This window comes from Vombatus ursinus, unplaced genomic scaffold (genome assembly GCF_900497805.2).
Source record: "Vombatus ursinus unplaced genomic scaffold, bare-nosed wombat genome assembly UNPS02014809.1, whole genome shotgun sequence".
Classification (NCBI taxonomy): domain Eukaryota; kingdom Metazoa; phylum Chordata; class Mammalia; order Diprotodontia; family Vombatidae; genus Vombatus; species Vombatus ursinus.
The window spans coordinates 3,489,846-3,634,024 of NW_020954587.1; the positions used below are offsets into that span (position 1 = coordinate 3,489,846).

General features: G+C 36.7%; 2 protein-coding genes across 5 annotated transcripts in view; one reads left to right on the plus strand and one right to left on the minus strand.

The window, feature by feature from the left end:
* Window positions 1-22,828: 22,828 nt before the first annotated feature.
* Window positions 22,829-117,311, minus strand: RPGR (retinitis pigmentosa GTPase regulator). Of its 4 annotated transcripts, none has more exons than XM_027875582.1 (18): window positions 117,207-117,311; window positions 108,870-108,995; window positions 108,325-108,417; window positions 106,129-106,191; window positions 98,274-98,432; window positions 96,955-97,104; window positions 93,796-93,954; window positions 90,394-90,549; window positions 77,652-77,776; window positions 76,046-76,228; window positions 74,307-74,481; window positions 62,697-62,800; window positions 55,739-55,804; window positions 51,912-52,973; window positions 38,925-39,113; window positions 36,586-36,643; window positions 32,553-32,641; window positions 22,829-25,866 (listed from the first exon to the last, which is right to left on the minus strand). In XM_027875582.1, the coding sequence occupies exons 1-18, from the start codon at window positions 117,232-117,234 to the stop codon at window positions 25,639-25,641; spliced, it is 3,213 nt and encodes a 1,070-aa protein (XP_027731383.1). In that variant the 5' UTR covers window positions 117,235-117,311; the 3' UTR covers window positions 22,829-25,638. The 4 variants fall into 4 exon arrangements, with proteins under 4 accessions (XP_027731383.1, XP_027731385.1, XP_027731384.1 ...); XM_027875584.1 differs by having other exon boundaries at window positions 51,912-52,475; window positions 93,796-93,951; window positions 117,207-117,289; XM_027875583.1 differs by having other exon boundaries at window positions 51,912-52,475; window positions 117,207-117,289.
* Window positions 117,312-142,515: 25,204 nt separating this feature from the next.
* The window catches only part of OTC (ornithine carbamoyltransferase), a 73,657-nt gene continuing 71,993 nt past the window's right edge, over window positions 142,516-144,179 (plus strand). Inside the window, exon 1 of the mRNA XM_027875589.1 lies at window positions 142,516-142,683. Coding sequence (XP_027731390.1) covers window positions 142,607-142,683 — 77 coding nt within the window. The 5' untranslated portion in view covers window positions 142,516-142,606. The remainder of the gene's footprint in view (window positions 142,684-144,179) is intronic.

Sequence of the window (144,179 nt, forward strand, 5' to 3'; positions counted from 1 at the left end):
TGACCTCTTCTCTATCCTTATCTTGAATTTTCTGCAACTTTTGACATTATTGAACACCTTTATCTCCTGGATACTATTTCTTTTCTGAGTTTTCGGAATACTGCTCCTTCCTGGTTTTCCTCCTACCTAGCAACTATCTTCTTGGTCTCCTCTGCTGATTCATTATCCATGTCAAACTCTGTAATTGTGAGTGTTCCCAGAAGCTCTGTCCTAGGCTTTCTCCTCTTTTATTTTCTTCTATATTCTCTCTTAGCAATTTTATGTACTCTCATGAATTCAATTATCATCTCTATGTAAATGACCCAGAGATTTACATATCTAGCCCTTGCCTCTCTAAAGCTACCTCTTGCATTGTCAACTGCTTATTAGAAGTTTCACAGTGGATGTTGCAAAGGTACCTAAACTCAACATGTCCACAAACCAAAACTTCACTATCTTTCCCTAAAAACCTACCAATCTTTCAAATTTTCCTATTATCATCAACTGCACCACTATTCTCCCAGTCACCCAGCTGGTAAGCTCAGGGTCATCCTTAACTCCTCACTACCACTCATCCTATCTGTCCAATCAGTTGCCAAATCTTGTTGTTTTTATCTCCACAACATCTTTCAAATATGTCCCATCTTATCCACTGATACAGCTAACAATCTAGTTCAATCCTACATTCTCTCTCTCACCTGGATGACTTCAATAACCTCCTCCTTTGTCTCCCTGACTCAAGCCTCCTTCTAATCCATTCATTAATGTTAAAAATGACAATTGTTTCCATTATCGTGGCCTAACTCTCATTTCCTTAGAAAAAAGTGCTTGGAATTGGAGTGTCTGGGGATTTGGGTTTGAATCATGGCTCTGTCATTTACTTCTTGTGTGGCTGAGCAAATTACTTAACATCTCTGGGTCTCAGTTCCCTTATCAGTAAAATATAGTGCTCCACTTAGATGGCTTCTGAGAATTATTACCTGGGTGGCCTTGGGAAAGTCCTCAAGTTTCCCTATATGTAAACTGATTAGAGGTCCTCTGAGGTCCTCTCTGGCTCTAACTCTCTTCCTCCAAGATAGAACTCAAGTTTTACTTTCTAAGTAAAGCTTTTCCCAATAGCCCCAACTACTAGTGCAATTCCTCTCAAATTATCTTGTATTTAACCATTTTAATTTATTTTCTTTATGTCCTGTATATACTTATAAATGTAGGCATTGCCTTCCTTGATAGAAAGTAAGTTCATTGAAAGGAGGAGCTTCATCCTTTATATTTGTATTGACAAGGCTTAGTACAATGACTGGCACCTTTTAATAAATGCTTGTGGATTCATTGATTGATAGTGGTAGTTTTGAATCCACTGTTTCTCAAGACCAAATTCAAACAGCCTCATCCGACCACTGAATGAATGTCTTTACTGAGCCATGTGGAGATCAGTTATTATAGTCAATCAAAAGGCTACTATGACACCCGTTGGTTCTTTCAAACATTGCACTTTTACTGACACCATTCATGTCCTGATTACGTAATGTGTTTATTTGGGTAATGGCAGCCAGTTGACTGAGTAAGCCCTGTTGAGTGGGTAAATAGATGTGTCATTTTCCCACAGAGATAAGGATGTGGGATTGAGGGGGAGGAAGTTAAATGGGCATTTGACTTGCTGTTTCCATTGCTGATCTGGATATGGGCACTGAGCTGTAACGAAGAGCAAATAAGCCAGTGCTGCTGAAACTCAGAGTATGTGGAGAGGAATAAAGTATGAGAAAAGTGGAAAGGTACAAAGGGGCATGGTACAAAGAGCTTTAAAGGACAAGCAGAGATGAAGCACGGAGGGAAAACACTCCAATCTTGGAGGATAACCAGTGAAAAGATACAGAGATAGAGTGTCCTATGTGAGGTCCAGCTTAATTCAATAAACATTTATTAAGTGTCTACCATGTGCCAGGCATGGTTTTAAGTGCTGGGGATACAAGTAAGAAAAATAAATAGTTTCCCTCAAGGAGCTTACAATCTAATATATGAAGATAACACATAGAAGGAAGCTGGGAAATATGGGAAACCAACAGGTACCCAGCTTGTGGGCATCCTGTTCCATGGAACTGAAACTAAGCAGAACTGCAGATGGCTAATGTGGGTGGATTGTATAGACTGGAAAGGCAGCTAGGGGCCAGAGTATAAAGGGTTTTTAAAACCAAACAAGACTTTATATTTATTTCTAAAGGTAATAGGGAGCTATTGGAGTGTAGTAAATAGGAAAATGACATGGTTAGACTTATGCTCCAAGGAAGATCACTTTGACAGTTGAATAGAGGATGGACTAGAATGGGGTCGAATTTGGGACAGAGGCTATTGCAATAGTCCACACATAAGGTATTGAGGTTCTGCACCAGAGTGGTGGCAGTGTCTATAGAAGAGAAGGAGGATATACTAGAGATATTGCAAAGGCATAAGCAATAGGACCTGGCAACATATTAGGTATCGAGGAGGTGAGACAATGAAGAGTAAAGAATGACATGATACCTTCATCAGTAATAGCAAAGTTAAGACGGAAGTGTTTTTGGGGAAAAATAATGAGTTCAGTTTTAGACATGGTTAGTTTAAGATGTCAGTGAGATGTCCAATTTGAGATGTCCAATAGGTAACTGGAGATGTAAGACCGGAGGTCAGGAGAGGGATTAGTGCTGGGCCAGTTGTGTGTGTTTGGGGCAGGAGTACGGCAGGGGAAAGAGAAGAGTTAACTGGAAACTACTGTGAGGTTGTAGAAGTCTGGAAAAGGTGCCTGGAAGACAATGGAATGGCTGCCTACGGAGTCTAGGAAGCGCCCCTTCTTTCTTGGGAAGGTATAGACAAGGACACAGTGGTGGAGTTGTAGGATCTTGGAGAAGGTGCTTGTAGCACGAATTCAAATTTTTATTTTATTTATTATTTATTTTTAATACTCTTCTCATTTAAAATTCTGAGTTCCAAATTCTTTTCCTCCCTCCAATCCCTTCCCATACCCACTGAGAAGCAAGCAATACTATGTCAATTATACATGTGAAACCATGTAGAACAAATTTCCATATTAGACATTAAAAAAGAAAGAAAGAAAATTATACTTCATTTTGCTCTCCAACTCCATCAGTTCTCTCTTTGGAGAGCATTTTTTTGGATACGGATAGCATTTTCTTTTCATCATGAGAACTTTGGAATTGTCTTGGATTATTGCATTGACAAGAGTAGCCAAGTCTTTCACTGTAGATCATCATGACAACATTGCTGTTACTGTGCACGATGATTTCCTGGTTCTTCTCACTTCACTTTGCATCAGTCCATAATTATTTTTCTGAAATCTCCCCTTGTCATTTCCCACAGAAAAATAGTTTACCATCACAATCATATGCCACAATTGTTCAGTCATTCTCCAATTGATGAGTATCCCCTAGATTTCCGACTCTTTGCCATCACAAAAAGAACTGCTATAAATATTTTTGTACATGTAGATCCTTTTCCCTTTTTTATGATCTCTTCATGATATAGACCTAGTACTGGTATTTCTGGGTCAGAGGGCATGCACAATCTATAGCCCTTTGAGCATCATTCCAAATTGTTCTCCAGAATGGTTGGCAAAGTTCACTACTCTACCAACAGTTCATTAGTATATCTATTTTTTCCTTTGTCTCCTCTAGTATTTTTCATTTCTGATAGACATGAAGTGGCACCTCAGAGTTGTTTTAATCTGAATTTTTCTAATCTATAGTAATTTAAAGCATTTTTCATATGACTATAGATAGTTTTGATTTCTTCTTCTGAAAATTGCTTGTTTATATGCTTTGATCATTAATCAATTGGGGAATGGCTCTTATTTTTATAAATTAAGCTCAATTCTATACTCAATATATATTTGAGAAATGCCTTTTTCTGAGAAACCTACTGTAAAAAATTTTGGTATTACTTCATTGTCTATAGTACCACTTAGAAAATGTAGTTTCCCTGATTATCTCTTTTAATTAGATCTATTTTTGCTTTTGGTTTGTCTGAGATCATGATTGCTACCGCTGAATCATTAGATTCTGCTTCAGCAATTTACTCTGTGTGTGTCTTTCTGTTTCAAGTGTGTCTCTTGTAAACAACACATTGTTGTATTCTGGTTTCTAATACATTCTGCTCTCTGCTCCTGTTTTATGCATGAGCTCATTCCATTCACATACACATAGTTATGATTACTGTATATTTCCCTCCATCCCATTATCTTTTGTTTCGTCCTCTCTCTTTTTATACTGTTCCTCTTCAAAAGTCTATTTTGCTTTCAACTACCGCCTCTCTTAATCTGCCCTCCCTTTTATCATCTTCCTCCTTTCTCTTATCCCCTTCCTCTCCTATTTCCCTATTGGGTAAGTTACAATTCAATGTGAATACTGTATTCTTCCCTCTTTGAACCAATTCCAAAAAGAGTGAGATTCAAGCATTGTCCCACACCTCATTTTCACCTCCACTGTAAAAACTCTTCCTTATGCACCTCTTTTTTTGTAAGAAAATTTTCCCCATTCTATCTGTCCCTTCCCCCTGTACATCCCTCTTTCTCATCCCTTCATTTATTTTTTGGAGATCATTCTAATATAATCAATTCATATCCATGCCCTCTGTCTGTGCAAACTCCTTTTAACTGCCCTAATAATGATAGAGTTCTTAAGAGTTACATGTATCATCTTCCCATATAGGAATTTAAACAGTTAAACTTTATTGAGTCCTTTGTGATTACTCTTTCATGTTTACCTTTTTATGCTTTTCTTGAGTCTTGTGTTTGAATGTCAGATTTTCTATTCAACTCTGTTCTTTTCATCAGGAATGCTTGGAAGTTCTCTGTTTCATTAAATATTCATTTTTCCCCCTCTGATGGATTATACTCAGTTTTGCTGAGTAAATGTTCTTGGTGGTAATCCTAGCTCCTTTGCCTTCTGGAATCTCATATTCCAAGCCTTCCATTCATTTAATGTGGATGCTGCTAAATCTTGTGTGATCCTGACTATGGTTCCATGATTTTTGAATTGTTTCTTTCTGGTTGCTTGCAATTTCTCCTTGACCTGGGAGTTCTAGAATTTGGCTATAATATTCCTGAGAGTTTTCATTTTGTGATCTCTTTCAGGAGGTGATCAGTGTATTCCTTCAATTTCTGTATTACCTTCTGGATCTAAGATACTGGAGTAGTTTTCCTTGATAATTTCTTGAAATATGATGTCTAAGGTCTTTCTTTGATCATTATTTTCAGGTAGTACAATAATTTTAAAATTATCTCTTCTTGATCTATTTTCTAAGGCAGTTATTTTTCCTATAGGATATTTCACATTTTATTCTATTTTTTCATTATTTTGTCTTTGCTTTATTGTTTCTTAATGTTACATGAAGTCATTAGATTCCATTTGCCCAATTCTATTTTTTAAGTAATGCTTTTCTTCAGTGAATTTTTGTACCTCCTTTTTCATTTGATCAGTTCTGATTTTAAGGAGTTCTCTTCAGTGAATTCTTGTGTTTCTTTTAACATTTGGCCAATTCTGTTTTTTAAGGTGTTATTTTCTTCCATGTTTTTTGGGTGTCTTTTACCAAGCTGTTAATTCTCTTTTTATAATTTTCTTACATCGCTCTCATTTCTTTTCCCAATTTTTCCTCTACCACTCTTACCTCTTTAACTCTCCTGAAAATTCTTGTTGGGTTTGGGTCCAATTAGCATTTTTCTTTGAGTTTTTTTTTTTCTTGGTAGCTGTTTTCACATTGTTATCTTCTTCTGAATTTATGTATTGGTCTTCTCTGCCATCATAGCAGCGTTTCATGGTCAAATTCTTTTTTTGTTGTTTACTCATTTTTCTGACCCATTTATTAAATTTGAACTTAATTTTAAAGTTGGTCTCTTCCTACCTGGGGGTGGAGAGGGACTGTCTTAAGCTTCAGGTTTTTTCATGCTGCTGTTTTCAGAGCTAGTTCTGGGGGTCTACAAGTTTTTGGTGCTTCTAAGGTGGTGTGATCCTGGGAGATGTGTGGTCTCTGCTCTCCTGGTCTGCACTCTGTTCTTTACTCACAAAGGGCCCCTGATCTCCTGCAGCTGTAAGCACTAGCACTCTTTTTTCATTTTAGAGCTGTGACAAGAGCTCCTGTTCCCTTGTGACCAACCACCAGTGTTCCTCTCTGCCCTGGAACTGTAACCCAGAACTAATCAGTGCCAGCTGTGCCCACTACCAAGAAAGGGTCCCCTATAATCTCTTTCTCACCAGCTGTCCAACCTCTTTACTGTCTTTGGGCTGAGAACTCCCAAAGCTACTGCTGCTGTTGCTATGGTCATTATTGCTACCAATATGTGTGTGTGTGCATGTGTGTGTGTGTGTGTGTACATGCTCTGGATAGGCCTCCAGTCCCATATGCCACAGACTTCTCCTGCTCACCTCCTAAGTTTTCTTAGGCCAGAAAAAAACATCTCACTCTGACTTTTTGTTGGCTCTGCCACTCCAAATTTTATTTGGGTCATTATTTTAAAATTGTTGGGAAAGTTCAGATGGGTGGCTGCTCCTAATCAGCCAACTTGGATCTACCCCTTGTACATTAACTTTAAAAAGACTGGCAGAAGAGTGTTTGCAACAGAAGAAGGTCTAGAGGCATCCCATAATTTAATTCAGCCTTCCTTCATGCCTGACTATAGAAAAGGCTATGGTGGGACCAAAATCACAGGGGGTTGGGTGGGTGGTAAGTAGGATGCTTTAAAATAATTTTGTTGGGAAAAAAAAACCTTATTGATCAAATAGAGAAGAGTCAGTAGTATTTAAGAAATGTATCAATGGGTTAAACATTCATTGCTTCATAATTATTATTTTTTTTTTATTTTTAGGCAGTTGGGGTTAAGTGACTTGCCCAGGGTCACACAGCTAGTAAGTGTCAAGTGTTTGGTCTGAGGCTGGATTTGAACTCAGGTCCTCCTGACTTCAGGGCCAGCACTCTATCCACTGCGCCACCTAGCTGCCCCAATTGCTTTGTAATTAAAAAAAAAAAACAACTAAATTGTTATAGTCTTTCCCATGCATTCCCACACTTGCTGAACTGATAATAACACATCGATAATAATTTAAGGCTTACAAAGCACTTTCCTCATAACAATTCTATGAGACACTTAGCATTAGCACTATTATGTCCATTTTAAAGTTAAGAAAACTGAATTTCAGTGAGGTTGTGATTTGCCCATGGTCACACAGTTGACAGATGTTCAAGCTGGCACTTGAACCCTATGTGCTCTTTCTCTGGTCACTCTTATGACAAGGAGTACCTGTTCCAAAGGAATTACAGGGTCAGGGTGGCAGCAGGCATATTCAGTTGTTACTTGAAGCCTAATGCTGAAATCATAATTTCTCACTGTTTCTTCTCCTTTGCTTTTGAGTCCATATCTGACCCCCTTTCATTAGTGTGCTGGAGTCAGCTGTAAGTGGCTCTGCAAAGGCAAATATTAAATTTTCAATGTGAGTTTTTGCACCTTGAAAAAACAAACATTATAAATCAGGGCTTGATTTATTGTTTTGTTGTCTAGACTTAAGAAAGTGATGAAGAAAATATTAATAATGCAGATTAAGCTTAAAAGTGTGTTGTATGTATATATGTAAATAAACATAGACAAATACATAAACACTACACACACACATATAAATATATAAATAAATACATAAATAAACACATCCCTACCTTTCCTTCACCTCTTGTTCGCCTTGCATGAGATCTCAAAATGTTTCTTCTTCCCGGGGCAACCCCTGAATTTTTCTTCTCATCTGCTCCTGGCTATACCTGAATCTCAGTTCTTCCCTCCTATGACTCACCCCTGGAATTCCCTAAAGCCCTTTTGGGAATCCATGAGGTCAAAACTATCTTTATAATAATACTAAAATATTTTCACTTCTAATGTGATAAATATCAATAGATAAAATCCACGTAAACAAAAACTCGCTGGGACCCTAATGATTTGAAATAATGGTTTGAAAAAGTGTGAAGGGGTCCTGAGACCAAAAAGTATGAGAATTCTTTGGTGATTTAAATGATGAGGTGTCAGAGAGCAGCGAATTTTCCAATAGCTCAAGTTTGACCCTCTTAGCATCAAAATCGTTTTCTAAATCATTCTGAAATGTATTGATTACTTTCTTTCTTCCTTAAAGAGTATCCTGAACATTTTTAATGTTTCTTGTTTAAGCAAGATTTTCATATTTTCAACAATGATTGGACGAGGCCACAATAAAATGACGTCTTCAGAGGCTTTTTGAAGTATACAGGCCTATCCGCATCTACTTTAAATTACCTGTAGGTTATTCTGCTGAGGTCTTGTATTGTTTCTTGCTTTCATCTTCTTCTCTGTCAGTTGTTACTTGGTGTATTATTATGTCTTTCTGTTGCATGCTCCTTCCTTCTTTCTCCCCTTAATTTGTTATTTTTAACCTGCTGTGGGCTAAAAATCCAGAACTTTAAACTGCTTAGAAAAGTAAAATAGGATCCAATAGGAATTAGGTGATAAATAAAGAAATGGGCTTTACTCTCTTGTGCTCAGAAGGTAATTTTTTTGCTTGCTTTTCAGGTAAATTCTTGATTTGCTAAGGTTTCCAGAAGTCTGACCTACAGATACCTGAGGTGTTATTTTAGGATGGTTTTTTTTTTCAAAATTTGTTATGAAATAGAAATAATAAAATTTCAGAGCTGGAAGGGATATTAGAAATAATTAAAGATAAATCCCTCATTTTATAGAAGAGACAACTACAAATTAGTGGTAAAGCCAAGACTAGAACATGTGGTATCCTGATTCCCAATTTTGTGCTATTTCCAATACAGCAGTGTTACTTTGAGAGCTCAAAAGTGAGGTCATAAATGATTTATTTAAAATTTAAATTTTATTTTTAAGAAAAGTAAAACTTCTGTATGATTTCCTTTTGTTCTGTATAGTATAATTTCCTTTAAAAAACAAATAATCTAATTTCAAATATTTAAAAGAAAACATATAATTTCTCACCCATTCTCTCAAAGTATATATTAAAACAAAACCCAAACCCAACATTGTCCAGCTATGTTTCACAGAAAGTACAATTCAATATTCATCACTAAGTAGGAAAAAAAAGAGTTCATTTGTTAGGTCAAAGTACAGCAACCTATGACATGTTTGTTCTTATTACATACAATAGCTGCATAGGAGGGAAAAAGTGTAGAAGAAAAATTATGAAACTTGAATGAGGAAATATAAGAGACAATATGGCATAAGCCTGATTTTTTTTTTTAATGTAGCTTCTTTCAGTCCAGGTGTGGCCCTATTAAAAACTTGAGCTCCATATGGGAAGTCCAATGTCCAGATCTAGAGCAACACAAGACAATCTGAAAGAATTATTTTAAGCAATATAGTACCCTGACCTTAGGACAGATTGATCAGTTTAAGAGGTCTTACAAGCAGAGTTTGGGCTAGAAAGTATGCCTCCTATAATAATTCTACAGTATGTTTTCTTCCTAATTTGTTTAGAATTATAATAACAATAATAACACACATAGTATACCACTTTAAAGTTTACTAAATATTTTCCTCACAATAACCTAGGAGTCACACAATGCAGAGAAAGGAAAAAAAAACATTTATACTCATTGCCTCCATTTCTTCTCCCCCCAATCACTTCTAGAAACCTTTGCAATCTGGATCCCATCCTCATGGCTTGTTCAGTTGTGTCTGACTCTTTGTAGCCATAGCACACCAATACTGGCCATGAGACTTTCTTGGCAAAGATACTGGAGTGGTTTGCCATTTCCCTCTCCAGTGGATTATGAGAAATGGAAGTTAAGTGACTTGTCCAAGGTCATGCAGTTAGTATGTTTCTTAGGCCATATTTGAACTTAGGTCTCCCTGACTCCAGGCCCAGCACTCTATCCACTAAGCTGCCTAGCTACCTCCCTTCACACTCATTACTCAATTGAAATTGCTATCTCCAGTGTTACCAGTGATCACTTAATGGCCAAATCTGATGACTTTGTCTTGATCACTCTTGACCTCTCTGAAGCATTTGGCCACTCTTTCCTCTCTGAGTACTCATGACACTGCTCTCTCTAAACCCTCTCTCTCTCTCTAAACCCTCTTTCTCAGTCTCCTTTGCTGGGTCTTCATCCACATCACCCCTAACTGTGGGCATCCAACAGGTTCTGTCCAGTGACCTCTTCTCTTCTCTCTCTACATCCTCTCACCTGGTGACCTCATTGCCTCATGGGTTGAATGATCATCACTATGAAGAACCCAGACATTTCAAACTGAGTGTTCCATTACACATTAAATGTTTAGTGCACACAATGGCCTCTCCAAAGTGGACTTCTCTTTGTCATTTTTTTTTGAGGCAATCAGGGTTAAGTGACTTGCCCAGGGTCATATAGCTAATAAGTCCCAGGTCCAATTCCACTCACTTCTAGTGCCTTCCCTATGTTACCTTCTAATATTATATATATACATATATATATACACACACATATTATATATTATATATTATACATATACACACATATATATGTATGTGTATATATGTAATGTATATATATATATGTGTATGTGTGTACAGCAATTTTTTTGCATGATATCTCCCCCATTAGAATGTGAGCTCATTGAGAAAAGGAATCATATTCCTGTGGGTGGCTACACTGTGGTTCGTAAGTCCATACCAGTGTTCTTCCATTTATCAATCAGCTGGTAGACTCCATTAGCTTTTCAGAAAAGTCATTTGCTCAAATGGCATAGCAAGAATAGTAGTTATAAAGCCCTTCCACCAAAACCTGGGGTGCACTCTCCCACAAACACATGGAATCTGTTAGGGAAAGAGTGAACATGAATTTAAAGTATAATAGTAGTGAGGCACAGGTGAAGGGAAGAGAACAAATTGCCAAGGTAACTCACAGCTTTGGAACTGAAAGCTTCCTACCCCCACCCCCATTGTCACTCCAGAAGTTTTCACAGTTTTCTGTGGTGTTGGATTCTGAGGATATTGGTGACGGATGATGAGTCCTGACTGGACGTAGTAGCTCCTGGGCTGGGCTGAGCAGATGACTCAGCTACTGGGTGAGCTCAGCTCTTCAGAGGGTGAGGCATCTTTGTTGGACGAGTCAAACTGTGGTCTCCATGAACCTATTATCTGATGGGCAACTGCAGTGTTCCCGCCCTTCATCCTCTGCCCTGTCTTGGTGTTACAGTAGGTCTTTTCAGCTGGAGTGCTATGGTGCTGTTTCAGCAAGGACAAGAACGCTTAGCCTAGAATTGGCAGAAGCCTCTTCTCCTTGTCCCCCATAGGACCTTGGCAAGGAGGTTTATTATTTTTCAGTAGGAGGTGGAAGCAGTTTAGATTATTTGATGATTCCTCCTGATTCAGAATAGGTTCCCTCAGTGAGGTACTCTACATTTACTTAGGATGATCAGGCAATTACATTTCCCAGATGACTGCTAGGGCCTCATTGAAAGGAGCTGCTAGGGACAAAGTTTTTGAAGCCTTCTGTCTGCTGGGTGGAGTGAACTCATTTTCCTGCTGACCTTTTAACATGTAATTGAGCTATTCAAGTCTCAGACCCCTTCCAAGATAGAGAATTCTTCCTTTTTCACCTTAAAAGGCTTCCCCTTTAATTTTCAACAATTCTGTTTTTTCTCCTTCCAAGGTTCAGTTTTGCCAACGTCTCAGTGCAACAAACTCTTCCATTTTCTTTTGTGGGTCTCTAAGAAACTACTTGGGTGTTTTGACTGCTAGAAAAAAACTAATGTAACCATTTTGTAAAACTGACAACTCTTAGTGACAGTATTTCAACTGAGATTTGATATAATAATGAAATTGAAATAATAACTACCAATAAAAGCTTTGGACCTAGCAATAGTGAATGATGTTAAAACTGAATGGATCAAAAGAAAAATAATAATCCAGAATCACAGAGTGTCAGAGCTGGAAGGGACCTTATACTTCAAAGCCTTCATTTTTATAGTTAAGGAAATTGAGGCCCATAGAGATAATGTAGCTTGTCCAAGGTCACACAACTAGTAAAAACCTAAACTGGGACTCAAACCCATGTCTTCTAATTCAGTTTCTAGTGTTCTTTCTTTCTAATCTTCCTCCTGTGTTCTAGAAATCTGCATATCCAGGTGGGCCAGCAGAAGTTCTGGGTTTTAGTTCTATGTCAAATACTAAATAATGCAATGACCTTGGTCAAATCTCTAGGTTTCAGTGTCTCTAAGGATCTATCTATAAATGATGTCCCCTTCTTTTAGAGGGCTAACATAAGTTAATTTCATAATTAAAAAATAAATGTAAGAAGAAATGAGACAGATATAAAAGTATTTCAAAATAAGACCTCAGTTTCCTCATTTGTAAAATGGGATAATAAGAGCATTTACAGGGTTGTTATGAGGATCAAATAAGTTGACTTTATAAAAGAGAGATAACAATAGTACTTACCCCCATAAGATTCTAGTAAGGATTCAATGAGATAACATTTGGAAAGCACTTAGCACAGTGCCTGGCATGTAGTAGGTGCTATATAATTGTTTATTCCTTTCCCTCCTTCAATGTCTAAAGTATAAGATACTTTGGAAACCTTCAAGTGCTATTTAATGCAAGTTATTGCACAAATCAAATAATTTATTATTTACAGGCTTGCAACTCTAGTCCTACCATCCCATAAATATACAAGGAATGGCAGCTCAGGCATACTGTGGATTGATTACCCCTGTTGGGAGCCTAGATTCCCCTGGGCCTCTGCCCTTACTTATATCTGATGGTTGTTGCTAGGCAGATCATAGGCACTGACTGAGAAGGTGGACTTAGGGGCAGTCAATCAGAGGGTAAATGGACATTGACCTGGTTCCCCATCTCCCTTTAAGACCCTGAGGGCATTGAGGTCAGGAAACTTTGCTAGCCTTGCTACATGTACTATAAGAAGTTGGATAAAGTGATAGTTTGCTAACATGCATTCCTAACTCTAAATGTAGCTGACCAAGCCAGTTATTGGGTACATAAGAACTTCCTGGCATATAGGCAAGTCATCAGTGGTCAAACATCATCAGCCAGGGCCAACAATATGCCAATGATAGGCCAATGCTCCCAGTCACACGAGTAGTAAACAATAGAGTTACCATGGGACCACAGGCAGACCCTCTGACACCAGAGCCATGCTCTTTCTACTGTACCAAGCTAGCTCCATCTCTAGGTTTTATGAATACATATCTTCATTCTGAATATAGCCAGAAAAGCAACATGTGGTTTTCTAAGATTCCCCAATTTAGATTATCCTGATCACAAGGAGTCAACTTAACTTATGAAGAATTGTAATGACAAAAGCAAAGAGTAAGACAGCAAGCAGTGAGAATGAACTTGGAGGGAGGGAAAGGGAATATGCATTTATAAAGCACCTACTACATGCCAGGGCACTGTACTAAGTGCTTTACAAATGCTATCTCATTGGATCCTCACTACAACCCTGTGAGGTAAGTACTATTGTTATCTCTGTTTTACAATGGAGGAAACTGAGGCAAACAGGTGCGGTGACTTGCCCAGGGTCACACAGCTAGTTAAATGTCTTAGGCTAGGATTTGAACTCAAGTTTTCCTTACTCCAGGCCCAGTGCTCTATCCACAGGGTCACCAGCTGCCTCTAACATTGAGAAGATTTGTGTTTTGAAGCCATTTTGTAGTTATAAATTGCTATCTCTCACAGCAACTTTAGAGAGTTTAATTCCATCAATAGAAAAACACAAAGATTATTTATACCAATCATGTATTGTCTTTTGTTTATAACTTGGATAAAGTATATGGTCTTAGGACATCCACATGATTACATGATGAAATAATCAGATCTTAATGGATAATAAACCATTACTAAGTAAATAAATCAGAAATAAAGTAAACATCTTAAATTAAAATAAATAAAAATAGAAAAAGAATAAATAACAAGTAAATAAAAATAAATGGCAGATAAATTGGGGAAAAATGTGATTCAAAAGATAAACCTTTCATCCTGTCTCAGGAACAATAATAACAGTATTTAGAATTTATATAGTAATCTAAGGTTTGCAAAGCATTTTTGCAAACCTTAAAATTTCTCATTTTTATCCTCACAACAACCTTCAAAAGTAAGAAAAATTGTAAAAAAAAAGTAAGAAATTTTAACAAAACAGAATCAAAATTAAGTACTATTATTATCCCCATTTTGAAGATGGGAAAAATAAACATTAAGTGGCTTGCTCAGAGTCTCACAACTAGTAGGTGTTTGAGCAGTAATATGCTGGTAAATGTTTAACAATGGGCTTTCTGGGGGGGAGATGGATACTGGACATACTTGCATTATTAACATTTTCTCTATCACTTTCTTAAGTCTAGACAATCAGCAAAGGAGATAGTAATCAATCAAGCCCTTATTTCCAGTGTTTGCTGATTGCCAAGGTGTAAATGCTTATTCTAAAAATTTCACAATCAGAAGATCAGCTCCAGCACACCCGTCTGTCAAAGGTACAATTTTAACTGAACCAGCACTCTAAACCCTGTACCACTAGCTGCCTAATAAAATGGTCCAAGGCAGGCCAAATAGAAGGTGGTAAGAGAAACCTGAACAATTGAAAGAGATGTAAAAATTGCCAATGACAAAACTGAGGGTTGAGAGTATTACACAGACTCTGGATAGAGAATGGCATGGCAGCTCACTGGCCAAAATGTAATGGCCCAAAGGCCCTGCCAAGTCTGTGTAAGAATCCCTGTGATTCCTGGAGCTCTTAGAAAAAATAAACTCAACTTGGCCAGTATAGCACTAGCTTGCCAACCTCTCCAACCCCCAATTTAGACATAATCCTCTCCCACCTCCAACATACACACTCATGACTTCTGGAAAAATCATTCTTAACATATTGATGTGAGGCTCAAACGAGATGGCAAATTTACTTTGTTCCACTTTCTCCCATTATTCACTCCCAATATAAGGAGCTTGGCTTTTACTAAGCTACGATGGAAATTTTAACAAAACAGAATTATTTCTGATTTTTTTTTTCCCCTACAGCTTAAAAACACACAGTCTAAATCTTCTGGCTAAAATGATTTTTGTTGTTGAGTCATTTTTGAGTCACATCCGACTCTTTGTGACCCCATTTAGAGTTTTTTTTTGGCAAAGATACTCAAGTGGTTTGCCATCTCCTTCTCCAGCTCATTTTACAGATGAGGAAACTGAGACAAACAAGGTTAAATGACTTGCCTAGGTCACACAGCTAGTAACCTTTTCCTTAACCTCACAGGTAAAAGATACTTAATATATCAAGAATGTTATGATCATTTGTTATGAAATAATTTTCTTAACTAATATCTTGCTCAAATAGCTCTGAGGCAGATCACAATCCTTCTACATGTGCCCATTTTGTGTGATTTGTCCATGTCCTCTCAAAAGCTCATCACAGGGGATGCACCCTAAGTTTCTTTTCTCTTGATATGATATGAGAGAAAGAGACAGAGAGACAGACACACACAGAGAAGGGCTAGACAGAGACAGAGAGATCATAATATTCTTATGGCACACCAATTCAGCATAATTCACCAGGTCAAGTGAGGATCTTTTAAGAATGGGTGAGACCTGATAATTTTGTTTGTTTGTTTGTGTTTGTTTTAGGCAACAGTAAATGGGCAAGCACATAGGATGAAACTGAAGATTAGAAAAGGAAGGGGAATGACGTGGGCAGGCAGAGAGAAGAGGCTGGTATCAAGGCTTCAAGCTGAGGGTCCAATCTATCACAGACTGGAGTAAAGGAGAGAATAAGGGGCGATCAAAAGGTGTCCTGAGGTGTAGAGAGGGGAAGAAGGAGTTCACAAGTTAACAAGTATTTATTAAGTGGCTGCCATGTGCCAGGCACTTACAAAGAAAGGCAAAAACACAAGTCCTTGCTTTTAAGAAGCTCAGCCCAAAATTTAATATAGCTCACAGAAAATGGTCTTTATTTTCTTCATAGAGTATGAGGCAAGATGGTCCACTAACGTGAGGAAGAAGAGGTGTGATGCAGGAACCTGGAGAGAGGAGAAATTTTAGAATATCCACTCTAGGGAGTGAAAGAGTGAATCAGAGAAAAATAAAAAGATTGCTTTCCTATGGTGAAAGCCCAGTTAGTTGTAGAGTTATATAGAAAACATGAAATTGTGGTGGACCCAGTCCATATAGTTGCATGACTTCTCCCAGCACAATTAAGCAGTATATGAATAATAGTGGAAGATGTCTTCACTCCAGCAGAAATTATGATAAGATATAGGGGAGTTGGAATTGTTTTATTCATTTTTTATTTTATTTTCAGCTCCTGTTTCTCTTCCTTCCACCTCTCCTTCCTCCCCTCACTGAGAAGGCAAGAAAAACAAAACCCATTACAAATACATATAGTCAAGAAGAACAAATTCCCTCAATAGCCAGGCCACCCCAAAAGAAAAGAAGACATGTTTCACTCAGTACTCTGAATCATCAGCTGTCTGTCTGGAGATGAGTAACATGTTTCATCATGAGTCCTTTGGAATTGTGGTTGGTCATTGTGTTGATCAGAATTCCTAAATCTTCCAAAATTATTGTTACAATATTGTTGTTATTATATACATTTTTCTCCTGGTTTTGTTCACCCACTTTGCATCAATTCATATAAGTCTTTCTAGGTTTTTCTGAAACTATTCCCTTTATAATTTCTTACAGCACAAAAGTATTCCTTCACATTCATATACCATAACTTGTTCAGTCATTCCCTAATTGATGGGCATCCCTTCAGTTCTTTGTCATCACAGAAAGAGCTGCTATCAATATTTTTGTACATGTGAGCCCTTTTCCACTTTCTCTGATTTCTTGGCAGGGGTGGAGGGTAGACCTAACATCAGTATGACTAGGTCAAAGGCTATTTGCAGTATAATAGTTTTGGGGGCCTAGGGCTGGACTAGTTCACAGCTCTATCAATAGTACCTATTTTGCTACAGTCACACCAACATCAGTCATATTAAATTTGGAATTCTTGATCATCAAAGTGGAATATTTCTGAGTAATGGTTTTAGAGTATAACAATTCTTGCCTGCAGCTATGTTAGAGTGGAGTAGGTCATAAAAGCTGAAGAAATTGGGATGTCAGGGAGTTTGAGGGAACAACAACATGTATGTTGAAGATACCTAGTATGTGACATGGGTTTGGGTGGACTATAAACAGGTACTGAATTACTCAAGAAAAAAAATTAAAATCACTCAGGGGCCAGTAGACCTGGATTGGGTGAGTGAACCTGAAAAGAGAAGAGTTTGCCAAGTTATGGTGACAGAAGGGAATTCTAGAAATGGCAAAGAGTATAACAACTCCTTTTGTAAAACAGACATGGGGTAGAGGTACACTTGAGAATGTGTGACCAATATTGGAGAGGCTAATCAGTTATATCATGTTTTCTGGGAAGAGGCAGGTCTATGTGAGTGTTGGAAGATGGAAAGGAACACATGAGGAGAGGTCTAAGAAGAAGTTTGTTAACATTAGAATGGCGATCCCAGAGAACATAATGGAAAGGGTAGCCAGAGCCAGATTAGGACATAGTATAAGCAAGGCTAAGTTGCTTGGAGATGATAGAACTAGAAGTTTGGGAAAGTTAAGCTTGCTTAATCAGCCTGTTCTGAATCATAGGAATTGGAAGAGTAAGAGGTAGGACTTTGTAAGCCATCAAGGACATATATCTTTTGCCTGCAGCTCCCACTCTCCATTCCTGCAAACTGCCAAGGATTCATCAATTCTATTATTTTTCAAGTGTTAAGGAGAAAAGATTTTGGGCTTGGTGTTACCAACTCTTTAGGTAATTGAGGTTTTGCTTGAAAAAGGTCTGATATCTGAATCTTTGTCCTAACCTAGATCCTTTAGGTGAAGACCAGTTGTTAGAGGGTCTAGTCCTGGAGGTAAGGTACCTGCTGCCTTGGCCTTAGAATGAGGGGTCAGGTTATCTGAAGAACGGGAGTACACTGGCTCCTAGAGGCAAGGACCTCATGTCTGCCGGAAGTTGACTTGAGTCAGATAGCTTAATCACCTCTAACTTATGTTGGTGGAGGAACGATGGGGAAAGGTAATGGAGGGAAGAAGTTCAGGCTACAGGGCCTCCTAATCTAGATAAAAGGTACTTGATCCATTTTTTTTTTTCTGTGTGCCTAGTAAGGCCAAATTTTGGAGTGATTATACGTCTAAATTAGTAGATTTCAAAGTTCTGGGACTTGACAAAAACTGCATCATCCTCATCAAGAGGATCTGGAGAAACTCATCACTTATAAGGAATGCCTTTTCAATTTGGACTCTGCACCGGAACTCCTCCAGGACAAGGGGAACACCTCTGGCAAATATCCATTTTCCCCTTTATGCTTTAGTTGATATCAATGATCAGAGGGTCATTGAGGTTATTTGTTACATACTTTGAGGAATCTAGTATAATTTTGATGATATATATGAGACACCTCGCCAAAGTAGCCTTTGAGGTGGTATTTCACTCTACCAAAATAAGTGTTATTTTATATTCAACAAGTGTTGCAAAATTGTATTTTGAATTCTGTACACCTTTCAGTTGATGGTGTGATGATAAAGATATTATAGGGTATCATTTATAAGAACCTCTGTTCCTTTTTAGTCGCCCCATCAAGGATTGCTTCAATGCACGTCCTAACTACTCTCATAATAATTTTTATGTAGTTGAGAAAGGAGGTGTATGAGTTCTTGGTTAATGATGTTCACTCAGTCACTATTTTTATGGCTGTAATGCCTTTTGCATGTTCTCCTTGCTTCAGGGACCTTCACGGAATCAATCAGTCAGCAACCTCAAAACTGTTTGACCTCCAGCACTGACATTCTCTGTATGTGCTTGGTCAAGTCCAAAATGCTCCCATTTTGAGTTTCTTCAGCACCATTTTCCATTTGCTCTACAAGGCTATCTAGGACCATTGCTGTCATGTGCACCATCATCCTCCCTGTCACCCAGGGTCACAGCCTCAATGTCCTCTACTCCTCACTGGTGCGTACTCCACATATCCAGTCTCTCGGGATGCCTTGTCATTTCCACCTTCACATCTCCAATAGGTCTCTTTCTCTTCACTCACAGTTGCTACCTGGTGCAGGCCCTCATGCCTGGACTATTGCAAAAACCTACTGGTTGGTCTCCCAGTCTTGCCTCTCTCCACTCCAGTCTATCTTCCACTCAGGTGCCAATGTGATCTTCCTGAAACCACAGGTCTAACCATGTCATTCCCCCTAGTCAATAAACTCCAGCATCTCTGTATTACCTCCACGATCAGGTGTAAAATCTTGTTTGGCTTTTAAAGCCCTTCACAACCTGGCCCATTCCAACTTTTCCATTCTTTTTACCTTTTACTTCTTTTCATATAATCTTTTCTTATTATAATAGATTTGCATCAGTTAAACTTCCATATAAAATTGCTAGAAAATAGGTCAATGTCCTTTCCTTTACCCATTTTCCATTTTTTAGTAGGAGAAACTTATTTTAGTTGTGCGTATCATTTTTTCTAATTTTTTATTCTTCTGGCTTTATGTTAATTTTAATCCAATAAATTTGTGGTATGACTATACACAGATAACTGATTCAACAAAAATTCTCACTTCAATGTCATTTACTGTTTTTAATCAAGTTCATTTTTTTTGTTGACATTACTTAAGGCTTATCACGTCAAGTACTATCCTATTTTTTTTCTCAAAGAAAATACTCATGATATATAGGTGTGAGGCTCTTGTATCTGTGTCATCTATTGAGTCTTTTAATTCTTACTAAAGAATGAACAAAAGCATATAAGCCAAGCTCTGCCTCAAAATTACTGATATGAAGAACCAGAAGGACATCTCTAACTAGGAACAGTTCTTAGGGACTTTCATGGTAGTTCTAGTTTCAGCTGACTGCTGCCAGCTCAACTCAAGATTAAAACACTCCTCAGTCATGTTTTCCAATATATTTTTCATTGTCATTGCAATATATGCAAGTTAAATAAGCATATTTAGTATGATACACAGTTGCTTCCCTGTAAGGTGAGGAAATATATATTGGAAAACATGGTTCAGGAGTAAGGCATGAGAGAGGCCAAAGGCTTATAGACTAGAAAACAGGGTAGCGCTGAGTCTCTGTGTACTTAGTTAGTAGACACAGTCTCTTATTAGGACCATATTCCAAGTTTTTCCAGTATGGTAAAATTTGACATACCTTATACTCTGCTGAAACAGACTTTGAAAACCTAAGAACTCAGGGTAACCATGTCATGATAATGCACTGAAGGAGGACTTTTGTGAAGGTTCATTGGCTTACCAGAAAACAAAGAAAAATCTCTGTGAGATATCTAGTTGTTTCTGTTCAGTCATTTCAGTCATGTCTGACTCTCTGTGACTGATCCCATTTGGGGTTTTCTTGGCAAAGATACTGGAGTGGTTTTGCCATTTCCTTCTCCAGCTCATCTGACAGAGGAGGAAACCAAGGCAAACAGGGGTTAAGTGACTTGCCTAAGGTCACACAGCTAAAGTGTCTGAGGCTACATTTGAACTCGGGAAGATGAGTCTTCCCAACTCCAGACCCAGTGCTCTATTCACTGTGCCATCTAGCTGCCCTGTAAGATATCTGACATTTCCAAAGTAAAAAAAAAAAATGGCTAAATCAGTTGGTTAGAGGGCTTATTAGAAATTCCAAATACATTTTGGGAGATGTAAACAGGTTTTTTTTTCCTCAACTGATACAAATATTAGGCAAGATGCTAAGCTTTTTTTTGTTGTTTAATTAAAAACTACTCCTAAATTATCATGCCTTACACAACTCTTACGCTCAATTATTTCATTTGCTCTTAATATTACTTAAAATACTAGAAATCCATAGTAATACAATCACATAAATTTCACACCAAAAAAGAAGTGAAGGCTATTCAGAAATAAAGGGCATCTAAAGTTTGAGAAAAGATTCCCTTAACTTTCTGTGCTAAAGTAAATTTTAATTTAGCTATCATAATTGTTAGAGTAACTTATATTAAAGTTCCTACTGGACTAGAAATGTGTTTTTCTCTTTATCCTTTGACATGAACCAGCTGTAACACATCCCTCAAAATTTTAAAGATTCTTTCAGAAAGATTGTGTTTATTTTCTCATATTGGTCTATTCTTCCCATTTTGATCTTTCAACTTCAGTATATAATTGTCTGTGACATTAAAACTCAAATGACATTAAGTAAAATTATCAATTCTCTGGAAAAGTTTTCAACTATTTAATCAGTTTAAATTTAAGATCAAATAAAGGCAGATTCTGCAATTGAGATAAGATGCAAGACCTTTTTATTTACCATAATCTCATCTAAAATTGCTTTGCCAGGTCAGTAATTTCTTGTTTAAAGTCTTATTAATAGTTCAAACATAATCTTTTATCAATTAGGATTTAGATTTCCTGAAATACAGACTTTGAATGTCTTGATAAGTCTTAACTTCCTTTTCATTCATCCATTCTCTAGACCTCAGAAAAAAGAAAGATATATCATTCTTCTTCTTTTTTCTGTGCTAAGTATCCAAGAATTTACATTAAACACCCTTATTACATATTGTTATATACACTTGTACAACTATTTTGAAGCTGTATGCCTGCACCTAAAGAAATTTGCAAGATTGAAAACTTTCAATTTTGGTAGCATCACCAACTCAAAATGGATAGGAAACTTTTAATTCTTACTGAAGAATGAACAAAGGTATATAAGCCAAGCTCTGCCTCAAAATAATTACAAAGACCCAGAAGGACATCTCTAACTAGGAACAGTTCTTAGGGACTTTCATGGTAGTTCTAGTTTCACCTGTCTGCTGCTAACCCTATTCAAGGTTAAATAAAACAAAACCCCCCAAAACCAGGCAGCTCAATTATCTCTCTTTCATAGAAGTTTCAGAAGCTTTAGGAAGCTCTTTAGAAGCTGGGAGGAGAAAAATGTGCATTCCTTCTCTAGTGAGGCAGATCAACTATATTCCACTTATGTATAGCTTAAACAGCCCAAACTCTGACCCATGGACAAGATAATTGGGCTGCTATTGATAGTATGAAAATACTCAATTCTGAATTTCATGTTTATAATAATTTGAAAGAAAAAAAAGCATCAAAATAATCTGTTCAAATAATAAACTCAAAATGAGAAGCAATTTCCACATTTAACATTTACTAAGTACCCATGGTTTCTGGGACACTTAAAAGAAGTTAAGGACAACAGTTCTATCAACATTCTTGCACTGCAGCAATGGGGTGAATGATGGAGTTTTTTGGTTTGTTTTAAGGCAAGTACCAGGAGTGCAATCTCAGCATTACAGGAACATTTATAAAATATCATTTAAGGATCCAAGACTCAATGAGAATCTCTTCAGAATACTGTAATGTTTTAGTTAGTCCAAGAGGACTAACATTGCAAACTACTATAATTACTTTGCTGATGAATCTACACCTTTAAGATTGAAGTATTCTTTCACGAGCGCACATTTCCTTCCCTCATATGTTAAAGCCTCTAGTGCTAACTAGTTCTTTTTTCCCTTTGTTGTTTTCATCAAATACTTTTATGTGGACATAAGATTGCTTAGAAAACTTGCAAAACATCCCATGCAAAAATATCCTAAATGAAATATATAAACAAATAATAAATATATTTAAATATGTATTATATTTAAATTAATTAATACAATACATTAACTATATATTTTATATATTTACATATAAATATATATTTAAATTATTTAAATTCTATATCTACATTTTAAATATATAGATATAAAAATAATATAAATACATAAAATATATCTAAAATATAAATAATATAAATACATAAATAAAATATATCTAAAATGTGATCCATGATAACATTAATGCTTTTAATGACCTTTAAAAAGAGAAGTAGCAGATCTCTTTTTCAGTGATCTACTACAGGATGACATGAATAAGAGAAACACAGGATGTGTATGCTATACAACTTCATGGAGTATCTGCACCAATGAGGTCACATACTAACAAAATATTGAATGATGGAAAGTTTAGAGTAATGTTACTAGAGGAGAAAGACCAATCAGAGGATAAGCTGTAAAGATCAGGAATTTTAGGCATAAAATGAGTCTTTAAACTTTGAAAGAATTAATAAATGCAAGCCCTTTTATTATTGAAATCAGTAGGATTTGACAATTCTGTTGGATTAATTCTAACAATGATCTTCCTCATTTATTGAAAAAAAAAGAAAAATTGCAAACACAAGTTGGTTTCTCTAAAAGTTTTGTGTTCAAATGTCTCCTTTTTATCTAATTGGAAGTTTAAGTTATATTCAAAATGGTTCTAAAACTCTAGGTAACAGTCTAGAATAAGAGTCCATTTTTTATCGCTCTATATTTTCCTGAAGTTAACTTCTTTTAGAGGTCAGATACTCAAGGAAATGCAAATGACAAATACAGTACGAGCATACTTCAGAGTCTAAAGGGAAATACAATCTTCTTCAGGCTGTTATTATCAAATAGTCCATTAGCACTCCTACAATGGAGGTAGCCTTGGCTTTCATTACACTCGACTACTAAGCACACTTGAGAAAGGCATTTAAATGTACCTCTTCCTCTGATAAAGCTACATTATTTACCTACTTGATAACCATATGCCTTATGACCTCTTTTACCAAAATCTTTAACTTAATCCTTTCCCTAGTCTCTTACCAATCCCTTTTCCTAATAAAGGGAAAGGTTTTCAACCAAAATGACTGGCATTTCTTGGCACTCTGACCTTTTCTTGTATTGGAATCTCGCTCTGTGTGTGTGTGTGTGTGTGGGGAAGGGGTGTATGAGAGAGAGAGGAGAAAGAGAGAGTATATAAACACTTTTGTAATAGTAATGCTGTATTTGCAACAACCAAGTCACCAGGAATTGCACTGATTTACCATTAATAAAATTGGAATTCTCCTCAAGGGAACAGATGACTATCACAAAATTTTCATGTTATGTTCTGTGGTGGGGAGGTAAACAAGAACCAGCCTGGGTCCAAATAACATCTCCTTGGAGGAACCACTGAGCTATTATATATCTGTGTTCATGATACTATTATCTGAATGGGAATGGAAGGAAAAAAAGACAGCAGGCAGGGCCTGCTGCCAAGATTTTTTCAGCCTAAAGAAATAAAATAAATTACCCTGAACTTTGCAATGTTTCCTTATTGGGGAAGGTGGTGTGATAGTATCAGAGGTGTTGTCTACAGGGAAACAGAAGTGCTTTGCCACTTTGTATGAGGTCTGCACATCGCCTGGAAGGGATGGTATAGAGGTAGAATACTTGCTAATGGGTTCCCCTACCCAACCAGGGCAGGAATTAGAGGGGGGGAGGAAGAAAAGGGGGCTTTTATTTTGATGAGTCCTAGAAATTATGGCTCTGAGGAATGCTTTGGCTCAGGGCAAATGCCTTTAGAACTATCTTCTAGCAATTATGGTTATCTTCAAGTAAGTCTAAATTTGGGACAATGGGAGGTAGTCATTGCATCTCAAATCCTAACGTGATCTGTAGTACTATCTATATGACTTGAGCAAGAATTTGTTAAATAGAATATCTTTTCCACTGCTTTAATCAGTGACAGTGACTTCAATATAAGTACAAAATATTCTATCATAAAGGGGTTATGTACAGAGCCTACTGCATAGTCTTTATGCATATTGCATATGCATAATGTACAGAGCCTATTGCATAGTCTTTTCTGTGGAGGGCAATGACATAAGTAGAACCTTTCTTATAAGAAGGTGCCTATATTATCATGGACATTCTTAGCATTTCGTACCTCAATGATAGATGCAGATTGCCATGTGATTTATTTGGTCATGGTATCCACTATCTATCTTAGAGAATGTCAAAATGTTCAGATCTAGCCTCCTCACTGTCTTGTTTGACTATCTCAAAAGGGCAAGTCTAAAAATTCAAAGTTGGGTGACTTGGTCTTATCAAATGGAAAAATTTCAAACCAATGGCTCAAAAAAAAAGGAAATGTAAATAATGAAGCTATACTATTAACAATGTTTTTCTATAAAACTGAGTTATTTACATCAGCAGCTGTGTATTGATTTATTTACCCTGGTAAATAAATTTTGCTTCGATCAGCACTTATAAGTGACAATTTATAAAATTACAGTGTTGTTAACAAATTTAAATTTGTCCTGATTTTTTCAACTAATAGCTGCAAGTGCCCCTCAACTTTAATCCTATTATCATTCCTAAGAGTGTAACACACCAGAGATGATTTATTGAAATGTACTCACTGAAAACAATTTTGCTTGTGTTTTTCAAACAATGCAAAAAAGTTACAAATAGATACACTTTCATGAGTTTGAAATAGTTTTAAAGAATCGTAAAAACTGCTTAGTAGAAATTATTAAATGTCTGAATTCATTTTTCACATAAAAAAATATATTTTTATTACAACACTGAACAATTAAGGCCACAACACTTTAGTTAAGATTTTCAGAATGTACTTCTTATACTAATATTATCAGTAGAAATAAATACCAATACCATGGTCACAATGTCCAAACCCCAAGAAAACAAATAATTAACTTACAGTACAAAGTTCATTATCAGCAACTTTCAGAAGCCATAATTATTTTCAAGTATAAATTGCAACATGTGCTTGGAGACCACAAACAATAAATATGTATTTATAGAATTGTACATGACTTTGACTTTCTCTCCTGATTAGCTGATGAAGGTTCCATATGGTTTTGCCCTGTGTGGTTTTGGTTTTCATCTTTTCTCTCTTTCCCATTTGCTTGATCTCCTATTGGTCTTGCTTCTACAACTACGAGTGGCTCAACAGTAGGCTTTGCTTCAAGAATACTCTGCACATTTTTTTGACTTGTCACTGACTTCCTCTTAAAAAGAGAAACCTAAAAAAAACCGCAATTGACAGACTTTTTGAAAGAATTGACAGAACAAAAGACTTACACTTAATGACATACAGATGCTAATATCTTTCCATTAGGTATCATAACTATTACATCACATCTTTAGAGCACAAAGATTATGAGTGTGTTCCTACAGCAGGAAGCATCATTCGTTTCTGCTTCTTATCTGATAATGTTCAATTCGATCTAAAACTAGTAAAATCAAGTCCCAGGGCATGACTTTTATATACCCCGAACTTTACCCAGTTCTGGAAATACCTGGAGTTTTAGATTTAATTTTAAAATTAACATCTGAAATATAATACCCTGGGATGGTGTTAGTCTAGATTTGATGACTAGAATTCATCTAAGATAGCTAGATGGTCTATCCTGGATTTTAACTCCATATTAGGCATTTGTGTTCTTTTCTTTAAAGTTCAAAGGTCATTTTCTTGGGGGAAAAAAAGAGAAACAAACTAAGAGTTGGGTATTTCTGTCTTCTCTCCATGACAGTATTGTCATTCATCCACCCATCCTGATCAGTGCTTTTCGTTTCTCCACATACCTTTTAAAAATCACCCCTTTTTGTTATCCTCAGCATTTCCTCACCTTGTTCTGAACTTTAGAGTTCTTGACACTATCTTTATAGGACCACAATATGCTTTTGTATTTATATTGCTTCATCTGCTCCTGCTTCTGGGATCTTTTGTATGTGTCTATTTTAAATCTACATTGTTCCATGATCAGCTTCTTTAGACAATTTCCTCTTCACCGCAATCGTTTCTTTTTGTGATCTCAGACTGCCCTTAAAGAGTTTTAGTCTATGTGAAACTACTGATATCTTCCCCAAACCCTCTGATATCTGTTCCCCCCAAATCATATCAGACAATGCCCCATTTTCTCTCCTTCCCTATTACAAATCCTAATATGATTCCAATAATTTCTAATTCAGCAATCAACCATCTTTTCCTTTCTGGTGAGAAGCAGGATGAAAGTTTCAGTAATTGTTTCTTCCATTTTTTGAAATATAAGATTATTATTAAGACAAACCAAAAATTATTAACACATCCTCTTTCGGCAAGAGAGAGAACTCTATCAGATGTCTGGATAACTGAAGTCTCCCCTGTTATTACTATACCATGTCTTCAAGCCAGGCTTGTGATCAGTTTCCCAAACTTCTTCCCTGATTCCTTTTTGTACAAGTGGTACTCTGATAACAATATTGTATCTGTTTCTGCTTCCACTGATCTTTACTCAAATGTTCTTCATCATGCTTCCCTGTTATGATCCCTGAATTTCCTCGAATACAGTAAGTACATTTTCTTACTAGATGGTACCACTACTTCCCACTCCTCTCTTTTACCTATCCTATTCTTGCATAAGATACTTCAAGTCCATATTCCAATAATGTGTCCATTCCACATCTCAGTGATATTTGCGAGATAAATTTTTTTTCCTGATTTATGATTACTAGTTTCCCTTATTTATTACCCACATTTTGTACATTTATAAATAGACATCAGAGGTCATAAATTTTATCAATGCCTTTTTTCTTGGATTTTGAATTTCTGAGCTTTTCTACTGCTCCTCTTCCTAAGTATAGCTATTCTCCATGGTATATAGCTTGGTGGATAAATATAGAAAGTTTTTTCCTTCCCACTTTCTTTTGATTATATCTGTAAGATTCTAGGAAAATACATATACACACACACACACACATATATATATATGTATATATATATGTGTGTGTGTGTGTGTATGTATGTATGTATTTTACCAGTCACTGTTAAATGTCCTTCATTCCTGACCAAGAGTTCATCACATTTCTGCATTTTAATCTGTGAACCAGAAATTTAAAACCTTTCTCACACACTGCCTGCTCAACAGAGAATGCCAGAAGTATATGGACTATGGTGGCATTCAGAGGGTCAACTGTCTCCCTTATTCTACAGAATATATTTCTACTGATGTTTCCTAAGTTTCTATGAACTTTTCTGGTTATCATGTCACACTGTTGAGTGTACTGAACTCACAGTCCATTAAAATGTGATTTTTTGGGGTTTTTTTTTTTCATTTGAACTGTTGTCTAACCATGTCTTCTTTCATATTATAATCATATGGCTTATTTTTTGAACCTACATTTTAAAATGGCATGGGATTTTACATCCATCTCAATTACATTCCAACTTATTATACTGGATCCAATTAATTGTTCTAGCCTATCAAGATCTTTTGGATTAAATTCTTTCATCCTTTTCAACTTCATGTCTTCTCTAAATGTAATAAACATGTGACTTATGGCTCAATTCTATCCCAAAGCACTTCATGTCTCCATTTATTCTCCAAATAATTTGCAGATATTTTGAATGGTTACAACATTATCATAAGGAATCACTGTCTGTAGTTTTTGGTTTTAGAAGCATAGGAAACATTAATGTATGTAAAACATATATATGAATAATAAGAACATCAACTTAAATATAAACATAATATACAGTCATAAAATAATTGCTTATTTGGTAATAAACAATCATGGACTTACTCCTTAATCAAAATAACAAATAAAATGCCTCCCTAAACAAAAAGTGATAGTGAACAGAAGGGTAAGGTTAAGGTTTCTGTGTTAAAATGTTAACACAGGGAGTTAGATGTGAGTACTTAAGTATACTGGTTACTGTAAAGGGGATCCAACAACCCAAACTTGAGAAAAAGGGACACTTTCATTTTAGGCTGGGGGCAAAGTGCTGAAGATGCCAGAGTTAGAACTGGGAATAACTAAAGTGGCTTTTTAGAAAAGGGTAGCCTGACATAGAAGGGGAAATTTTTTTAAAATATGGATAAATTATATCCAAGATGATTAGTGAGTGGGAAGAATAGCCTATAAGTTGGGTCAAAAAGCATGGGATACAGGAGTAAAACAGTATTTCTAGGGAACAGTGGTTGGGGATATTTGGGAAGAGCTGGTTTCTGTACTTAAGGATGGTAACTGGTCAGAGCTGACAGAAATTTCAATCAAAAGCCAAAGTGCAGGTGACCCTGGGGCCCCAAACAGTCAAATAGAAGTGGATGTAATGTAATTAGTTAAACCTGGGATTAGAGAGTGGTTGCTTGACTAACATGAATAATAGTAACCCCAAGGGTAAAGACCAAGAGAAAAATCTATTAATGCAATCGAAGCCTGAGTTAGCTTTTTTTTTTTTTTTTTTTCTGGCTTGTCACAGTGTTGATTACATTGTTCTGACAATCTGCTAAAACTAAATGGGAAGTTATGATAGGGGACAGCTGGAAGGGAATGTTTAGTACTCTGAACCTGTGCCATATTGAGTAAAATAAAACTAGTTATAAGTACTTGAACTGTCTGTGATGGGCTTCAATGGACAAGATGAGAAAAAGGTGTATATTGCTGGAAAAAATGAGACCATCAAAAAAGCAAGGGGCATGATTCTTAGTGAATTAATTTCATTCCTTTATACCCTATCATAATGTAATTAAAATGTTAACTCTAGATCCACCTGAAATAAATGAGACAAGGACTCGGCTGATGTTGCTCTACCCTGTTTTGTTGTAAAACTCTTGAGTTTAAAGAATGAATCCTAAAAAAAGAAAAGTTTTCTGTTTTATTAAATAGCTCACTAAAGTAGAACATCCAGATGATAGTAGTTTCTGAAGAGCTAACAACATTCATATCCAAATAAATTGCACTGATTAGTCTGTAGGCAAAACATCTGGTGATTCCTAGATAATGCCCAGGCACAGAGTAAGTGTCCTTTGCTGCCCGTTAAGAAGCAAGGTGCTAGCCTGGCCATCAGCAATATTTCCGACAGGGGGCAGAGTTCTGGCAGACAGTGATCATGTCCTGAGATTCTCTGCATTCCCCAGAATGTCCAACACCATGCCTTGCACACAGCTGGCACTCATTACCTTTTGACTGACTGATTTGGTACTAGAACAAGTGGTAAAAGAACTTGAGAGTCAGGAGACTTTTTCCTTTTTGCTAGCACTGATTTACAAGGGTGGCCCTAGGGTATTATTTATTTAATTTCTTTCTGCCTCAGATTTCATTGAAAAATGAAAATATTAACATCTTCCTATACTCAGTCTCATGGCAATGTCGTATGTGTTAGGATCAATAATGGAGATTCTAAGAAATTTCTACAACTTGGTAAAACATTCTGATTATAAAAATATTTCCATTTTGTCAGAACAAAGAACTAAGTACTTCGATATTTTAAAATGTGTAATTTTATGGGTCTGGTTAGTCTTCTGACCTTGGATAAGTCACAACTGAGCCTCAGTTTCATCATCTGTAAAACAGGGAGTAGGACAAGATGGCCTCCGATGGCCATTCCTGGTATAAATCCATGCTCCGTTTTTTCAATATTTTTTTTTATTTTAGTCAATATTTCCCAATTACATGTAAACAACTTTTAACATTCATTTTTTAAAAACTGAATTCCAAGTTCTATCCCTCCCTCCTGCCCCTCTCCCTTCCTTGAGAAGGCAAACAATTCGATAATAATTACACATGTGAAGTCATGCAAAACATATTTCCACAGTAGCCGTGTTGCAAGAGAAAACATGGACAGAAAAGGGAGAAAAATAAAGTTAAAAAAGGATGCTTCAATCTGCCTTCAGAGTTCATATGGCTCCACTGTTTATAGGTCTCTTCTATTGACGTAGATTACAACCCTTCCATAACTTACTCCATCTTCGAGAGCTGCTGAGGCCAACACTTTCATCACCCTATAACTACCCTGATGATGATCTTTAAAGCCTTCTGACTATAAAAATTTTCATTTGTTAAGACTATAATGATATTGAAAAATACATGCCCAAAATGTCATTCAATATTTTGGAGTCAGGAAGCCAAAGTTACACATGTAAAATTTAAAAATACCATATACAAATATTAACAACAAATATCAATACTAGTTCAGTGAATCACAGAGCTTCAGAGATGAAAGGAACCTTAGGGATCACCTAGTCCAATCTTTCATCTTACAGACTGAAGACCGGAGAGAGTAAGCAACTTGGCTCAGATGACAAAACTGGTTAATAAAAGAGGCAAGATTAGAATCTATCTGTTTTAGAATTATAAGATCCTAGATTTAGAGTTGGAAAGGACCTTAAAGAACAATGAGTTCAACCCCTTCATTGTACAAATGAGAAAAATGAGACTTAAGTTCCTACAAGTACTAAGCTGCAAAAATGAGATTTGACTAAATTAAGCCTTGAAGACAGGCAAAGACTTCAATAGAAAAAGCATTCATTCCAGAGATGGGATCATATGAGCAGAAACATGGAAAAATGAGAGCACTATACAAGAATGTGTGATGGAAAGGAAGCTAGTTTGGCTATACCTGGACTAAGTCCACTAGTGTCCTTTCCACTACACCATGAACTACGGTAAAATAATTCACTTCTAAAAAGTATATTTGAGCTACTTATTTGATAAATAAGTCACCTACTTCCAGCCATGACCAAAAACACACCGCTAAAATTCAAATATTTCCTCTATAGTTTGCCTTCCTGGTTTTACTCGGGTCTTTTTCTTTTTCTCATTCCCTTACTTTTGAAGTGTCTTCCCTCTCACAATTTTTCTCTTTTATACATTTTTCCTATTTCTGATGTTGATAATTATTTCTAATTCACTCAGGTGTTCACCCCATAACAATTCAAACATCTCTAATCAATTCTATATCAAGGGGAATCTGTTCAGTTTTCTCCTCCTGTGTTTAGTACCCCACAATACAAAACACTGTTACATAACTGAAAAGCAGTATGTTTAGCTAAAAAAAGTCTATAAAACATGACAACTGATGGTCCATTCTGGTAGTTGTTCTCCTAAATGCTACCATTTTCTCTGCAGGAAACAATGTGAAACGTAATTCCTACATAAATGTTTATAAATGTTCATGTAATCCTTGAAAGTGTGGCCTCAATTCATTTGAGCACTGCAACCAACCTGTAAGCAAAAGAAGCCTGTCCCCATTAGTGCTACTGCCTCAGTAACACGGCCCCGATGTGCTTTCATACTTTCAGATAGTCAACTTTGTATTTCCTTCCTTCTCCATGTCGCTCCTGGCTCCTCCTTTTCTAGTTACTACACTAAGGGTTTTCCATTACAGTTTTAACCCCGAGGTAATCATTTCTTATTTTTAATTTTGGTTTTCAATAATATTTTTATTAAATAACTACATCAACATGAATGGGAGAATAAAAAAAAACCTCTATGACAATTTTGGAAAAATATTAAGGAGAAAAGATGTTATATTAATCTGATAAGAGGCTTAGAGCAGTTATTTGCCTCTTCACTCAAATGTAGGCAGGAAAGAGAACAAGGCTGAAAAGGCTGAGCCTGTGGAAGTTTTTGTGTATGTGCTCTGGTCTAGCTCACAAAGCAAGAGAAAAATCTCCTTTCCATACTGCACAATAAGCAAACCAGAAACAGCTCCATAATATCTGTGAATACTTTGAAGTTTGCATGGAGGATGGCATAAGGCTGGGTTCTCACTGGCCAGTGCCCTGTACACTACATAAATATAGGACAACATATGGCCTGACTTCTCCACATCTCCATAGGCCATAAAACATATATCAAAGGAATGAAAATATCTGAGTAAAGACACCAGAAATATTAAATCAATACTCATTTATCTGCAACAAGAGAGAAATTTAATGTCACTTACCGTTCGTGATTTTTTAAGAAATCTATTTGGTACTACTATAAAATATTCCTGGACTTCTGAATTGCGTGGCATATGTTCATTTGTGTTTCCTAAAACAGAATTACACCTTTAGAAATATATTTCTGATTACCAAAAAGAAGCAAGAACTTATTATTTCCATTGAAAACAACCAAGATCTCAATTTGAGAAGATGATTCAAAAAAACTGCTAATACTTGGCACTGGTGAGCCCACAGATGGAAAATTGTGCTCAGTTCTGGAACACCACATATAAATGAGATGGTGACAAACTAGAGTGTGCCTGGGGAAAGGTTTATTGCTGTTCAGTTGTTTCAGTTGTGTCCAATTCTTTGTGACCCAATTTCTGGTTTTCTTGGCAAAGATACTGGAGTGGTTTGCCTTTTCCTTCTCCAGCTCATTTTACAGACAAGGGAACTAAGGCAAACAGGATTAAGTGACTTGCCCAGGGTCACACAGTTAGTGTATGAAGCCAGATTTGAACTCACAAAGATAGGTCTTTCTGCCTCCAGGCGTGGTACTCTATCCACTGAGCCACCCAGCTGCCCCTATGTGTGGAGGGTACTGCAGCAAAATAATGATAGAACCTGAAATCATGCTCAAGAAGATAATTTGTAAGAACTGGGAAAATTTAGGCTGGAGAAAAGATGACAATGGTACAGCAGAGAGAATACTGAGATGTGATGTCTGAGTCCTTGCTGTGCCAAGATCCCCATAGGGCCTTGAACAACTCACTTAACTTCCTTGGGGTTCAGTTTCTTTGTCTGTAAAGTGGCTGGATGTGACTGCTCAGGTCCTGCCAACTTTACTTCTCTTGTTTCTAAACACGGCTCCTGCACATCCTTCTCTGCAAAGTCTTCAGACTGCCTCCACTGTTGGGGCCATTCTTCTCAGACTCTTGAATCTAACCACTTTGTGTCTGGGGCAGCCAGGTGGTGCAATGGACAGAGGATTGGACCTGGCATCAGGAAGACCTAAGTTCAAATCAGGCCTCAGAAACTTACTAGCTGTGTGACCCTGGGCAAGTCACTAACCCTATTTGACTCAGTTTCCTCATCTGTCAAATGAGCTAGACAAGAAAATGGCAAAGCACTTCAGTATCTCTGCCATGAAAACCCCAAATGGGGTTATAAAGAGTCAGACATGACTGAAACAACTAAACAACAACAAAACTTTGTTTTTAATCTCTTTATATTTACTATTATACACTTATATACATCTCTGTTGCTCCCCTCCCCCCAACTCCTACACCTTTAGACTTGTTGCCTGCATGTGGTTATTGTTCCATTCATTAAAGTTGTATCCCCAGAGCCTAGCACAAAGCCTGACAGGTAACAGATAATAAATATGTATTCTTTGATTTACGGATCCTGTGTGACATTATATCTGCCTTCAAATAGCTGACATATGGAAAAGGTGGTAGATTAGTTCTATAGAGGTCCAAAAGATAGCTAGAGCTAATGGGCAAAAGTTATGAGGAGACTCAGTTTAACAGAAAACATTCGAACATTTAGACTTAAGAATGAAACTGGGTGCCTTGTGAGGGAGAAAGCTCCCTGTTACTCTAAATGTTCAAGAAGAAAGGCAGGAAGTTGTAAGGGATTCCTGAATGGTATAAAAAATTGGACCTCTAAATTCTTTGCTAAATTTAAGACTCTATGATTCATGATTAAGTATATTTAAATAGGTTAATGTTTAATGATGTCAGGACACCAATATAAAAGAACATACAGATAGCAGACAAATGTCCAAAATTTGCTTCAGAAGATAATGTTAAATATAAACCAAAACACCAGAAAATATCTCCTTGATGAATGAATTGTTTGCACTTCAAGAAGAAACAGATTACAGGTGTTCTGATTTACATTTAAACTAAGAGTGAATTTACCTAGGTGGAGCCTATATGGATATTTCAATTGTACTTATGACTCACTGCCTCAATTTCTTTTAATTCAAAACATTAAACAATTTAAAGTGCATTTTTCAATGTTTTTTCAACTCTCGAAGATGCATGCTGAGAATAGAAATAGTGACATATTAACAAATGAGTTAAGTAAGAAGCAAGGACAAGTAATAAAGAATGAAGGAAAAAGCATGGCACAGTTCTGAAAGAATAGTGTCAAGACTGTCAAAGCTTAGGAAGAGCTGAGGCAGTTTTTTAGTTATAAGGGGAAAGGAAGAGGCTTAAAGAAGGGAGAAGACAATTTCTTGGGGTGGGGCATAGACAAGATGACAAAACGAGGTGAAGGAGAGAAAAGAGACATTCTGAATCCTTTTTCTCTGCCAAGGAGAATAACCTTGGAATTGATAGAATAGGCAGAATCCAGTTATTCTGAGAGCTGAGACATAAGATAGAAGGGGGTAAGAAGAAAGCATGTAGATTTTCTTAATGAATTCAATTCTTACCAGAGGAAATTCATCAAGCAATCAGAAAGCATTTATTAAATACCTACTATGTATTAGGCATCGTACTAGGAGCTTCGGGATAGGAAGAAAAAATAAAATAGGCACCGATCTGCAGAAGCTTTCATTCTATGTGATGTGACAACACACTATCTAGGCTAGAGATCAAGATTAGATGTGTGATTTCACTGGTACAAAGAACTATGGGATGCAGAACTTCTTTCTACCTCCTTTGGTAGCCCCAGTAAAACCCTACCTTCTACAGGAAGCCTTCCCTAACCCCTCCTAATTCTGGTGCCTTCGCTCCATTAATTATTTCCCATGTATTCTGTACGTAGCTTGCTTTGTATATATTTATTTTAATATCTCCCTCACTAGATTGTAAGCTCCCTTAGGTCAGAGACTGTCTTTTGCCTCTTTTTGCATTCCCACTGTTTGGCAGAGTGACAGGTATATGGTAAAACCTTAATAAATGCTGACTGATTAATTAATTAAACTGTGTGAAATGGTAGCTAAAAAACAAACAAACCTGCCACAAGAACTTTAGGACTAGGCAGATTATAGTCTCATCGTTCCCTGCCTTGGCCAGGCCATAAGAGGAGTACGAGGGTCAGCTGAAAGCATCATCTGTTACGGAGGCCAGCTAAAGAGTGTGCTAAAGAGAATTCAAGAGAGGTGAACAGGATGGATTTCAAGATGTGAGGGGACACGAAAACTGTCTTCAAGCAGTTAAAGTGACATCATATGGCCAAAGAATCGACATGTTCTGATTGGCTCCAGTGGGCAGAACTAGGAGCAACTGGTGTAAGCTGAAAGAGGCAGATTTAGACGTAATGTAAAGAAAATCTTCTCAGCAAACATACTGATTCAAAGTGGACTGGGATACTCTGGAAGCAGGAGGCCTTTAAGCAAAATCCAAGTGGCCACTTGTTGAGTATGCTATTGAAGGATTCTTATTTACCCCCAGGCAGTAAAAGAAATCCACTTAGCATTACTGTCTTTGTCCCAGACATAAACTAATTTTTACTGGGTGAATGGAAAAATAGTTACTCATAAGGCTGTATAAACAGCTAAAAATAAAGATATAGGGTTACTAATGAATAATGATAGTTTGGATTTTTAAGTGGATTTATTTAATAATAATAATATGATAAATAGTTCATTAATATAGCCAGTTAGCATTTATAATAACCTTGTGAAATAGATGGTGCAAAGTATTACTGCCATTTTATAGATGATGAAGCATATGATCGGGTTTTAAGTGACTTATTCAGGATCATGCAGGTAGTAAAAGTTAGCACTGGGATATGAACTCAGGTCTTCTTAATTCTTAAGACCAATGTTTTTCCTATTACATTATGTGGTGTCTCTAAATTATGGCAATTGGAAAGTCCAGCTGATTAGGAGCCAAGAGACCTGGATTCTATCACTGAGTTGAGCCTCAGTTTTTTTCATTTGTGAAATATGACTTATCTTACCTTCCTGTTACGAGGATTAAGTGAGTAGGTAAATGTGAAAAGTATAAAACCCTGGTACAACTGCAATATATGTTACCATGTACTTTCTTTAAAAGTCTAACTTTCAGTTTAATTTTTAAGAGCAAAAACATTTACCTTTCTGACTTTCATTGCATTCCTGAATGGCTTGTTCACCTTGCTTAACGTTTTCTTCCTACAAATGAAAAGTAAATCATAAAATCAAATATCTGCTATGTTTCAACAAACATATTTATCATTTGTTATTACTATACTATTATTACTATTTCATGTTTAGAAACTAATTCTTGTTTTGTGTCATTATCCTTGGCAGAGATGTTTGGACATGATTAAGGTACACTGGTCCACAAGATCATAGATAGAGAGCCTGAAGGGATCTTAGAGGACATCTAGTCCATCCTCCTCAAATGAGGCCCAGAAAGGTGAAGTGATTCACCCAAGGTCACTCAGGCAGTAATAGGCAGAACTGGGATTCAAAGACATGTACTTTGAATCCAAATTCACTGCTCTACTCACTGTGCCACAAATAATATATCTTTATCATATTATTTGTCAGATGGTGATGTTTCACAATCTTAATACATCTTGTGACTTAGTGAATTAGAAGAAATTAAAAACTCATTTATGAGTTCTAAGAAAAGCTATCTTTTAGCATGAGCTGGTAAGTATTACAAGTCCTAATAATAAAATAATATAACGTTAACAAAATTATAATAAAAATTAAAATTATATAACAAAAATAATAATTACTATGAATTTAATGATTTCAGAATCAGAGAATGTTACAGGTAGAAGACTGAATGAAGATAATTAGATAATGGAAGATTAATTCAATCTCCTAATTTTACCAAAGAAGAACCTGAGGCCCAGAAAGAGGAGTTAATTCTCCAAATGTCATACATTTAATTAGTACTGAAGTTGGGACTTGATTGTGTATCTTCTCATCCTAAGTACAGTTCCACTATACCATGCTGGATATAAGGACACAAGATGTCAAGCAAAACAGTGTTGCAATTATTTACTAGCTAATTTAGTGGGGGGGTTTTAGTTGTAGAAGAAAGAAACAAAAAGGTGTCAAGTTGAGTACTGTGAAGTTCAGGAATAGCATAAAACCCTGGTCAGGACCAACCCCAGAGAAAATGGTGCATGTGTTGATGATGATGATGGCCTTAAATTTGCAAAACATTTTCTTTGCACTATCCCTTTGAGACAACTAGTTTGAATATTATTATCACCATCTTACAAATAAGTTTAGCTTAAAAAGATGACATAAACTTAACACAAGATAAATGGCAAACAGCAAGACTGGCCCTGGAATTAAGGTCTTCTGTTCCCAAATCCAGTTATTCTTTCCACTTGTCCATGCTGCCTATTAGGTAGTGGTGGGGGTTGTTTTCCTGCTCCAATTCTCTACCTTTGGGTCTTTTTCTTCCCTGACGTCTTCTGCTCACCCCTTTGAGAAATTTTAGAAGAGAACCTAATACAGTTGTTCAAGTAGGGATATGATCAAGTTCTCTCTTAGGAATATTTTTATTTTACAGGGACCTGCTTCTAATTGTGCAATTTCAGGCTTCAGCAAGTCATTAAGAGAGGTGTTTGGGGAAGCAGGGTTATTTTTCAGTATCCTTGAAAACAGATCACACTGATAGCTGTTTGAAATGTAAGGTTAGCCCTGCTACTAGACATGAATAGATATTTACCTTTAGGAAGATCCATTTTTCTCCCCCTGAGGTTGAGAAAGAGCTTACAAAGAGAGGCATAAAGCCCATATGTTTTGTCTTGCTCTCAATTGTGAGTTTAATTCTTATTTGATTCTCTCTTCTGATAATCATGGTCCAAGAATGTATCTGGCCACAAGGAAAAGCTCAGCACCAGTAGTAAATAACTGCTGATGGTTTCTTTGGCCATGAGACCAACCCATGAAACAAAGAAAACTACAAGCCCCCAGTTCCTTCCGCCTCTGAAGTGACTGTGTGATGTATGATGAAAAAAAAAATCACATAGTTTTTGGAATGTCTATAAATGTTAACTTAAATGCTGATATTAAAATGTGAGGTTTTTGACCAGTAACAAATTAACAAATGGGGATCAATTGAAGTTAACCAAGGACAAAAGTTCAGGGAGAAACAACAGCTGTCTTCAAATATTTGAAGGACTGTCACATAGAAGAGGAATTAACTTATTCTGCTTGGCACCAGAGGGGAGAGCTAGGGCCAATGGTTAGAAGGTTCACAGAGGCAACTCTGGGTTATTTGGGATGATATTTATCTCTATATTTGTTTTAAAAGCTGGTAGTTTAAAAAGGTTAAAAAAAAACCACTTTATAGAGAAAGGCTATTTTCCTTTGCTAGAATAGTAGCCACTTAAGAACAAATTCTGTTATTACAGTGACATCAAGAATACCTAAAAGCTAAACCCAAATAAAATCCTTTGATAGCCAAGCTACTACAAAATACCTTTTCAATGGTTTCAGCCATGGCGACACTGGTTCCTTCTACTTCTGCTCCATCATGGCTCTCTGATTTCACATCCTCTTCCTTCTTTTGTATTACTTTTCTCTCTTCATCTGCAGGTTCATTATTAGCTTCCATGCCTCCGTCACCTGTTTCTGGTGTTGTTCTTTCTTCATTTGACTCTTCTTGATCCTGAGACAAAATGAATACTCAGAGAAAGTTTTCATTCTTGCCTTTTAAAAAAGAAATTTTTTATATTATCTCTCCTACATGATTTCTACTGTCTATCAATACTTCCTATTACATTTATTCTAGTACTAAAGTAATAGAAAATAAAATGTCACACGATTGTCACAAGATATTACCTTACCTCACGTACGAAAGCAAACTGCTGTGTTTAAATATTTTCCCTAGGAGTCTTGTGATTTGTGTCCATATAGGCAAAATGAAAGAAATCAACAAAGCACTTAAATGTGTCATAAATTCTTTTAAAAATATCTTTAAAGATGATAAAACTTGAAAGGCATTGTGACCTACCATGATCATATTTTCTATACATTAAATATACTTTTCTCCTTAGAGATGTCAAGCCAAAACCAATTGAGTGATATCCATAAAGAAGCAGGTATGCTTCGATAAAGACCCAGAAACATATTTTAAAAGAATTACCTTTGGTCATTTAAATCAGTATCAAAACCAAGAAGAAAGCCAGTAAACTTAATTGGTGGACTGCTACTTAATAACTCTTCAATATCTTTGAATTAGAAATAACTCATATTTTTTAAAAAATCACCTTTAAACTGTGACTTTATTTTCCTTTTGAAGTCCAATCTTTGATTAGGACTTACTACTGCTAAGTAAAGGATTAATTGTATTTTTCCCCTAACTTTCCAAATTATGTACTTCATTGAACATAAGGGATAGATATGATAAATTTGTGGTTTTACACATAATCTCTTATTACCCAATCACAATTTTTTTCCTTGAAGACCACGTGTGCAATATTTGGTTCATCACTTCTTCCTCCTTCAGTATCATAACTTGCTTTTTGCTGTCAAGCTTCCCAGCAATTCCTTGACTAAGCTATGAATGTGGCTTGACTTAAAATTCCACCAACAAAGCATACAGTGTCGAGTTTGAAAATAATGGTGTGTCAGGGGCAGCTAGGTGGTGAAACGGATAGAGCACTGGCCTTGGATGCAGGAGGACCTGAGTTCAAATCCAGCCTCAGACACAGAACACTTACTAGTTGTGGGACCCTGGGCAAGTCACTTAACCCCACTGCCTAACCAAAAAAGAAACAATAATAATAATAATAATGGTGTGTCCTCAAATCTTTTACAAAGGAGATGGGAATTGACAAGTGGTGGAATATCGCATATAATATCTGATCAATTTTGCTGAAAATTTTTCTTTGTTGTAAAGAATGTTTCTCTGGCAAGGGGTTCAGGAGAGATATAAAGAAAATTTAAATGATGTAAAAATAAAAGATGATAATAAATCTATTAAAAAGAAGATAATGGTGTAAGTATAATAATTTAACTGTTCCTGTTTACATATGTGAAATGAAAAATTTAAGCAAAGGAAAAATATATTTTTATGTAGTGATACTCTAATTAACCAACAGACAAGTCTCAAGCAGCTAGAATGACCAGGACTATACAAGCCTCTTCATAGCTCTTTAAGATTTTTAATTAACCTCTGAAGCTTTAATAAAAATAACAAAGCATAGGCCATTTTAAATGGCTTTACATAATGCTAATCAAGGATCACGTTGTAAGCTACATAAGAGTGAGGGAAACTACCATTGCATTCTAACTAAAGCAATTTCGATAAATGTTAGAAAAATATTGGTTAAAATAATTAAAGCTAAGGCAAAACAAAATTACTTCATTTGCCTGCCATTATCTAAGAACTTCAGAAGATTTCTATCTGTGTAGTTTTTGTCTGAGGAAAAATAATATTCAACTTACTTTCACTGTAGGCTTATTTTGCCAATTAAGAAAAACCAGAAGCAACTTGAAATTCTTGTTTGTTACCAATTATTTTATTTTATTCTTGGAGACAGTCAGGGTTAAATGACTTGCCCAGGGTCACACAACTAATAAGTGTCTGAATTCACATTTGAACTCAGGTCCTCCTGACTCCAGGGCCTCCTCTATCCACTGTACCACCTAGTTGCCCATGTTAATTACTTTAATAAGCCTTTGTTTTTTCCCTCTGGTGTCATTCTGTAAGTCATCAGAGACAGCTTTAACTTTGAAAGTAAACAGACATTACTTACACACAACAGACACAGAGAATTGGTTACTAGAGCAAATATGTGGTTAAATGCATTATGTCTAAAAACATACAAATACTAGAATTTCACAACTGGAAGAGAACTCAGAGATCTAGTCCAACTCTTATCTGAAACATAAAGTTTTTCCTTATATTGAAACCTTTATAATTTTTAGGACTCAGTTCTACTCTGTGAGTTGTCAATAAGCAGAAGTCTTTCACATGTTGATCCTTCTAATATTTGAAGATAACCACAATATTCTCCTTTCTTATGTCTTTCTCCAGATTCCATTATACTCATTCCAACATTCTGTTTACCTGTGTCATCTTAAAATGTGAAACTTGTAATTATAGGAATTCAGATCTGATGAGACCAGTGGGACTACCACCTTTCTTGTTCTGAATACCAATTTCTATTAAAGCAGGCCAAGATCATATGAACTTGTTTGGCCCATTCAAAATCCCTATATCCCTCTCAGGTGAACCACTATATAGTCAAATCTCCCTGACTCCTTGTGCAGTTCTTAAAAAGACTAAAGCCAAAGATTTACATTTATCCCTACTAAATCTCATTTTACTAGATTGGGTCTAATATTCTAGCATTTTGAATCCTGATTCTTTCATAAATAATTAGCAAAAGTATTATGAATAAAATAAGTCTAAGGGCAGAATCCTGTGACACTGTACTACAGACCTCACTTCTAGCTGATGTTGATCTATTAACCAAAACTACATATGCAGATATTTTTCCATCATTTCCCCATGGATAGGCTGACATCAAATTACCCATCTTCTAGCAGTCTATTTCTTTGAAAAACAAGTAATAAATTACAAAATGCTCAGATTTTTACTTTTGTAGTAGGTCACTAATTTCACTACATAACTCTCAATCACCATTCCCTCTTCCTAGTTCTGACCTTTGAGGCTTAGTATAACAAATTGAGTCCTTTCTCCACACTAGAGATCTGCAAATACTTGAAAAGGCTTTCATGGCCCTTCCCTGTCTTCCCTTCTCTAGGTTAAACCACCCCAATTCTTTCACGTGATTTCCATGTTGAATGATTTGTAGGCTTTTCACCATTTTCTGGTCACTTTCAAACTTATCAATGCCTTTTCTAAAATGTGGCACCTAGAGATACAGTATTTCAAAGGCAGTCTGATGAAGACAAGAAACAGTGAGGCCATCACTTCTCTAGTCTTGTGAAAGAGTTTTCTCAGGGTAACCTCTTATCCCATGAACCTTACTGGCCACTCTATCATATTGTTGTTCAGTTGTGTCTGACTCTTTATGACCCTATTTGGAGTTTTCTTGGCAAAGAGGCTGCAGTGGTTTGCCATTTTCTTTTCCAGCTCATTTTCCAGAGGAAGAAACTGAAACAAATAAGATTATTAAGTGACTTGCCTAGAGTCACACAGCTAGTAAGGGTCTGAGGCCAGATTTGAACCTAGAGAGATGAGTCTTTTTGACCATAGGCCTGGTACTCTATCAACCAGCTAGCTGCCCCTCTACCATATTACTGACAACAAGCTGACAGTCCACCAAAACCTCTAAACTTTTTTTCAGCTGAACTGCTTCTCTCATCTTTTATTTGTGAAGTTTAATATTTGAAACAAGAGTAAGACTTGACATTTATCTCTATTAAATTTTATCTTACTTGATTTGGCCCAATGTTAGACTGCTTATAACCTGTCAAGATCTTTTTGGATCCTGACTCTCTAATTTAAGGTGTTAGCTATGTTATTGTAGCTTTGTATCAATATGTAAATTAAATAAGCATGGCTTTATGCAAGTTGTTGATGAAATTCTCTTAAAAATAATTTCTATTGATCTTTTATTTTTATATTACCTACACTGTACCTTGGAATTCCTCCCTCCCTCATTCTAACTCATAATATACTGTCAGCTAGTTCACAACTCTCCTTATCTTCAAGAATAGCCTAATAGTTGGGGGAATAGGTACTACTGGTCTGGTGAACAGGGAACTAGTTCCTTTCTTTTTTCCACTTTTGTGCGGGCAGCCACTTTTCCAGTTCCCTTTTCCTCCTTTTTTTCCATAGTTAATGGCCTTGGATTCACTCCTCTCTTCTGAGAGGGAGAAAGGGCAAAAGTAGAGGAGGGGAGAGAGACAGGAGAAAAGAGGAAAGGGTGAAAGAGACACACAAGAAGGGAGAAAAAGAAGGAAGAAAAGGAGGAGGAGAAGGAGATTGGAACACACAACAAATACAACAGAAGAAGAAATGCTTGACTGAGGTGGCCCCCTGAACAATACAAGCTTCCACCTGTGCTCACAACCTTATCCCAGCAAAAAGTTCTAGACTCATTTTGTGTCTAAACATTTCAGATCTATAATGTTCCCTGCTCTGATGAAAGCATAAAAATATGAATCAAAGTAGCCCTCCTTCACTATAGCTGCAAACCCTACTTTGTGCCAACAAAGAACCCAGAAGCATTAAGGTCTTTCTCCTTCCTGGTGTACCTCACCACTCATTAACTCTTCCTCAAGTGCTTTAGCAATGAACCCCACAGATCAGTAATGTAATGGTTAAACACAGCTTTATCTTAATAATAATCTAATCTTATCTTTTAAATACTAGGTGAATGGAAAGGAGATAAACTTTAAAGAAAGAAACAACAAAAAAAGCTCTGAAATTAATACATGCTATCCTGGGGAAGGAAAGGGCAAAGAAAAATGGAATTACTGCCTTGAACCTGCCCTGTTGGGTGAAATCAGCAAAACCAAGATGTGCATAAACATGCCTAAGGCCGAGAGTCCAGTACCAGTAACTTCATCACTGTTCTCTTGCTACCACTTCAGTCATTCTCCATAGCCCTGCTGCCTGGTCTCTCAATCCCTCCATTCCTGATCTCCAGCAAGGATGCTGCTGGGGCCCCAATGCCCCCTCCTAAATCTAGTTTGGGAGCCATGGCAGCCCCCTCTCCCTTGATGGCTCTCTCTCGCTCTGCTTCTGGCCTTCTCCCTCCTAAAAGTCTCTTCCTTGCTCACCCTAATCATGTGGCTTTGCCTTCCCCTTTCCTCTCCCTCAGGAGTGGGGTGGGGGGGAGCGTGTAGTTCTCCCACAGGCTAAGTGATGTGACTTTGTGGAATTTCCTATCTGACAGCACACATTGGCTTTCAAAGTTCTATTATAACAGCATGAGAAATTTTTTGCCAAATGCTTTACAAAAACCTAGGTAAACTATACCTTAGAGTATCCCCCTGATCTAGTCTAGTAACCCTATCAAGAAAGGAAATTATTTGATAAGACTTGTTCTTGATAAATTCACCTTGGTTCTTTGTGACCATTGCCTTTTCTAAATAGTCACTAACCATCTCTTTAATTCTTCAATTTATAATTTTCCAAGGAATCAAAGGCAAATTCACTGATCTACATTTTGTAGATACCCGTTTTTCCTCTTTTTGGAAAAAAAAAAAAAAGACATTTTTCTCTTCTCCAGTCCAACCTGTACCTCTCCAGTTCTCCATGCTTTCAAATATAACAGACAGGGCTCCCCTCAAAAAAAAGCAACCATAGCTACTAGTTGTTTTGGCACGCTAGGAGTTCATCAGGGTCTGGTGATCTATATAAATTAATGTAGGCCAGATAGGTACCTCTATTATCCTGAATACCAATTCTTTTTTAGTCATTTAAAATCTCTTCTTTTTAGACCTAAGATCACTTCCCTTAGCATAAAGAAGCATCAGACCAGCCTTCTTTCATTTTCTCCTCATTGCAATTATTTTTCTTAATATGTTCAGAATTTCTTTCCTGATAGCTTTTCAAGGGCTTATGAGGTGATCTTCCACAAAGAATTTTAGTTTATGGGATACTGCCTATGATTTCTTTGAAGTCTTTGAAATAATAGTTGGCGATTACATAGCACTTTAAGGTACGCAAAGCACTTTACATTCATCATTTTATTTGACTCTCTCAAAAACCCTGTGAGATGCAATTACACCCATTTTACATATAAGTAAACTGAATTGACAGAGTTAAGGGACAACCCTGATTGTATAGCTACAATTCAGTAACCATCTGAAGCAGGGTTCAAGCCCAGGTCTTTGTGAATCCAAGTCCTGTGCATTATTTGCATTATGCCACGTAGCTCTCTGTAAATCTAGGGCACATGTCAGACTATATCCAATGTTCTCTTCCTTCTCTATCATAAATTCTAAGATAGAGTTGTTACTTCTTCTCCTTCACCAAGATTCTCATCATTTCTCCTTCAACAACCAGTTCTTCCACACTGGCAACGATTGGGTCCAAAACAGCAATTCCCCTCATTGTTGCTTTCACATTTTAAAGGACAAAACTGTCATTAAGGCAAGCCAACAAATAATTAACTTTTCACCTAGCCAAAAGGTGATTTCAGTAGTTTTCCAGATATTTGAAGTCCTCCATCACTACTGTACTATGGCTTCATGCTAGACTTATGAACTGCTTCCCAAACATCTATTTCCTCCTGTTGATATGCGTTTCAACAACATCACTCCTTTCTGCCTCTGTTGAACTTATTTCCCCCCTTGAGTAGATCTTATTAATATATGATGCCATTCTACCCCTTTTTTACCTGTCCTGATCCTTTTGAATAAGGTATTAACTTTATTGAGCCATATTCCAGTTAAAATCCTATTCCAAGTCTCAACGACACCCATAAGGATCTCTAATTTCATTTTTCACTTGTTACCAATATTTTGGTCATATGCATATAAAAATTAGATGCCATGGATATAACTGGCTTCTCTTGTATTGGATTTTGTCTCCTTTGAATTTCTAGATGTCTTGAAGGCTATTCTTTCTACATAGTGGCTATCTTGTATGGCAAATCACCCTTGCAGTGTAACGCTTTTACTAGTATGTTTGGAGGGACATGATGTACTCTATGCTTTGTGAATCCATGCTATCTGAGCTTCTATTATACTTTTGGTTCTACTGTATTTGGGAAATGTCATTTTAAACAGGCCTACTTTCACTATTATTCCTTTAGTAGTTTTGCTATACAATATTTAGACAAAAATAAGGTTCAATAGGCCTAGATCACAGGACTACATATTTAGAGCTGGAAGGAATCTTACAAGTCTTCTAGTCTAACCCCTCAAAATGAGGAAGCTGAGTCCCAGAAGGATAAAAGGCTTGCCCTAGGGCACACAGCCAGTAAGTGGCAAAGCTGGGTTCTCTGACTCCAAATCCAATATATTTAAGCTTTACCATTGTTCTTCTCTAGGGGATTCCTATTCCAGATCTACAAATGCCACATGAATTGCATTTAGGACTTTTCTGTGCCACCATAAGACAGCGTGCAGTTAAAATTTTAAAGGCAGATTCTTTGTCACCACCTGCTTGTGGTACTTCTTTCTACAAGTGTGAGGTGAGAGACGAACACAGAAATGGCAGTTCCAGCATTGGCTGAGGGTTGTCTGTGCTCGCAGCAACAGCTCTGTTGAGCTACAGAGAGCTACACTATCATTGTTCAGTAATTTCCCAGGAAACTGGTGTTATGGGAATGATAGCTTTTCTCAGTGGCAAGGGAGCAACTGGTTTATAAAAAGGAAAACATACTCTATGAGTGCATAAACATGTATCCATTGATAAAAGCTTTTTAGTCAGGAAAACCTGAGTTCAAATCTGGCTTCATACACTCATTAGCTTTGTGATCCCGGGCAAGTTACTTAACCTCCACTTGCACCAGTTTCCTCATAATAATAACTCCTACCTCCCAGGTTTGTTATGAGAATCAACTAAGATATTCGTAAAGCATTTAGGCACAGTGCCTAGAACATAGTAAGCACTACATTAATGATAGCTACTAATATTCTTATTATTCACAATATTATCTAGAATTATAAATAATAAAACAAGCATAAAGTTTTTCTCATGATACAATATATATTTATACTTATATTAAATGGTTATATAATGGATTTCTTCAGAAGCATTTCTCCTACTTAAACCATAGTGTATGTGTATGTATCTGTATGTATGTGTATGAGCTGTATCTTTCAACATGTAGGATTTTCTCCCAAATTCTCCAGATTTTTATGTTTTTCTCAATATGCCAGAAATGTGATCTATAAAACTGGCTCATTACCCAGCTTGGGATTAATTCTTCAAGATACCCATTTTCTCATTATGTATAAGGAATATCCATAAACCTCTTCCTTCTGGTAAAAGTTTGGTTTTTCAGAATCATACCTATAAAATCAAAGGTCTCCTCATCATAATTCAGTTGTATATACAATGAGGAGAACTTTGATTCCGTAGGTGTAGTTCTGAAAACCAACATATGACTAATCTAAAATATGTCTAGCCTCACTCACCTCTAATCTTGCTGCTGAGGAGTAGAGTAGAAGCCTTCTGTAGCCCCTCTTCATGGCTTATCCTAAAATCCTTGGTCACACAGTCCTCAGGAGGAAGCTGTAATTCAATACTTGCTATACATTGTCACATTACTACTAGTTCTCATGGTACTCATTATTGACCAAATACAGTAAAAACTTAATAGGTTAGGTAAATGGGAAGATCTATTATTCAAATTCAGTTAACTAAGATTAAACAGGTGGTATCCATGATTTCTTAATCACCAAATCTAATGGCCTTTCTCAACAGCCATCCTTTTTGACCTGTTCACTGCCTTCTGGCACTGCCAACCACTCTCTTCTCCTTAATATACTCGTGTCTAGAGAAAAGAGAGTATTTCCATGGTATTATTTTATTCTGGTTTTCCTGACCTCTGCTCAGTCTCTATTGCTCTTTGTCCAGGTCACACCTGATTAACAGGAGATTATCCCAGCCCTCTGTCCTGGGTCCTCCTATTTTCTACCTTTATACTATTTCACTTAGTGATATTATCAGCTACCATGGATTCAATGACCCTCAGCTCCACTTATCCTCTCTTCTAACCTCTAGACTCCCATCTACAATTTCCCATTGGACATCTCAAACAGGCTGAAAGACATCTTTAACATTTCCAAAATTGAATTCATTATCTTTCCCTTCTCAACTTTCCCATCACTCTCAAGGGCACCAGCATCCTCCCAGTCACCAGGTACACAACTCTCTTAGACGTTATCCTCACTTTCTTTCATCACCTATATCCAATTTATCGCCAACTCCAGTTGATTTTTATAACATGTCTCACACATGTCTTCTTTTCTTCTCCAACACTGCTACCACCTTGGTTCAGGCCCCCAAAATTTCGCACTTGGAATACTGCAATAGTCTTCTGGTTGGTCTCCCTTCCTCTAGTCCATCCTCCACTCAACTGTCCAAGTGATCTTCCTAATGCAAAGACCTGACCATGTCACCTCTCTCCCTCATTTAATAAACTCTAAATGCTCTCTATCACCTCTGTGATCAAAGATAAAATCCTCTGTTTTGTGTTCAAAGTCCTTCACAACCTGGCCACCTCCTACTTCTCCGGTCTTCTTACATCTTAACCAATCCCATGCACTCTATGATCCAGTGACACTGCCCTCTTACTGTCCCTTATACAAGAAACTGTACATTTTCACTGTCTGTCTCCCACGCCTGGACAGAGAGAACTGTCTTCCCTTCTCATCTCTGCCTCCTGGATTCCCTCGGTTTCATTCAAATCTAAGCTAAAATTTCATCCTCTGCAAGAAGCCTTTCTCAATCTCCCTTAATGTTATTGCCTTCCCTCTGATACTGCCTCTAATTTATCCTGTATATAGTTTACTTGTACATACTTGTTTTTGTCTCCCCTTTCAGATAGTGAGCTCCCTAAGAGCAGAGAATGTCTTGCTTCTCTTTGTACACCTAGTACTTTGTACAGTCCTTTACACACAGTAGTAGCTTAATAAAAACATACTGACTGTTTTTTTACCTGGCAAGTTGAGGGACGAAAGGATAAAAGAGGGTTAGGAATGGTGGAGAAGAAAGGCTGAAGGGGAATAATAAATGCTACTTCTAAAAAATCACTTTACCAAAAGATAAACTAACACTACTTTTCCTAAAGAATCATAACATATTAGAGCTAGAAGAGGCATTAGAAATAATCTTGTCCAACTCCATTTTACAAATGAGAAAACTGAAGTTGAGACAAATGAAGTAACCTGCATTAGTTAGGAGTCAAAGCTCAGACTATATTCCAGACTCAGTGATCTTCCTACAACAATTCTGCTCATGTTAATACTCATTATTTAGTTTGTAGCTATTGTGGTGGGAATGAACCAAAGGGAAGCTTGTGTAGATTCTGAAATTCTATCAACCGAGGATGAGCTCTACTCAGTTACATACCCATCTAGTGGGTTTCCTTTTATACAGTTCAAATTTATCAGGCTTCAATAATTATGGCATGTAACACTATTTTAAAAACTGCTATATAATCTGGTTAGTTCAATGTTCGACATGTTGTTACATCTAAAATACAGGTAAACATAAACTGGTCTACAGTTATAGAATTTCTTATATAGGTTGTTTCAACTCAATTTAGATAAGATGGAAATGATTCTTGTACATATACCAGTCAAAATTTACAATTTTGCTTCTGGGAACGTCATCTTGCTTTTCCCTTAATCTTTCTCCCATATTATCATTCACATATTCCTTCTATCCTAATTTTTAAAGATTCATGCACAGAAAGCACTACACAAAGTTCATAGGAAGCCCACTCTCTATAACAATTCCTATTAATTAAAAAGCAAGAATTTCTCTCAGATAAAATATGGAAGAAACAGGAAAAGTGATGCTAAAAAGAATTAGGAGCAAATGAGTATTAAATAACCCTAGTTGTGTTACATACACTGGTTCACCTAAGGAAAAATGAAAATAACTAGTGTAAATGTTATACCTAAAAGTGAATATATAAATTAACCATTTTTTTAAAAAAAGTACTAATTATGCAAATTTAATCAAGTATTTTATTTGAAACATTCCAATGAAAAACAGATAAAAATGAAGAATACAGGAGAATCAACGAAGAATATATTGAGAACACACAATAAAGAGAACGACGTGAAGTATAGATGTTTGGAAAGCTAGAGAAGATAAAAGAGCAAAAGATCTTTACTCTGCCCAATTAAAAATAACAATAATTTATGGAAAATTAACATTATTTTAAAATGTTAACCATTTAGAGAAATTATTTTTTTTAAATCAAATATGGAATCAAATCAGTCTGGTGACTACTTCTCAGAAAATAACCAATTCAAATAAATTTATCCCTAGTCAACCATTTCTTAAAGGTATTGTATCCTTGTATTAAAATTAATAAAATGAGGATTATTTTTTATTTTCTTGGTGCAAATTATTTCCCTAAGTGAATGAACACAAATCCTAATTAATCTACATTTCAATGGAAAAAGTATACTCTAAAGATGATTTATTGATTACTATTAAGGAATGAAACAACTATGACTCTTATAAAAGAAAAGAATTAAAGGATTTTAGAAAATGGAAACATGTAGATGTGTAAGAAAATAAAATGATAGTTTCTTTATAACCTGTCTTATCAGTTATAGCTTTAATTTATATATATATGTATGTATCAGTTATAGTCACAATTTATATTTTCAGAAGATCAATCAACATGGTAGGCAAGTCTAAAATTAGAATCTATGGTATTAAATTTGTTGAGGTAAGATTTTCACAGACATTTATAAAATTTTTTGAATCCTTAAGGTATACTCTTTTAAATTATTGTAATTTGCACATGCAAATACTTAGCAATTTTAGAAATAATTTTCTAAATTTCTAAGTTACTTACTTAATATCACCTTTACATTATGTTACAAGTTTACATAAAAGATTAAATAATATAAATTATCTAATTAATTGTTAGAAATATACTAATGTCCCAAGTTGGCACCAATAATAATAATGCAATCCATTTACTCGCCATTGTGGTTAATAAAACCTGAAATTCTAAACTTGTTTGGCAGAATACTATAATATTAAATCAGAATTTCAAATCCATTACCTCAATGTTAGGTAATGGGGGAGGACATTATTCCAAAATTTTTTTGAATCTGATAACCCATTCACTAAATGTTGCTTTGACTGTGACTTCATTTTAGACCTCTGTATATTACTTTCTTTCATTTCTGACTTGGTATTAGAGTTTCTTTGGTATATTGTATCTTTGTCATATTTTACAGTTCCTTTTATTTGACTCACCTTTTTCTCTTTCTCACTTTCACCCTTTCCCTCCTCTTCATTGTCTTCTTTTTCACCCCCCCTTTCATCCTCTTCCTCTTCCCCTTCCCCCTCAGCTTCCTCTAACTCCTCTTCCTCTTCCCCTTCATATTCCCCCTCCTCTTTCTCTTCTTCTTCCTCCTCAGCTTCCTCTAACTCCTCCTCCTCTTCAGCTTCCTCTACTTCCTCCTCCTCGTCCTCTTTCTCCATCTCTTCATCCTCCTCTTCCCCCACCTCCTCCTCTTCTCCTTTCTCTGCCTCTTCATCCTCCTCTTCCCCTACTTCTTCCTCATTTTCCTTAGATTTATCTTCTACCCCTCTTTTACCCCAGTCCTCTTCCTCTCCCTGCCAACCCTCTTCCTCTTCGTCCTCGTCCAGTCTCCCTATCTCTCGCTTATCTATCTCCTCCTCCCCTTCTTCTTCCTCCTCCTTCCCCCACTCGAGTTCTTTATTGACTTCAGGGCTCTCTTCCTCAACTACTCTTTCATCTCTGCTCTCAGTAGTTTCCAGCTCATCTTCCTCTTCTATTCCCCACTGATCTCCTCCTACTTCACTCACCTCTGCATTTTCCTCTCCTTCACCTGTCTCTTGCTCTGCTTCTTCCTCTTCTGCTTCATTTAGAGCCATATCTTCCTCATCTAAGGAAACCAAAGCTTCTTCATGTTCCTCTTCCTCCTCTGCTTCTGCCTCTTCCTTCTCTTCCCCCCCTCCCTCCACCATCTTTTCTCCTTCCTGTGTCTCTATCACTTGACCATCTCCACCATCATCTTTGGCATTTACTTCTATTTTTTTCTCTTCAGACTGTTCCTCATTCTCTTGCTCATCACCTTCTAGATTACAGAGCTGGTCATCTATCTTTACAATATTTTCTTTTTCTTCATTATAACATTCCTTATTTGACTGAAATTGCTTAAAATTCTCAACTACATCCTCTTTACTATCATTTTCACCCTCCTTGTTATTTTCTGACTCTTCTACAGATTCTTTTTCGTTGTCAGAGTTTTTATCTTGTTTCTTATTTGTAAGTTCTTCAACAAAGCCTTCATTTTCTTCATCTTTAATTTTAATTTCACTTCTCTCACTATGTTCATTCTGGGGAAGTTCTTCTTTTTTGTCTTGCTCCTGTGGACCATCAGAGGATTTATTATCATTATTTTCTAAATTCTCTCCTCCCTTTCCTTCATCCTTCAGACTTTCTATTTCTAGTTGCTGACTTGTGTCTTGCTCTATTTCATTGTCAGAAGCTATTTCTATTGTTTCTAAATTCTTCAAAGTATTTACTTCATCACTTTCCTCCTCCACTACTTTGTGACAACAACTCTCACCAGTATTTATTAACTCATCTTTACTTTTAAGTGTCTCTTTCTTTGAAATTTCTTCAACAGGATTTGCTTTTGGTACAAACTGGGCTGGGTCACTATTTATATGTTCAGCTGAAAGTGACTTAGCTACTGTTGCTTGCTTCATAAGCATCTCCTCCTCCAAAGACTCATTCTGTGTCTGTCTCTCTTTGCTTGTTTCTGACATCTCTTCAACTTCACTAACATTTTTACATTCGGTCTCAGAATTGTTTTCAGTATAACATTCAAGTTTCTTCTGTTTCTTGGTTGTTTCAAGATTCTGTAAATTTGATGAATTAGTTACCATACAACTCTGGCTGATAAAAATAGCTTATCTACTTTAAGATTTTACTTAGGTTTTATATTTTTAGATTTTTGACTAGTAAAATAAAAATCTTAAATTTCAATAGACAGTTCTTTTCTCCATTTTCATAATGTGTGCTCTTTAAGTTTGTGGTAGATCTAATTTACCACATTTTAATACACTATGATACACCTGTGTCCCTATTTAACAATTTTTACATTCTTACTGTTTTGGTTTTCTCATTAATGATGTTTTTCTAAATCTGAATCTATTCTTTTACACTCTGAATCTACAGACTGTTTTTTAAAAGAACTAGAAAATCTAGAACACTACATATGAGATATATTTTAATCTTTTCATCTTCCTCATTTTTCAGTTTCATATTTTCATTTTTCTTCAATTCTATGGGAAGCACAAGATTTTAAAAAAAGAATGAATAAAATCATGAAAGGAGAAATACAATTTTTTAAAAAGAATAATGACTTGATGGAATGAAAATATCATAGGGCAAAGGAGGTTTCAAATGGAATAATTTTTTTCAAATTATAGCAGAAAAAAATGAATTATCTTTCAGAACATAATTTCCTACTCACTTAAAAAGTTTTATCTGGCCCTCTTTACCAGTTTTATTGTGGGGAATTTCTTTTTTGGACCAGATTTATGACTTCATCAGTTTACAGAATTCCCAGTATGGAAACTTCCTCCATAAATGAAACTCATCTGTAACATAATCTTTACATTATTCCTGAGTCACTGAGGGGTGACTTGCCCAACCATGGTCATGTAGCTATTATGTGTCAGACAAACAAATTAAACCCAGATATTTCTGATTCAAAAACTGTCTCTTAATCCCCTGTAAGATGCAGCTTCTTATGTTGTTCAATGGAAAAACCACTGATCTGGGAGTCAGAGGACACAGGTTCAAATCCCACCTTGATCTGACACTTACTGCCTGTGTGACCTGGCAGACTGCTTAATCTCCCTCGGTCTCAATTTCGTGAATAGTAAAATGAGTCGGATAAGACACAAATGACCTTTGATGTTTTTTCCCACTTTAGAACTATGATCCTATAATAGATCAGGTTATTTAATTAAATCATCTTACATGACAGGCAGAATGGAGTAGGGAGAGAACTCGTCTTGGAGATGGTATAACCTAAATACAAGTCTGCCTCTGACACACAATGGCCTTGTGACCCTGGGCAAGTCACTTAACATGCAAATGAACCAGGCAACTCCTGGAAACTACTATAAAGAACAGAACAGTTGCTGATCTGCAATGGAAGAGGTAGTTTCCTCAACAGGAAGCCTTTCTATATCAATGAAATCACAGGCTTGTACCATAATACTAACTTTACTAATTCATAATCCATTAATTCATAAATTATTTTTTAAAAATGATCCAAATATACTATCATATCTAACAAGGTGTGGACAGCTCAAGGAATCTTCCTTTTCTACTATTCACAAGTTTTTCATTTATGTGATCCTCAGGAAAACATCCATGATGAATAAACAAAGATTTCCTATATTTTATTCCAGATTAGCAAGATTTTACTTTCTTTTAATAACAAAAGTTCATAATTTTTTCAATTACTTGTTAGTGAAAACAAGCTTTCTATAATCTAAGGTCTCACTTTCCCCTCTAATTGTTAAATGCATACAATAAAGATTATTAGGACAATATCCTCCAATGTTTTAATAGTCGTATAATATCCTTCCTCATTGTTTATAAAATGTTTTGTGCTCATTTAATTTTTCTCATTAATTCACTAATTTGGTAATTCATATACTTTCTCTTTGTAAACTTTAAAGATTCATTTTTTTAAAAAATCATATTATCAAAGACATTCCCATAATCATAGCTCAAATTGAACTCTGACAATGCAATAACTGAGTATTATCATAGTATCTAGGTTTTATAAGATTTTCTAGTTAGTACTTCCCAATCCAAACCATTCTGTGGATTGGTAAAATATTAAAATTCTCTAGCAGGGACATTCCCATCATAATATAAACTCTCACAAGGGAGCAGAGGTGAGCAGAGCATGAAAAAGAGAAGGATCACCTTTTTTAAGCATACAGGTTTTAAGAATTAAGAACCTTTGATATTAAAAACAGTTTATGAACTCATAAAAATTTGCTGAGAAACAGTACTAGACCACTGACAAGCAATTAAGAAATATCTGATCTAATCCAATTCTATCACATATATGAGAAAACGAGGATATAGAGAGATAAAATAATATCCAAAGTCACTTAAGTCAATATAACAACAAAAAATATTCACATTTATACAAAGAGCTTTAAGATTTACAAAGAGTTTTCCTCACAACACTGTGCAAGTGTTATACCCATTTTATAAATAAGACTTAGAAAAGTTAACTAATTTTTCCCATAGTCACAGAGCAACTATGCCATGAAATGCCACCATGTCATCTTACTGCCTTACAGTCATATTGTCATGGCAAAAAAAAAAAAAAAAAAAAAGAATGAACAAGACAACAATCCTAAACAGGAAAGGTATTGAGCAGCCAATATAATTTCAAAATATAAATGTATACTATGTTGAATAGTACACGTTGAAGCAAACTTTTTTTCCTATGTTCTGAAACATAGGTAAATAGTTACCATTGTTGAAATCTTCCAAGAAACCAGTAAAGAAAAATGTTCATTTTCTAAATAAATGTTCTAAATAGATGTTGAAAAGTACCATCATTAAATAGCTCTTAGTACCATACCTTTTGTTTTTGAATTGGTGACAATCTTAAAGATTGATCAGTGGGATTCAGGCTCATCATATGTGTCTGAAATGAATAAAAATATTTGCTATAAAAAGAATGTGATGCCATAAGTTGCATTGATAAAAATGACATAAAAGTTTAAGTTCAATAAATACAATTAACTCTCTATCAACCACACTAATAAAGGAAAGAGATGGCTTGAATAACTTACTATGTCAATCAGATAAACCCAAGGTCATTTGTTCTTCACTTTGGTACACTATCTTATTTTTTTTGCAACAAACTTACCTTTATAATTATATTTACTTAGATCAATATTAAAACTAATTGATACTGTTCTGAACAGTTGAGGCTGGTAACTTGAGAATTATATGGGGTTTTAAAGAGGCCAGAGATTTCAGATTTTTATTGTTAACACACAAGCAGATAACTGAGAATTTATTAACTTGAGATTTTCATCCTGTTGCTTAAGTGCTTTCACAACTGCCTACGACTCATATATAACTGCTCTAAAAAGTAAAAGAGAAATAAAAGCACTACCAATGAAACTTTAAAAGGTGCTTCTCAGTTCTAGTATTTCATGAATTGGTGCTCTCCCTATCCAGATTTTCTGTGCTTTTATCATATTTCCTCTTAAAATCAAATCGAGTCAAGTCTTAGACTTTCTTTTCCTAGGTTAAAATCAGGGTGGAATGTAAGGAAAAAATTCCTAACAATTAGAGCTGTCCAAACATAGAATGGGCTTCCTTGGGTTCTCTCAAACTAGAATTCTGGAAGTAAAAGCTACAGCAGGATTACATATTTGGATATATTAGAAAATGGATTCAGAATTGAATTAGGTGGACTTTGAGGTCTTATCCAACACAAACATTGTTATTTCTGATGAAGTTTAAGATAATATCAGCTTATTTGGGGTATGCTTATTTATTTTCCAGTTTTTAAACTGCATTCTCTATTTATTAATATTATTTTTTCCTATTTTGTTAATATATGTTTCAGAGGTTTTGAACTAGGGTACATTTAGAGTACTAAAAGTCAAATTACATTTACTGGTGGTCTAAAAACTTTGTGATCCTTAGTGACCTCTGCCTCCTTCCTCACTATTCTGACCACTAGCACTACAAAAATGGATAGGGTCTATAGAAGAATGAGGATCACCTTATATTTTCATTTCTTTAGTTGCTGCAACCCAAAAAGAGTCTTCATCATGTGGCCAGCCTATTGGTGATTTATCTTTCCATACTTAGCTTGATTGGTCCTTAGAAAACAGACTTAAGTCTGTTACTAGGGCCATACTCAAAGACAGCATGGCTAGAAGCAGATCTTACCTTCCATTGTTACATCCTTTAAGAACCCAGATCACTTTTATACCATATGAGGCACTGGAAGGGAAGAAAGTTTGAATTTTTCCTCTGAGAACTACTTTAGTTACATCTCAGAAATTTTGGTATGATGCCTCATCTTTCTCATTTTCTTTCACAGTTAATGTTTCTCTGATTTGTTTTCTTACTCCCTCATAATTCAAGTCGTCATTATTTTCTTGATCAAAGCATGTATATTTTGATTGCATTCCCTCTTTTTATTACTATTTTTATTATGTTTTGCTCTATAAAGGATGTGTGTAGTAAGAGTGGTGTGCAAATTAACTGGAATAAAGGAAAATAATTAAATTTACTCATAGACTATGAAAACCTTAAAGATTTTTACATCTTTAAAAAGTTTTAATGTATGCTTCTTTTGTAAAAATAATCATTTATTCAACATGATTTGACATTGAGTTCACAAGGCTCTGACACATACTCTTGAATTATTTTTTCACAATGGATATTAAGCATATGATGATTAGTCCTTTTTCTAAGACTAGCTTTCATTCTCCATGGGTTTTCAATGGGGTTTAAATTAGATGAGTTCTCAGAGGACTGAAGCATGTTTATCTACATGTCTTGGAAGAATTTCTTTATTTTTTGTGATGTCTGATACGATGTAAGGTAATGTTACAGTGTTCCATTTCCATTTGGGAACTTCTCTAAACTCAGTTTCTGCTTCTCTGCATATTAATATGTTTAACAGAGTTCATCATTCCTGAAATAGGACCAAGACTTTCAGGACCATCAAAAATAAAGACTGTCAAATATTTTTAGTGGTGGGCATTTTGCAGTCTGATCAAGATGCTCAGATCTTACCAGCTCACCTAGACTTCTGACAATGGTTCCAGTACAGCCTTGAATGAAAACGTTTGTTTCATCAGTAAAAATTATACTTCCTAACATTTAAGACTTTGTATTATCTTGCTCATGACAAGTGTTTTTTTCTTCATAGCCAGTAAATAGCTCTTTTTTTGTTTAACTATTTTCCTTGATGGTATTTCAACTTCAAGAAGACCACACCACACTACAGAGGAATCAGTAACAATTCTTTTAGCTGTCAGGTACTTCTGATGGTTTTTTGCTTGTTTTCTAAGGATTTAATTAGGCTATTTTAATGCAATCCTCTGTAAATTCTTGGCACTGTTTCCACTTTTGATTACACTTTCCTTTGTTCTTCAGTGGAACTGTTACTATTTCATCATGAGTTTGAATGATCTTTGAAATGCTTAACTTCTACAACACCAATAGCTGCTGCAATATCTCTAGTCATTGAAGTGTGCTCTTAAAGAGCTATAACTTTTACACATTTCCTTGGAGCAACAGCTATCCTTTAAAAACCCCAGAATTAAAACTTAACAAAAAGGATCAATTAAATGTGTTTATGGAATGAAATCTAGCACTGAATTAATAGAGAATTAAAGGTAAAGAAACCAACTTAATCAGTTTCATTTGGTCAAAGTCAGATATTTTGAGTCATCCTAATGTCAATGTTAGCACATACACATGCAGACTATTACTGTCACAAAATGAAACCATATTAAAATTACTGCTTGCCCCAAGTAATTCATATACTATTATATTTCTGCTTTCTAATGTTATTTAATTATTTCTTTGTACCCTAGCACATAGTCTATTTTTTGAAAGTACCCCATGGTGCTAAGAGGTATGTTTTAATGTTTAATTTAATAATCTTTAATGGTCCCATTCAGGAGGTGCCATTAAGTTTTTCAACTACAGTTTCTACTTATTTCTATAATGTTTTTATTTTTCACTTTTATTTTTTAAATTATCACTTTATCTTTTTATTATTCAGATCTGAGAATGTAAAATTCTTCTATTAATTATTGCATTCTATAATTATCTATGTCTATTTGGAATTCAGTTTATCTTTATGAATTTAGATGCCACATCATTTGGCACATGTTGGTATTGTTTCGTTGTTTGCTATACCTTTAAGCAAATGGTATTTTCCAAGTTGATCAATCTTAAAATTTACTTTGCAAACTTGAAAATTTTTCTTTATTATTGAAATTGTGAAATTTAACCACTATATGATTCAGGATTTCAAGATGACCACCTATGGTTCTAAGTAATCTTTTGCTTTGTGTTGTACTATCTTCAAGAGTTATAAGCAGTTTTCTTTTATCATTTCCTGCCACATTAGGATTTTTTTTTAATTTATATGTTCCTCTGAGAGATCTGTAATCTTTAAGTTATTTCAGCATATTCTATTTTCAAAATCAGTCACTTTGGCTTGTATACAATTCATGCACTGTTCGGAAGTTGTTTCCTTTTGCATCTCTTTTGACAATTTTCTTCTCCTTCTCTATGTGTTGTAGATCTGTTATTTTCTCACAGTGCCTCTAATCCTTTGAAGAGATTCCCCAATGTGACTTCTAAATTATGTAATCTATATACTTATTTCAATTCTGCACTGAGAATTCTGATTTCTGATTTAACTTCATCCTTGATATCTTCTTTAAAAGTTTCATTTCCCTTTGGAACCACTCTGGATTTTTTTTTTTTTTTTGGCCGCTGTTAATGGCCTCAGACTAGTTTGAAGAATTCCCTTTATGACTAAGGAATTTTGGTTCACTTTTTTTTCACAGTGTATCTGGTCATAATAGTATGGGCTCTTTGAGCAATTTTATTCATTTGTACTGTGTCTTTGAGTAGGCTGGTGGAGCAGTGGACAGAGTGCCAGAGCTAAAGTCAGGAAGACACATCTTCCTGAGTGCAAATCTGACCTCTGACACCTAATACCTGCATGACCCCAGGAAAGTCACCATTCTGTTTGCCTCAGGTTCCTTATCTATAAAATGAACTGAACAACGAAATGGCAAACCACTCCAGTATCTTTAATAAGAAAACCATAAATGGGGTCACAAGAAGTCAGACATGACTGAAACAAACAAAAAACAACAAAACTGTGTCTTTACTAAACCTCTCTTTATCTGAATGGGAGCTTGGTTTACCTCAGCTTTCTCCCTTGAAATTTGGTTTTTAGCCTTTCTCTTGTGTTTCTAGTTACTCATCTCTTTTTCTTCTTCACTCTTCCCCAACCTAGATGACTTCTGCCTTCTCAAACTGGGGAGTGCAGGGGCCCAACCAGTATCCTCTTCCCAGAGCAAAGTCAGAGGGTGAAACCCCAGTCAGGTTTCCTGTCCCTTTTCTCTCAAATAGGGAAATTCTTTCCCTTCTGGCCAGCTCTGCCCTGCCCTGTGTGCTTCATTTTGCACTTGCCCTGATCTTCTACTCTTGGGGAAGACACTCCAGTCGTTCTCTTTTTCCTTCAGATAGTCAAACAGAATCAGTGTCTACCACTTCTTGTGGACCAAGAAGGTTTCCAACTATTCGAATTAATGATCTGGAGAGATCTGATAAAGATCTCCACATTGGGAGCATAAGCTTCTAAGACTGCTTTTAAGTTATTCCTTGAGCAATATTATTTACCTTTCTCCTAACGCTGGATACCTTGAGCATGGCAGTGATGCACATTTTCATTTTGTACTAAAATTATAATGTTCATTCTATTTTAAGGGTGGGAATTCCACCACTACCTTAACTGACAAAATAATAGAATGCTCCATACACCTTAACTGACTCAATCAATCAACAGAGTAAACTATGTATTAAGGAATTTTCCTACAACCTCAGTACAATGTGTGAATAAGCTTTTAATCAATTTGAAAGGATTATAGGGTTTTTGCTGTTGGATTAAACTAGACAATGCCACACAAGGAACATCTTGTGACAAGATAGAAGTATCAGACATACTTCTATGTATAAAAACACAAACCAGTCAGGAGTTGACCAGTCAATGGTAGATAGAGTACTTCAACTTCAAGAGTTGGAGTTGAAGATTCCATAGTTAGAACCAGGTTTCTGAGAAAGAAACTCCTGGAGGAAGGACAGAAAGCTAGTCTCTGTCTCTGTCTCTCAAGTGATCACAAATTTAGCCAGAAGCAGAGTAATACACTGAAGACACACTGATATGGAAAGGCAGACACCTGAAGAAGGTAGCTTCAAGGAGTATAAACCTTAAACCAAAGAAGAATGCCAACTATGAACTCACAAACAGGACTTTAAGCCTAAGGCACTAGAGTATTCCACATTTGTGGCCCAACCACCATTCTACACTAAAATTTGAGCCCACTCTTTCTGTAGATCTATATGTTGGTGGGAGAGTCTAATAGCTGATTATTAATTGGAAGCACACCAGTGGGATCAAATCAGTGAAAGTTTTAGAAATGCAGCCCCTCAGTCAGAACTTACAACGCTCAGAGTAGCACTTGCCCCCAACCTTTGAATTTGCATACAAGTTGGTGGAGTGGTCTTAGTGGTAGAGCTACACTTTTTTATTTTGTCTACAGTAAAGACAATGCTTAATGGATATCATTCAGTTCTCAGAATCAAATAATTTCCTAATTAAGTTGATTAAAAGTAGAAGTTCTAATCTTTATCTTATAAACGAGGCCAGGAATTCAAATTATTTATGTGACTCCATTTCTTGCTAATCATTATTTTTTTTCAACTTTAAGGGACTCTGAGGATTGATAAAAAAGCAAGGAGCATAAAAACAATTCCTCATTTTTGAGTCCAGGAGATTATACTTCTTGTCAACAGTTTACAATTTAATAACACTATTCATGGGAAAGGACATATGGTGTTGTGGCTTGAGAAACAGTCTCGGGGTCAGAAAGACCTGACTGTCAAGTCCTGCCTCTGACACACATTCTGAGCAAGTCATCCCAGCCCTCAGTGTTCTAGGTAGCTCTCTCAGACAATAAGTTTCAGAGATAATATGTTGATATTCTGATATGCTGATGTTCATAATGGCTGATATTTATATATCACTTTAAATTTTGCAACGCATTTTACATATTATCTCTGCTTTGGTAGAAGGACTTTGCTCTCCTTCCTATATCAATGAAATCACAGGCTCATTCCAAAAATTCCCCAGGACAATAGACAAAGCCTTTCAACTGATACCCAAAGTTCATCAAATCCAATGCTCTCATCTGGCAGGTGAAATTGAGGTTCAGAATTCAGAAAAAATTCTTTTGACTTTGTTGAAGGACATAAATGGAAATTAATTCAATATAAACAAACAATTTTGAGTTTCTGAACCCAATTCTGTATTCAGCAGAACACCAATATATATATCCTCAAGGGTATGCTGATGTTGATAATGGCTGGTATTTATATATCACTTTAAGGTTTGCAAAGCATTTTATATATTATCTCACTTGAGCTTCACAACAATCCTGTGAATGATCAGTTAACAGCAGTACTATTATTAGTCCCATTTTACAGAAAAGGAAACTCAGGTTAAGAGCATCTTGCAAATGATCATATATTAATGTCTGAGGCAGGATTTAAATTAAAATTTTCCTGAATTCAAGTCCTGTACTCTGTCTGCTCTACCACCTATGCTAATCAATAAAGACCATCAACTTCTCATCAGACATACAACAAAAAAATCTAGAAAAGCTATAAGTATAGTAAGTGATCAATAAATACTAGTTGAAATTAAATTGAATTTCATATGTACCTCAATGCTTATTATGCCCAAATATAATTATTACCATATTCAGAACATCAATAGTGTCTCCAAGACTTCTCTGTTCGTTTTCAGGTTCTGACTCTTCTGCTGAAGAACTACTTTTTTCTTTCTCTTGAACTGGGTCATCTTAAAAATAAAATAAAACGATTGAAAATGAAATCTGCAACGTATAAATGAAAACATGCATCTTTAATTGGATTTATTTTTCAGACTGTGAGCTAGACTTTTTTAAAGGAACTTTATTTCAAAGGAACTTTACTACAGATGATAAACAAATTGAACATAACCCACTCAAAAATAAATTTTTTCAAGTCTATTTTCAATTTAACTGGACACATTTATTAAATGTTTTACTATGCATAACTGCTACAGATATAAAAATAAAAAGTGAAAAAGTTTCTGAACTCTGAGTATAATGAGCAACGGCATGAGACTTGGAATCAGGAAGACCTGAATTTGAATCTTTACCTGCATCCTTACTAATTTGGTGACCCTGAGCAAATATTTACCTTCCCTTAGTCTCTGTTGCTTTAGTACAAATTGAGGATAATAATATTTATAAGATGTACCTCACAGGGTTGTTGCCAAAACATCCAGTTAAGAAGGGTCATTACAAGGGCATCTAAAGATGAAAATGGAAGAAAAACCAGAAAAAATAGAAAACAATCTTTAAAAAGATTTAGAACAAACTGCTTTCACAATCAAGGACCACCACATACTGATTCTAATTGTCACGTTCCCCAGTGCCCTTATTAAGATGTTAGAAATAGAATGAAAGAGAATAGAGGCAAGAAAAACAATCAGACTAGATCAAGTATACATGACATGATTGGTGCTGGAAAATGACACAGTCTTAAGATTTTTGAAGGATCATTTCACAAGGCAATAAAGGAGGGGAAGGTATTAAACATTTTAAAAAAAATTTAAATCTTCCTAATGCCAAAAAAAAGAAAGTAATAGAGAACGTCAGTAACTACCAATCTGTATGTGTATTTTACTGCCTATACAAAATCTTTTATACACAAATCAAGGGCATCTTCAATGAGGGCATCAATAGGGAATATGCAGTTTTTTGTAAGCAATATGTTTTAAGTTGACTATATCTTTACTATCTTACAACTGACTGAAAAATATAGAGGACAAAACATTCTACTGGGCTCACTGTTTGTTGATTATGAAAAAGCATTTCATTCAATAGATCCCAATGCTGTCTTAAAGGATCTCTTCTGGAAAATTTTAAGTGCTGGAGAAGATGTGGGAAAATTGGAACACTAATACATTGTTGGTGGAGTTATGAACTGATCCAACCATTCTGGAGAGCAATTTGGAACTATGCCCAAAGGGCTATAAAACTGTGCATACTCTTTGACCCAGCAATATCACTTCTAGGGCTGTATCCCAAAGAAAGCAGAAAAATGGGAAAAAGACCCATGTGTACAAAAATATTTATAGCAGCTCTTTGTATGGTGGCAAAGAATTGGAAATTGAGGGGATGCCCATCAATTGGGGAATGGCTGAACAAGTTGTGGTATATGAATATAATGGAACACTATTGTGCTATAAGAAATGAGGAGCAAGCGGACTTTGGAAAAACCTGGAAAGACTTATATGAACTGATGTTGAGTGAAGTGAGCAGAACCAGGAAAACACTGTACACAGTAACAGCTACATTGTGCGATGACTAACTTTGGTAGACTTAGCTCTTCTCAGCAATGCAAGGATCTAAGACAATTCCAAAAGACTCATGATGGAAAATGCCATCCACATCCAAAGAAAGAACCATGTAGTCTGAAAACATCACAGCATATTACTTGCTCTCTTTTTTTTGTTTTGTTTCTTCTTTTTCATGGTTCCTCCCATTCATTCTAATTCTTCTTTACAACATGACTAATGTGAAAATATGTTTAATAAGAATGTGTATGTAGAGCCTGTATCAGATTGCATGCCGTCTTGAAGAGGGGGGAGGGGAAGGAGGCAGAAAAATTTAAAACTCAAAAGCTTATGGAAGTGAATGTTGAAAACTAAAAATAAATTAATTTAAATTTTTTTTAAAAAAAGGATCTCTTCCAACAAAGTTTCTCTCATTCATTCATCAAAATCATTCAAGATCCTTTGAAAGATATTGACAACCAAAATAACCCTGTATGATGACTCTCTGATCATAAGAATGAAGCAAGCATAAAATAGGGAGATTGCATGCTTGCCAAAGGATTTCAGCACTATGATGGAGGAGATCCAGTGCAGTATCCACGTTTAAGAGGGATTCTCTACAGATACTCAGATACACCATATGCTCTCGTCAGTGGATGACATTGTATTTGTATCAAGCTCCAGGATACTGCAGAGTCTCTAAAGAGTTTGGCTCCACAATCCACACAGGAAAGAACAAATAGATAAAGACTATTGCCTAGATTATGACATAGAGATGAATGGACCTGGCACATACATCTGGCTTGGAGAATATAAATGTACAATGAGTTAGACCCAGAATAAGTTGGGAGAGAGTGGGCTGGATTGACTTAAAGAAATTACAAAGCTATTTTTATGACTCCATACTTCTCTAAGAAAAAGTCTTATCTTTTTCACACCAATATTCTACCAACAATGCTGTATGGCAGTAAGGTATGGAATGTTACCAACTCTGAAGAACTGAAAGACAAAAATACAAAAGGAGATGGAGAAACACATGGTGGGAGTGAGTAAGTTGCAAAACATAATGAAGGATTCACTGAAAAACAGGAAGAAAAAGTGTCATTAAAAATGTATGGTAGGAAGAGAAGAGGTGGGGGTAAGGGATAACAGGTAAAGGTACCCTTGAAATGGAGGAGGAATGCTTTCAGCTGATTTAATGAACTTAGGGGAAGACATGGATAAGAGTCACAATGAATGGTCAGGCATGAATGAACTATGATCCATACTGTTAGAGGGGATCATCCAAATTGACTAGATCAGAGTTCTGAGTGAGAATAACGGAGTGGATAACACATATACATAAATACTATCATACAAATGCATACATAGGAGAGAAGTCATGGCAGCAAGCAAAATTTGAGGATAGAGGGTATCCCTTTATTTAGCAGGGTCAGGGGAGGTTTCATGGGAAAAGGTAGCATCTGAGATGGCCTCTGAAGAAAAGGAAGAATTTCAAAAGAGAGAAATGTAAGGAGAATTGATATCAGGTTTGGGGGACACTGGTCACAAATGCACTGAGGTAGGATAAGGCAGGGAGAGATTAGGGAATAGCAAGGATCCCAGTTTCACTAGAACACAATATGTGAATGAGAGAATTATAACATAAGGCTGAAGGGAAGAATACAGCTAGATGGTGAAGGACTTTAAATTTTAGGATGAGTTTACATCTTATTTGGTAGGCAATCAAAGTCACTGAAAGTTTTTGAATGGAGAGTCACTGAAAGTTTTTGAATAGAGAGTTATTACAAAGGTAGAATGGATACGACTTGGCAGATGCCTGAAAGTGGAGGGCAGCCAGAAAGGAAGAATTTGAGGGTTTGAGCCTATGTAACTGGGAAGATGGAAGCAATGTCAGTAGACAAAGGGAATGCAGAAGGACCAAATTTGCAGGGAAAGATGAGTCTAGTTTGGGACAATGAAACAATGACAAAGTAGATCCACTCACTACAGCAGTTTGAATGTAGGCCCTTCTTTGTGTGTTCCCATTTTAAAATGAAGAGACTTGATTAGTTTCTCCTACCTTCTTTAATTCCTACATGAGATGACAAAAGCTTATCCAAAGAATGATTGTGTGTTAACTGACTATCAGCGCTAGAAAACACACACAAGACTTAAAGGTCCAAATAAGATTTATTAAACAATATTCTATATAGACAACCAAAGCATCAGGAGGGCTAGAAATGGGTTAAGAGTACTGTCTTCCTCCAAAAATGAATGCAAATTAGGATGGTGGCATGGTAGCCCCAAAGGTGGCTCCCTAGCTTTTCTGTTTTGTATAGGCAAGGTCCCATTTCTCATGTAAGCTAAAAATGCTCCCTCCTTTTTTTCGTGTGTGGGAATTAGGGGTAGGAGTGGGAGAGATTCCCAAGATAGTGATTGGTGATATCTGCTATGTTACCCTTCCAGATTTATACTTCAGGATCTTGGCGTGCTGTAATTGGTTGAGAAAGATGAGAAGCAAAGGATTAGAATGCTTCTTCCCTACCCCCAATCACTGCCCTAACCTCCCTGAAGTCTACAAAGAAAATGGCTGTAGAGGATCATCTTACCTATGATCCCAGGAGTTACTGGCCTATTTGGGCAAGTAAGCACTTATTTATGAAGTTTTAATTAGGGAGACAGAGACTTTCTAAATAAGTCTTAGGAGTGAAAACAAATTGAAATAAGAAATTAAAACTATATATTTGCACAGAATAGTAAATAATTAATAGAGACATGAGTCTTTCTATAGAGATGCCTCTTAATTTCTTATTACCAGTAGGATGGATTTGGGTTGTTCTCTCAAGAGAAGACTGAAGACCCTACGATGAAGGTGTTTTGGACATTTCCTTTTAGGTTCTACACATGAATGTTAACACAAATTCTTTAGGGGAAGATGGAAAAAAACTTGTAATACATATAAAGCCTCAATTATTTATATAGGTATGTATAAATATCTGTTCTCATGCAAGCAATACCAATTCATTTGCACATCTGAAAGGAAAGGGAACAGTTACAATTAAAATATTATAAGATATATATCTTTATGTACATTGTAAGGAGGATCATAATAATCATAAACCAGACACTATGAAATAAATCTTATCAATCATGATTTAACAGATCCTACAACAAATCCTCCAACAGATTCTACAATTTTTAGGTTTTGTTGCAAGACATGAACAATATCCAGTGGGCAGTTGGAAATACATGGCTGGGTCTCAGGGGAAAGGGCAGATATAGGGAAATATCTTGGGGGTTATCTACATAGAGTTTTTAAAGATTATCAAGGAAATAGTGAATGACAGGAGGGTGGCCAAAACAACTAAAGCAGTTTGTGCAGAAAGAGATCAGATAGGCAAGGGAAGAGTGGCAGGGGATCTAAATTTAGGAGAAAGCCCTCGTGGTTAGAAGAAAGAGGAGGAATTACAGAATAAAAAGGTGAAGTTGTTAAAAATAAGGAGAAGCATCAGAAGAGACCAGAAGGAAGAGGCTACATAATTGCCAAGAAATCAGAGCAGTTATCTTCAACACACAATTCAAACCTAAAAACTTCAAAAAAGAAAAATTATGCTCCAGGCAATAACTAAAGCTGAAGCCACAAGAATCAAAGGCAAAAAAAAATTAGAGGAAAAATGGAAAAGGAAAGCAGGCTCAACATAATAGAAAAATCACAGTTTCACTTGAAATCTCCCCCTTCTATTCTACAACATATATGTAGATATGCTCACTGTATTTGATGTTTGTTAAATTCAGAATAAAAAAATAATTTTTTCAAATAGAAGTAGGTGCCTTCTCAAAACTATGCCTAAGGGAATTTTTTTTAACCAAAGAATCTATAAGAGATCATAAAAGATAGAACAGATACTTTCAATTACATTAAATTGAAGAGCTTTTGCAGGAAGAAAATAGAAACAGCTAGGATAAGAAGGGAAACTGTCACCTGGGAAAAAAAGTCTTTGTACCAGATATTTCTAATAAGCATTTAATATCCAAGAAATATAGAGGGGATTAACACAAATATATACAAGACCAAAAGCCATTTTCCAATGGACAAGTAGTTAAAGGATATGAACAAAGAGGTCTCAAAAGAACTGTAAACTACTGACAATCACACAGAAGATTTTTCCATAATCTAATAAGAGAAATCCAAATCATCACAACTTTGTGGTTCCATCACATCAACAAGCTGATAAAGCTAATAAAAGATGAAAATAGTAAATGTTGCAAGGGCTACAAGAATAAAGGTACACATTAAATTGCTACTGGTAGAGGCAGCTAGGTAGTGCACTGTATAGAGCTTTGGCCTTGGAGTCAGGAGGTCCTGAGCTCAAATCTGGCCTCAGACACTTGAACTTAACTAGCTATGACCCTGGGCAAGTCACTTAACCCCCTTGCCTAGCCAAAAAAAAAACCAAAAAACCCCAAAACAACAAAACAAAAACCAAACCAAAAAAAAAAAAAGATGCTACCGGAGGATCTGTGACTTGGTCCAACCATTTTGGAAAATAATTTGCAATTATGTTTTAAAAAACTGATTAAAACATGTATACCCTTTGCCTTGGAGACCCTCCCTTATGGGCATATTCCTTGAAGAAACATATACATTTAAGCAATTTTTTTGCAACAAAGAACTATGGGGAAAAAAAGAGTCCGCATTAACTAGGAAAGTGTTAAATACATTGTGGTATATAAATGCAATGGAATATTATTTCACTATAAAAAAAAGACCAATATGAAGAATTCAGAGAAATGTGGAACGACTCATGTGAATTGCTGAAGTGTGAGGTAATTCAAAAGCAGAAAACAACAAATATGACTGTGACAGTGTAAACAGAAAGAACAAAATCACAAAATTAGGCACTTATTATTATAACCAAGTTTGGTCTGGGAGAAAACTTGAGAATATCTACTTCTCTCAGAAGTGCCACACTGTGGACACAGAATAATGCTATGCTGCCAGATGTGGAATTGTTTGATTTTTTATGACCTTTTAAAAAAAAAAACTTTGTTACGAGGTAAGAGGGTTTGTCAAGGAAAGTAGCAAGAAACATGTAAACAATAGTATCAAATACTACAGAAGTAGAGGATGAGGATTAAAAAAAGACTATCAGGACATCAGGGTGACCTCTGAAAGCAGTTTCACCCCACAGATTTAATCAGTTGCCAAATTCTGTGATTTTTATCTTCACAGCATCTTTTATATTCAACTCTTTCACTCCACTGAGTGCCTCTGAGAGGCAAAGCTGAGGAAGGAGTACATTCCAATCTCTGGTGATAGACTTTGTATAAAGGCAGGAAGATCAATCAATTAATCAATCAATAAAGCTTCATGCAGAAACAGGTGCTTGAGCTGTATTTTAAAGGAAAAGATGAACTCCACAAGGTGAAAGTAAGGAGAGAGCGCATCCAATCAAGAGGGATGGCCAGTACAAAGACATGGAGAAAGAGAAGGAATTGTTGTGTGGGAGGAACAGAAAGAACACCCATGTGACTGGATCACAGAGTTTAAAAAAGGAGAAGGTTCAGAAAAAGACGAGTAAATTCAGTTTGGACATGTTGAGTTTAAGATGTCTTCAGGACATATGTTTTGCAATGTCCTTTAAGCAAATGGTAATGCCAGATTGGACATTCAGGGGAGAGACTGAAGCTGGATACATAGAGATCGAGATATCATCTGCATAGAGATGATATTTATTCATGAGAATTGATGAGGTCACCAAGAACACATAAAGGGAAGAGAAGAGAATCAAGGACAAAGCCTTAGGAACACCACCAGGGGCGGGGGGGGGGGGGGGAATGTAATATGAATGATGAGTTGGCAAAGGAGATCAAGCAGGAATGGTTCAACAGGAGAAGGACAAGGAAAAATATAAAAAGTCTAAAAAGAAAGAATATCCAGGAAGAGAGGGTGGGTAACAACATCAATTGCTGTATATAGGTTAAAAGGAATGAGGACTGGGAAAACCATTTTATGAGGTAATTAAGAGAATACTAATAACTTTAGAGACTGATGAGGTTGAAAATCAGATTTCAAAGAGCTAAGGAATGTGAGAAAAGAAGTGGAAGCAGCAAGGTTTGAAAGCTTTTCAAAGAGTTTTGCTAAGGATGGGAAGAGCAATATAGGTTGACAGTATGAGAAGATAGTAGTCTAGAGAAGGATTTTTTAAGGACGGGGGAGACTTGGTCTTGTTTGAAGGCAATGGGGAAGGAACAAGCTGTTAGAGAAAAGTTGAAGATGGGGCTTGGGGGATGACTGAGGATGCGATATGTTGGAGAAGACAGAAGGGGGCAGGATATCAAGTGTACTTGTAGAGGGCCTTGGCCAAAAGGGATATCTCTGTGAAAAACAGGGAGAAAAGAGTAGGAAATTATGTCAAAGAATTTTGAGACGAACAGAATGGGAGAAGAAGCAGTTCAATTTTTTCAGTCAATTAAAAGGCAAGGTCTTTAGATGATGAAAAGGGGACATAGGGATTGATGGGAGATAAAACAGCAGTCCCAGGGTACAAGTAGCTCAATTTGGTGGGAACATGAGTACATGAAGGAAAATAATGTATGATAAATAATAATCCTAGAAAGAGAAGCTGGAGCCAGATCAGGAAAGACTTTATTACAAATACAGATAGTTCTAACTTTACAGAAATTTACATTAGGCAAATTTGATTTTACATAAAGAATTCTGAAAGAAAATCACATTCCAAAAAATAATGAACATTCCTTACGTAAAGCAAATGTTATACAATAAGACACTGCATGATGCAGGAAGCATAAATGCTGGTGGGAAGAAGAAAAGCATCTCTAAGGCATTTCCCACATGTCTGCAGACAGTGAGTGATACTGTGCAACTCCCTATGTTTGACAGTGATCCTTGTATTTTCACTATGGTTGGCAGCAAATGTGTGCTTGAGAAGAAGAGTGAATCATCTTGTAAGCCTAAGCCAATAGATTTGGAAATGAAAATGAAAATAATTAGAAAATATGAAGGACAAAAATTGTCATTGATAGTAGGTGAACTTAGTTTTGCCATGTCAAATATAAACACTGTACTGAAAGATGGTGTCTGAATAAAGGAGCACACAAAAGGCAATGTTTGCATGAAGCTGACTTATCTGTCAAAACAAAGAGAAGGTACTAGTCTAGAGATGGAGAAACTATTAACTATGTGGATAGAAAACCAAGCTCAGAAGAACATTCCTTTAAGCTTGAAGATTACTGAAGCCAAGGCTTGAAGCATCTTTGAAGATTTAAAGGTAAAGTATCCTGAAGGAACACAGGTATTTACAGGAAGCAGCGGCTGGTTTGCATGATTTAAAAATCATGCAGGATTTCATAATGTGTAACCATCAGGAGAGGCTGCTAGGGCAGATATTAAAACAGCAAAGAAGTTGCCAGAGTTCCTGTAAAAAATAATAGACAAAAGTCTCTACTTGCCAGAGCAAATCTTTAATGTAGATGAAACCAGCCTACTTTATCAAATAATGCCATTTTGAATCTATATCTTGGTGGAGGAAAAAACTACGACAGAACATAAAGCTTTGAAAAACAGCGCTCTTTTGCATCCAGGACTTGCAAATTAAAATCTATTCTTAGGCACAACTGAGAGAATCCCAGAACATTGAAAGGAATGCACAAGGCTAGCTACTTGTGCATTATTTTGCTTACCCTAAGGCATGGATAACCCTCTTAGACAATGGTTTATGTAGTGCTTCATTGCTAAAGTTGAGCAATTTTGTAATGATAGGCATTCCTTTCAAGATTCTACTTAGTTTGGATAATGCCTTAGGTCACCTTTCCCATCTGGATGATTTTAATGAAAATGTAAAGGTAGTCTACCTTCCTCCTAACACTACCACATTATTATGACCTATGATCAGAAAGTGATTGTGAATTTTAAGGTGTGGTATTTACACACTACATTTGCCCAGGTAATTGCAGCTTTGGATGCAGATAAGGGCTTGAATTTGAGAGATTTCTGGAAGACCTATAATATTTACCATGCAATCTCAAATACTGCTAAAGCATGGGAAAATGTAACAGAAACATATATGAAGAGAGTTTAGAAAAAAGTGTGCCCATGGTTCGTTCCCAATTTTCATGGAATTGGCAAAGACAAAGTTTGAAGAAGTGAGTAACAAGATTGTAAAATCAGCACAAGAATTGGAGCTAGAAGTAGATGAGAATGACGTGGAGAAGTTGATTGATTCTCATGAAGAATAACTTGAAGGAGGATCTGATTGAGCTACTAGCTGCAAAAACTGCAGAAGAAGAAAGGGAAGCTTTAGAACCCAAGGCTGAACCAAAAGGTTCACAACAAAACAATGAGCTGAAGCATTTCATCATTTGACTACATTTTTTCTCATGTTGAAAAGATGGATCCAAATACTCCAAGATGTTTAAAGATTAGGTGGGGATAATATTGCTTATTATCTCATCAGATATACAAGGAAGAAACAATTCTTGATAGCTGTATAAAAAAGTTGCACAGCCAACAGCTAGTGATAAGGGCTAGATGCAGTGGGTGGGGAAGGGGCAACATACTGCACACCTATGTTAATTTTACTGTATAGTACTAAGCATACTTTATCTCTAACTTTAACTTTCATTTCACAATTCTGTTTATTATCACGGCACAGTAAAATGTCTGCATTTCAGTACATTTTATGACCTATAAAGGGTATTGTTTTGTGTATGCCTTTGTTATACAGACTAAGTGAAGTAAGTGGGTGGGGCAAATTCATATTATGTAAAAATCGCTTTATGTATATAGAGGTCTAAGGAATGGTCCACTTACATAAGGCAATAATTGTTTGTAGAAGAATTTGTGTTTTATCATAGAAACAACTGGGAACCACTGGAGCTTCTTGAACATGGGAGTAATATGGTCAGACTTGTGCTTTAGAATTAACAAAGCAGCAACAAAACTATATAGAACCTCATATGTTCCAATATTTATACTGAATGGAAGAGAAGAGACAGGTAGAACAACTTCCCTGAAAGCCATAAACTTCTCCTTTCATGTTTTATTTATATTATAAATAAAGACTGAGAGGTATACTAAAGGTTGGTCTTAGAATGAATTCAGGAAGACCAAGGTTTAAGTCCAGTCTTTAACATTTAATAGCCCTGTGATCATGGGTAAATTTCTAGGTCTGCAGGCAAATCCTTAAGATGAAAAGTTAGATTAGTTGTCAATGTGCATCAATGGAAGGAGTTTCCATACTAGGAATTCCCTACCATAAAGTTACAGGATTTGCCTACCAGAATCTGCTGTTTCTCACTTTTTACTTCAGCCAGATGTTACCAATTATATGCTATTAGGTAGCTAGGAGGTACATATAGGTACGACATAAATGCTAAATATTATTATCATTATCATCATCATTATTATTATCTCCAACTGAAGGACAAACTACTTTGGATCTGATTCATACTTTAATGAGACTATATTAAAAGCTCTAGCCTTCAGATGGCAAGCTGGCTCAATAACAAGATCTTAGAACTGATGCCCTACATCTGCTGCACCATTTCCTTGCTGGGTTCCTGATGTTTATTCCAGATTGTCTCTCTGGATTACAGATTTGTTGCCTGCCCTAACCATCAATAGCTGTCTGGTCTATCACGTGTCTTCTCAACTTTCCTATTCCTGGTTCCTTGCCTAGTATCTAGGCCCCAGTGTCAGATATACATGAATACACTTTCACAAGCCTGTAAATTAAATTATTTACAGTAGGTCTATGGAAGTTAAGGATGGAGGATAACATCTTAAGAACATACATCCAAGGTAACTAGTGCTATTATCGTTCCTGGTGGTTCTTTCTAGTTGTTGAGTCTATGATGGATTGGGAAATGAACAACTCAATCATTCAGTAAATTAAAACATGATATGAAGAGTTTTAAGGGAAAACAACAACAACAACACAACAATTTTTTCACGAGAACACATAACACTAAGTATCACCTGCATCAACTAATTGTAGGTTGTCGTTTTCATTACTTGTATTTGCACGAGGATAATTGTTTACAGGGAACCTGAGAGGGACTGTACTGTTGGAGGCATGTACTGGTGGTTTGAAAGGAACTTCCAATGGGGGTAGAGTTCTTATCATTCGACCAAGCTGTTCCGGTGAATTTTCCTTTGAAATAAGAATGAAAACAAGACTGTTATGAGACTGATTAAGCATTGAGTTCCATATTTAATGTTAATTTATTGCATCTGCTAAAAAATATGAAATAAAAAAGCTGCCACTATTCCATAATGTTCACATTTCAATGGTCCTTGAGATTGTAAAAAAAAATTTCTTGAGCTGTTCTTTTCAATCTTAACACATCTACAATTTCAAAATGGGAGACTTTGATAAATGGCAAAATGTAGGTTTTTGCTTCTACAAAAAAGTTATTTCCAACTTTCCACACTACGTTTTTTTTTCCTCAGGGAAAAATTAAATATAAAACCTTTACCAAAGAGCATTTAGAACATCACTCCTCTCCAAGTTGCACTCCATACGTTCTCTACCACATCCCTTAATTATTCTACTCCAACACAAACATTTTTCAGCTTCCTTTTATGTGCTATCTTCCCCCATTAAAATATAAGCTCTTTTAGAGCTGGGACTGTCTTTCTTTCTGACTGCATTTGTATTCTCAGGGCTTAGCACCGTGTCTAGCACATAAAAAGTAGTTTACTGATTTAAGAATTTCAAACCAGAGGACTAACATTGGGCCAAAAGAATCTTCTGCAGTTCTTACTGTTCCCTCTGAGATGACCTCCAATTTGCCCTGTATATTTATATATCTTCTATACACATGCATGCTGTCTCCCCCATAAGAATGTGAGCTCCTTGAGAGTTGGGCCTGTTTTTACCATTCTTTGAATCTCAAGCACTTAGCAGAGATCCTGGCACATAGCAGGCATTTAAAAAATGCTTCCTGACATGACTAGGGTATCATCAGTGTTGTGACTTGGGTGAGCAATTTAAGAGAGACCCTAACTCACAAAAAATTCCATAGTTCTTTTGTTATTTATGATTTTAGTTAATAGCATAAGAGGCAATGTGGTATAGTAGATAGAGAACTGGCCTCAAAATCAGGAACACTCATGTTCCAGTTCTGAGTGACACATCCTGGCTTTGTAACATTGGGCAAATCACTGAACCTTTCAGGGACAAACAACTTTGGAAATCTACAAGTTGCAGACTCAGGGCTAACTTATTCTGGAAAGGGAAAGGTGCCTAAAATGGCAAAGTAAGTTTTCTTCTACCAAAATATACCTCACATAAAAATATTATGCTGCTTATGAAACATAGCCAAAAAAAAAATCATATGAAAAGCATGATTAAAAGTAAGAGAACCACAAAGTTTATAGTCATACACTGAATAATATTCCTGAATGTAAATGTTTTGCTCTTAGGGTAACAGGGCTGGCTTTCATAAATATGCTTTTTACATCATAATTATATCATTAATAAAAGTTTTCTCAATGATCATTTTGAATATGCTGCTTTTTCTATCTCACAAGCAAACTAAATATTTAAAATTTTAAAAACTAATTTTTGACAATATAAATCACAAATATTCTAAGCTAACAAGTTTTTAAAGTGAGAGTTATGGTAGTATTTTTAAGATCTTTTAAAAGTATTTTTCATAAGTTTTCTTTACATTACTGAAGTAGTCATTAGAAACAGAAAGTGCAATAATTACCCTTTCTCTTCTCCGTGACCTTGCAGATACTGCTTTCTGCAAGGAGTTTCCTGAAGGCTGATCATCACCAAGAGAAGAAACTACAGTCAAGCCACTATTGTTTACTTTTTCTTCCGTAATTTCTTCGGATTTGTTGAGCCTTGGAGTAGCAAAAACTAGCATGTGGCATCCACCACAAGCAACCTGGAGCAAAAATACAGACTAAATTAACTTATGCCATCTTCAAATGGAAATGAATTCAGAAGTAGCTTTTAGTTAAAGTGTTACTTAATGAGAGCCTCTCTTGTCAAAAAATACTTTAATCATTGTAATTTAAAGCAGAGGACAGCACTAACCCCATTATTTTATTTTGACTAGTATAAATATATCATGGCAAACAAAACTGGCAAACTATCTGGCAAATACTATTTCTCTTAAGAAGGAAATAAAAAAGTAATTTTAAAATAGTAATTTCAACTAATAAAATGCAGAAAACTAATTTCTTAAATATTGGCAGAAGAAGAATCAAGGGGAAAAAAAACAGGAAGAAATAACCATCTCTTTTGGCAATTAGGTGTCCAGTCCTTAGCAAATGCTTTATATTAAGACCATATTCTTTGGACCAATTACTACTGGGGTGTGTGTGTGTCTGTCTGTTTGTCTGTCTGTCTGTCTTTCCCTGTGTGTGAATGTACCCAGCAACTTTTTAGCACTTTTAAGTGCTCTTGATGTCAAACAACTTCCCTCCCACCCACCCCTAACTCAAAGTTAAATCAATGTGTGCTCCACAGGTAACCTTATGTATGGATTACTGGCCCTGTTTCTATTTGAAACATCACTACACTGTTGTATACTGCATTATTTATCTAAATAGGTGAACACAGTGTTTTGGAGTGCCACTGAGTCTATTAAAAAAGTAAGACTACATAAGACAGTGGTGAGGCCTCATAGTGTAGTGGGAAAAAGTCTCTAAAGACCTGGGCTTGAGTCCTAGCTTTAATAGCTGTGTAGCCTTGGGCAATCCACTTAATACCTATAATCCTCAGTTTCCTCATCTATAAAATAGAGATAATAATACTTAAACTATCTCATAGGATATTATGAGGGAAGTAATTTGTAAACCTTAAAGTATAAATGAACTCTTATTATATCATCAGATCATTGTTATGAACATCATTGGGTAAACAGATGTTGGAAGAGTGAAAAACACCAGCTATATTTTTCCAGTAAGATACCTCTAAAACAACAAATTTTCCCAGCACCACAAACAGTGCCTTATATAGAATAAGTACTTAATAAATACTAGTTGAATGAATATGATGAGAATTTATTTTCAGGAATTACTACTTTATAGCATTTAAGAGTCTAATTAATATCAGACTTGAAATAAAAGATTGGCATAAAGACAAATAAAGAAAGAGGCAGAAGAAAAGCTAGAGATGGAAATTGAAGGAGATAATTGTTCAGGGCAGAGATGACTGAAAAAAAATGTTTTTTAGAAAACCTGAAACTGTAATTAACATAAAAATTCAAGATTTTTTCATCTTAAAAATGAAATATTTTCCATGAATTTCTAGCAGGCAAAATATAATATCAACATCCAAACAAGGAAATGTTATATCCTTACCAGACGGACTATAAATTTCAAAAAATTAGAGCACAACGTGGGTACAAATTGATTAGTAAAATTTTCCTGTCCAAGTCCTAATTTTCCATGTCGACCATCTCCAAAAGTATACATATGGCCTGTATCTGAAATATTAACAAGCGTCAGAATATTTTCTTTTATGTAGATGCTGTTTCTAGGATAGCCACACCCACTACAACGTACTAATGAATACTGAAATTATAGTTTTTTGTTCCCCAAATACAGTACTGAATTTACACAAACGTGGTTACTAAATGATGATCTACTTTGGAAATAAATGGATGACTAGAAAATTACATTCAAAAAGCACATAAAACCAAAGTACAGTTATATATGATATCATGGATGATATTATTTGGACTAGCAGCAATGAAATACATATAGCACACACTCACTTTATACAGATATTATTATATCAATATATCTATGAGATTATGTATATACACATAGTATCAGAGATCCAGAGATGGAAAACCTCATTTTGAAGCTGAGGAAACTAAGGGTAAAAGTAATGAAGTGTTCTGCCCAAGGTCACACAGATAACAAGAGGCAGAGCTGAGATTTGAACTCAAATCCTTTCATTTCAAATCTGGCACACTTTCCACTGTCACCACACCAATACATAATCTACAAACTTTTGGTTTCTTTCATTTGTTGATCATGAACAATATTTTCCAAGATTGTTTTTCCTGTTCTCCCCATACCTACTCTGCAATCAAATCATCATGTATTAAAGTCTATTTTGATTTAAAATAAAGGGTCTTAAAATTTCCCTGAATTCTCATTACACAAATTCGTAATTAATGTCATGGTGATGGTTTGTTTATGCTGATCATATGCCATGCAGTGCAAGATGACCAGGTGTGCCATGAAATTATATTTCTTGTTGCCTCTAGAAGAATAAAACCAAGTCTGTTAATTACTTTATTTGCCTCTCCAAGAACATGCAAGTCATACTTACATTTAATTGAAATTTCCTTTTATCTTTTGTCAATAATAATATAATCCAGTTCCCCTCTTGTGGTATGTCAACTCAATGGTAATTGGAAAATGAGTACCAAAAACTAATTAAGTTAATATTTCTAAATGATCTAAAAACTGATTCTTAGCTTCTCCCACTCCCTTTTTTCACATGTGCTACCACCACTGCTGAAATGGAAAGAAGGTTACAGAGAAACTGTGGAACACATCACAAATTTTTTTTACTTCAGGGGTTGTCTTGGCCAAAGAACTCATTACCAAGTTGCCAACTTATGTGTGATGAACCTTTCTCTATTATTTCTCAAGATTTAAAAAATTTTCACTCCTTATTTTTCAACAGAATATATTTTTAACTCCTCTAATAATCTGAACTTAACAGTTTGCCATGAAAATAATAACAGACTGCTATAGCAAAGAAATAAAACTTTATTTCAAATGTATTAGTTTTTATCGACAGCAATAATTCACATGGAAAAATTACTTTCAAGAAAAATGGTAATGTTTTAAAGAAGGTGCACTATTCTAGCAATAGGAAAAATTATCAAAGGTTGCGAGCAGGATATCTAGACATAGAAGCATTTTAAAAAAGCTTTATTTTGGGGGGAAAATAGACAGAAGAGGATTAATAAGTGGACAGATAGGCTAGTTTGTATTCACGGATGAAGGTCTTGAAGTTTAGTGTGAGGCTCAAACAATGAATTGCATACCTATTATTTTTAAGGAATTGCTGCATGAGTGAAGTCACTAGATGATTTAAGGAGAGTATGATGTAGCTAAGAAAAATCATTTTGGTTGTGGGAATGTGAGTGAGGTAAAGAAATGGGGTTTTGAAGATTTGTATGAACTGATAAGAATACAGCAAGCAGAAGCAAGAGAACAGTGACAGAAACAAACAACTTTGAAAGACTTAAAAATTCTGTTCAATTGCAATAACTTGACTATGATTTCTGAGGACAAATGATGAAGCACTCTATCCATCTTCTCCTGATAACAAGATGATGAACTGAGGGTGCAGATTGAGACATTTTTTGGCCATGGCCTATGTGAGAATGTGATTTAAGACTATACATATTTGTTACAAGGATTTTATTCCACCACTGCCCCCTCTTCCCCCCCCCCCAATTTTAGATGATGAGGGGGTAGGAGAGACAGAATAGATTTAAGTTCATTGAAAAAAAAATAATACAAAGCTTTAAAAAGGTAGACGGGACCATATAACAAAATAAAGTCAAAATGGGTTCATGATCTAGATATAAAGGCTGATACTATAAGCAAACTGGGAGAGCAAGGAACAGTTTACCTATCAGATATATGGAGAACAGAAGAATTAATGACCAAACAGGAGATAGAGAACATTATGAAATGCAAAATAGATAATTTTGATTACATTAAATTGAAAAGGTTTTGCACAAACAAAACCAATGCAACCAAGATTAGGAGGGAAGTAGAAAACTGGGAAAGAATTTTTACAAGCAGTGTCTCTGATAAGGGCCATATTTCTAAAATACATAGAGAATTAAGTCAAATTTATAAGAATACAAGTCATTCCCCAATTGATAAATGGTCAAAGTTTATGGACAGGCAATTCTCAGATAAAGAAATTAAAGCCATCTATAGTCATATGAAAAAATGCTCCAAATCACTATTGATTAGAGAAATGCAAATCAAAACAACTCTGAGGTACCACATCATAACTATCATACTGGCCAACATGACAAAACAGGAAAATGATAAATGTTGGGGACGATGTGGGAAAATTGGACACTAATGCATTGTTGGTGGAGTTGTGAAATGATCCAATCATTTTGAAGAACAATTTGGAACTATGCCCAAAGAGCTATAAAAATGTGCATATCCTTTGACCCAGCAATAGCACTTCTAGGGCTATATCCCAAAGAGATCATAAAATGGGAAAAGGACCCACATGTACAAAAATATTTATAGCAGCTCTTTGTGTGGTGGCAAGGAATTGGAAATTGAGGGGATGTCCATCAATTGGGGAATGGCTGAACAAGTTGTGGTATATGAATGTAATGGAATACTATAAGAAATGATGAGCAGGTGGACTGCAAAAAAACCTGGAAAGACTTGTATAGACTGATGCTGAGTGAAATGAGCAGAACCAGAAGAATGTTATACACAGTAACAGCCACATTGTGCGAAGACTAACGTTGATAGATTTAGCCCTTCTCAGCAATGTAAGGATCTATGACATCTCCAAAGAAGGTCTCATGACGGCAAATACCTTTATAATACAGTAAGTTTCTAGTGAAAATAACTCCTCCCTCAATGAGACTTCCTTTGTGACAAAGAAAAACAATTTAAACAAAAATACCCAAAACAATGAACCCATTTGTGCCCTAATAATCCCTAACCTTTCTTCCACGAGGAAGAAAGTATGTGTTAACTGCTTTTCAGTACCTTTACTGATTTTTCAGTTGGCTCAGAGCTCTTTCTTCTAGTGATCCTTTCATTTATAATCTTTTATTTATTGTTAATATTATTCTTTTGGTTCTGTTTATTTTTGATCTATATTAGTTCATAAAACTCTTCTCCAGTTTCCCTCAATTCTTCCTTTTTGTTGTTTCTTACTGCACAAAAACATTCTATTATATGTATTTATATTCATCCATTACCTCACTGATGGACACCCTTTTGTTTCCACATCTTTGTTATACAAATACCACTGCTATGTCTATATACTTATATACACATATGTGTATATCTATATATATACATGTATGTGTGTATATGTAAAGACTTCTTAAACTGGATGTTTTACAAGCATCACAAACACATGTCCTTAATAGAACTCACAGTCTTTCCTCCCAAACTCTTCTCTCCTTCTTTCCATGATATCACTATCCTTCTAATTTCCTAGGGTTGTAACTTTGGAATCATCCTCATCTCCTTATTCTCCCTCATCTCACATGTCTAATCAACTTCCAAGTCTTCCTGATTCTAACTACACAATATTTCTCATCCCGTCTCTCTCTTCTAGCACAAGCCCTGATCACCTCTTGCCTGGACAATTCATGAGGCTTATCCGGTCTCTTCCCTTCCTAATCCATCTCCCAGACAGATGTCAAAGTGATATTCCTAAAGCATAAGTCAGACCTTGTCATTCCCCTACTCAATAAACCGCAGTTGTTCCTATTTAATCTCTAGAATCAAATAAAAACCCTTCTGTTTGGCATTTAAAGTCCTTCACAATCAAGCTCCAACCGTCCAGCCAAACTGGCTCTCTTGCTCTTCCTACCACATGACACTCCCTCTCCCATCTCTGTGCCTTTGTATAAGATATCTTCCATGCAAGAAATTCATTCTCCCCTCATCTATGTCTCCCAGACTCCCTGGCTTCCTAAGAGTCTAGTTTGAACAACATATCCTTTCCACATCTCCGAAGCTGCTAGTGCACCCTCCTGATAGAAATTACCTTCCCTTTACTTTGTACATTTTGCATTTCTTTTCCCTTTTTTCTTTTTTAAATTGCATTAATATATTTTTATGGAATAAAATAAAAATTTCCATAACACAGTAAGATAAAAAAGATGATTGTACATGCAACCGCAAATCTATTATGCACAATTTGCTATTCCTTTCAAATATACAACAAAATTATCATGTAAATTTCTTTTTCTTCCTACCCTCCTCCCACCCACCCTAGAGATGGCTACCATTAGACATAAATAGGGGGATATATATGTATATATGTGTATATATATGTAAAATTATTCTATGCATACTTATATTTATCAGTTCTTTCTCTGGATGCAGATAGCGTCTTTCTTCACATGTCCTTTATAGCTAATTTGGATATTTATAATAGTCAAAATGACTTATTCACTCAAAGTCATTCTTAAAACAATATTCCTGTTACTGTATATCTCTTGGTTCTGCTCATTTTGCTCTTCATAATTTCATGCAAGTCTTTCCATGTTTTTTGAAGATCACTGAACTCATCATTTCTTACAGCACAGTAGTATTCTATCACAATCATATACAACTTGTTCAGCCATTTCCCAAATGATGGGCATCCCTGCAATTTCCAGTTCGTTGCCACCACAAAGAGAGCTGCCATAAACGTTTTAGAACATAAAGGTTCTTTTCTCTTTTTCCTAATCAACTTTAGAAATAGAACTAGTACTGTATCCCAAAAGACTATAAAAATGGGAAAAGGATCCGCATGTACAAAAATATTTATAGCAGTTCTTTTTGTGGTGGCCAAGAAATGGAAATTGAGAGAATGCCCATCAAATGCGGAATGGATGAACAAGTTGTGGTATATGAATGTAATGGAATACTATTGTTTCACAAGAAATGATGAGCAGGCAGACTTCAGAAAAGCCTGAAAAGACTTACATGAACTGATGCTGAGTGAAGTCAGCAGAACCAGGAGAACATTGTACACAGGAACAGCAACATTGTACAATGACAAACTTTGATAGACTTACCTCTTCTTAGCAATGCAAGGATCTAAGATAACTCTAAGACGCATGATGGAAAATGCCATCCATATCCAGAAAAAGAACTATGGAGCCTGAATGTAGGTCAAAGCATATTATTTACTCTCTTTTTTTTTTTTTGGTTTCTTCTTTCTTGTGGTTCCTCCCATTGATTCTAATTCTTCTTTATAACATGACTAATGTGAAAATGTTTAATACAAATGTATATACAGAGCCTCTATCAGATTGCAAGCTGTCTTGGGGTGGGGGGAGGGAAAGCAGGGGGAGAAAATTTGGAACTCAAAATCTTATGGAATAGGGGCAGCTAGGTGGCGCAGTGGATGGAGCACCAGCCCTGAAATCTGGAGGACCTGAGTTCAAATCCAGCCTCTGACACTTGACACTTACTAGCTGTGTGACCCTGGGCAAGTCACTTAACCCCAATTGCCTACCCAAAAAAAAAAAAAAAAGCTTACATAAGTGAATGTTGAAAACAAAAAATAAATAAATATTTTTTAAAAAGGAAAAAAAAAGAAATAAACTTAGTAGTGGTATTGCTGGATCAAAGGATATAGGTAGTTTAATAACTTTTTGACTACAATTCAAGATTGTTCTCCAAAATAGTTGGATCAGTTCACAATCAGACCAACAATGAATATAAATATGCTCTTTGAGGGCAGTGACTGTTTCATTTATCTCTTTGTATTACCAGTACTTGCCACACAGTAGATACTTAATAAATGCTTGACTGATTAGATTTACTCAGGTACCAGAATACTGAAGTTTCTTTCAAATCTCTAATTTTTGCCTTATTATTTCTTTGCTTTTCTGTACCATTCTTGTGGCTGAGTTACTATGTTGTTGTCTCAGGGGACCTTGTTAAATATACTGTGATATCTTTACCCCCTTCAAGAGATTTTGATTCCATTTACTTTGTACTTATCCATTGAGATGTCTCTTTTTTTTTTTTTTTAACAATATTTTTCCTCAATCTGCTATTATCTATATTTGTCACCCTGAAGATTTTTCTATGGTGTCCTTGCTGTCAACACTCTTCTAGCCATCAATATTTTCCTTTCTGGCAGCCTGGGGCTGTTTTGTGCCTTCTCCTGTTAGACCAGGGTTGGATGGGATCCATGGTCAAAGAGATAAAGGTAATCAGTTGAGGCACCCTGACAGGCCACTGTAGTTGTACTTATTCTCCATCTTTCCCAGTCCCACTATTCTGGGCTCCACGCTCCTCTCTGAGACTGCCTTTTTTTATTCTTTAGGCTTATTTAGGGGATGATCACAAGGGCTAAGGCCAGGGTCTCTCAGATACTGATGGTGGTGGGGGGGTCCTTTTTTCCACATTTCTGTCACTGTGGGCTGCCTATTTCCTCTTGTATCTTAAAACAGCACAGTCCTTCAAGTCTCCTTTCTCCTCCACACTCTTCTACTGTAGCTCTGTATGCTCCAAATGATTTCATTAGAGAGTTACAAAGTGTGACAAGAAGTCTGGGAGGAAAAGTCATTGCCATCTGGGGGTAATGAGGAAGTCTTCTTAGATGAAATGTGATTTGAGCTGATGGGAACAGACAGCATTCCGATAAGGGGAATAAAGCATGAGTAAGGGAATAAGAATGCAATGGGTATTTGAGGGGCAGAATTGTCCAAATTTGGTGTGAGGATTGAGCATGCAGTGAGGAATTACATAAGGTTAGGCTAGAAAGATTAAGGTTATAGGTTGCCTTGATATAGATGCCAGGTTATAGGTGGCCTTGAATGCCAGGAAGGAAGTCTGAATTTGACTGGTGAGGCAAGAAAGAGTCAAGAAAGGATTCTCAACAAAGGAGTGACATAACCAGATCTATGTTAAGAAAAAATATTCTAGTAGTAGATGAAAAATGGATTAGAATGAGGAGAAAGTAGAGACAAGAAGACCTGTAAAAAGGTATTGCTGTAGCCTACATAAGAGATAATGCAGACCTAAACTGGGCTATTAGAAGCTGGAATAAAAAAGAGGGGATTTATACAAAAGATGCTGAGGAGATGAAACTGAAATTGAAACCTCACCTCAGAGGTGAGGGAAAGAAAATTCCAGTTACATGAACATGGTAAACTGGAGCAATGGTCACGCCAGAAACAGAAGTAGTAGAGTCAAAAGGAGGAGCTACTTGAGGGAAAAACGTCACGAGCATAGGTATGACCGTATTATTTGGATGTATCAGAGGGACATCTGGGTCATAACTTCTCATTGGCAGTTAGAAATGCAGGTCCAGAGCTCAGGAAGGACAAGACTAGATTTCAATTTTGAATCACATGAATAGAAGGAGTACATTTTAAGCTTTGGAAGTAAACGAGTTTACCAAAGTTAAGAGTATGAGGGATGAAGGGTTTTATTCTGAATCTTCTCATTCAAAAGTGTGACTGATAAACTCTTCCACTTTGCATTTTAAGACTTTTACAACCTGGCTCCAATCTACCTTTCCAGGCTTATTACATGGTACTCCTCTTAGAAAATGCCATAGTCCAGTCAATGTGACCTTTTTGCTGTTCATCACATATAACAACACTCCATCTCTCATCAACATGCCTTTGTACAGGCTTTCCTACAGGCCTTGTCCTCACCTCTACCTCCTAGAATTCCTAGTTTCCTTCAAGAAAGCAACAGCTTAAGCACCAGCTTCTACATGAGGCCCTTCTTGATATTCCCTTCCCCTACTACCCCAGCCCTCAGCTGCCAATGACTCCTCCCTCCTCAATTACTTTGTATTTATACACTTATTTTGCACATATACACACATATACATACATAAAGGGTGTGTGTGTGTGTGTGTGTGTGTGTGTGTGTGTGTGTGTGGTGGTCTTCCCCAATAAGCTCCTTGAAGACAGGAATTATTTCATTTTTTCTTTATATCCACAGCATCTAGCATAATGCCTAGAACATAATAGGATAATAAATGCTTACTTTTTTGGATAATTGTAGGCAATTTACATTTTGGTACTTCTGTTTATTTATATGTGAGATGCATAAGTCAGCAACCCAGAGATGGTGGCTGAGTCAGCAGTCCCTGTCTGGGACCGCAGAAAAAGTAAACCAAAGCCAGGCAGACATTCCTCCAGAATAAGACTACCTAAGCTTCCAGGAAAAAGTATGATTTTGGTCAAAGGGTTAATTTTCTCGCATTCTGATTGCCGAATCCAACAGATTCCCTCAGCTTTGAATTCTAATAAGCAACTCGCCTCTCACCCTTCCAGTTACCTAATGTCAGTTTCTAGAACATCAATGTCCGAAATTACTCAGGTAAGAGCCTGCCCTGATCTTGAGATGAAACATTCTCTTCTCCAGTGTAAATTGTCCTTACCAGATAAATAACTGAACTAATGAGTGGAGGAACTAAAGTAATTCAGCACCTTTCCTGAATGGAAAATTCTCCAATTGATAGCACATACCCAGTTGTCCCAAATGCTGTATTTGATAAGAGAGTCTGAACTAGATTATTTCTAAAGCCCTTCCAACTCTAAAATTCCAAGATGATTTGATTCTATTTCCCCTTGGGGTTTTTTCTAGCCACAGGGGGAAAAACCCTATAAAACTGACAGTAATTTCAAAAAAACCTAAAGAGTTCTATCAAAGCTTTAGAATGAAGTCTTAACATTGATATCTTTGACATTCACAGAACCATAAAATCTTAAGAGTTGGAAGGTCATTCACTACAACTTCACACCAAATGCAGAAAATCACTCTATAATATCCTCTAAGAGATGATTTTTGTAGGTCTCAAACACTTGCAGTAAAAGAGAAGTCAACAAATTACAAGCAGGGTATCACATTTTTGGACACTTACAATTATTAGAAACTACTTCTTTATATTGAGCCAAAATATGCCTTGCAGTTACTTCTACCTCTCAGTTCTGATTCTGCCCTCTGGAGCAACACAAAATAAATATGATTCCTTTTTCCATGTAACAGCACTTGTATAGTATCATTGTATTTAATCTTCTCTATGACCTTGCAAGGCCGTTACAGTTATCTATTCTGTAGATGAAGAAATTGAAGTTACTCAATTTTGATTGCTTTGACAGAAGGAATGGTCTTATTTATTTTTATATCTCTCCCTCCGTTAGTCAATAAACACTTACTAAGTACCTACTATGTGATAGAGGCAGCTAGGTGGTGTAGCAGATAAGAACATTGGGCCTGAGTCAGAAAGACCAGAGTTCAAATCTGACCTCACACATTTACTAGCTGTGTGACTGGGCAAGTTGCTTAACCCCATCTGCCTCAGTTTCCTCATCTGTAAAATGGACTGGAGAAGGAAATGGCAAACCACTCCAGAATCTCTGCCAAGAAAATTCCACATGGGGTCACAAAGAGTTGGACGTGACTAAAGTGACCAAACAACAAGCAGCACCTACTATGAGCCAGGCACTGTGCTAAACAGTGGGAATACAAATACAAAAAAGACAGTCCTTGACCTCAATAAATTTATAACACACAAAAAGGAAGTTGAAAGGGAGTGAGAGGAGGGAGAAAGAGTGACGCATGGGGGCATGATGGAAAAAGTCCAGAAGAGTCCTGCAACATATTGCTTTGCACATTGTAACACTCAAATACTTTGCATAAATACTCCTTCTACCAATGAAGATTGCAATCTCTCTATAACTTACAAATGACCTTAAAGAGTTGCTCTGGAGGATTCATTATTCAACAAGAACTTCTGAGAATACTGGAAAGGAGTTTGGCAAAAATTAGGTTTAGACCAGCATTTTACACACTTAATCTGGCAATAAGATCCAACTATCTAAGATTATTTATTGAAAAGTAAGTGCTGATCTACATTAGAAGAAAGAATTTTTTTACTGGGGGCTCCCTACACTGGTAAAATCCTAGGTCTGTTCCCAAAAATGGTTCTTAATAACATTCCATTCCATTCATATGTCACAATCAGTTTTGTTATTCCTTAAGCTATGGGTATCCATGTTGTTTCCAGTCTTCCGCTGCCACACAGAACACAGTTATGAATATCTTGGTCTAAACAGGATTTTTTCTTTTTGTCATTAAACTCCCTGAATAATATCCAGTAGTGATATCAGTGCATCAAGGAAAATTGTGTGAACAGTTTAGTGACTTTTACTGTCTCGATCCAAATTGTTTTCCAGAATAGAGGAATCAGTTTATAGCCAAGGTCACACAGTTAATGTTACGTCAGAGGTAGGAGTTAAACCCACATGCATCTTCCTGACTCAAGGCCAGTTCTCTATCCATGACACCATGCTCATTGCTCATGCAAAATGATGCATGCATATTGATTTTTTTAACGGCTTGTTTTGAGTTCAATGAATTCCATGTCTCAGTAAGCACCATAAGAAATAACACAAATGAAGCACTTAGAGAAATATGAATAAATTTATATGAACTGATGCAAAGCAAAGAAAGCAAAACCAAAAGAACAAAATACACAATGATCACAATAATGAACAAGAAAACAATACTAAAAAATCATTAAACTCATATCAGCACATTGACCAATCTTGACCCCAGAGAAATGATGATGGCATATATACATATCTGCTTCTACTCAGCAAAGGTAGTGGACTGAAGGTATGGAATGAGATATAGGCTCTCAGACATGAGAGACATGTGTTGGCTTGTTTTGCTTAACTGTACTTTGTTTAAAAAATAAGCTCTTTTGGGAGGAGGGGTAAATTAGGAAATGGCAACAATGCAGGGTGAAAAAGCATCAATAAAATTGTAAAATTTAAAAAAAAGATTGTTCTGGTCATCACCATCATCTCTGTAGCCAGTTTGGTGATGAACCTCTCCAAACTTAAGCTAGGCTGATCCCTGAATAAGACATATAGTATCTCACCAGCTTGAATTTCAAGCCTTTTCACTTGGTAGAAACTGCCAGAACTCATGACTCATGAACAAACATATACATGAGTTTATTTCCTTCCCTCTTGCTCTTTTTATTTCTTGAAATTTTGACTCTCCCCATCCCCCACCCTGCCCCATACACTGTCCATTTAGCTATTAAATCTATTTTCCTAATGTAAAAATCTAAGCCTGTGACCTGCTTACTAGAATTCAAAGCTGAGGGAATCTATTGGCTCAAAGATCAAACATAAAATCCTCTGTTCAGTTTTTAAAGTCTTCCATAGCCTGTCCTCTTCTCACATTTCCAGTCTTCTTACACCTTACACCCTCCCGTTCTCCCCGCCATATACCCTGTGATCCAGTGACACTGGCCTCTTTTCAGTTCCTTGCATACGATGATTTCTGACTGAGCATTTTCACTGACAGTTCCTCATGCCTGGAACTCTCTCCTCATGTTTGCTCCTGGCTTCCCTCAACTCGCAGCTAAAGTCTCACCGTCTGCAAGGTTTTTCCAGTTCCCCTTTATCATAATGGTTTCCTTTGAGATTACCACCAATTTGCCCTGTACATGGCTTGTCTGCACAGAACTGTTTGGATTCTGTCTCCAACCTTAGATTGCAAACTGCTTGAGAGCAGGGACTGCTCTTTGAATCCCAGAGCTTAGCACAGTGCCATGCATATAGAAGGTGCTTTTAAAAAAATGTTGGTTAAAAGACTGTACAGACTTTGACAACCCAGGGTCACACCATGATGAGTCATCAGAGTAAAACTTAGCAAAGGGTGCAAAATGGTGCATGTGTATTGATTTTTTTAACTGCCTGTTTTGAGTTCAATGAATTTCAATTTATTAAGTAATTAACAAGCCTACTGTGTGCTATTCAATAGGAACTGGGAAAGATCCAAAGTTTAGATAAGATATCAGCCCCAACTTCATGGAGCCAACAGTCTAGTAAGGGGGAAAGATACCAAGAGATATTACTACAACATATGATGTGATATAAGTACATTAGAAAGATGCAAAATAAAGTATTGTGTGAGGTTTGAGTCAAAAAGTTATTAGTAATAGAGAGGAACACAGAAAGCTTTATGCAGCAAGTGTTACTTGGAGGCAAGCCTGGACCACAGATCTTCTGACTCCTAAGTCCAATTCTATTTCTAGTATACCAGCCTCCCTCTTGTATACACTATGTATCTGGATTTTTTAGAGTACATAACCCCAACCCTAACCCTTTATGTATTCCTATTTTAAATAAAATAGAAAAAAGGTTAAGTATTCTTATAACTAAAATATTTGAGTATCAAGATAATAGAAAAGTGTTTCCTGAAAATTGTATTTGTCTCAATCATGACTCCTGTGAACAATTATCATACAGAAACATTCATTTTATCATAGTGTTAAGATAAAAAATATATCGTTACACTGAATCCTTACCTGATATTAAAGCTGTATGGTTTTCCCCACATGCAATATAACGTATTTTCTGATTCTGAAGATGTTTAATAACCTTTGGTTGTGAGGTTTCAAATATAAAAGTGCCAAGACCTAACTGACCAAACTGTCCAAGGCCAAATGTATATACTTCTTCCTCTGAAGATGGAAAGGAGCAAAAGAAATTTTTAAAAATTTAAATAGCTTTAAATAAGAACAATCAATATAATGAATATCATAACTTAAAAAATGGATTATTATAGACATTTAATATTTTGTAAAAAATACTAAGTCCTATTCTTTAGAAATACATTCAAAAGAAGATCCAATACCCAAGTTAAAAATTTCAATGACAAAGGGAATCTGGAAGAAACAGTAAAAGAATCAAGTTTTTTGATGCCAAGGGCATGAGCCTGATCTTGTCTAACATGTTAGCAGGATTTCTACAAAAACTTGTATTTATCTGAGAATAATAAGAGTTATAAAAGATACAAATTCTTGTAAATGTAGTCCTTTACTATAGGTCTACTTTTCTCTGATATGTCATTCTCATATATATTCATATATACATATATATACACATACATACATGTATATGTATATATTACATTTATTTTAAATAAAAACTACTGCCATAATTATTTTAGTGTTATTACTATAATACAGGATATAGATAGGGACCGGACCTATAATTTCACTGGCATAGGAACTTCCAGGTAATTAAACTCCCTCTACCAATGCAGATTGACACCTAGTGACTTTCCCAGGGTCATAGAGCTAATATATATCAGAAGCAAGAAAGTAGGACTTCCATTATACCATGTTGCTCCTAAGATATTAAATTATCTTAATAAAAAAACAAAGATTTTAAAATCATGTTACTATGGAATTTAAAAAAATACAGAAAAACAAAGCAAGGAAGTATCTCCAAGATCACTGGATCCAGGCTCTTTCTTTTAGGCTAGTGATTCAGGAAAAAAAAAAAAAAAGGCTTCTTTTTTTATGATCTCTAAGATTCACAAGTAACTTCACCTCAAAGGGTAAAGGAATACTGTAATTCCTATTTTTCAAGTGGTCATTTTTCAACTGAAAAGTGATATATATTTAATACTTAAGCCTTTAAGGACTTACCTTCTACTGAGGGAGACAATACATACAAATAAAGGTAGCAGTAAGGAACTGCAACCACCAGAGTAGACAGATGCTCATCAAATGGAGAATAGCTAAACAAGTTGTGGTATATGAAATGTAATAATACTGTGCTTTATGATGAATACAGAGGAGCATGGGAAGTTTTGAATAGATTCAAAGTGAAGTAAGCAGAACCAAGAAAACAATATACACAATAACTACAATGAAAATGGAAAGAATAAACTAAAAAAAAACAACTGAAATGTTGTTAAATTATAATGACCAAGGTTGGCACAAAAGAAGAAATTTGAGAGGACATCTTCCTGGCTTTCTTTTTTTACTTTTTTTTTTTTTTGTTATAAGGGATGACTTTCTGGTAGAGGGACAAAGGAGATTAGAAGTCAATATTGGGAAATGTAGGTGACACAAAAACAAAAGATAATTTACTTCTGAAAGAAAATTTATCTAAATTTTAAAAATTATTTTTTAGAAAAAGTACTACCAATTCAAATCACTAAAGGTTATTCAACAAGGGTAAAAAAATGAAAGAATAAACTAGAACGTGATATATCAAAAAACAGGGAAAATCACCCTTTACCCCAAATTATTTCCTTTCCTCTTCACGTTCCCTTAAAAAGCAACCCACCCATGTCTGCTCATCCTGTGCTGCTCTTGCGCACACCATTCTATAAATCCACCAAAGAAGGGTTGCCCAGGCTATGAAGGGCTTTTTTTGCCTTCTGGAAACACTGCACAAACACCAGTAGACAACCTTACTTTTACTTTTGGTCAAAAATTTCCCTAAAGACAACCTTTACATTGCTTCTCTCACATAATTCTTCACTTATAATGTACTGCAGCCTATTCATGTCCATCATGTGTTTCTCCATTGCCTTTTACGTAATTCTCACTTTAATTCCATAAAGGTCTTGCACTATTCTCTAATTTCCATAACTGAGATATTGGTACTTTAAGAAAAAATTCTTAACGGACTTTGATTTCAGAGAACAGCATATCATGAGTAGAATTTGTAATTTTCCAAAATTCAACCTCCTCTTTTTCTGCTCAATTTTAAGTCCAATTAAAATAATGGGCTACATGCAGTTTGGTAAATAACCCAAGAAGAGTATGAAGTTACTTCAGAAGTTACATTAACTCTTTTTTTTCTTTAACACTTTTTTTTTTTAGGCAATTGGGGTTAAGTAACTTGCCAGGGTCATACCACTAGCAAGTGTCAAGTGTTTGGCCTGAGGCCGGATTTGAACTCAGGTCCTCCTGACTTCAGGACCGGTGCTCTATCCACTGCGCCACCTAGTTGCCCTTACTACTCTTACTAGACAAGTAACCTTTATTACATGAATCTACTAACTAAAAGTTAATGACCTTCAAAAAGTGAAATATTTTACTTCATCCAGTAGAATCTGGATTAACAAATCCAAATCTGAAAAGATTAAAGAATTCTATTCCTTTGTCAAAGGGTAAGCAAATGGACAAAAAAAGGTGTATTGCTTACAAAGCACCCCCCCAAAAAGGTGACAAAATCTTACTAAGTAAATTCATAAGCCAAAACAGGTAACACAAAGACATTTTTAAAACATTTTGATCATGTCTTTTAAAACCAAACACAGCCGTGACATGACCCTTCTTCAAATGTTTTTGTGTAAGCTCCATAAAACGATTAAACAAATGTTTCCTATATGTTAAATATAAGAGAAAAGACACTACTGAGTTCTAAAGCATCCTTCATTCGAACACTACAAACCAAGTTTAACAAGGAGAAATATTAAGTAGATCCAAGATTACTACAATACAGACATAGAGCTTCTCCAAATAAAGAAATTATAGAAATAAAAATCATAATCATCATATATTAAGTAGGGATAAAAGTGATGATATGGGTCTATACATACAGATATGTATAAGAGACACACTGAATTTTTAAAAAAGCATTTAAAACATTTTTGTCTTTGAAAAACTAGGCCACAAAACAGCCCGCGTCAAATTTATAGTAATTAAAATACAGTTATGGTTACAATGATACTCAAAATGACAGTAGTTTTACTTTTTTCCTATATCTTTTAACCCTTTTATACAAGCAACAAAAGCTATTTTAACCATAGATAACACAAAAGGATTTTTATTACAACAGACCAGAACACATATTAGAGATTACCTGAAAGTCTAAAGTTATTCTAGCCTATCAATATACATGTTTCTTGTTTACCAAGACAGAGAAACAGGCGAAATCAATCCAAAATTCCTTTGGGTACCAACCTGTTAGAACTACTGTATGCCCTCCACCACAAGCCACTTGATTCACCTTCCCAGGAATTCCAAGAACCAACTGGGGAATTCTATGATTTTTCAGTTGCTCAGGTGACAGACCTAACTTTCCATTCTCTGGTTCTCCAAATGTATAGAGTTCGCCCTCTGCTGTGGAAGATGAAGGAGAGTAACTAATCATACTTCATCCAAAAGTTAATATATCAGACCATTTTCTTTCAAGTATGGGTCCTAAACTAGGTCCATGTTCATATGTTCAACAGTGACTCTCAAAATATGAACCTTTTTAATATAACTGAACTGTTTAGCAAGGGATTAAAAATGAATTTTTCCTTGATACGTTTTTATTTTAATAACCCACAAAATCATTACCTCTTATGTGAGTCTATATACACATAAGTATACTTGTAATATATGTCATATTAGGTGACTTACAAAGTAAAAATGACATGTTATTTGTTCTCAAGATGCTTATAACAGAAAAAGACAACAAATAGATTCTTTGCCATGGATATTTCTTTCAAAAAACTTGCCAATGTTTAAAAGAAATAGTTTGTTGGTGGCTCTAGGTGAGGATAGTCCTCAAATTTCATTCATTTGTAACTGTTTTGGAAGTAGAATTTTAGGAAACCTACGAAGGCAGATGATTTAAACTAAAAAAAAACACTATAAAATACTCTAGCATATTACGGTATGATGCCACCTTAGGCTCATCAAGACAGTGTCCAGGTTCAAGGAGGTAACAGCACCATTCTACTTTGACCTATGCTAATCAAATTTGGAGTGCTAAATTCAGTTCAGGCGTCCCACATTTTAGGAAGAACACTGAAAAACTGGAGAGCTTCCCCAAAATCTCAAGAACATGCCAGGTGATGATGAATTAGAAGAAGGGTTATAGAGCCTTGAGAAACAAAGACTTAAAGGATGGTGGGGCAAAGGAGAGGGCAAGGAATGGCCACCTTCAAGTATCTAAAAGGCTATCACATGGAAGAAGGAATAGAATTATTCTGCTTGACCCCAGGGGGCAGAACAAGGGGGGGGACTAGTACAGACTGAAATTTAGGCTTGATGTAAAGAAAACCTTCCTAACAATGAGAGCTATTCCTAAGTGGTACAGGCCATCTCAAGAGATGGTGGGCACGTTCAACGGTGGTCTTTGAGCAAAAACATGATCTACGTCAGTATGTTATACACTTTAGATAGAAACTCAAATTTTCACTGAACTGTTTTTCCTTATTTGACTAAGAGCACATAAAATGGAAACAGTCAAAAGTTTAAACTGTTTCTGCCAAAGATCAATGTCATTTACTATTTAGAAGTCTGTTACAAGGTTGAAAGTTAAGTTTACCTTACTTAGCTGGATGTAATACAGGAGGACCTAGCTACTGATACCTTTTTAAAAGTTTCTCTCCCCCCTTTCATTGTAACAACATATATTATGTAGCATCCTGGTTCACATTTGGAAAAATTTTTATTCAGATCAAATATAATACTCTTTTGAGATCATCTTTCTTACATTTTTTCTTAGATGGGTTTAAAAAAAAACTTGTAGGTGCTTTGTTTCATAATAGTTATTTAAAACAAATAATAGTAGATTAAAACATTAGCAGAAAACCTGAAAAAATTAGCATTTTACGTATTATCAGGTTTTTACTGTTTTCCATGTGTAGATTATAACCCAAGTTGCTGAGCCCTGACATCTGAAAAAAGAACTCAAAGTGTTAAGGGGAAACCTTCCCAAGAAGAACAATGTCATTGGACCTTAGGGGTCATCAAGTCCAACTTCCTTATTTTGCATACAAGAACACTGAGGTCCAGAGAGATAAAGTGACTCACCAAAGTCATACACCCTGAGGCTGACGGAGGCAGAATCTGTACCCAGGTCCTCTGACTCCAAATTCAGGGCTCTTTCTATTTCATCACATTGCCCCTTCCTTTTATTCAGGATTATGCTGTTCTCTCTTGCTAGCCTAATTTTATATTTGCAAATCCAGTACTATTATACTTAGGGATCCTATTCCACTCAGAAATGAATGAATCAAATAGAATAACAAGAGAGACTACTAATGCATATGGTCCAGAAAGTTGCATGGGGTTGTATATCAGAGTATCCAAAGTTTATACGGGTTCTAGCCCAGTACAGATATTTCCAACGAGTACTCTTGACTCCCATCTAACATCCACAGAAACTAAGGAACAAATTAATTTTCAAAGTCTAACTTAAAGCACTTATTTATGCTAAATAAATATATATATATAACTCATAAACACCCGTATGCATATTCCTTTTTATAAAAAATAAAGGTAAGATTTCTGTTAACTAAATAGTGCTAAAAAATATTTTCTGATGTGCTATAGGGGAGAGCTGGCCTTGAAGTGAGGCATGCCTGGGTTCAAGTTCTGCCTGTAACACATAATGGCTGTGTGACTCTGGGAAAGTCATTTAGCTTCTCCAAGTTGTAAGTAACTACTTAAGACTCTAACTTAAAGAGAAGGTACCAGCCTGCACTGGTAGAGGGATCTTCCTCTTCTGCGTTCCAGGCCAGCATTAATGAAATCTGTATTTCATTGTTTGTTGTCCTTTTCCATTATAACATACTTCCTTTCATAACAATAGGTGACAGAGGTTAGGCATACAAGAGACAAGGGTAACTAACGTTCTTTGGGTTGAGTGAAATAACTTTTTTTTTTTAAATCTTTGGTTTTTTTTTTGTTTATTTTTTTGGGTTTTTTTTGGCTAGGCAATGGGGTTAAGTGACTTGCCCAGGGTCACACAGCTCGTAAGTGTTATATGTCTGAGGCCGGATTTGAACTCAGGTCCTTCTGAATCCAGGGCTGGTGCTCCATCCACTGCGCCACCTAGCTGCCCCGAAATTGCTTCTTTTTTTACAATGAATGGAAGAAGTAAGGTTCACAGGGCTTTTTGTCTAAGATGGTCCACAAAGTTAAAGAACAACTGTTATAAAAGCTTTATACCATAACAATGTATTAATTTTCCAAATACATTCCACATTCATTTACAAAGTAAATGTAATAACATAAAGCTTTTTAAAATATTTCATTACAAGCATTATTACCATGCTATACAGAAATCTTCCCAAGTTATAACTAGTTTGTTTGCATCAGTAAAATGGAAAATAACTATCTTACTAGTTACAAAGGCTGAATGATAATATCCACAAGAGATCCAGGAGATAGGCTTTCCAATGACCACTTGACAAGGGACACACACATTAGATTCATCTGCTAGACCAATTTGCCCTTCAGAATTGTCACCCCACATGAAAAGGTCCCCATCCTCTAAAACGAAAAGACAAGAAAAAAGGCTTAAAACAGTGTGCCAATAAATGACTAAACATTGCCAGAAGATTTTGTAACACTGTATTTATGTGCTCTGAATAATCAACAATTCCCAGAGGAAAAAAATGCCACTGAGACATAGTTAAACTTAATATTGAGAATAATTTCTATTTAGGAGTTCAATTTCCATAAATAAGTGCTTACATAATGATTAAGGACAGAAAATTTTGCTGTACACGACATCAGTCACATTCATATTTTTCAACCTAGTAACAAGAAGAATGGATGCTTTTGTCCTTACAGCTGCCTTTTCCTTATATGAATGACTTTAAGCAGAATATGTTTTCTTCTCTTCATAAAAGCATACTTGCAACTGAACTAATAGCTAAAACTACATACTTTCAGGAGGGGTTCCCCTTTGGAAGGGGTTTATGGTATTCTTGCTCTTTAAGTACATTATGGAAGTGATATTCTTAACCTTCAAAACGAGTGCATCCTAAAGAAAGGAAAAAAGAAATTACTGTATATTTGATGAAATCATTTATTATTCACATTCAGTGGTACACATATTCTAAATATACACAAAAACAGAAATACTGGTAAATATGATACTTTGAACAAAGAAGTATGTTTCAAAGAAGACTATTCAATTACATTTGCATAGGCCATGTAGTTAAAATGTTGTCCCCTAGAAGAAATGATTAAGTTAACAGCCTGAAAAGAAGTTTCTGTATTTCAGAAAATGTTAAAAGTTTAAAATTTTTTCAAATAAAAGACAATAGCAACATCTCAATGCATGATGTCTCCTTCTAATTTCAAAGCACTTACTTATGAAGTTAGTCTAACAAATTTTACAACTACAATCTGTATTTTCAACTACTTGGAAAATACAAGTGACCTATGAAATAAAAGGAAATAGAAATGATGTCTTCAGTTTAGTAAGTATTTGAGAGTCTTGGTGAAATAAAAAGAAATTTTTAAGATTTCAAAATGGTAAAATAAAAAAAAAATCTTAGAGGATCTATTCAAGCTATAATGAAAATATAGGATGTTTCCTATAAGGAAAAAAAAAAACAATTCCATGAGGGTTTGGGGTTTGTTTTTAGAGATGTTGAGGAGATTCACCAGGACAGTGAGGATCTCTGTATTTAGTGATCCATGAGCCTTACCAGTTAGTGCAGCTGAAGTGTTGGATCCGGCAGAGAGCTGTTTAATCTTGTACTGGGATGTAAAAAAGCTGACTAGGTGAAAAGTAGTTCTTTCTTCCGTGTCACCAAGTCCCAACTGCCCTTCACTATTACCTCCAGCTGCATATACATTCCCTTCTTCTACACAGAAAAAAGAACACAGAAGTGCTACATGTGCATCCTTACTATGGCAATAATAAATCGAAAGACAAAAAGTTTGCCTTATAACTACCATTTCTTTGGTTAACAAGGTTAAAAATGAAAATTATTATTTATTCAACAAATTGTTTCGATAACAGAAACAACAAAATACAACTGAGGGAATATTTATCTCACATTAATTTTTTAAATTCCTATGTTAACTAGCAGTTGGAATGTGTAACTTGAATGGCATGTGTAGTCTTAGTAAAACTGAACTCTATTTATTTTGAGTACAAAGGATGAAGAATATTGCCTGAATTAAAGTCCAAACTGTAGAATATTTTAAATATATTTTTATTATTTTCGAGTTCCATATCTATTCTAACATATAAAGATGAGATAAATTGCATGAAAACAATTGTAAATAATCACAAAAATAAAAGTCATATCATTTAGATTCTTCAATATTTAAAGGAGATATAATTCTATCGTTTTATATGTACAAACTGTTTCATGTTTAGCTAGGGTCGATTTGAAACCAACTGTATTATTAATAAAAATTCTTTAGTTCTTTGTAATGTAAATCTATTTTTTTTAAAGAATGCTGCAAACAATTTTGGGAAAATCTGCTACAGTTCCATTATTATGGGTTTTCATTATTATTTTGCTTAGAAATTTTTTTTCATGATGATACAAAGATAAATGTCACCCCAGTTATGTCCCAATTATCAAATAAATTTCAATGCAGTTATAGCTAAATTAATGGGGCTTTATTTTATTCTGTATATCCAGTGGCATTTGGTAATGCAAATTTGTACTAAATAATAAACAAAAATTAACGAGCAAAAATAGAAGGAAAATGTTACACAACACTAAGACTGATCAGAATAATTTACGGTGATGTATACTCAGAAATCTTAAGTGGAAAAATTAATTCAATTCAACAAATATTTATAAAGCACCTACTATATATGAGCCACTGAGCTGGGGAAACAAAAGACAAAACTAACAATCTGTGCCCACAAGATTTCATTAGCTATTAAATTAAATACAAATAAAAAGCCATTCAAAATCTCAGGTTTCACTTTAACACTTTCACATAAAGGAGTGGCTTGTCATTCTTTTTGAATGCACATGTTATGTATCCTTCCTATTTAGCATGTTAGTGTACCCACTAGTGGCCAGTTGCTGACTTCCCAGAGGGGAATCTAAGGAGTGCTAAGTAAGAACTCATCACTGGATAACTGAGAGTTTCAAAAAATCTGAGTTAGAAGAAACCTCAGAGGACAACCCATTCCCAAAGAATAATTCTGTCTACATCATCACCTCTGTGTGAAAGGGATAACCTCTCGTTAGGAAGAAACCACAGCTGCTCCGGAAGCAGCCCATTTTACTGTTGGTTAGCTCTAACTTTTTTCCCTGACATCAAGCCTAAATTTGCTGCCTTGCAACTTCTATCTAAATCTAATACTTCTATTTCCACTCTCTGGGACTGAACAGACTAAGTCTAATCCCTCTTACACATGATAGGCCTACAAACACTGGAAAGCTCTAAGTAACCTCGAAGTCTTATCTATGCTCAATGACCCTTCTTCTATCAGTGGATCTTCCTAAGCATGAACTTGAGGCCATTCACCATCCCACTAGGTCTCCTCTAGATACTTCTCAGCTTATCAATGCCCTTCCTAAGATGTGGGAACACAATACTCCAGGTGTGATTTCACTAGGGCAAAGTACAGCAAAACTGTCACCTTTCTCACTTCACACCATGCCTCTCTTAATGTACCCTGAGCTCTCTTAAAGGCTCTCTTGAGCCTTTAATCCATTAAAAGCCCAAAACTTTCTTTTTATATGAACTGCTGTCTAACCATACCTGTACAAGCTTGTACTTGTAAAACATATAGATATCTGGAAACCAATTCATCACACAACATTTGTTAAACACCTCTTATGGGCCAGGCACTATTTTGGGTGCTGGGGACACAAAAGCCAAAGGGATTATTTCCCTTGCCCTCAAGGAGATAAATTTTAATGGGGAAAGCAACATATGTGCATACAGAGATACTAAACTTACAAAACAGACAAAAGGTAAACTTGCTGGGGGGGAGGGCACAGTGGCACAAAAGCAGGAGAGATAGTTAGGGACTAGAAAAAGTTTCATGCAGAAGATGGCACTTGAGATAAACAGAGGTGAGGAGGGACTTCTGGGTAAGGAACAACCTGAGCAAAGCACAGAGATGGAAGATGGGAGTATCCTGGCGCAGAATGGCAAGCAGGTCAATATGGCTGGACCACAGAGTACATGGAGGGAAATAATGTAAGAAAACGAAAGACCAAATTACAAAGTGCTTTAAATAGTAAAAAGCGTTTATATTTAATCCAGGAAGTAATAGTGAGTTAGTAGTCTGTTAAAGCGACACGATCAGTATGATCAGACCTGCCCTTTAAGAGAATTGCCTCAACACTGTGTAGGGACTAGAATAAGGACAGTCTTGAGTCAGAGAGATCAACCTACTGCAAAACTTCAGGTGAGAGGGATGGCCGGAACCATCTTTTACATTGGTGGTGGTGGCTCTGTGTATAAAGAGGAGGAGATGTATGTAAGAGATTTTGTGAAGTAGAAATGACAAGACTTGGCAATCAATTAGCTATGGATTTGAGTGACGAACAGGATAAAGGTTATTTCGATGGAAAGTGGGAAGTTTGGAAAGGGGGGTGGGGAGAGAATGTGTTTTGGATATGTTGAGGTTGAGATGACTATTGGACAGCTAGTTCAAAATGTGCAAAAGCATAATTCTAAGATTTTATATTTATGTCTACTAAATTTTATCTTATTAGAATGAGCCTAATGATTCAGCCAGTCCAAAACCTTTTGAATCCTGACGATGACATAAAGTGTGTTAAGCTATCCCTTCTCAGTTTTGAGTCATCTACAAAGTTCATAAGTATATCATTTATATCTTTAGCTAAGTAACTGATAAAAATGCTAAAAAGGGGCAGCTAGGTGGAGCAGTGGGTAGAGCTCTGGCCTTGGAGTCAGGAAGACTTGAGCTCAAATCCGGCCTCAGACACTTGACACTTAACTAGTTGTGTGACCCTGGGCGAGTCACTTAACCCCCATTGCTACACCAAAAAAAAAAAAAATGCTAAACAGTATAGAGCTATGCACAGCTCCCTGAGCCACAACCCTGACACAGAACTATTCATGACACTGAGCAGGTTGAGAATCTACTCAGTTATACATCTAACCCACATCTATTCACCTTTTTTTCCACAAGAAGAACACAAGAGAGCATAGGAAAAAAGGGAGTGTTCCTAAAATGATAAGCAGCATCTATCTAAAACCATCAGCAAGCATTATCTGTAATGGGGATAAGGTGGAAGCCTCCCCAGTTAGATCAGGGGTAAAGCAAGGATGCCCATTATCATCACTATTATTCAATATGGTACTAGAAATGTTAGCTATCGCAATAAGAAAAAAAAAAGAAATCAAAGGATTAGAATAGGCAACAAGGAAATAAAATTATCATTTTTTGCAGGTGATATGATGGTATATGTAGAGAACCCTAGAGAATCAACTAAAAAACTACCTGAAATAATTAACAACTTTATCAGAGTAGCAGAATATAAGATAAACCCACATAAATATCAGCATTGCTTTATATGGCCAACAAAGCCCAGCAGAAAGAGATAGAAAAATTCCATTCAAAATAACTGTAAATAATATGAAATATTTCTGAATCTACCTACCAAGACAAACCCAGGAACTATTTGAACACAATTTCAAAACACCTTTCACACAAATAAAGTCACATCTAAATAACTGGAAAAATATCAATTGCTCATGGGTAGGCCAAGCCAACATAATAAAAATTACAATTCTGAATAACCTAATTTACTTATTCAGTGCCATGCCAATCAAACTACCAAAAAATTATTTGAAAGAGCTAGAAAAAATAACAACAAAATTCATTTGGAAGAACACATGGTCAAGAATAACAAGGGAATTAATGGAAAAAAAATACAAAGGAAGGTGGCCTAACAATACTAGAGCTCAAACTATATTATAAAGCAGTAATCTTCAAAACTATCTGATACTGCTAAGAAATACAGAGTGGTGGATCAGTGGAAGAGATTAGGTACACAAGACAGTAGTCAATGACCATAGTAACTAGTGCTTATAAACCCCAAAACCTCAGCCTTTGGGATAAGAACTCACTATTTGACAAAAACTGCCGGGAAAACTGGAAAACAATAGGACACAAACTAGGTATAGACCAACATCTCATACCATATACCAAGATAACGTCAAAAAAGGTGCATGATTTAGACAGAAAGAGTGGCACCATGAGCAAATTAGAACACCAAGGAATAGTTTACCTGTCAGATATATGGGGAAGGGAAAAATTCATGACCATACAAGAGACAGAGAGCATTACAAAATGTAAAATAGATAATTTTATTATATTAAAATAAAAAGCTTTTGTACAAACAAAACCAATGCAACAAAGATTAGAAGGAAAGCAGAAAGCTGGGAAACAATCTTTACAGTAAGTGTCTCTGATAAAGGCCCCATTTCTCAAATATATAGACAACTAAGTCAAATTTATAAGAATAGAAAACATTTCCCAATTGATAAATGGTCAAAGGATACAAACAGGCAGTTTTCATATGAAGAAATCAAAGCTATCTACAGGCATATGAAAAAGTGCTCTAAATCACTTCTGATTAGAGAAATGCAAATTAAAACAACTCTGAGGTACCACCTCACACCTATCAGACTGGCTAATATGATAAAAAAGGAAAACGATAATTGTTGGAGAGGATGTGGGAAAACTGGCACACTAATGCAGTGCTGGTGAAGTTGTGAACTGATCCAAACATTCTGGAGAGCGGAACTATGCCCAAAGTGCAACCAAATTGAACATACCCTTTGATCCAACAATACCACTACTAGGTCTGTATCCCAGAGATTACAAAAAAGGGGAAAGGACCTACACATGCAAAATTTTTTATAGCAGCTCTTTTTGTGAAGGTAAAATATTGGAAATTGAGGGGATGCCCATCAATCGGGGAATGGCTGAACAAGTTGTGGTAATATGAATGTAATGGAATACTATTGTTCCATAAGAAATGATGAATAGGCAGATTTCAGAAAAACCTGGAAAGACTTACACGAACTTATGCAAAGTGAAATATGCAGAACTAGGAAAACACTGTCAGCAACACTGTGTGATGGTCAACTATGAATGACAGCTTTTCTCAGCAACACAGTAATACAAGACAACTACTAACGACTCACAAAGGAAAATGCTATCTACATCCACATAAAGAACTGATGGACTCTGATTGCAGATCAAAACATTTTTTTCACTTACTTTATTCTTTTTCACATTTTTTCCCTTTTGATATATTTCTTCTTTCACAACTGTGAATAATATGGCAATATGTTTTACATGATAGCATATGTATAACCTATATCAAATTACCTACCATTTTCAAAAGGGAGGGAAGAGAGGAAGGGCAAAAAATTTGGAACTCAAAATATTGTAAAAATGAATGCTAAAAATTGTCTTGACATGTCACTGGGAAAAAATAAAATACTATTAAAAAAGAGAACACATGAGGCTTTAATAACTGCTTTACTAAATTCTAGGTAAACAACATCTACCACTTTAGCAATTCTGTCAAAAAAGTTAATGTGCTTCATCTGTCATGACCTGGTCTTGATTATGACCTTCTTCTTCTCTGTAAAATTCTTAAGACCAGAATTGGAATGTTATGTATACAGAAGAGCAACTGGTCAGTATGGATAGATCAGAGTGTGGGAAGTGAAGTAATGTGTAAGAAGACTGGATAGATAGGAAGAAGCTATGCTATGAAAAGATTAAAATGTTAACAAAGGATTTCAGATTTGTTTTTAAAGGTAATAGGCAGGTGTGTGTGTGTGTGTGTGTGTGTGTGTGTGTGTGTGTGTGTGTGTGATCTGATCAGACCTGAGCTTTAGTAAAATCACACTGTGACTGACTGTGGGGAGGATGGATTAGATGGAGAGGAGAGCTTGTATTAGGGGACCTAACAGGAGCCCACTGCAATAGTCCAAATGAGAAGCAATAAGGTCAGGAACTAGGGTGGCAGTTGTCTGAGTTGAAAAGAGAGACACATGCAAGAGATATGGTGACAATAAAAATGGTGAAGATGGGGAAAAGGACTACTGTTTAAATGGATGAGATAATGATAACTATGAACCAAAAGAAGTCAGACCTGCTAAGCTATTTTTATCTTTTGTTTTTGGGTTTTTATTTTTTTTTTTTGCCAAGAAGAATGATCTTTGGACTAGAAAGGACAGGACAAAAACGGTAACTAGGAAGCTGATACCCAAGTTAAGCTTTTCTTGCCATCCACAGATCATTTTGAGCTTTAGTATTATTGATATTTTTTGCAAGACTGTCTTGCTTTTGTATTTATTTTCCATTATCCTCTCTTGCTTCTATCTTCTGTACATGTCTTTACATTCTAAGTCTATTGTGAATTATCTATGCATTTATGCAGGTCTCTATAGAATACCTCGTCTCCTTACTGGATTTATTTTTCTTTGGGTCTCCAGAATTCATTCTAGATTACTTACCATTCCTCCTCAGTTAACCTTCCCTGTAGGAGTCCATAGACTCCTTTAAACCCCTTTAAAGCTCCTTTATCAAAATCTAGAGTGAATGCTAGACTATTCCCAGATTTCCTCTCATTCTCTACACAAATTGTAAAATGGAATAGTTACTTCCTCCCAAGGTTCCCACCATTTGTGCTCTAGAAACCAGTTCCTCTTTGCTGGTGAAAATCAGATCTAGAGGAGAATTTCCCTTTCTTGGTTCTTTCACATTCTGAAGAATGAAATAAACATTACATCAAGTAAAAAAAAAACATTAGCAGCTCTGTGTTTGGCAGAAAATTTCAGCAAATGGATAGAGAGGTGAAGTGCCTCATCACTACTGTGTCATGCATCTCTTTTCCCAACTCCTCACCTACTTCCTCTTTTGCCCAGCTGGTCTGTACTCTCCTCTCATGACAATGTTGCTTCCATTTTTGCTTCTACTGATCTTTGCACAATTGCTTTCCACTATCCTTTCCCCGATGGTTCCTGCATCACTTCATATGAATATGTTTTTGTAATATACAGTGCTATCTCACTCCCCTTTCAACACATCCTATTTCTTCTGAATAAGGTATTCCATTTCCAGAGGCAACCCCAGATTTCTGAGGCAGGGACAGCTGAGCTTGTGCCTGATAATCAGCTCCTGGAAGTTCTCATGAGCAGTGGAGAAGGACTTGTGACAGCAGCAACTGGCCCTAGTGCATGCAGCAAGGTGTCAACCCTTAACAAAAGAAGTCCAATGAACTTCTTCAAATGGATATCTTACAAATAATAATCCTAGAAATTATTTGAAATCTGCTATTAAATATTCATTTTGCCTGTTTTTCCAAAGGACAATTTAATTCTACCAAACATTTTCACTTAGAAACTTTAAAGCAGTGACTTGTACAGAATCAATATTGAATAAATGTTTAAACTATATCTGAAGTAAATAATGCTTCTTTATGGGAGTATGCAAAATCCATAAACTTTACAAAATCACAAAAACACATACTTTAGCCCTCAGATTTTTTGCTAAGAAATTATGCATAATATATACTACTGTACCTGTGTATACCAAGGTGTGGTTCCTTCCACATGCAGCAAATTTTACTTTTTCAGGTTTTAAAGCTAAAAAAATGATAAAAATATTCAGGTTGTTTCTGACAAATGAAAATTCATTTTTGCTTACAGAAAAAAAAAAACTTTTTTAAATCATGTCATTATACTACTCACAGTCCATCAATGACTTCAAGTACCTTTTACAAACTTCTGACAACTGTCTTCAACTGCCTAATAAACTTACCATTGACCCCACTGCTGCACCCTTAGCACTGACTCCTGGCCTTTCTCTTTGCCCCTGTAGTTCACTTTGCTTTTAGGCATGGTCTCCTCAAATTCAAGAATAAGCTCTTTGAAAACAAGGGCTGTTTAAGCTTTTTCTTTTGGTTTCTCTAGAACTTAGCCCAGTGCTTGGTACACAGCAGATCCCTAACGAATGTGTTTTCATTCTTTTTCTCATTCATTCAAAACTTTCCATCATCCTTCTATTTTTCATATTACTGCCAAGAATGCACACACACACACATCGCCAAGACTATATATGTATGTGTGAATATATATACATATATGTGTGTATGTATGTATGTGTATTTGTATTTGTGTATATGTATATGTGTTTATACATATGGAGCCTTTTTTCCAAAAGTTAGTCTATACAATTGTCCTTCATATTTCTTTCTTCCATCTCCAAGACCTTTTCCAAGGCTCATTACTTATGTGTGTTTGTGTGTGTGTGTGTATATATATGTGTATATCAGTTCACTCTCCTTTCAATCTCAATTTGAAGTCCTTATCCTTCAAAAAAGTTTGTTTTTTCCTTGACTATCTTCCACTCATCATCTACTTTTCTCCTCAATTAATAGTTTCCCTTTATCTAGTCACTAGATTGTTGTAATTCTTTTATAATCTATAATTACTTAGGTTAATTTCATGTTGGCCTATTTTCTCCCCTATCACACTATAAGAGATATGATAACAAAGATAATGTCTTTGCTGCCTATACATTTTCAAGAATTTACTGTTTTGACTAATATATAAAATCCAATTTGGATTGACATAAAAAACAATTCACATTAAGATTACAATTTGAAATTAGAACTTTCACTATTTTAAAAAAACCCTGTTTCTAGCTCTATCACCATTAATCTTTTAAGCTATCTTTTAGTTTGATATATATGACCATATATTACAGTGTCTGACACATAGTAAGTGCTTAATAAATGCTTGTTGATTGACTGATACATAACTAAAGATTTTAGCATGTGAGATCAATTTATAATATATAATATAGGAAAGTATACTATGTATAACTAGAAATTACATAGAATCTGATGTCAAATCTCTAGCAAGAAAGAGCTCAAGATCTACAGTAAGGCAACAGATGAAAGGAGTTATACAAAATAAGCGAATTAGGAAAAAACCCTGTATACCTCTTGTGATCATCAAGATGATAATGATGATGATGATGATGACAATAAATAATAATGATAGCATCTATTACATGCCAGCCACTGTGCTAATATCTCAAATATCTTTAATATCTATCTCATTCAATCTTAACCACAATCCTGGAGGTAGGTGCTATTATTAGCCCCAACTGAGGCAGACAGAGTGACCTGCCCAGGGTCACATAGCTAGTAAACGTCTGATGCAGGATTTGAACTCAGGTCTTCCTGATTCTAGTCCCAGCATCATCCATCATGCCACTTAGCTGCCTCATCAAGGTCAATTTGAATTTGAGGCACTAGAACATAGTAACTTCTTGAATGTCACGTACATTAAAATTCTAAATATTAGTTAACATTAAAATCATGAGAGGCAGTATGGTATAGTGGACAGACAGGAAAAAATGGGCTCAATTTTGGCCTCAGAAACATTTCAGTCATGTGACCTTGATCAAGTTATTTGACTCCTCAGAGCCTCAAGCAACTTTCCTAGGATGTAAGGTGCTCAACGGTTTCCTCACCAGGTGTTCCCCACACTGATGAAATCATAGGTTCTGACAAAGGGAAAATTTTTTTTTCAAGTTAATCTTAAAACTTTTATTATATTACACAATTAATGACAAAACTAAAAACTAATTTCATAAGAATTTTATAGGACTTCAAAAATAAAAGTAAACCAAAAAAACTCTAACAGTCCTTTAATGGTTTATTAGTAAGTTACTTGTTAAATGGGCAAAGAATAAAAAAGCAAACAAACCTTTTACACAAGTTGGCTTGTTGATTGTTGTCTTTGATCCTAATCCTAACTGGCCCCAGTTGTTGCTGCCAAACATGTAAAGTTTATTATTTCCTGAAAAAGAAGAGGAAATTAACAAAATTGATCATCCTAAACATAAAATGTTAGACAAGATCACATACCTTCAGGTAAGCCATACTTGGAAAAACAGCGCTGTATCATACCTTTAATTAAGCTACTTCGTATACCTACTTATGTTTAAATTATATTGGGCACAATAGAATTTCTACTCCTATACAATAACTTTTTTTATATTAAAGAGATGACCTTACTAATCCAATCGATCTACTCTTAGAAAATTGTAGGTAAGATTCATCGTACTGTAAATTTAGTAACAGAACTTATAATTAACGTAAATCTTTGGTGAGTCCTTTGGTCAAGTGAATAATCACTCTTATTCTTTCTAGGTGTTTATATATCACATTGCTAAAAGCAGGTTACAACTGTATAAATACAAGAAAATAGGTTTCCCAAGTTTTATTTTCACCATATAGGGTTTTACTGACCTGTTATAAGAGCAGTATGTTCATCTCCACATGATAGATATGCAGGTATGTCATTTTTTAACCAGAACTTGCTGGGAATATTTTCTGCAAACTTGCTTTTTCCAAAAGTGAAAACAGCACCTGAATCTTTAAATACAAATATTTTCTATTTTAGAATTTCTACTACATTGTCCATCAAAATTAAAACAAACAAAAAAACACTTCAATCTGCTCTAATATTATTTATGTCTTCATTCTTCTAATAATGAGTTAAATTTATTTTCTTTAACAAATCTATTAATATTGACCGAATCAGGGAATTTCAGAGTTGGAAGGGATCTTAGAGGCCATTTATTCCCAAGTGGCCCCAAAAAAGAAGCCCCTCTGTACTAAGTGTTTAATACAGCTTTCTTGAAGACTTTCAAGCACAAGAAATCACACTATCCCATGAAGCCAATTATAGATGGTTGTCATGGTTAAGGAAGTTCTTCCTAAAAATCAGCTTAAGTTTATCTCCCAGAAACTTCCACTCCTTATTCTTAATTCTACCATATGACACCAAACAGAACAAACCTATCCCATCTTTTATGTGACAACTTCCAACTGTCTGACTCCACACCAAGTCTTCTCTTCTGCTGAATAAGCATCTCTCATGCCTTCAAATGATCCTCATAGGATAAGACAGTCCTTCACCATCTTGGTTGTCCTCTTCAGGTTACTTTCTTCAGCTTATTAAAATTGTTCCTAAAATGTGGTGTCAAGCACTCAACACAATACTCTAAGTATGATCTAACCAGGTCAACGTTTAATAGCACGACCTAAATAGTCCTCAGAACTACAACTCCCAATAAAGTCTAGGATTGCATTATTATTGAATTAAAGAAGAAATATACTAATTCAAGGGAGCCAGTAACCTACAGAAACCAATCTTTTGTTAGTACATTGTTTTTCAGGCACCAATTGTGTGTTTTTCCCCATCTGTCATAAATATGGAATTTGTGAACAGAAAGCCTTATTTACATATACACACATACATATATGTGTGTGTGTGTATAGTTGTTATATATGTATAAACACACATAAATACACAGAGATAACTATTTTATCAATTATTTCAATATAATTGGTTTCATTTATAATCGTATGTATTTTATTTTATGTCTTTAAAAACATCATTCTGAGAAAGCATCCATAGGTTTTACTACACTGTCAAAGGATTCCATGACACACACAAAAAGATTAGGAACCTCTGCTCTGGAACTCACCTCCACTAATGGATCACTCTGTTTGTTTGGTAAGGGTCTCTGGTGAACTACGACTTCATACTCATTAACCCAAGACCTCACCACGATCACATCCCATCTTATCTTCTGAATTCTCTGGCCTGAAATGACACCCCCCTTCTCTGAGCTTCGATGATAATCTGCATCATTCATCTGGCAGACATGTGCTACCCTAAGACATCCTTTCTATTACTGTTTCAAACTTGTAAAATATTTTTTTACTTATACGTTCCAATCCCTCCAACTAGATTGTAGAACTCAAGAAAAGGGACTATGTCTTATAATCTTTATATCTCTCACCAACCTCCACCCCCAGCAAACACACAGTACTCTGAATATAAAAGATGATTAATAGCTATTACTTGATATTTTTTTGTATCCATTGCCTCATACTTTTCAACAAAGGGTTCCCCTATGCTACCAGCGAAACCTCAATCCTGGGGATTTGGTCATGGAACAGGAGCCCTTTGACAGAGGAAGCCTCTTCCCTACACCCCAATTAGTAAAGATGACAGAATTTCCAAAGCTGGTATCAATATCGAAAAAGGTAACATTTCACCTATGTCATCTCTAATATGGAGGACCTGGGAAAATAAAGAATATGAAAAGCAAAGGAACCGTATGGTTCTAATGGCTTTAGCCAGCAGAGATAACACTACCCTTGCAGTGATCACACTGTGATTGCACATTTTAGGAAAAAAAGAACAACAAACGCCTGCAAAAGGCAACAGGAACCTGTTTTCTATGCCAGCATTTTCCAAACTATGTTCCACGAAACCTTGGTGTTTTGCATAACATAAACAAAAAGGCTGTAAGAAAATGTCAATACTAGACATAATTTGCTTCCTCTAAAATACTGCAGCTTTTCAATGCTTTAATGGATCAATGAGTATTCCCTCCACGACACAGATGACAAGCTTTCTTGATTCTACACAATTTTTATCTGTGTTCTTCTATTGGCCTTCTAATAATGCTAGAAGCTTTCCTCTGTGGTTTTTTGTTTGTTTACATTTTGTGGTTGAAGTGGAGCACTGGCACAGCAGAACTGCTACATGCTTTCCTCTTGGCCACATGACCAGCCTACCTCCTTTACTGACTCTACGTTTATTTCTTCAGTGATATCCCTTTCTGTATTTCCTGGCCATGGTCTCAATACTAGAAACATACTATATCTTGCTTGAACCCATTGTGAATTTCTCTATTATTTGGGTCATCTAAAATTTTATTCCTCAGAAATTGTTATGTTCTGAGATCTTCAGCTATACCGAATTGCAGGGAGAATGCAGGTGTTGAAAAGATGCACTTTTGCACCAAGGATCAGCTTGAAATAGATAAAAGTATTACATAATTTCCTAAATGTAATTCATTTCTGGGTTCAACTCACTGTCCATCTGTAATGCCTATACCAAATATTTGTACTCATGTACTAACTCAAAGGACTGGCCATCCAACTACATGTTGCAATCTGCACAATTGGCATTATTCATTCACTTAGTTTTTTTCTGCATCGACTGTTAAGCCAATCGCTTTTGGCTACTAAGCCAACTCACTGGAAGCCCTATGATATCCTAGGTTTCATGAAAACAGCACATTATCATCCATGTATGGAGTATGCCAAAGAACTCACCCTCTATAGGGAATCCTATTTCCATTTGGACCCTGCACCAGACATCATCCTAAAGAGTGGAAGGAAAAACAGGTCTAGAGAAAGCTTTGATATGAGAATCAAATAAGCCATATCAACCAAAAGTATATATGGATGATGCCGGTAGAAGGAAACAAAATAGAAGCAAAATGGAACAAGTTTGTCAACATTCCTATAATGATCTATTTTTCATCATCAGTGATAAAAGAAACATAATTTTGGACTTTAACAATTTAGTACCCAACATTATACTAAGAAGAAAGCTCTAAAGGCAGTAAAATCGGGAAGAGAAAAAAAACAACAACTGGACTAAACCAAGCATACACTAAAGAAATCTGTGCTGGTAGTTATACTACCTTGACAGCACTAAAGGATTCCTTTACAGGATACTAATGAGAGGAACGATAACAAGAAAATGCAGGAAAATATGGATGATACTAATATTAAAAAAAAAAAGATAAGAGTTCTAGAGAGAACATTAATAACTACTGACCAACAGACCTTTCTCTTCTTTATAAAATCTTTATGAGAATGCCTCATGCATTCTGAAAGTATCAATGATCAAAATATGAGAAGAAAACAGTTAAGCTTTCATAAAAGATTCTGCACATCATACAACTTCTTCATACAACTAATAAGAAAGCATTTGACTCAGTAGAACAAAATAGTCATAGAGGCTGTCACTTCAACAAGGAGTCTCTTGTGCAAACATCAAGATCATATAAGATTTCTTGATAAAGGTAACCACTGACTGATTGCTAACATTCAGTGTCTCATAAAACAATCCTTCCGTCCAATGTCCCACTCTAAAGCTACTTATGCCTTCTACTGTACTCTCTGGAATGCCCTGCAGGTAACAAACTTGCTTTCATCTTCAATCTTTTCCTTTCCCACTTCTTCCGCCTCACTAAGAACAGTGAACTTCCCTCCTAATAAGTCTCCCTGTTCACCATTCCCAGTACTGACTGCACTTTCCCTTACCCCCACCTCCTCACTCACTGTCTGAGAGGGAGGAGTTGGAATACTCCTTGCTCTCCATTACCACTTTCAGGTTCTTCCCCTACTATCATCACTCAGCAACCTCTCATCCTCTGAGGTTTACTCTATCCATATCTACCACCCAATGAAAATTCTGGTAGTTGTTATCTACTAACCTTTAGAACACTCTCCTTCTTTCCTCAACACATTCAGTGAGTCTCTCTTTCTCAATTCCTTATCTTATACTAGAAGGCTTCAACATACATACAGATGCTCCCTCAAACACCACAACTTTACAATTCCTCACCTTAACTGCACTTCCCATAGCCTACTCCTCCACTCCATCTTACCCACATGCAAAGATGGTCATACTCTTGATCTTGCCATCACCCACAGAAGTCCCATTTCAATATTCATGAACTTTGAAATTCCCTTATCTATCACAACCAATTGTCATTTGACCTCTCCCTAAGCTTTGCAACTCCAAATTTGGTTTTGAGTTGTTTTTTCAATGCCTGAACCTCTCTCAGTCCTTTCCCAAGCTATCATCCTTGCACTAGCTATGCTACTTTGGCGAACCAGTTTAACTCTACATTTTTCTCTTCTTTTGAGTCCCTCGCCCCTTAACATATCAACAGTCTCTCCCTGACAATCCTAAGCCTCGGATCTCACTCCTATACATAGGCTACTGAACAAAGCTGGAGAAAACCACCTAACTGTTCTGAGTCCACTACAAATTTCTGTCATATAACCTTAACTGGGACCTCACTACAGCAACACAATTCTTCAAAATCCAGTCACCACAGCAGCTCTTCCAAACTTTTGACATTCTTTCTCAAACTTACCATACCTCTCTCTCTCTCCCTACCCTACTCCAAAAACCTTGCCTCAGATTTTACTGGGGGAAAAAAAAAGGTCAATTGACAAGAACTCCCTCTATTCTCCTCCTCATGTCAATCCCCCAGATGCCTTCTGTGACTACCTCCTCCTTTACCCCTGTCTCATAAGAAGAGGCAGCCCTTCTCCTTGCCAAGGCAAACTCTTCCACATATGCAAGTAACCCCATTCCATCCCATCTTCTTCAGCATACTGCCCCTTCCATCATCCTCACCTTCCCAATTATCTTCGTTATTTCCCTGTCTACTGGCTGCTTTCATACTGACTAAAAAAAGTGTCTCCCCCATTTCAAAAAATGCTCACTTGTTCTGTCAATCTGCACTAATTATTGACAAAGATCTTGTCTCCCTTTTGTAGCAAAACTCTTTCAGAAGTCTAACTATAATCAATTCCTCCACTCCTTTTCCTCTCACTGTCTTTCAGGGTGGCTTTAACTTTATCACTCAAGTGAAACTACTCTCTCCAAAGTTATTAATGATCTCTTAATTGCTAACTCTAGTATTTTTTACCAAATCCTCATCCTTCTTTACCTCTATTGACCTTTGACAACATCTAATCATCCTCTTCTCCTTGATATTTTCATTTCCCTAGGTTTTTGTCCCACTGATCTCTTTCCTGGTTCTCATCCCGCTTGATTCTTTTCTGTCTCCTTTGCTGGATCTTCATCTACTGTCATGCCCACTAAAGTATCTACCTACTCCAGTCCACGCTCCGTTCAGCTGACAAAGTTGCCTTTCTAAGTTACAGGTCTGACCATGTCAACTACTAGTAAATTAATTCCAGTAGCTCCCTATTACGTCTACGATAAAATATAATATTCTCTCTTTCACTTGCAAAGCTCTTCACAACCTGGCCTCCTCACACCTTTCCAATCTTATTATACCTTCCCACCATGTACTCTTCAATCACATGACCTTGGCCTCTTTGCTGTTCCTTGTGCAAGACGCTCCATCCTTCCACATTTCTCCTCCTGGATCCTATAGCTTTCTCCAAACCCAGGCTAAATCTTATCTTCTGTGAGAAGCCTTTCCTGATACCCTTTATTAGAACCTTCCCTTTACTGATGATCTCCAATTTATCCTGTGTACATCTTATCTGTACACAGTTGTTTCCTGTTGTCTTCCCCATTATATTGAGTTCCTTGAAAACAGGGGCTGTCTTTTGCCTTTCTTTGTATCCTTAGTACTTACCACAATGTCTTGCACATAAAAAGCACTTAATAAATGCTTATTGACTGATAGTTCAAATTCTACCTTACGCTTCAAGGAGGACTCTCCCCTTCTCCTCAACTCCTACTGCCTTTCCCTCTGAGACTATCTTCTAACTATTTTGAGCTATACTGACCTAGTTTTTCACACGTTGTCTCCCCAATCCCAATTAGAACGTAAGCTTTTTAAGGGCAGAGCCTTGTTTTATCTTTCTTTAAATCCCCAGTAAGCACTTAATAAATGTAAAGTAAGTAAGTACTTAAGAAAAGCTTGTTGGCTAAATGATAAAATAGGTGGTTATATGTTTTTTTCCCCTAATTCTCTTCACTATCTGAACTTACATTAAATATTTTTAAACCTTCAGCTAATTTGTGTTAAGTACATATAAAATTATAAATTATTGTTTAAGCCAAAAATTAAACAGAATAAAAAGACTGGAACCCTCCAATCATAAGCAAGGCTGAGGAGAGGAGACACCAATATACAGGAGATAAGGAATAAAAATAGAAGGAGGGAAAGGAGATTAAGGAAGTCAAAGATTTGCCCATTTCAAAGATATTGAGCAAAGACCAATCTGAAGACAGAGGTCAGAATACAAGCTACTGCATAAAGTTAAGAAGTTTTCAATAACATAAAGTAATTTCAAACACAGACTTCCAGTTTCAATTTTTATTCCTTTCTGTTGTTGTTCAGTTGTTTGAGTCATGTATGATTCCTCAAAACCCCATCTGGGGTCTTCTTGGCAAAGATGTTGGACTGGTTTGTCATGTCTTTCTACAGCTCATTTACCAATGAGAAAACTGAGATAAACAGGGTTAAGTGACTTGTCCATGGTTACATAACCAGTGTTGGAGGACAAGATTTGAACTCAAGAAGATGAGTCTTCCTGTACCAGGACTGGCACTGTGGCCACCTAGCTGCCCTGTGTCTCTACTGTGACTAGAAAATAATACTCTATTTTTCAATAATTTCCTTGCCAGAAAACTGTTTTATTTACCATTGCCTTGAGATCAGTGAGAATCACAGATGGGAAGCTCAAGATACTCGAGGGGTTGATAGTTGCCCAGAGAATTCAGGGAGGATTAAAGAAAGAAATCCAGAGTTACAGACTCCCATTTTAATAACCTACTAACCTAGCTACTTTTCCAAAATCTCAGCAGGCAGAGTGATGCAGAAGAAAGTGACTAAGGCTTTATGACCCTGATCACATTACTTACCCTTCTGGACTTCAGAGTCCTATCTGCAAACTGAGGGGATTGGAACAGATCTCCAAGATCCCTTCCTGAAGAAAACTAACTTCTATAGTAGGAGACCCCAGGTCCCTGCTAGTTTTGGCTCTTGTCAGATCAGGTTCACCCATTTCCATCGCCCTCTCTTCACTACCTTTACCACCCAATCCCCACTTTTTCATCTGATATAATCCAATTAACAAACAATCAATTATACCACTGATTAAATAGTGTAGCCTCTTAGCAAGTAGCTCTTAAACTTTTTGGCCCCAGCAACATTTGTAGCAAGAGTAGGGGGTGTAGAGAAGGAAGAGAAAAACCCATCCAATCCCAATTACTGCTCACACACACACACAAACACATACAAAACACACAATTTATAACATTCACCAAAAACCATTGGTAGGGCTTTCGATAAGGTCCTAATGAGGAATATCTTAAATAAATGATTGCTCCCCAATTCTCATAATTGGGTGTTCATCTGTGTTTTGGATTTAGCCATGGGTGTACACGTTGTCTTCCCCAAGTACAGGCTTCAAGCTCCCGGAAGCTTGAATATTTTGTCACTGTATCCCCACTTTGCATCCAGCAGGTGCCGAATAGATGCTTGTAGAGCTGATGCTTACCAACAAACAAAGGCACAGCCTGACTCCAACTCAGAAGACCAATCGCTTACTTACTTCCCCAGACTATATCATGAGAGCCACATCCTTTAAGGACCACTGGGAGGGGGGAAAAGAGCCGCCCGTGGGGCAACTAACCAGCTGTGTGACTCCGGTCGTCACCTAGCCCTCTCTGGGCTGATCAAACAGGATTTCATGCTTCCCGTGGGTAAGCCTGGGGGGCTCCCCAAAGGTGCGAGGGCTCCCCAGAAAGACCTTATACTTTCCTGGGGGTGGAGGTGGCTTAGTGCTTATTCTCTACGCTCCCTTAGGCCTCAGCCACGTCTCCAGCCTCGGGGCCTTTATCCCATCCCCGACACCAGACCCTCCTGCCCGCGTCCATCCCCTCAAACCGTCACCTCCGGGCCCTCCGCGGGGCGGAACGGAGAGCGGGGGAGAGGAGGGGAGGCGGAGCGGGGGGCGAGGCCCGGCCCCCCCCGCCCCGGCGATGCTCACCCGGCACCAGCTCCTCGGGTTCCACCATGTCGGGGGCGGCTCTGCACGGTCTAAGGCTGCGCCCCGTCCTCCTCGCTGGCGGCCCCCACGGTACGCATGGCGCGGCTCCGGGCATCGGCGGGGAAGCGCGCTCCCCACCTCCCGGAAGTCAACAAAGAGCCGCCAGGGGCAACGGGGGCGGGGCAGGCCGCAAACGGAAAGCGGCGGAACGGGGGAGGGGAAGAGGAGGGCAGAGAGGGGCCCGGGGTGCGGAGGATTGGGAGGGAGAGCGCCCGGGACGGGTCTGGGCCGAGCGCCCCCTCCTGGCACGGAGGAGTCCTGAGCGGCGGTACGGGGTCTGAGGAGGCTGCCGGTACACATGCGCACTGCGCACCACTTATCAGGGTCCTCCTGGTACATATCCCAATGCGTTCTTGTACTGCATTGGCGTAGAGGTGCTAGACAATGGACCGAAGAGCAACATCTGTTTCAAAGTGGATGCAATCTTATGATTAAAGCCTTTCCAGCTTCCAGCGCTTTGCAAGGGCACATAGTAGGCAATTAATAAATGCCTGTAGACTTAATTGATTTTTCCATTTCTGTTATTATCTACCGAAGCAACATAACTAGAGACACGCTATGTTTTGGATTTTCTTATCGATATACACGTCTTCCCTTAGTATAGACGTCTGGGGCTGCGTCTCTGTATCCCCACTGTGCATCCAGCGGGTGCTTGATAGATGATTATTCTAGAAAATTCAATTAAAAATCCCCTTTCCTCGACAGAGGAGGTTGTGATTCAGTAATCCTGCCCTTGAACTCCATGGTCGTATGCAAGTTCGTTGTGGCCATAGAGCATTCAGCAGATGCTTAATAAATGCTTGCTTAACTGAAATGAACAAGGGATGATTTCTAGTGAACAAAAGCAGAGCTTGACTCCAATGTACAAATATCAGTTATCACAAGCATTGGAATGGGTCGAGACAACCACAAGCACACAAGAACTCAGTGGCTGCAAAGTTAAATTGTTGGTGTTCCCTGTGAACTCTTTGGCTGCAGAAGCTATGGAGGCCCGCTGTGATAAAGCAAAGTGTCTCAAAGACAGGATCCTGCTGTAATTGGCATATGTGGCTCAGAATGTACTTCCGCACTCAGGGCGTTATTTAACTTAATGACAGAGTAGCTGAATCAATCCTAAATTGGGTGATTTCAGTGACTGCTGTAAGGAGAGGTGATCAAGTAAGTCCCTCATTAATTTGACAGTCCCAATTTGTTGATGTTAAAGGGTGTGGTCCTTCGTCTAAAGGGCACCTCCAATGAGAGTAGACATAAGCCTTGTGGAGAGGCTGCAGGAAACCCCTCGGATTGGTTCCAAGGTGGTTGGCAACTGGGTGGATACGGCAAAGATATTATCAGAAGAGCCACCCTTCCTCCAAAAACTAGGTGATTCGCTTTTGCTCCCTCTTCATTAAGCTTCCGCAGCATAGTGCACAAAAATAACCTTCCTTTTAGGCCAGAGGGAAAAGATTTCTTCTTCCTCCCTCCTCCAGGAGTATATGACAGATAGTGAAGACTTAGATTTCGAAGTCCTGAACAAATGAGCTTGCCTGTGGCCATAGAGTTGAAGGGCAAGGTTACCGAGTCAATTTCCTCTGTAAAGAAGAGAGACCTTTGAATTGAATTCCCTAGTCAGGGAGATACTGGAATCTAGCCCTTTAGCCAGAGAAGGGCAATTTCCTGGGCAGCAACACCAGCTCATGTCAATTTGTCTCCATATTGGAGAATTCAGAATTTGGCCTCCTTAGAGTGAGATTTCTTCAGCAGCATGCTTCTTGGAGAAAGAAAATTGTCAACCAAAGGATGAAGAAATACTAAAACCATGGAGGAAGGGAAAAAAGTATGAAATTAGTAGGAAAATGTGATTTGTCTAAAGAGACTGATGTAGATGCACAGGGAACTCACTAATTAACTTAAATCTTTAGAAGAAAAATACAGAAAATGGATCAACTAGTCCTCTAAAAATAGTGTCAGAAGTGCTGAATCTCAGAGTGATCTGAGGCTTAGGTGGCGAGCTAAAAACAATTAAAAGGGTAGTATGTTTGATTTGTTTGGTTTTTAGCTCTATCAGGAGAAAAAGGAGGATCAAAGAAAGTAGAAGACGTTTGTAAGGAGTGGATAGGATGGCAATAACTGCAAACAGAAGACAGAACTGCTCTGCTCTTATTTTCCTTCTGTTTTCTCTGTCAAGCACAATGATCTTTGCACTAGAAATGGCAGAAAATGACTAACACCAAGCTGATACTCCAAATCAATTAGAAAGCCCTTGATTAGTTCTAGTCACCTTGCCCAGATGAACTACTTCCTCAAGTCCTGAAAGAAATGACAGATGCTATGGTTGAACTACTATCAGTGATATTTGAAAGATCATGGAAACCAGGAGAGGTAGCAAAATATTTTTTTTAAGGCAATAGGGGTTAAGTGACTTGCCCATGGTCACACAGCTAGTAAGTGTCAAGTGTTTGGTCTGAGGCCAGATTTGAACTCAGGTCCTTCTGACTCCAGGGCCGGTGCTCTATCCACTGTGCCATCTAGCTGCCCCCAAGGTAGCAAAACATTGAAGAAGTGAAAATGTCCCAATTTTCATAAACAGGAAGAAAATGGAGTCTGTAAACTATCATCAAATAAACTTGACTTTGATTGTTCAGAAAATTCTAGAATGGGTCATTAAAGAGAATATTAGTGAACATGTAGAAAGGGAAGTAGCGATCTCAAGAACAGGTCATGTCAACTAACCTTATTCACTGATTTATCTACCCATTTATTAATTTATTTATCTATTTATTTATAGGGTCAAGATTACTAACAATCAGAGGAATGCTGTGTAGTTGATACAGACTTTAGTAAAGCATTTGATGAAGTATCTCCTATCACACGTGTAGAAAATGTAGAGAAATGAATTAGAATATAATACAATTAGATGGATTCAGAACTGAGTGGATGGCCTGTCTCTGTCTCTTTGTGTCTCTGTCTCTCTGTCTCTGTGTGAGTGTGTCTGTCTGTCTGTCTTTGTTTCTCTTTCTGTTACTCTGTCTCCCTCTCTTTTTCCCTCTTCCATTCATGCTTCCTTCCTTCTTTCCTTCCTTTCTCTGTCTCTCTGTCTCTCTCCACACACACTCACAAAGAGGCTCATCCTAGCTCTTAACAGCAGCAGCCTGCACAAGGTGAGGGTCTCACCAGGTCAGAGGATCAAAGACACTCTCTTCCACACAACTGTTTTTATCCCCAAAATCTGGATCTCATGTCGGCTCTAGATGTAGCTTGGGAAGTTGTCAAGAAAGGTTCTACATGACTTTGAGCTAGATGTCTCCAAGCTGTCCTCTTCCCCTAGTCTGTAATGCTGTTTTCCTGGACTTTCCCCCTCTTCAGCTTTGTTTTTCTGCTCCCATCTAGTTAAAGTCTTACTCTATCAGTTGCCTTGGGAATATTTCCTCATTCTACGTCTGTATGCAGCAATCAGGTCTTACTGGTGTTTGCAGCAGGGTCTTGACAAAACTCACAGTACTAAGGGGGAATGAATGTCCAGATGTCCAGACACATACAGCCCCAAGGCACATAGGTCCCGTTTTGACAAATGCCTAAACAACCCTTGGATTGATGGGGCACCTTGCTTTGGGGGGATGAAAAGTAATCACAGGGAGAAGGTGTCTTTGCTACTCTGACCCACCGAGTGCCTGACCTTCTGCCAGCTGATGCTATTGGGACATAAAATGTACTTCTCTGTGAGGGGAAAGGGAGAAGAAAAGGAAGGAAGAGGAAAAAGAAGGGGGGACAGTGAAAGGAAGGAATGGATTGTCTGCTGAGTGTTATTTGGTTCTGATTTTGTATTACTTACCTTTGATTTTTGTGTCTTTTGATGAGTTTCAGTAAAGGTATGATTAGCATTGTTGTATTCTGAGGATAAGGGCAGCTATGTGGCACAGTGGATAGAGCATTGAACCTAAAGTCAGTAACACCTGAGTTCAAGTGTGACCTCAGGCTCTTACTAGCTGTGTGACCTTGGGCAAGTCACTTAACCCTGTTTGCCTCAGTTACCTCATCTGTAAAATGAGCTGGAGAAGAAAATGGCAAACCACTCCAGTATCTCTAGACACAATTGAAATGATTAAACAGCAACAAAATTCTGAGGATGTTCATTCTAAATCAAATCTGGAATGTGAGACCTGTCAGGGCTGGTTCATCTAGTTTATAACCTGATTTTTTTTTTTTGGATCATTCTTCGCTTCCTCCCCTTTAGCTTTGTTTTCCTTCTCCCACTTAGTTAAGGCCTCTGAGGTACTTCTTCATTCTAGAACTTTGTACAGTATTCAGGTCTTAGTGCTCTTGGCATCAGGGCCTGACCAAAACCAACTACAGTCCTCAAGTTTGCAGGTGATACACAGGTAAAAGAGACAGCTAAAGCACTGGATGATAGAGTCAGCATCCACAAAGATCTTAACAGGCTGATATCTAAGGCTGAATCTAATAAAATTAAATTCATAGGGGAAAAAATGTAATGATTTGCATTTAGCTACAAAAAAAAATTAACTTCACAAATATAAGATCAGGGAGGCATGGTTAGACACCAGTCATCCTGAAGAAAGATCTAGGGGGTTTTAAATGGGATGCAAACTCAGTCTGAATCAGTAGGGTAATGTGGCCACCAAAGCAGCTCATAGAATTTTGAGTTGTGTTAAGAAAAGCATAACTTCTAGGAAAAGAGAGGTGATGATGCCACTGTACTCTGCCCTCTTCAGACTTGATCTGCCGTATTATGTTCTGTTCTGGATACTACAATATAAAAAGGACATTGATAAGCTGGAGAGTGTCCAGAGGACATCAGGAAGACTCATGTTCCTGAGTTCAAATGTGGCCTCAGACACTTACTAGCTGTGTGACCCTGGGCAAGTCACTTCACCCTGTTTACCTGTTTCCTCAACTATAAAATGAACTAGAGAAGGAAATGGCAAACCACTCCAGTGTCTTTGCTAAGAAAACTCCAAATGGGATCACAAAGTCAGACATGACTAAAAAACAACTGAACAACAAAGTCTATTTAATAACTAACAAATTCTGGCTAACTTAGCTATGGCAGGGAAAGAGTGTTCAGCAAAGATATGAATGGAGATCACCTCATTGATTCAGGTGAGTGCAACTTCCCTGCTTTGAGTTGCCCATGGTGATCCAATGGTTAAGCATCAGGAGGAAGCTGGAGCTCCCTCTGGCTTTCCATACTCAGGGGACCAGAAGGCGATATCAATGGCCTGGGCCTTTCGTCCCTTGAATCAATTAAATAATGAAGATGGTCTCAATACATTTTAAGGAAAAGAACTAGGCCTACACATACTGTAGAGGACTCTAACAGATATTCCTCCTACTGCAGCTGCATTCCTAAGCTTCTAGGAAGGTAAGGTATCAAGTACCCGAAGAGGAAGTATAACATATAATTTGCCTACCAGAGAGTTCTGCTCTCAAGCCATCAGCCCAGTTGTCTACAGTGTTTCTTAAACTGTGGGTCTCAACCCCAAATTTGGCAACAGTGAAAGGTTTCTGAATGCACACTGACCAAAAATTAATTAAAAATCAAATGTGTAACAAATCTGAGGTGTTTCTGCCAATGCTCGCCCATGTTGAATTGTGCAACTTAATTGAAGCCTTGGTTCTGAAGACAAAGCATGAGCACATTGCACAACGCATGCCCTTGGGCCGCATAATGCCAACAAAACCCGCAAAAGGGTCAGAGTGGAAAAAGTTTAAGAAGCCCATTTGGGATGACCCAAATGGGGTCACAACCCACAGTTTCAGAAGCACTGATCTAGATTCAGTCTTTCTGACCCATATACAAAGAGATGCTCTCCTCTACCAATAACAGATTCGTCTCTTGTCACATAAGGAGTTGAATCAGGTAGGGATATCCTTCACTTTTGCTATGTAGGTAGTTCATCTTTCTTTCTGGTCAAGACGTATGGCTCAGCAAGTTAAAAAAGAAAAACAACTAATAGCCAGACAATTCAAATTTTAGATTAAGACATGATAAAATAATGGTTTCAAATTGTAGGAAAATTACAGAAAAAATGTATGTTTCCACCACACCTCAACTTTATTGTTGATCCCCTGAAAAGTGTAAACTACCCACCCCTAATCCCCCAAACTGGGGGGTAAAAGGTTAATGGGAATGATTCTTCAGGAAATATGAGCATATTCAGCTCATGCTCAATGTATACCTATGCCTATGATTTTTGTTCTTCTAAAATAGTAGTGTTCTATTGATCACAGCCATCAGACTTCATTGGGAGAATTCTGGCATTAAAAAGGTAAGGTTTTGCAGCAAAGAGTGTCGTGAATTCATTGAAAGTACTAAACAAATTTCTATATGCTCTTCTAGATCCATTCTGGACCCAGCTCATTGTCTGTCTGTAGTGTTTTTCTTAAATATGGGTACTTATGGGCTAACAAAATGGGGTGCCTATCCCAATGCCTATCATGTCAGAGTAGAGAAATTTCACTTTACAAAAACCCAAGTTTATGTGTCATAGGGGGACTGGCTAGTGAGGAATTAAAGTGTGCTTGGATTTGCCTTTCCTGGTGGGTTAGGGCAGCTAGGGGTGCATGGAATGTTTAGGGAGAACTAGCATCTCTGGGGTGAAGGCTTGCCAAACCCTTTCCAGGGCTGCTCATCTACCTTTGGTGTCCTTTCACCCGACATTCACCTGTGGCTCCAAGAAGCTGTAGAATGAGCAGTGACCACATCCTGGTAAAACCATCTCAGCAGATGGGCTAAACCAAGTTGAGGGTAACCGCCAGACCTAAAACTCATCGATGAGTTAGAGGGATGTCTACCCCAACCGCGTGAAGACTGCCCCTGGCAGAATGGGAAGATGAGAACAATCTGTTCCAATGGCAGTGAAAGCAGCTGAAGCAGGTGCTGTGGAGGCTCAGAGCTTGGTCAGACACCAAAGAAGCCAAGGGCATCCACTCCATGCCCAGCCATCACCAGTCATCCTGACTTGTGTTGTGCAACTGGCCTTCATTGACCCTGGAAGAGATAGTGAGGGTGCTGATTTTGTGCAACTCTGCCTCACTTAAATCTAATTCACTCAAAAGACAAGACTTCACCCTGTGACGCCATTGGTCTTCTTCAGAACAAAGGAGGAACAACAACAAGGACAGCTAGGCTGTGCAATGGTTGGAGCACCGGCTCTAGAGCCAGGAGCTCTGAGTACAAATCTGGCCTCACACATTTACCAGCTGTGTTTCCCTGGGCGAGTCACTTAACTTCTGTTTGCCTCAGTTTCCTCTTCTGTAAAATAGGGATAACAATAGTACCTACCTCCCAGGGTTCTTGTAAGAATCAAAGGAGAGGGGCAGCTAGGTGGCGCAGTGGATAGAGCTCCGGCCTTGGAGCTGAGTTCACATCCTGCCTCAGACACTTGACACTTACTAGCTGTGTGACCCTAGGCAAATCACTTAACCCTGTTTGCCTCGCCAAAAAGCCAAAAAAAAAAAAAAAAGAATGAAAGGAAATAATCATTGTGAAGAGCTTAGCATAGTGCCCAGCGCGTAGTAAATGTTATATAAATGCTGGCTATTAGTATTATTATTATATAGAGCATGCATAGATATTCCCTGCCTGGTTCCAATTCAAATGAAAGGCTTTGAAAATTTGTGTCTGGTCACATGGGACTGAGGGGCTGGTACTGTGTTATGACAAAAGCCTAACTGGCTCTGGAGCTGGAAGAACTAATGACTCAAAACAGAGTCTGCCTACAAAAGAGGGGACCTGCTCTTGTCTCAGCTTCTTTTCCTTCCAGGTTGTAGGTGAAGCAAGGGCTACCATGAGCGGTGTCCAGGCTGCATTCCCTGACCTGGATTCCATTTGTCCAAGGGCACCTGGTGCCTCTTTACCCTTTGGGTTTATTCTTCTCTAATCTTAGGTGAATGAGTATTCTGAGATGGGAGTGGCCAGGCAATCTTGTGCATTCAGGAGGTCCTGAGGTGCCACCAGATGCCCCTTGGCCATAGATGCCATGTTCCCCTTTTTCCAGCACTTGGGAAGGAGGCTAGAGTAGCCATTGGAGCAAGAGTAGCCAATGACAAAGGGAATCATCTGCAGCTTAATGTACGAAAACAGTCGCCTGAAGAAGGTGATGACTTCAGGGCTTGTGACTCCTCATGTCAGAGAGAAGTACAGCCTCTTTAATGTAGTCTGAGAAGGTTATCTGTTTAAGGTGGAAAAGTCTACCTGCTGAGCTACTACAAGAGGAGAGAGGTTCCTACTCCCTCTCTCTGGCCTTCATCCTTGGAGTACAGACTTCATCTGTTTTGGCCAACCACTCCCCTTCTCTTTCTATTTTTAATTTAATTTGTTGTAATTAAAAAACCTTAAAATCGATAAGATTCTCTTGCAGAGCCTTCAGCTAGTGAGAAAAAAATATCCCCCTCCACCAACAAAGTCAGGCATGAAAGGTCTGTCTCTTTATTTCCCTCCCCACCCACATAATGTGCTAACCACTATTCCTCCCTGTTTTACATCTTCCTGGTCGCAAATAATGCAGCATGTAAGGCAGGGCAGTTCTGATCAAATATTGATCTGAGATAGCATTAGTACTAATTAAAACAGAGATGGAAAAAACTTTAAAGAATGTGAAAAACTTTGGATTTAACCTATATTGTCCTGTACAGCAATAGCAGGTGGTAGGAACTTCACCAGGTAGGACCTATTCTCCCACAAGGTAATTCTTCAATGACCAGAGACTCAGACATTTGCCCCATCCCATGTGGTCACCAATATCATGGGTGTCTGAGCCACATGCCAGTCATGACCCCTCAACAATTCCAGATTCTTCTTTCCACAGACCCTATAAGTGGTACAAATTCTCTCTCTCTCTCTCTCTCTCTCTCTCTTTTTTTTTAGGCAATTGGGGTTAAGTGACTTGCCCAGAGTCACACAGCTAGTAAGTGTCAAGTGTTTGATCTAAGGCCAGATTTGAACTCAGGTCCTCCTGACTTTAGGACCAGTGCTCTAACCACTGCGCCACCTAGCTACCCAGTGGTACAAATTCTTATTCCATTTTTCTCTTCTCTTTCTCTGGAATCATCCAGTCAATCTTGAATGTGCTATGTGCCAAGAGTTCTCATTCACTCATGTCCTGCTTCTCTTCAAGGATTTGGCGGGTGGGCGGTGAGGAAGAGGAGATAGAAATTTAAAAGGACAAGGAAAAGGTGAAATAAACAGTATTTTAAAATAACTTGTATTGTATTTAATGATACAAAATCTTTCCTGCTGTTACTAAAATATGACTGATAGTGCTGCTCATTATTGTTAATTACAATATTTTTAGTGAGACCAATGTGATTGAATGTACTTTTTTTATTTTTAAAAAAATCTTAGTTTAATACAGTGGTTTTTAAGTATGGTTCTAAATTCAATTCAGTAAATTGTCATAAAGAAACTCATCTGCACACTTAAAAAAACTTGAAAACAAGATTATTCACCTATTTAAAAACTGCCCAAATAAAAGAATGTCAGTGAGTTTTGAACTCATTTGTTAAAAATAAAAAAAAAATTAATACCTTCTTAATAGCAAGAACAGGGAACTGATTGACATCAGGGAAGATGGGAATTTAATAGCTGAATTTCAGCAAAAACTTTTGCATAATTGGTAGATGCTATTAAAAAAATGAGAATTATGATTTAGTAAGCTCAGCTGCTAGGTTCTTATTCATAGGCCAGTAGCCTCAGCAGGCAGACTCAGCCCCATGACAACCACCACCACAACCAATTGTACACTAGTGAGATGATATGAGGTGAGAAGGAGGGGCCTGGATGTGGAAATGCTGTCATTTGGAGCGGGATGAGTTTTCTTAATGGTGCCTGCTTAGTTGCTAGCAGTGTCTAGGTTCATGATTATCATTGTGCCAAACCCACTACTTGCCAAAGAAAAAGAGATGTTGAGAATTTGCACAGTGGTTTGTGTCAGAGACAGGAGGGGGAAGAATGGAATTGTTCAGTTTCAATCATGTCTGACTCTTTGTGACCCCATTTGGGGTTTTCTTGACAGAGATACTGGAGTGGTTTGCCTTTTCCTTCTCCAGATCATTTTACAGATGAGGAAATGGAGGCAAATAGGGTTAAGTGATTTGCCCACGGTCACAGGGAGTGTTTGAAGCTAGATTTGAACTCAGAAAGATGAGTCTCCCTGACTTCATGCGTGGAACTTTATCCACTGTAACACCTTGCTACCCTAGAAAGTGATAGGACTGGGCAATAGTGGGTGAACAGATTGGTGATTTTATATTTGAGACAAACCCTGCAATTGTTGTGATTATTATTAGTTGTAGTAACAATATTAAAACTTTGACTAATAATAACCAGCAATTATATAGCAGTTTAAGGTTTGCGAAGCACTTTACCAATATTATCTTACTTTATTCTTAAAACAACCCTGGCAGATAGGTGCTATTATTATCGCATTTTACAGATAAGGAAACCAAGACAGAAGTCAAGTGACACGCCGAGGGTCACATAGCTAATGTCTGATGCTGAATTTGAATTCAGGTCTTCCTGACTCCAGGTCTAACACTCTAGCTAGGTGCCTCCAGTTAGCTATTGCACCAAGGATGAGATGCAACCCATCTTGTGATGGGTTTGTTTTATACTACTTTTAGGGCTATTACCACCATCACAGATAATCTCATGTACCCCTTAGGGGGCTCCCCCTTTGGAGACCAAAGGTATAGGGAGCTCCTGGTGAACAAACTCTCTCTACCAATACAAATCAACTACTATTTCCAATTTATAGTCTTTGAAAGTTGCCTGGGATACTAGGAGCTTTAATTCCTTCCCAGGGGTCAAGCAGCAAGTAAAAGTCAGAGATGGGGCTTGAACTCAGGTCTTCCTGACTCTGAAGCCAGCTTTCTATCCATCATGCTACTCTGTCCCTCATGAAAGAGATGATAAAAGACAACTGAAACCATTTTAATTTTATAAATTAAAAAAAACATTCACACAAAATCATTGCAATTAAAATTAAAAGAAAATATATGGAATGAGGGAATATTTGAATTATATATCTTTGATAAAACATTGACACATAAAATGTGAATTTGCTTTGCTTGAGTATGTTTATTTGCTATAAGAATTAGGTTTTTCTTTCTTTAATGGGGGAAGGAATTAGGAGTGGATTTTACAGTGAGAGAAGAGTCTAAAAAAAAAGACAGCATTTTAGAAGAAAAGAAAGGAAACTTTTGAAGCATTTTTTTATAAAATGCACAGAAGAAAACAGAAGGAAGTACAGAAAGAGACATAGATAACCAAGACAGCTTTGAAAGTAAAATGATGGGGGGCAGCTAGGTGGCACAGTGGATAGAGTACCTGCCTTGGAGTCAAGAGGACCTGAGTTCAAATGTGACCTCAGACACTTAACACTTAGTAGCCGTGTGACCCTCAGCAAGCCACTTAACCCCAATTGCCTCCCCCTCCCCCTCAAAAAAAAAGATAGTAACATGTTGAATCATCCTATTTTTCTGTTCTACCTTGTATATGGAAATATTTTCTTTTTATATTTTGGATATTCATTAACTTGAGAAAAAAATTAATAAAAATAAAATAAAAGACAGTTTGGTGGATCAGTGGATAGAGTAGGGGGCATGGAGTCAGGAAGACCTGGGTTCAAATCTAGCCTCAGAGACTTACTAGCTATGTGACCCTGGGCTTAACCCTATTTGCCTTAATGAAGGTGAAGTAAATGGCAAACCACTTAGTATTTTTGCCAAGAAAATCCCATGGACAATAAGGTCCACAGGGTCACAAAGACTCAGACAAGACTGAACAACAAAAAACAATAGCAATGAGGCAACCAAAAGAAATTTTGGGAACATAATTAACAAAGTTCTGAGAAGAAAAATTTTGTGTTAGTAAAAGAGAAAGTGATGATTCATGAACATAATATGTTATTTTTAAAAAATAGAAAATCAACAAATAAACCAAAAATAAATACAAAAAGTAAATTTTGAAAGTGAGATGAGAATTAGATAAAATGGGACACAATCGACAACAGAAATTATAAACAAGATTAAAAGCAATTTATTTGAAAACAAATAAAAGTAATTAATCATAAGCTAATCTAATAAAAAATAAGAGAAAAATAAAAAATGAACAAAATGAAATCACAAAACATAGAGAAGAAGTTTTTAGAAATGATCAGCTCCCTCTACATATAATTATATGATAGCAAAACAGGATTTACAGGAAATGGATGATTATTTACAAGACACAAATATATCAATTAAAAAAAATCAAATAGAGATTTTAAATAAAAAAATCCTAAAAAATTAAATTGAATAAGCTATAATGGAAAATACTCTCTGGTCCAGGTGGATTTATAGTCCAGATATAGTCCAGATGAATTCTATCTGATGTTTAAAGAGCAATTAATACCTATGTCACACCAATTATCATAAAAAATTATGAAAGAAAAAACTCTACCAAATTCTTCTTATGAGTCAAATATGGTCAAAATGCTAAATTGATGAGAGATAAAACAAAGAAAGACAATTGTAGAGCAATATCACTGATAAATATTGATAGGAAAATATTAAACAAAATCTTAGCAAAAATACTATAGCATTGTATACAAAAAATTATTCACTCTCACAAAATCAGATTTATTCCCAGAGATTCAAGGAGGATCTATTATTAGGCAAATAATTAAAACAATTCATCACATTAAAACAAAAAGTAAGAAGTTGCATGATTTATCAACAGATGCAGGAAAAGCTTTTGACAAAGTATGGTACTAATTTTTTCTAAAACCCTGCAAAGTAGAGGCACAGAAAAACCATTTTAATATGATAATATACATTGAAAAATGAGAATAAACACACATATTTATGTATTTGTGTATATACATATATGGTATATGTGCATATATGCCTATGTATACATAGACAAGCACATATGAATACACATGTGTGTGCATACATAACTAAATCTATATACACTATACATATATGTATGTATAATGTATATGTGTATATGTATGCTATTATACGCAATGGGTAAAAAATAGAAACTTTCCTAGTACATGCAGGGAGAAGTTGATGAGTAATGATAGTAGGGAAAGAATTTGTACTTGACGGTGGTAAGCAAGTAGTATTCTAACTCCCATTCCTGGACCAGGCGTCAGGGAGAATGACAGAAGGCATAACTAGTATTAGAAATAATGGTGAGAGATACAGTACCATCTGGAAAGAGGCAAGTCCTATGAACTCCAGAAGATGGAAATGGCCTGAAAGTTTAGAAAGGAATCAAAAATGTTGGAGAATTTTGTTAATTATGAAATGGTAGGTCCTAAGGGCACAGTGAAATGGGACATTGGAGACATAAGAGAATCAAAGAACAGGAGGGAGAGGCCATAGGCTCTTAGACTTAGAGTTAGTAGGCACCTTCGAAAGTCCAACCCTCTCTTTTATACATGAGGAAACCAAGGACCAGAGAGGTCAAGTGTCTTGCCTAGGGGTCACTCAGCTAGTAAGTATCCATGAGGCAATATTTCACCCTAGGTCCTCCTGAATCCAAGTCCAGTATCCAATCCATTACATCATGAGGAGGATGGATTATTACTCTTAGTCACCCAGGGATTCAGTATCACAGGGTCCAGGAAAGTAAGACAGGTCAAGAGTTTTCTAACCTTATGGGTGGTCAGGGTAGAATAGCAGCAGATGAGAATAGCTCAGCTTGTTAACTAGGAAAGGCTTGCTTGTTAGGGAATTGGGGAGAATTATATTTGGAAATAAAATAAAACTATATAATAAATAAAATAATAAATATAATATATATAATAATTTATTACATAATAAATAATAAGATATTATATTATCAATAAAATAAAATAAAATAAAAATAAAGTAAAAACTGTAGGCATCGATACATTTTGAAAGCCCTTATAAAGGAATTTTCTTTTTGGTAATATGATTAGAGGAAATAATCAGTATTTATACTTTGTGATATTGATTAGTAACTTAAACCATACCTGCTATGTATTTAGCACACCCCCCACCCCAAACTGTTATAGGTATAACAGAAATTCTGTTGACTATTAGGAAGAACAAAGACAGCATTTGGTATCTCAAAAGTGATTTGGGCTTTTGGCAAGGTTGATGTGTGGTTTCCCTTTAAATCCCTGATCTCCCTACCATTTAGTCACCTTGATTAAAAGGAGACATAACCGATATTGATGGAAAGAGAAAGCACAATCAAAGAGGCAGATAAGCAAATAATTAAACATAAATAACTTTTAATTACACTCACTTAATAAAGTTAAGGGATAATGTCAGGTGCCAAGATCACTTTGTCAAATCATAGGGCACATTGAAGGGAAGAGAGACAAGGAAGGAATACAGAACATTTTGAAAGATCCATGTCCAGATTTTAAAACCTGGATTGCATGAAGTGTGTCTTTTCTTCAGTATGGATCTCAGATACTCCTGTGGTTTCTTCAACTAGCAAATCTAAAACTTTGAACCTCCAATAAGTCTCAGAGGACATTAAATAGACCAACTTCTTTAATTACTCCCTGAACTTAAGTATTTGGCACGTCCTAAGACAGCCCTGAAGGCCCCAGGCCTCCTCGGTGGCTAGTAAAGTGACCAGGCTGGCCACGGTGGCCAGGCCTGCTGGTAACCTTGCACAGTTTCTGTTCTGGGGAATTGGAGGTATTGTCTCCTTAAAGCAACAATACTATAAACTGCCCATTGATTTCACCTTAAGTTGACCAAACAGTTTTGCTGAAGATCATTAGCCAATTCAACCTTTGCCTTTATGTAACCCAAGGTCACTTGGTCAGTATGTCTACTTAACCTTGTGTTAACACTGCTATGAGGTAGGAGAACAAACATTTGGTACCTACACAAAAATTCACTACCAACACATACAGACAGAAGAGATTTTGAAAGTATGTCAGTTGTAGGAAAGAAATCTGGACTGGGCAGAAGCAGGGACCAGTCATTAGAACCCAAAATGGTCCTGAAGTTATAGTTTCACTGGGGATATTTCCAACATCCATACAATCATTTTATGTTCAAGTGATCAGGAAAATCTACTCTAGAAAATGACTGGTTGGACTTTTTAAATCTCTCTTGTTGCCTTGAACAAACAGGCTGTAATTTTTATCTAGTTTAAAAAATAGTCAGGCTATTGTAGCAGATAAGTTTTATGATCCATTTTTATTACTATGGGGCTATACCAAAAAGCAGTGATAGCAGTTAGCATTTACAGTGGTCTTTTGTGTTTTCCAAGTATTTAGCAATCATTAATTGCTTTACACCATCCTGGGGGAATAGATCTATTATCATCCCAGGGTCACAAAGTAGGGAAAAAAAACCTAGACAAACTGAAACATTCAAAAATTCAGTAACTGTGAAGTAAAGATAATCACAGTATCAGGGAGTAGAACAAAAATGTTTCTATCATTTTGCTATTGTGCTGGTTACGAAAAAAATCAGTCTTCTAACACAAACTAAAAAACATTGCCCTTGCAAACAAAAGAGTCACATGATTTAAAGCTGAAAGGGATCTTAGACATCTTCTTATTATTTAAACCACTTGTATTACATGTAATTCTTAAGTCAGAGGCTCCACTGTGGTGTGAAAGGCCTAAGTTACACTTGGGGCACCTCTCATTTCTTTGACTTCTTGCTGCCATGCAAGTGATCTAGGAACTTCAATATTTGGTGCTCCCTAAGGAGATTCCCGTTATATAAACTCATATAGAAAGAGGGCCACTAAATCATACACAAGGAACTATGTAGGCCACATATTGGCCTAGAAAACTACATATTATCTATGTTTTATTGTATTTTAATTTATTTTCCAAGTTTACCCAATTTTTTCCCAGTTTCCCGATTTTTCCCAATTACATTGGTTGGGCAGCAGCTAGTATTGGGGGGCCTTGTGTGACACCTCTCTCTTATGATAATCACATGAGCCCGCAAAGCATGAATAGTTTTATTTATAAGTTAATGAAAATAGACCTCACACCTGAGTCTTTTGACCATGCAATGGTGGCAATCATTAGCAAATGGAATTAGATTCAAGGAAGAGAAATTCAAATGCCACCTCAGACACTTACTAGAACTACGTTACCTTTCTTAGCCTCTCTCAGTCTCAGTTTCCATAAAATAGTGATTACAGGCTTATTGCAAAGATTATCCCAATAATTGTTTCACATTAAAGTACTTGATAAATCTTTGCCATTGTTGTTATAATCTCTCCTGTAGAGATCTGTATGATCTCAGTGACTTATGGCTCACAGAGGAGAGAGATATTGTTGGGATTTTCTTCCCCAAATCCAGGTTCCCCTGCATTCTTTTGTCTCTGCTCTGTCTTGATGCCCTCTTACATTTCCCTTCCCATTTCCCAGTTATGCCAACAGGTCTATTCACTGAGTGGGTGTTGCCTCACTCAAAGTGAGAACCTAGAAAGATTTTAGCTTAAAAGGGCCAGGGTCTCCCACTGCATCCTGGGCCATCTCCAGTCATCCTGATATCTGGTCACTGGACCTAGATGGCTCTGGAGGAGAAAGTGAGGCTGGTGACCTTGCACAGCCCTTCCTCACTCAAAACAAAGTCAATTGCAAGTCATGTCATCATCTCCCAACATCGTGGTCCTCTTTGAGAAGGAAGGATAAACACAACTACCTTCCCCTTCACTTTTTCTTTTCTACTCCTCTCATGCAGTTTTCCTCTACTCCCAGAAGGTGGCAGCGCTCTGGGTACCATTGCTGTCCTTCCCAATCCTTTCTCCCTGGCATCTCTCATGCTAGGCTCTTCCTTGCTCTGTTGCTCTTCAAAATTCAGCTCTGGGGAAAAATAAAGTATTAAATTAAAAAAAAAAAGAAATTCAGCTTTCTTCCAGCAGATGGTGCTGGGTTCTTCAAATTATCCAGCAAGCTGTTTCTAGAGGAGGTAAGGCAGAGAGCATCCACTCCTTCTTTTGTGAAGGGAAAAGGAGGTGTAGACATACAGACACATAAAAAAAAAATGGTTTCTCAAACTGAGATGAGTTCAAGCAGGGAGGAGAAAAAGAGAAGAGGGAGGGGATTCCTTTGTGAAAATACATTTGTAATTGACCCCGTTTAGTAGACAAAAAAAAAAAAACATACTTAGAATGCAGATTAAATGAAATAGGGAAAAAAGAGTTAACCTCATTCAATGAATAGTTTGCAGTGTCCAACAGCAATAAGAGGCAGCTAGGTGTCTTAGAGTGCTAGGCTTAGAGTCAGGAAGACTCATCTTCTGAGTTCAAATCCAGCCTCAGATACTTACTAGTTGTGTGACCCTGGCAAGTCACTTAACCCTGGTTGCCTTAGTTTCCTCATCTGTAAAATCGCTGGAAAAGAAAATGGCAAACCACTCAGTATCTTTGCCAAGAAAACCCCAAATGGGGTCATGAAGAGTCAGACACCACTGAACAATAAATATGCCCCCAGGCCTCATTTTTAGTAACTTTTTGTGTGTTATCTTCCTCTATTAGAATGTAGACTCCTTGAGGTCAAGGATTTTTTATTGGTTTGTATTTCCAGTGCTTAGGCCATCACCTAGCAAGCAGTAAATGTTTGACAAATGTTTTCCAGGAGTGGGGAACCTGTGGCCTCAAGGCCACACATGGCTGTCTAGTCCTCAAATGTGACCCTTTGACTGAATTAAAATTTCACAGAATAAATCCCCTTAATAAAAGAATTTGTTCTGCAAAACTTGGACTCAGTCAAAAGGCCTCACCCAAACACCTAGAAGGCCACATGCAGATCTATTTGTCTAGGGCAGAAACAGCTAATCAGTGAGGAGTTCTCAATGATTTGGAGATTTTAGCAGCAGAAGAATATAGAAATATCAAGTACACACCAAACTGTAAAACCAAGCTTGGACTTTTGAATAGTATGTCAACTGAAAGCTTTATTGCGGATGTTAATGTGTTCCTAGCATCATAACTTTAGAGCTAGAAGAGACCTGAGAGGCATCAGGGGCAGAGAACCTGTGGCCTCCAGGCCACATATGGCCTTCTAGGTCCTTGGGTACAGGGTTCTGTGAAGTTTGGATTCAGTCAAAGGGCCTCACTTGAGGACCTAGAGGACCACATGTGGCTTTGAAGCTGCAGGTTCCCCACTTCTAATCCAACCCCTTCGCTTTATATGACGAGGGAACTGAGGCCCAGTGATTTTAAATAAGTTGCCCAAGGTCATGCTAGCAAAATTAGGACCTGAACTGTGGTCTTCTGATTCTATAGGTAGTGGTATTTAGAACAATTTGCAAGGTGGCCTCCAAAGCTGGACATGCATACCTTGAGAACAATGTTCAAGGATCTAGTTAGGAAAGTAAACAAAATTTAACAGGGAGTCAGGGGCCCAGGAACAAATTCACTGTTGAATTCATGAGCCCACCCTCTGGGCATAACCCATCCTTCCACCCCTTCCATGACAAGTCTAGAGAAAGTGGGCATCACTTACCATCTGGGAGTGAAGCAGGAGATTACGTAAGAAGTTGCCTAACTAACACAGCACCCCAGCCCAATGTTGCTAAACAGCAAATAAAGGTCTTCTCAGACCAGAAGAGTTTTCTTTCTTTGAATTTCGGGCCATTCTTTCAATTAGGCTTGATTTTGCTGGATTTAAGAGATCCATCAGATCCCCCTAGCTTCCAAATATCTCTCCTGCCCATCATGATACCTGAAATTCTCACTAGGTGGGGAAAGGATCAAAGGTACACTCAGGGTTTGCCATTTCATACCAAAACCTTTGTAAGGCTGTGCCGCCCACCACACATCCAGAAGTGCCCACGGTTACATGTATTCTCTGTTTGTGAGCAAGTTGTTTAACTTGATACTCAGTTTCCTTATCTATTAAATGAGAGGGGTGGAGTCACTGGTCTCTGAAATCCTTTCTAGAGCTATGGTCCTGTGAGTTCAAATCCCACACGATCAAACCTTCCCCAGCAATTACAAGACTAAGACTTCTTATTGTAACTCTATAGTATTATGGAAGTTTGGACCATTGGGATTTTCTTATTTGCACTGGAGTTTTTGCTTCGTCAATAACATTCCTGCTGACAGTGTTTGGCAATCATGCCTGTAAGAGGAGGAGCTGGGGTCTGCCTATCAAGACGTCCAATGGAGAGCTTTCTCCAGATTTCTGGGTGGAACTTCTAGCCAATAGATATGTGGCATCTTTGAAAAGTAGCCTAGTCCTTCAAGGCAGAGGTGTTGCTGATACAAGGATTATACTATACCCTCCCTCTTTCTCACCCTACCAGATGAAGAGCTAGGAGGTACAATGTACCCTAAGAGCGTTAGACTTGGATTTAGGAAGTCCTAAATTTGATTTCTACCTCGGATACTTAATGTCTGTGTGACTCTGGATAAATTATTTAACCTCTCTCAACCTCAATTTCTTTATCTGTGAAATGGGGATAATAATAACACCTATCTCAGGGTTGTTATGAGGGTCAAATGACATAAGGTTTGCAAAATTCTTTGCAAACCTTAATATATTATACAAATGCTTATTATTATCTTAAGGGTATGTGTCCTCATTCTATCTCTCCATATTCATCTTACCATACCAAAGTATAGAAATACTTGACATAAAAATCTGTGAAGCTTTACCTTATTTGCTCTCCAGTAAGTTTGGGAACTATGCTTAATATCAATAATTCCCAGGATTGTGGGATTTTAAACATATATGGTAAGGAAATGATTAGCAAAAGAATGATTTTAAATTTATGCAACAGGAGAAAATAGAAGTTTTACTTGTATGTGATGATACAGCATTTATCTTTGGGTCTTAGCCACTATATGGCACAGGAAAGAGCTAAGGCACATTCCCTATCTGCCTTTTCAGAACACTGCCAAGGAAAACAGGCCACATAAACCAGCATTAATGCAGTGGGGATAGAACATCTTTGAGAGAGAACGTATAAGCTCCAACAAAGTTGGTAATGCTGAGATCAGTATTATTGTTGGAATGAAGGCGATGTTAGCTGTGTTAAATCCATATGGGTCTTCTCAGATCAGAAAAGCTGTCTTTGAATTTAGGGCCAGCTCTACCAGTAGGCCATTTATCCTGCTTGATTTAAGGCACAATTCCTTCTAGCTTCTTTCTTTTCTACCTACTGTGGTGCCTGAAATCCTTACTATTAGTCACCCAATTCAATTCAATCCGGTTCAACAAACATTAATAAATCATAAGATTGAGGAGCTGGAAAGGACTTTAGATATCACCTCTCCATGAAAAACCCTTCTTTTTATAGGTAAGGAAAGTGAAGCCTAGAGATGAACATTAATTTGCTCAACGTGACGAAATAGTAAATATCAGAACTAAGATCTGAACCCATTTCTGATGATACAGCTGTCAAAGTTACTTAGTTTTTGGAGGCCTCAGTTTCCTTATTTGTAAAATGGGGGACTTGAACTTATCTTCCCATTCTAAAATCCAACAAAGGAATGCTCACACTTGACCTAAGCATCTTTGGGAGAATAAGACATACCCCCAGAGGGGCTAGGACTGAATTGGTGGCATTTAACATGGGATTCTTTATTCTGTAGAGCAAGCAGGTCTAGCAACCCAACTGGTACTATAGTTTTCTTTGGTACAGTTCCTGGTGAAATTCTTACGAAAATAAACATCTTTCCAAATATCCTACATTAGAGGAGTTGTTTGGTTGGATTATATTTCTATGAAAGAAGAAAATGGAAATAGTTGGCAGTAATGTCTCTCTATGACTAACTTACTCTCTACTGTTTCTAATTTTTCCACAGAGACCCAAACTACATCATCATCGTCATCATCATCATCATATTTATATAGCTCTTTAAAGTTCGAATGCTTTATTTTGCTCATATTATCTCATTATTGCATTATATCATATCTCACATGAGCAATTAAAGCTCAATAAATTGAATATCTTGTCTTCAGCCCTTAGAGGGTCTAGTTGAAAGTGTATATTGCATTTAAATATAGTGAACTTTGAGATGTTTTTAGTTTGTTTTGTCTAGACTTTTGATTTTATCACTATGGGGAACTTCCAATATGGATACTCCTTTTACCAATGCAGATCAACAATTCATCTTTAACCTCAAGGTTTAAAGGGTTTCTTGAGATCCTGAAAGATTAAATGACATGTGTGCAGTCACAAGTTATTCTATGTCAGATTTAGGACTTGAAATCTTATCTTTTTAACTCCAAAGCTTAGGCCTGTATCCACTAAACTTACCCATTTAGAAGTCTTACCCCTCCATAAATAATAACTCTTGAGTTCCATTTTAGAGCCCAGGCTACTACATTTTGTTAATTCATTTACTTTAAATGAATTAACAATCAGTCATTCAAAAAGTATTGATTTTCTAATGTGTACAAAGTAGAAAGAAATGAGATGAAGTGGGATAATGTGTATAAAGCTTTTACTAATCAGAAAGAGCTGTTTATATGTAAACTGGCACACATGTTCTTATGAAAGCACCATAGAGATACAAAAAAATCCCTAAGTCAAGAGAACAAAAAAAAGTTCACTGTGTATATGTGACATTTATAGAATTAGTAGAACTTTGAAGGAGGTAGGAGGCCCCCATTATAGCTACTATATCCTGACTTCCAAGGGTGGCAAGAGATCCTTCAGCTTTAGGTGCCTAAACCTTTCAACAACTCCTTGGACCATAATTGGGACTACACTAGCTCTCTCATTCATTCATTAATTTATACATTTATTTATTCATCAGATATTATTATGTACCTACTATGTTCAGAAGACACTGCTTGAATTGCGTTGGGGAAGCAGATGAACTTTAAAGACAGAACAAAATGTAATATACAGTGTTTATAAGTGTATAAGATTAGAGAACTAACCTTCTTTACACTCTGATGCCATTAGGTGTTATAGATTCCAACAGATAATGCCTATGAGCCCTTAAATTATAGGATGAGAGCCAGCATATGGGGTATGCTTCAGGCCCTACCCTGATCATATCCCTTGTCAAGGCTACCATAATCATTCATTCATGTAAGAAACATGTATTGATCTCAAAATAGTGTTATTATTATGTTATTATTAAATATTAACACTGAGCTAAGTGCTTGAGGAGGTATAAAGATAAGACAAAGAACCTGCCATTAAGTTGCTTGCAAAATACCATAGCATGGTGACATAACATTTACAGAGATAAATAAAACAATAAGGGATAGGCCATTATAAATGAAATAAGTGGAATATAAGAGATCAAATGGTCAGATGAGAATGTATTTCCATCTTTGGGGGACTAAGAACTATTTATTGAGCATACACTGTGAGTAAGTTTCAACAAGAAATATAGGACTGGTTGAGAGTTGTTGGGAAAGAGGGTATCCTCAAATATGAATATCTCAAGGCATCATCAATTGCCTATTGGACATTTTAAATTGATGAGCTAGAGGCATTTTATACTTACTATATTCAAAACAGAACTCATTCCCCACCCCTCTAAAAAAAACCTACCCATCTTCTAAGACTCCCTATTGCTGTTGAACCCACCACCATTCTCCCAATCTCCCAGGGACAAAACTCAGGCATTAATTATCCTTGACGCCTCATTCTCTGTCACTGCACACGTGTGCTCCGTTGATAAATTTTGCCCCTTTTACATTTAGAATATTTCTCACATTTGATCCCTTCTCGGTAATCACACAGCCACCACTTTAGTGCAGACCCTTATGACTTCTGGCCTAGAATCTTGAAATGGTCTCCTCATTGGCCTCCTTGCCTCAGATCTCTCCCCTTTCCATCCATTTTCCACACTGATGTTGATGTGATTCTCCTTAAGCTGATACCAGGTCACTTTTTTTCTGAATAAATTCCAGTGGTTCTCTATTGCCTCTAAGATAAAATATAAACTCTTCTGTTTAGCTTTTTACAGCTTTACACAGGAGCAGCTATGTGGTGCGGTGGATAGAGCACTAGCCATGAAATCAGGAGGACCTGAGTTCAAATCCGGTCTCAGACCAAACACTTGACACTTACTAGCTATGTGACCCTGAGCAAGTCACTTAACTCCAACTACCTTAAAAAAAAAAAAAAGTTCTCCACAGTTGGGCCTCACCCTTCTTCTCAACCTACCTATATATTACCCACCCTCCCTCACTCTGAGAACCAGGCAAACTGGCCTTCTTTCTATCCTTTGTATATGACATTCCATCTTTCATTTCCTCACCTTCATGATAGAAGCCTCTCAAGACTGGAAGACAAGCCCTCCTTACCTCTTTCTCATAGAATCCTTCTCTTTCTTTAAGATGTAGCTAAAGTAGGGTAGCTAGGTGGAGCGGTGGATAGAGCACTAGCCCTGGAGTCAGGAAGACCTGAGATCAAATCCAGCCTCAGACACTTGACACTTACTAGCTGTGTGACCATGGGCAAGTCACTTAACCCCAATTACCTCACCAAAAAAAAAAAAAGACATAGCCAAAACACCATTTTCTACATGAAGCCTTTCCTGATTCCCACCTGCTAGTTCTCTCCTTTCTCTCCTTCTATTTAAATAATTTATATTTATTCTGTATGTGCACATATATGTATAGTGTATGTATATTCACATGTACTTATTGTTTCCCCACCTTTAATAATAATAACAATAAAAACTAGCATTTATATAGTGCCTTCTATGTGCCAAGCTCTATGCTAAGTGCTTTACAAATATTATCTCATTTGATCCTTGTAACAACCCTGGGAGGTGCATGCTATTATTATCTCTATTTTATATTTGAGCAAAATGAGGTAAACAGAGTGACTTGCCCAGGGTCACACAACTAGTAAGTATCTGAGACTGGATTTGAACTTGGATCTTCCTGACTTTAGGCTTAGAGCTCTATCCACTCCCAAGCTTATCCAGATGCCTTAGAATGTGAAATCTTCAAAGGTAGTGATTGTTTCAGTTTTTGTTTTTTTTTTGCAGCCACTTAATGAAAGCTTGTTGGTTGATCTAGTTCTCTTTATTCTAGGTCTTTACCTCCCTCCATCTTCCCCTTCTCATGCAGAGGAATGCTTATTCTCAGTTTCTCTGTGATACCGGCTGTTTGTTAAATATGATATTTTGGAGACATTTCTGAGCCTTCAAAATATTGGAAGCTTTTGTTCCACCATTTCCTTTTTCATGTTCTGAGTTAATTATTTTGTATCTCCTACAGTGATATATATTTTTAATACTTAGGCATAGAGAATAGATGGAGCACACCTTGAAAGTAAGGCAGCTAGGTAGCACAGTGGATAGAGCACCAGGCCTGAAGTCAGGAAGACTCATCTTCCTGAGTCAAAATCTTGCCTCAGATACTTGCTAGCTGTTTGACCTTGGTTCTTGGTTCTCAGAGTGAGGGAGGGTGGGTAATATACAGGTAGGTTGAGAAGAAGGTTGAGGCCCAACTGTGGAGAACTTTTTTTTTTTTAAGGTAGTTGGAGTTAAGTGACTTGCTCAGGGTCACACAGCTAGTAAGTGTCAAGTGTTTGGTCTGAGACCGGATTTGAACTCAGGTCCTCCTGATTTCATGGCTAGTGCTCTATCCACCGCACCACATAGCTGCTCCTGTGAAAATCACTTAACTCTTTTTGCCTCAGTTTCCTCATCTGTAAAATGAGCTGGAGAAGGATGGCAAAAGACTCTAGTAGCTTTGCCAACCCCAAATGGGGTCATGAAGAGTCAGACATGACTGAACTACAGAGAAAGAAAACCTTGAAATTAGCAAGATCAGTATTAAAATTGTACCCCTGAAACTGACTTTGTGACTATGGGAAATTCACTCACTCTTCCTGTGTCCAAGCAACTTTCTATAGACAAATTGTTGATCTACCCCAGTAGAAGGAATTCCCATACCAGATTTCCCTTTACCAATGAAATCACAGGTCCCAATGAATCAATCAACAAAAACTAATAATAACTCACATCTACACAAAGTTTTGTGGTTATAGAATGTTTTATATGTGCTGTCTCACTTGATCTCATTTCATTCTACCTCTACCTCAGTAGGTAGTCAATAAATATTTGTTAATGGATGGTAGTTGAACCTACCATTGTGTGGCTCAATCAATAGATCAGAGAAAAACTTTTCTTGGCTTGGCTCTGCAATGGAAACCAAGAGTTAATATCCCTTTAAAAAATACACATCAATGCAATTTGGATTAAAGTACACCTGCCCCTTAACCCTGAACAGCATGGATCCTAACCAGGAAGGCTAGATAAGGTGGTTGAAAGGTGGTATTACCTTTGCTCCCTCATTCAAATAGAAGGTCCTGTCTTTAACCAAGGTGTTTCTGCTCGCTTACTTTGTGCAGAGGAATTCTTGAATACCTGCAGCTGTCCTTCCCATTATCAGCCAAAGATGCTGTTTAATATGAAGACCTTGCTGAGGAGTGCAGCCTTCCGACAAGGAAGCCAGCTGGCAGTTCGAAATTTTCAGTAAGTGTTCGATATGGACCTTTTCTTATCTTGGAAATGTGAACAGTTCTGGTAATGACAGAAATGATATTCTGCTCACAACACAGTAAGAAAATTGCCTCCTCTAGGGGTGAGGGTTGGGTCATCTTTTTTTGAGAGGGTCATAGCCAATTTAATCTGACCAGTATTTGAGTTGCCCTTTCTTTTCTTGTTTCCACACTGATTACATTTCATTTTGGGCCTACTGTGGCAGATACCATTGTATAATTTTCATTTTTGCCATAGCTTTGGAGCTAGAACAGATCTTAGAAGTTATCTGATCCAGTCCTTTCATTTTACAAATGAGGAAACTGAAGTCCAGAAAAAAATTGATAACTTGCCCATTCCATTCCAGCTATACCCAGACCAGTTCATTCTATTCAGAGCCCTTAAATTCTAAACAATCACCTCTCTTGAGAAAATTAGAGGAGCTAACTTATTTCATCTAATATCTGAGAGGTAACATGGCATTGTGGATAGAGGGCAAGTTTCACAAGGACACATGAGTTTGTGCCCTGTTTCGGACATCTATTTGCTTTGGAATCTTGAGTAAGTCATTTAACCTCTGAATCAATCAATCTACTAATCAATAAACATTTATTAAGTACCTACTATCTGCCAAGACAGTTCTAATATGCACCTGTGGAGGGAGTTTCCACACTGGGCAATTCACCTACAGGGATGAAATCACTGGTCCAGACCGGAGAGAAAAATCAGTTAATATTTGCTGAATAAAAGGCATAGAAAGAACTAACTGACAATATACCTTTCTCAACCAACTGTAATGACTTCGTATTATCTCTAAGGAAAAATATAAAGTTTTCTGTGTAGCTTTTGAAGTCATACACAACCTGGACTCTACCTATCTTTCCAGCCTCACTGGAATCACTTCCACTCTCACTCTCTGTGATCTAGCCAAAATAGCTTTCTCTCTGTTCCTCACACATGATACTCTGCCTGCCATATCTGTCCATCTCCCATGCATAGAACACATCCCTCTCTTACTTTCACCTCCTAGAGTCTTTCTCTTTCTTTAAGATGCTGCTCAATGTCAGTTTCACACCAGCACAATACATGGCTTATTGCCCAGGCATAATCAGTGACCTAATAATTTTAATAGAGCATAGTTATATCACATGTATATCCTACATTATAAATTATATTTCAAAACATAATATATGTAAATATAATTTTTTAATCTCAAAAAAATGCTGCTTAAGTACCATGTTTTATATGAAGCCTTTCCTGATTTCCCAAACTGCTAGTACCTTCCCTCTCAAACTTTATACCTCCCAAATACCAACACCTTGTATTTAACTACATTGAGTAGATATGTATTTATTAATTTTATTTTCATTCTATACATATTTTATATTCACTTCATATCTCCCCTATTAGAATGGAAAGTTCATTGGGAGAAGGATTTTTTTCATTTTTTGAAGTCTGTGCTTGGCATCTAGTAGGTTCTCAATTGATAC

Excerpts from the sequence above, each read along its gene's own strand:
- RPGR (XM_027875582.1), bottom strand. The coding sequence starts at position 117,234 with ATGGTGGAACCCGAGGAGCTGGTGCCGG. Across the intron at positions 93,955-96,954 it reads TCATTCAGCCTTTGTAACTA|CAGAGGGCGAACTCTATACA; the intron begins GTAAGATAGTTA and ends CATCTTCCACAG. Across the intron at positions 74,482-76,045 it reads GGTCACGGAGAAGAGAAAGG|GAAAATTCACCGGAACAGCT; the intron begins GTAATTATTGCA and ends CTTATTTCAAAG.